The 144,179-nt window shown below is 35.4% G+C and overlaps 1 protein-coding gene and 1 pseudogene across 1 annotated transcript; both read right to left on the reverse strand.

The window, feature by feature from the left end:
- Positions 1-19,857: 19,857 nt before the first annotated feature.
- Positions 19,858-22,913, reverse strand: LOC131152712 (B3 domain-containing protein At1g05930-like). The gene has a single exon (XM_058104525.1). The coding sequence runs from the start codon at positions 21,059-21,061 to the stop codon at positions 20,120-20,122; it is 942 nt and encodes a 313-aa protein (XP_057960508.1). The 5' UTR covers positions 21,062-22,913; the 3' UTR covers positions 19,858-20,119.
- On the reverse strand, positions 22,897-23,796 carry LOC131153778 (uncharacterized; annotated as a pseudogene).
- Positions 23,797-144,179: the final 120,383 nt, after the last annotated feature.

Genomic DNA, 144,179 nt, shown 5'->3' on the forward strand with positions numbered 1-144,179 from the left:
TTCACTGCTAAAATTATTTGCATGCACACATTAAATTTAAATGAGATATGTTGCACAGGTGTATGTTTGCACTGATAGTTTAATCATTTTACATACACGTTTTTAATATTGAATGGGATATGAACTGTGGTGAATCAGCATAAATGCTTAATTTTGCCAATATATTTTTGAAACCCAATTCACCCTCGCTCTTGGGATCACACCAATTCCAACAATTGGTATTAGAGCATGGTTGCAATAAGTTTAACCGCTATTTCCATAAAGATTGCAACAACTCATATTTTGGTGTATCCCTATTTTGAGGGTCATGTCTTTGCAAATCCTCCCATGGTTTTATTGCATAGATTTACGGTTTGAAATTTGAAAATACTTTTGTAAAATCAAATGATCGGAGGATTTGGAAAGTGTTTATTGAAGTCTTTTATATCCCATTAAAATATTTTTAAAAATGCATGTTTCCCAAACCTAAAAATGATTTGGATCTGCATGACATGACCTTAGCTAGTGATATTCTTGCAAAGTTTATGTTGTTTACTAGTGCTAAGGACATTTGGGAACATTAAGATGTATAAGTAACCGAAAGAGAAAGGAGCACACCACTCCAAGGATTTCGTACCTAAATGATTAAGAAGGAGTAAAATGTACTGGTATATCTCTGCCTCCTTCTACTTTATAAAGTATTTCATGCCATGATTCTTGTGATATATATTGTGTTAAATATTTTGTTGAATCATGTGTGATAGCATGTTAGCTTATGAGATGCTTAAAAAGAACATTTCATTAATACTCATAAGATTTTAGGATATATATATAAGGAGTCATAATACTTTAAATAATTGAATATTGTTTTGTGCTTAAGAGTTTAAATTTTAGAACACACTACTGTTATACTAAAAACATTAGGAAAGCAAGCCGATATGAAAATCTTAATTGATATATCCAATCTAAGCTCAATGTATATATGATTGGTTAATATATGAAGATATTGGTGGTAACAACCCGAATAATAATAGTATTTAAATAATAAAGGGGAGAGGGAAATGGAAACAAAACAGAAGGAGGCAGCAGGCTTTGTTGACGACATTGCATTTTGAATATAATAACTCGAAATTTTTTACACATGGCCTTGTCGACGAACACAGGGAGTTCGTTGATGAGTGCATAAGTAGGCCTCGTTGACGAAGTCACGCCTCGTCGATAAGAAGATACCGAGAGAGGGTTTTTAGGCAATCTGAATTTTGTTGACGAGGAGGTAGGGTTCGTTGACGAAATTACTTAAGAACTCGTTGACGAGGTGACGTGTCTTGTCGACGAATCCAATCCTATAAATACTAAAACTCAGATTTTTAACTAAAATCTTCAGCGCGAAACCCTTCTCTCTCTCTCCTACGACCCCCTCCCCTTCTCTCTTCGATCTTGGCCCCATTTCTCCCCGGATTGAAGATCCGAGGCCACCACGACGCTCCTGGCGAAGTTTTCTGCAAGGCTGCTGGAGCAGATCGTGGGGAAAGTTGATTTGAAATTCATCCTAAATCTAGGGTAAGACATTTTATTCAGATTATGCCTTCCTTGTAGTTATAAGAAATGTTGTAGGTAAGGAAATACTGATGTTTTGTTCTGAGGGATATTTTTTTCAGGATTTTGAGTTAGGAATCGAACGGGTATATGGCCAGAATTTAGTAGGGGCTTTTTAGAGTTAAGGTAAGAGAAATATGCTATGCTAACAATTTTTAATATATATATATATATATATATACAGAATATTATAAATGAGTATTTACAGAAATGTATATCAGATTATTTTCCTAGAAAATTATGAATATTATTTTTATAGCAGAATTACAAAAATTAAGCATGAGACTACTTTTATTCAAATAAATGGCATGAGTTTATTACAATACCCTACATACAGATTTTACAGTGTTATAGATATATAAATATTTGAATATTTTAGAATATTAGATATGAATGAGACTTATAGTATTTTCAGAGAAAAACATGATTTTTAGACCATAACACTTAGATAGTTTATTCAGACAGATTATACAGTGATAACATCAAGATGCTACAACAGATATACAGAGCACACAGATATTATATATAAAGCATACATATATTATATATAGAGCATACAGATATTATATATAGATATTTTTATACAGACATTACAGACAGAAAGCATAGATTATATAGATAAATAATATATATATATATATATATATATATATATATTTCAGTCAGATATCTCAGATAATATAGCTCAGAAATATAGTGTTATGTTTGTTTTTGAAATCATGTTAAAATCAGCAAGATTGTTATATATTTATATATGTATACAGTATTACATAGTTACAGACCCTTGTGGAAATTACAGATAGATATATTTACAGCAGAGCTTAGTACCATTGCTAGTTTCAGACACGTGCAACCACATGTCTCAGATAGCATGTGGATTCCATCTAACCGTGCTAGGATAGATTGTAGTCTCCCCAACACGCTGGGTTCAGGTAGCTGGTTAGATGATGACAGAGGTTTGATACAGCCCAGAGAGATTGCAGTGGGCTAGGATCTTCATAGATCATTACAGATTGGCGGATGTATAGATATAGATTGACTTGCCTTGTAGGCCAACCAGTGTAAGTCCAACCTACAGGCCGCACTACCCTATCATGAGGGGATATATCATGATATACAGATCCTAGGGTATAGCAGAAGTTCCTATGTACGTATATATCACAACAGAATTTTATACTATTATAATAGTAGTACCTTCAGATAGCAAACTCAGATACACATTTATATTTTAAAGATTGCATGATAGACGTATATTTGGTACAATTTATAGTTTTATTGTAGTATTTTAAATATTTAACTCGGACGCCACATACTAGTAATATCATATTTCCACTTACTGAGTTTTGTCTCATCCCAATGACTTATCATTTTTCAGGAGATCTAGCTAGGCGAGCAGATCAGGCTCCCGGGTAAAGGTTGACTTGAGTTGCCCTTGTGAGAAGGGTAGGTTTTTTTGAGATAACAGTGTTTTGGGATAGTTCTCAGTTCATAGTGACATCACTGGGTATTTTGTATTGTAAATATATTTCAGAGACCTATAGTTTTCTGGTGTTGTATTGTATTTAGCAGTTCCTAGTTTTATGTAACACTGCTTAGTTATGTATGACAGACAGAGTTTCCTCAGTGTTCTTTGGGCTTGAGATGTTATTGTCAGTGTAGACACCCCTTTTTACCTAGGCCCAATATATTTATCATTATTATTATTATTTTATTAGTATTTTTATTATTTTATTTATTATTATTATTATTAGTATTATTATTATTACTTTTATTTTTACTTCTATTATTTATTATTATTATTATTTATTTTTTTTCATCATTATTAACATTTTTTTTAACTTTTATTATTATTAGTATTTTTATCTTTATTATTACTATTATTATTATTATTATCGGTTATTATTATTATTATTATTATTATTATTATTATTATTATTATTATTTTGTTATCATTATTATTTTTAGTATCTTTATTATCATTATTATTATTACTATTATTTATTTATCTTGTTATTATTATTATTATTATTATTATTATTATTATTAGTTATTTTTTTCATTACTATTATATATATTATTACCATAAAATATGAAGAGAATAAAAATGAAAAAGGAAAGGAGAAGAAGGAATTTTTAGGGTTGAAATTTTATAAAAGGGGCGCTGCACAAGGCTGCGGAAGGCAGACAAGGGAGACCACAAAAAAAAGAGAAAAAAAAACCTAGCCTCTCTTCTCACACACAGGGTGTGCCCCTGCGCACCACCCTTTTCACTGCCTCTCCCTTGCTCCCTTACTGCCAAACCTCCAGCAAACCACTCTGCCTCTCCGCTGCTCCCAGCAAGACAGCAGCCACGGCCAGCCACCACCCAGCAGAGCCACTCTTGTAGCAGCCCTGAACTCCCCCTGCAACTTCGAAGAACCAGCAGCTCCTCGGCCAGCCCCTGTTCCTGCAACCGACGCCGTCGCCGACGCCCCCACCACTCGCTGTTTACGTCGTCATCGCCTCACTATTCACGGCCAGCCGTCCTCCAGATCTGCTGTCTCCAGCAGACCACCCCTTCAGCAGCAATAGCTCTGGCGACCCAGCTCTGTGGTCACCTGAACGCCACCGTCACGCCAGATCACGGAGTCGTCACCTTTGGCAGTATCGGACAGGAAGAAGGAAGCAGGTTGGATCCTCATCGCTGGAAGAATAGCGGGAGCAGGCCTCATCGTCATCGTCTCCTGGAGCAGGCCCTCCCCTTCGCAGCAACTTATCCCGGGTGGTAAGTTCCTTTCATGCAAGCCACACACACACATCCGCACATATATATGCCTATATATATTGGTATACATTGTTGTCTCTATTGATTTGTCAGACTTTTTTTTTTTTCCCCCCAATGATTGATCTGAACACGTAATGACCTGATCCTGAAAGGTACGTAGGTAGCTTGTTCAAAAGACCAGTTCTGTCAAGCCAAAACAAAGTGGCCTCACTTAAACTGGGGCAGAGAATTCATTATGGTTTGGGATTTTTGAGCATATTTTCCCTCTTCTTCAGAAAACTATATCCCCAAGCCTACATTTCGTCCCGAGTCTTAAAAGACCATTCTTGATAATCAAACGTGAACGTGAACCTGAGGCAATAGTTTAACTTGAGAATTACAACAGGGGTTCAGACATGAATAAGGTAATGGAGTGAGAATGTTTGGGGTCATCAACGAAAGGAAAAACATCCAGTCAAAGGAGAATTAAGCTTGACAACTTAACATTCATGTGCTTCGAATTTTTGAATACTGGTATAAAGTTTTCCCTTTGAACTGACATTTAAGCCTGGTAAACTAGTCGTCTTGCACATATGATCTTTTGATGTAGCAAAGGGATGCTACAATTACATGGTTGGATATTTCTCAAAAAAAAAAAAAAAAAAAAACCTTTTTCGTAGTCTCAAGAATAGGGTAATCAAAAGAGTTCACTAGTATGCTTCAGGCATGATCAGCAAATATGACTTAGAGCTTTGGAAATGTGGAGGCAGGATCCGGAGAGGTTGTGACCTTCATATGAAACTGAGAGCTTTTACTGATGCATTTGCAATGAGGCAATTGTAGTGCCAAAGCTTGTCAGATGTCTCCCTATTCAATTGCATTAAGCAAACAGGGTTAATATTGGTTGTAGATCCATTCAACTGAGGCAAATTTTTAGCCAAGTCAATCCATGATTGAGTGAATTAAGAAAATTGAGCCAAAATCAGTTGCAGATGTGGCAAGTATCAAAAACATGGCCAGATGAAAGATGAGGTTATTGATCACAGAGGCACTAGGGGAAAAGATTCAGGCATTTCCTTCATTCATTACCATACATTTCATGCATTGCATAAAAACATGTAGCAACATATCCCCATGTTCTGGCACCATAGTAGACAATATACATGCACTGCTGCATTCCAGTCATACTCCTCTTGTCATGCATCTCTTTTGATCATTATCCAAACAACCTTTGTCTCACTAATGTTTGAGCTGTTATTGCATACACTATAGCTCGGGTTCCTACACCCGATGCAAGTCACCCCTCGTAAACTATAGCTCGGGTTCCTACACCCGGTGCAAGTCACCTTTTGTGAACTATAGCTCGGGTTCCTACACCCGGTGCAAGTCACTTTTTGTGAACTATAGCTCGGGTTCCTACACCCGGTGCAAGTCACCCTTCTGTGAGCTATAGCTCGGGTTCCTACACCCTGTGCAAGTCACCCTTCGTGAACTATAGCTCGGGTTCCTACACGCGGTGCAAGTCACCATCCGTGAACTATAGCTCGGGTTCCTACACCCGGTGCAAGTCACCCTTCGTGAACTATAGCTCGGGTTCCTACACCCGGTGCAAGTCACCATCCATGAACTATAGCTCGGGTTCCTACACCCGGTGCAAGTCACCCTTCGTGAACTATAGCTCGGGTTCCTACACCCGGTGCAAGTCACCATCCATGAACTATAGCTCGGGTTCCTACACCCGGTGCAAGTCACCTCTCATGAACTATAGCTCGAGTTCCTACACCCGGTGCAAGTCATTTCTCATGAACTATAGCTCGGGTTCCTACACCCGGTGCAAGTCCCCATCCTTGAACTGTAGCTCGGGTTCCTACACTCGATGCAAGTCATTCTCATGCGCTCTCAAGCATACTTGCAATTTGGTTTTCACAAGTCATTTTGGTCTCTTTGTTACATTGGGCCCGGTCCAAAATCAGCGTCTTTTATCTTTGCAGGCTTGTTGCTACAAATAACGTAGGAGAGTTCCTACTTTTACTTTGAAGTGACGAAACCTACAAAGAGGGGCAGCTGTAGACACCCCATTTTTACCCAGGCCCAATATATTTATCATTATTATTATTTTATTAGTATTTTTATTATTTTATTTATTATTATTATTATTATTATTACTTTTATTTTTACTTCTATTATTTATTATTATTATTATTATTATTTTTTCATCATTATTAACATTTTTTTTAACTTTTATTATTATTAGTATTTTTATCTTTATTATTACTATTATTATTATTATTATCGGTTATTATTATTATTATTATTATTATTATCATTATTATTATTATTTTGTTATCATTATTATTTTTAGTATCTTTATTATCATTATTATTATTACTATTATTTATTTATCTTGTTATTATTATTATTATTATTATTATTATTATTAGTTATTTTTTTCATTACTATTATATATATTATTACCATAAAATATGAAGAGAATAAAAATGAAAAAGGAAAGGAGAAGAAGGAATTTTTAGGGTTGAAATTTTATAAAAGGGGGCGCTGCACAAGGCTGCGGAAGGCAGACAAGGGAGACCACAAAAAAAAGAGAAAAAAAAACCTAGCCTCTCTTCTCACACACAGGGTGTGCCCCCGCGCACCACCCTCTTCACTGCCTCTCCCTTGCTCCCTTACTGCCAAACCTCCAGCAAACCACTCTGCCTCTCCGCTGCTCCCAGCAAGACAGCAGCCACGGCCAGCCACCACCCAGTAGAGCCACTCTTGTAGCAGCCCTGAACTCCCCCTGCAACTCCGACGAACCAGCAGCTCCTCGGCCAGCCCCTGTTCCTACAACCGACGCCGTCGCCGACGCCCCCACCACTCGCCGTTTACGTCGTCATCGCCTCACTATTCACGGCCAGCCGTCCTCCAGATCTGCTGTCTCCAGCAGACCACCCCTTCAGCAGCAATAGCTCCGGCGACCCAGCTCTGTGGTCACCTGAACGCCACCGTCACGCCAGATCACGGAGTCGTCACCTTTGGCAGTATCGGACAGGAAGAAGGAAGCAAGTTGGGTCCTCATCGCTGGAAGAATAGCGGGAGCAGGCCTCATCGTCATCGTCTCCTGGAGCAGGCCCTCCCCTTCGCAGCAACTTATCCCGGGTGGTAAGTTCCTTTCATGCAAGCCACACACACACATCCGCACATATATATGCCTATGTATATATATACATATGCATGCACATGTAAAGTTTAAATTTTTATCATACATTTAATTGGGTTTATATATATGTATATCGGTTTTATTTTAAAGTTCAATTTTTTTAATTTATTTTTATTATTATTATTATTTTTTTTTTTATTATTGCTTCTTTTTCTTCTTTGTGCATGTGGGTACGTACTAATATAATATATGTTGTGGTATTTGGTGTGCATATATTAATATAACATTTTTTTGTAGTATTTAGTAATATTTATGAGTATATGTATATTAATATATTATTTGTCATGATATGTAGTTAATATTCGCATGTAGGCTTTTTATTGTATATAAGTTAAAATTTTAATATTGTGTTTACGATTTCATTTTACGGCTATGATATTTGTTTAGATTTTTTGTGATAATTATTTTAAATACTAATCGGTTCGTTTTCATTATTGTAGGATTTTGTTTTATTGCGGAGGTACGAGTTCTATTGTTTGATAGTTAAATGTAATAAGTTTTTATTGTTGAATATTTTTAAGTGTGCCATATTAATGTTATATGTTTAGTGTTTAAGTTATTTTTTATAGGACCCTATTTAGGCAGTATGATTAATATTTAGGGTTTTGGTTGTGTCTTTATTCATATTCATTGTTGTGTGTATTTAGGTTTTTTTTTAGTTATTATTGCACTCATTTTATGTTTAATATTTGTATATTTAGGATTGTGTATTATGGTAACCATACTAAATAAGGTGTATACTATTTTTAGAAATAAATCTTTTTCATAATTTCATTACTTTCTTGGCTTCTCAATGGTTTCCATATTATTAACCCGTAAGTTTGATTTGTTTCCTTAGTTAGTGATTTACCAATATATGTAGTGTGCATATCTTTAATTGCATGTTAGTATTAAGGGTAATTTTTATATTGTCAAGACATGTATATTATTTTTTATTACCGTTATTAATAATATTTGCTATTATTACTATTAATATTATTACTATCATTATTATTTATTATTATAATTTATCATTACTATTGTTGCGTTTATCAATGTTACCATTATCGTTACTATTATTCTTATTTATTGTTATTATCACATTTATCATTATTATTAAAATTATTGTTACTAATATTATCATTAGCACTATTATCATTATTATTATTACTATTATTAGTTATTATTATTATTCCTTTTTGAGGTATATGTAGATTCAATTGTGTTATTTTGAATACTTGTATTAATTTGTTATTACTTTAGTATTATAATATTTTTATTAAATATTTTTGATATTTTATCCCTATGATTTTATTGCGGGGGTATGAGCCTTCGGGCATCACGTACCCTAAGCTGTGAGGGAATATATATGTATATATTATCTTTATTTATTTATTTATTTATTTTTTACATGTACTTATAAATTCATAAAAAAAGGAGTAATTTAAAGAATTATTAGATTAACTTAGGGATAATTTTAAATTAATTAGGTACCGTTCGTAAGAACGGGCGCGTAGGGGGTGCTCGTACCTTCCCCTTGCGTAACCGAACTCCCGAGCCTAACTCTGGTAATGTAGACCGATTCTACCCCTAACGGGGTAGTAATCATGTGTTCTAACCGCACTAAAGGTTAGTGGCGACTCCTACACCATGTTTTTCCTTGAAAATAAAAAATGATTTCTAATTTCGCCGCCCGGGGCACACGCGCTCCCGGGACGCCGCGACAGTCAGTATTCAGATAGATGACATTTACTATAATTAGAAAGAAGGAAAAAAATATTGAATAAATAGCAGGTTGTCACATTGGCTATCCCCTTTGAATGGGCAAAATGTTTTAGTTGTTAAAAGATTCTTTGTTAGCTTTACCATGATCCAAAGAGAGGGGGTGAATTAGTATTTTTAAAATTTATTTCCTAGGTATTCCTCCTAACAGTAGTATGTTCACAAGCCTAGGGTCAATCTAGTGCAAATAATGTAAATATACCAAAAATTAAATAAAGCAGTTTAAACAATCACACAAGCACCAGAAAAGCAGTAAAGAGAGGATGACACGAAGATATATTATCGAGGTTCGCCCAATTGCCTACGTCCCCGCCTTGGCTAACCAGCACAAGGATTATCACAATAACTTGCTCACTTAAACGGGTGGAACGGCACCTATACAAACCAGGTCAAATTACCACAGGGTTGACCTCAACTTTTACACCAATCCTTACCAGGCTGGATTACCGCCCCCTCATGCCACGCCTGGAATCTCTCAAATATACAATCCAATGGTACAATATATGGGTGTTTTCACGTAAATAAGATTTGTACCACAAATGCGCACAAACACAAACACCACAGATGATTTAAAATGTAAGCTCTGTGTGGTCCAAATATTTCAACTCTCAGCTATATTTTCTATCAGTGTAGTAAGTACGTGAGAGTGTCAAACAAGCAATCTGTGTATCTCAAGGTATTTCAATCAAATGTGTTCACACAGAATATAAGATAAACCTCAAGAATATCAATCAATAGAATATCTCAATCATGGAAGTATGTATATGCTTGGATTGCAAAATATATAGGATCTTTGTTTTTAGCAAAAATATTTGAGTGAATAAATATTGCAACAAAGATGTTTCACCTCAAACACAAATATCTCTTCAAATGGTTTTCAAAATAAAGAGCAATAGATATTTGTAAACGACTTTGAAAATGTTTCACAACCAAAAGCAAGAATGGGCTTCTTAAGGTATTGCAACAAATATGCAATCTCAGAAGACCTAGTAAAGTCTTCTTAGGATGAACTTATTGGCTAAGTACCCTAAGAATCCTTTTGGCTTAGCTCTCAATAAAATTATATCAATATCACAACCAAGAGAGAGTAAACCTTCTTATCTAAGCACTCAAGAATACTTAAAAATGATTTTATGAGTATTGAATGTAAGCTAGAGTGTATTTGGAAGAGTATGAGCAAATGGGAATCAAAAGAAAGTATTTTTTGCTTGAGAGAGATTTTCTTAATCATTTTGCTAATCGATGCTTAATCCACCAAATGAAGGAGTATATATAGACATACTGAAAATTTTGACCGTTGGGGACCTATTAGGGATTATTAGAAAAGATTAATGACATTTAAATCAATTTAACCCTTTTTAAAAATGTTTAACCCGTGGTAAAAATGATGGCAACCTGAGAGGTCCGGTCGACCAAAAATATTTCGGTCGACCAAGTCTCAAATGGTTCGATCGACTAGGAAATATTGAACTAAGGACTCGGTCGACCAGGAGAGGGCGATTTCTCAATTTTCTGAGTTTCGGTCGACCAGGGCATTTTGAACTGCCTGGTTCGGTCGACCAAATCGCTAGGAATTCTCCTGAGAACCCTTCGGTCGACCAAGTAGTTGCAGTACAAAAGTGGTCGGTCGACCAAGTAGTTGTAGTACAAAAGTGGTCGGTCGACCAGGTGGTCAAATTTTTGACCCCAGGGAGTCTAGGTCGACCAGGGCCTTTTGAACTACCTGGTTTGGTCGACCGGGAGGTCAAAGTGTTAACTCCCAGGTGGTTCGGTCGACTGGGGTATTTTAAACTACCTGATTCGGTCGACCGAGAGGTCAAAGTGTTGACTCCCAGGTGGTTCAATCGACCGGGGTTAAATGAACTGTAAGTTTCGGTTGACTGGGACCTTGGTCAACGATTGACCCAGGTATGGTTCGATCGAGCAGGCCAAAAATGAATTGATTTGGCCAGTCGACCGAAAGTGCACCAAGTGTGCATTTCGGTCCCGTCTTGACACAATCAAGCCCTATTTAAGTGCCTAACAATCATATGTGTATATGTGTGTGTCCTAGGGTCACTTGGGTCAAAAATAGAGACACCGAAAAGGTCCGATGTCGGTCGACCGAAGTGAATACCCTAAGGTCTTTCTAAGGTCAGTTTTGGTTTCTATCTGGTTTGAGCTTACAAATTAAACCATGCATGTGTTGTGTGTGCTTATTACAAACCAAATAGCCTAATTTACTATTACAGACAAATTCCACTAAGAGTTATTACAATTAAGAGCATGAATTTGTGTTCAGTCTTTGAGCTTTCATGTGCCATTGATGATATGCTAATATGAAGTTGCACATGAATTAGATATTTATTAAATACAGGAGTATTTGTCATTTATCAAAACCGGGCGTGACCTATAAGGTCAACATTTGGTGCGGTGAGCGTGGACCTGTTAAAAGATTCTTAATGCTATGTATATGCTTAAAGTTTAAAATTCTTGAATAACGACATATTTTGTCCATCACATAGATTGAGGTTTAGGGAAGTTATCATAGTATTATATATATATCATATAATCCTAAACTTAGCATTGAGCTTAAAAGATTAATCATTTTCAAATGCATTTGTAGCTCTTATCCCCTGTTAGATATTATAGATTAGAATTAAGCATAAAATGATGAAAATTAATAGTATAAGATAAAAGTTCTTAGGTTATTTAATTGAGGGGGAGTTCTTTAAAAGTCATCAAATGAAAATTTTTAATCCGCGCTTATATTTTTGGATGATCTGTATAAGCTAAATGCTAATATCCATCCTTGCTAAATGATTATATTATGAATGGATAATTTTTTTTAATGTAAACTACTTTGCTTTAAATGCCTACAATCCATCCTTCATATAAATGCGTAATCTCACTTGATGGATTATATTTTTTATAAGAACTACTTTGACCTGAATGTCACTCTCCATTGTTTGTAAAATGAACATATTTAATGGATAGTCTATATTGATTGTCTACTAAAATGTATGCTTGTACTGAATACCTCATGCATGGCTGATGCAGTGATGTGAACTATATGCTGGTAGTGGATATAGGTTCTTGCATGCTTAAATTGAATGGTATCTGCATGATGCAGATTGTTTTGAATTGTTTTCTTGAACTTATCAGGTATTAAGTACATGGTAAAAATGGGAAAATGTTTAATTTACAGACGATATGCTGTCGAAATTTCGTTAGAATTTTCCCTAAAAATTTTCAAAACTTATAAGTCGTGTACTAGAACAAATTATGATACAATACATGATAGGTGAACTTTATGATTATTTTTTATAATGCATGCAAAATAATTAGATAGTTAACTGGTGCATGTTGAATCTTAAAAAGTATGTGCTAAACTGAAAAACATGCACAATTTTCATATTTATTTCCTAGGATATCCTTCATCATATACATTTCTTATTATCTTAGGATAACTTAGTTCATGGACATCATTATGGTCCAAATTTTTGGGTTATGTACTCTCACTCGGGACCTAAATGGTAAAACATCATCTTTGAAATTAAATGTCACATGTTTTGATGATGGTCCATAAACTTGGGGAATTGCATGACTTAGGGGGAGTTTTTCATTTCGCACACACACATTATATTCTTGAGTTGTGTCATCCTTTTTAAACCCTTATTGCATTACCTTTGAGTATATTCTTGATTGGCTATCATGTATTAAAGTGAAATGCAATATGTCATGCTATGTGCGAAATGTTTAATATTTACTGCATACTGAAATACTTAGAAAGGATGAAATATGAGGATTGTTCTTAAAAGACTATCATCCTTGAGTTATAATGCAAGTATGTTTGCACGCAAATATACAAGGGGGAGCTTATGTCCCACTTTTAAGAAAATTTGTAAGAGCTTAATGCCTATATTCTTTTGCATGCTAAGTTTTGTTATGAAAGATGAACATATGTTGAATATGCTTAAATGAAATTCATCCTTGAACGTTAATGCACTTATGTGTGCTTGAGACTATACCGGGGAATTTAAGCTCCATCCTTGTGAAAAGGATTAATAGCACCTGCCCCATGAACTCACATTATTATTGTTTCTACTTTTTGAGTCTGAAATTTTTCTAGGCACCCTAAACATCATATCTTGCATTTATTGAATCAATATTTGATATGGATTGTTCTTGGGGCATATGAACACCATACATGACTTGGTGTCTAACTTTTAAAGCATGTGTGTTTAGAAATGGTTTTACTAGTGAAGTACAAATTGTTTAACTTATATACACTAAAATTTATTTAAAAATGAAAATAGTACTTATATTGTTTAAACTCTTTTTTTTTTTTTTTTTTGCATCAGTATAAGTAATTAACAGTTTCTAAGCATATATTCAAATTGATAGGGGGAGCATCTAAAAAAGATTTTTTATCTTGCTATGTTCACCAATAGTTTTGACTTAGATTTGATTTGAAATTTTCTTTGACTTGTGTACTTTAAAGTATGATGATTTTATTGAAAATCTAAGATTGAGTCATGTTGTTTAGCCACAGGTGTCTTAGGTTTCGCCATATAATCCAGGTTTATATTGTCTAAACTGTTTTAGGATCTATATGGTTGGTTTTTCTGGTTATTTTTTGGAATATTTTGTGTTTAAATGTATACCAGAAAAATATAGCTTGCTTGAACTTTTATGTTAAAGTTTCTTTTTCAGCAAGCACAACCCCCAACATTTATTGAAAATCATAAGGGAAATATATATATATATATATATATATATCTTTTTATATTATATATTTGTATACATATATATTTATTTATATATACACTTTTAAAAGCAAGAAATGATCTTATATGGAATATATTTTATGTCTTACTTGCTTAAATGCTTTCATGACTTGTACTATTCTGTGTCAAAAATTGTATATCATAAAGTTTCAAAATTTTTAAGGGTGTTGCATAACTGGTTGATTGACTTTATATGAAATGTATGTGAACTTGTTAGACTACTTATATGCTCAAACCATTTTTTATGTGCCGCATGTTTTAAATTCCAATCTTTGCAAGGTCTTATATTGTGCTTAAATTGAAATGGTTTGTGTATATTTTTTATTTGACCTTATTCATTATGCCATTTTCTTTTGATCAGTTAAACTGTGTTGTGTGCTTAATTGTCATATATCTTTCAAACAATTGTTTTTATGCCCCATAATTTATACTAAAAAGGGGAGAGTTTTCTAAGAAAAATAAATATCATTTTTTTTAAAAAAAAATGGGGACTTCTCTTTTCTAAATCTGTTTCTAAATGATCAAAATGTTTTTTACTTAACTTAACCATTTTGCTAATGAAAAAGGGGGAGAATGTTTTTGAGCAAAATAATAATGATCGAAAGGGAAAATTTTAGGAGGAAATCATAGGGAAAATTATCTGAGCATGTGCTTTAACGCAAAAGTTTAAATGCATGATCATTTGTAATGTCTTCTTTCGTGAATATGGTTGACCTTTATTGTTTGTATTTTACATTATGCATATTCTTTAGGGGAGCCTTTTTGGGCTTATATTATTTTGCTCTTAGGTGTTTGTCATCATCAAAAAGGGGGAGATTGTTGACTTTTTGAGTCTGATCCCTTCTTCGATGCTGACAAAGCGCCAGTATCTTATGTGTGCATTTAGTGCGTGAATAGGTTTTCATTTTAGTACGAACATAAGATACTAAAAATGGGATGCCAACAAGAACATAAAGCTCACACTCTCTTGGCGAATTCCATGGAAAATGATGAGCAAAAGAAGAAGACATTTTGATTCTACTTGTATGACATTTAATTTTTATTATTTTGGTCATGCATCTGTATGAAATGGATGAAAGCTCAGAATGACTGTAGATAGATCCTAGGGACCAACACACTTCACAGAAAACGTTTTTCTTAACAACTAAATCATACAAAAAGGTTTAAATTGGTTAAGGTCAAAATCAGGGCAAAAACAAAGCCTCCGAATGACCTTCGGTTAATTAACGTTGGATTTTTGGTTTAGTTAAAGAGCCTCGATCGACCAAAGCCTTATGTACTAAATGACTTGGTCGATCGAACCTGCCTCGTAAGGCATGTGCTGCAAGGCCTCAGTCGACTGACCCTTTATATGTTAAATCACCTCAGTCGACCGAACTCGCCCCGAGGGCACATTTGTAATTTTGGCATGCTCGGTCAACTAACTGATTGTGTGTTATATTACCACTGTCGACCGAATCACTGTTCGCCCAGGAGTCAAAATGTTGACCATGTATTGGTCAATCGAACTATTTTTGAACTAACCTTCCTCGGTTGACTGACCTATACAAATACACTTTTTCTAACTACTTAGTGGACTAAACTTATAGTTCAAAAAGAGTTTGGTCGACCGAATCTATATGAATGGTCAATCGACCTTTGTCTTGGTCGACCGAAGCCACGAAGAGGTTCAAAATCGCCCTAAGACAATCGGCCAAATCCTTAGTTCATAATTGCCACAGCCAACCGAACTTATTAATATGGTCAATCGAACCTTGTCTATGGTCGACCAAACCTCTCGAGTTTCAAATTTTTTAAGGGCTTAAATGTAATTAACTTTTAATTAAATAATCTATAAAATACCCAGCGTGTCCTTAATGGTCATAATTTCCTGTAAATCTATAAATACTCCTTCATAACCTCATATTAGTAACTTTGATTAACTCCAAATTCTCTCTGAACTTTTGCTAATCAAAGTTCCCCAAAATCAATTCTTATTACTAAAACTATCTTTTGGGGTAAAATTTTTTAAACAAATCTCTCTCAACTCTCTTTCACTTGTTTATTTCAAAATCATTTTGAAGAGAGTATTTTGTTTTGGGCATATCATTTGTATTCACACGCACATACTCTCACTCGTTATTTATTTTTTGAAAATCATTTTAAGAGTATTGCTTGGGTTTCTTCCGATTATTATTATTATTATTTTTTTTGGGTAACGCCAGGTATCCACAGCCGTCAACGCGCGTCCGTTTTACGGTCCGCACGCACCGGCATGTGACTAATCCCACGCCCTGTAGCAGGAGCCCCACCCACCACAGAGAGGTAATTCAGGCGCCCGCTGCAGGAATCGAACCCGGGATGCCAGGATTAGGCTCACCTCGTGAAAGGAAATCCCGGAGTCCGCCCTTGCCAACTGAGCTCAGCCCTGGGGGCAGAATTGAATAAGTGGACAATTCTTCCGATTATTTTTCGATTATTTTCATGATATATATTCTTGGGAGAAATTATTTATTGCACAAATATTTTCTTGAACTTGAACTCTAGATTCTCTAAAATACTTTTATTTGTAAAAATCTTTGTTGAAAAACATAATAATCATTTTATATCCATTTATTTTATTTGTGCACATACTATTTGAAAAACAACCTTACTCTACTGAACTCATAATTCATATTATAAGATAGGGCATGCATTTGAGCTTTTAATGTGTACATCTATACTTGTATTTAGAAACGTATTAATGTGTACAAAAATTATTTTTATTGTACCGGTTGGGTTCAGCTCGTAAATTGAATCGGCGAGTTTCAACCCCGTAAGTGAGACCGATTCGGTTCAGCTCGAAAATTGAACCGGGGAGTTTTCGCCCTGTAAGAGAGACAAGTTGGACTCAACCTTGTAATTGAGCTGGGGTTCACATTACCTCGTAAGGAAAGGTTGTAGTGGCTTCTGCTTCGCTCATTTAAGTGAGCAGGGATAGTGTAATCCTTAAGGGGTATGCCCAAGGCAGGAACAGGCTGATTTGTCGAACCTCAATAACAAATATCGCGTGTGTCTTTCTCCTTATCTCATTTAATTATTACACTTTAATTTTCATATGTGTATGTTTGCTTGTTCACTGCTAAAATTATTTGCATGCACACATTTAATTTAAATGAGATATCCTGCACACGTGTATGTCTGCACTAATAGTTTAATCATTTTACATACACATTTTTAATATTGAATGAGATATGAATTGTGGTAAATTGATGTAAATGTTTAATTTAGTCAAAATATTTTAAAATCCAATTCACCCCCCTCTTGGAATCATACTAATTCCAACACGTTTGACTGAAGAAATCGAGGAGAGAGAGAGAGAGAGAGAGAGAGAGAGAGAGAGGAAGGCGAGGAGAGAGAAACAAAGTTGAGCTGAGAGAGAGCACAATAAATAATAATTAATTATTTGTTCCAATTAATATGCAGCTTATTCAGTTCAATATCATGAAAGTCTTAATTAATTTGTCACCCTTTCCCTTAATTTTTGGCCTACAAATTAATTAAAGTGATAAATGCATGTACTTCTTGCCAGATGTTAATTAATTAATTAATTAGAAACCCTACCTACCAAGCTCGTCAGTTGGGGAAAAATTAATGTATGGATAGTTAAAAGAACGCATAAATATATCAAAATTAATTTTAATTGAGGACTATATACTTCATTCAAACTATAAAAAGATTAGTATTGAAACAATTAACGTCCAGCAAAAAAAAAAAAAAAGCACCAAAACAATTATCTAGTGTGTATTATTATATTAATCTTTTAAAAGAGATCATCCTTGTCTTGGAATTATCCAAACTTTAAATTCTAAATTCTCATAATTTAGAGTTTTTAAATATAAATTTAATTTATAATTGGTTGAATTATTTTCTCCTTCATTGCTATTGACTCATCTTATATTTACTATTTATCAGGAAAAAAAAAAACAACAATAAAAATTAAAATAAACCATGATTGTAATGACAAAAAAAAGAAAAGAAAACGACATTCAAAATCAATTAACAATGAATCATTTTAGAAAAAAGGAACCTCTTAATTGAGAATCATGATTTGTAATGACAAAAACTTTAAAAGTAAATCCCAAAAAATAAACTCCATCAACAAATCAATGCCAAAAATAAGGAACAAAATTAAAATATGCTATGAAAATGTGTCTGTCTACACTTTTTGTTTTATTTCTCTTATCAATTTTGACAAAAATTGAAGATGAAATCATATAGTATTCAATTGTTCTTTTTTTTTTTTCAATATATTACCATGCAATTTTTTAATATCTAAAATTAACATTTAGAGGCTAAATATCAATCATTCTACACAAATAGTTTGACTAAAACTAAAGAAAAATGAATATGCGAATTTAAAATATAATAAAAGTAAAGGTATTCAAAAAGTTTTAGAAAAATAAATAAGTCAAAGAATCATTTTTGACAATTTTTCAATTGTCATTCTGGATTTTTCTTCTTCTTCTTCTTCTATCGAGAACAGAGAATGCAACTGCAGCCACCATTAACAACTTCATCCCACAAAAGTCTTTCACACTCACTAGCCTTAATTTTGTCGTGAATTGTGTCTCACATTCTAAGGGAAAGTATAAAGGAAATAAGAGTGTAGCAGTGGAGCAAGGGCAGGATTTCTATTTTATCTGAAACCGTCGACGGTTTGCCTAAAACCATCGACGATTTGGCTCGGAACAGCTTACGAAGATTTTGAATTTTGAATATTTGGACGTTATTTTGGTTGGGTTTCGGGGGAAACTTCCAAGGAGGTTATATATGCATAGAATACGTTGTATATTGAGTGTCAATGGTATTGAGTGTCAATGGTGCCAAGTGTGGTTGAGAAGATTATTGAGACGGTTCTTGTATTGTTATTGTAATTTGGACAAGAAAATAGGAATCCTTATCGTTTGCCTCCGTGGATATAGGCATTACCAAACGACAAAATAAACTTCTATTTATTTATTTTTTTCTTCTTCTTCTTGACTAGTTTTTTTTTTTAATTTTTTTATAACTAAACTGATTAAAGGAGGGCAAGGGAGGAATTATAGACAGTTGAATGGAGAGAGAGAGAGAGAGAGAGAAAATTAAACCTCTCATCTTAGAAACAACCCAGACACAACAATATCTTATCAACATAAATTAAAATATTCTAGTTATGCATTTTCAATGCCTAAAAAGTATAAAACATCATCATCAAATTCAATTAAACCTAAGACAAACAATTATACCATGTAGTCATCTACCATTTAACAAATATGTTAAGTGGTCAATACCATAGTTATAAGAAAATAAATTGAAACGAAATAAAACATGTCACTTCCCCACCTCAGCACATACTCACACTCATCATCTACTCTATATCTTATTTTCATTTTTAATTTCTAATAAAATAATTACAAAAAATACCTTATTTCTCCAATTTTCTAAATTTGCATAGGAATTTCATTTTTTTTTCAAGATTTTTGATTTCTTATATAATTTAAATCATACAATAAATGCGAACAACTCTGTTCTCACTGGCTGAATTAAACGCAGGGAGCAGTGGACAAGATGCTGGCATTAGATGCAGCAAAGGGCAATCTCAAGCTCTTTTTCCCCAAGTCCCACACAACTCGAGTATCCAATTCTTTCCCATTTTCATCTAAAGCTCTGATATACATGATTAATTAATGATTTCCTCCATATATATATATATATATATATATATATATATATATATATATATATATATAACCAGAGAAAAGAAAAAAGAAGAAGAGGAAAAGAAATTGAAATAATCCCAGAAAAGATGGCTCCTTCTGTCAGAGCAGTAGCTTGCAATTGCAACGGTAGTAGTAACTATTGCTGTATATGCAGTAATACACAATTCAAGACCTCATTTTAGGTAGAAGAATCATGCATGCATGGTACTGGAATTTAAAGAGAAAAAACTGAACTCCATCATAACACATGCATCTGAAGAAGTAAGAGGAACAGAGAGTCTACTGGGAATTAGAGAAAACTAGCAAAGGAGGTATATACGTAGTGCTCATTTATCTATGTAACTAGTTGTAGGGCAAAACAGAGATGTGTATTGCGGCGGAAGGACCAGAGCTGGATGTCGTCGTTGCTTCGGAGTCCGGTTCTCGCAACGATGTCATTCCACTCCGAAACCAGAACATAACATGAGCTGGTGCTGCCTTTCTCCTTCTTCATGTCCCACTTTTTCAGTTGAATGCCCATGAATTCATCAAGATACTGCACATGTGGGCGATCAACCATCACCAAGGGCACCTCCATGCCGGCCAGCTTCTTTCCGGATGCGTTGCGTTGCGAGAGACAAAGGTCCTTCTCCTCTGCCGTCAGAAATTCCGACTTGACTTGGCGGAGTGGGATGGAGAGCCGATTGTGGTTCCTGCTAACATCGGTGGAGGAGAGCTTTTTCTGGATGACGAGGACAACGTCGGTGCCGCTAATCTCGGTGATGCGGTTTTTGAGACGATGGCTCATTTCAGGCACAGCCACTGCAACAGCTGCAGAATTAGTAACATGAGTGGTACTGGTACTGCATTCACCGGGATGATGGTGAGAGAAGATATGGAGGGAATTGGGTAATGATGGAAGCGAATTAGATGGCTGAAGATGGCTGCGAATCTTCTGCTTCTTCTTCTGGTTTTTTGTCATGATTAATGGTTTCTTGATGAGGATGTCTTTTGCCGTGGCTAGTACTCGCTTATTCGGCAGGGGCAGACGGATGATGAGTGCTGCTTTCTCCGCCAAAGGCACAGGCGGCGCTGCTGCTTTCTTGAGGATCTTTTCTCTGGGCGCCAGCCGCCCCCGCTCCCTGTTTTTCTTCTCCTTCTTCTTCTCCTCATTCCGGAGAACAGAGGATGCAACGGCAGCCACCAGTAGCAACTGCTCCAGTGGGTTGTCTGCAGGGATGTCCGACCCACGAAAATCTTCCATACTCAACACCCTCAATTCCTTCTCCTCCTCCATTACTATTGCTGCTCTTCTTCTTAAATTCTTCTTTTCCTTCAATTAGAATTGATTGAAGGCAGGCACGCAAGATATCGATCCAATTCCAGAGGAATTGAAGCACCACACCAATCTGAATATGAGAGAGAGAGAGAGAGAGAGAGAGAGAGAGAGAGATGGTGTGGAATTTGGACGGGACGACTATATTTAAACAAAACAGAGAGCAAGGCAAGGCACCGCCTTGCTCTAACGGTCACTTTTGTTAGCGAGTGACGGACGGTGAGAGACTTTCCAAACTCTTTCCCTTTAAAGCCACCAGACCCATATCCAAGTTTGGGTTTGAATTACCCAAACCAAAGCCTCATATGTTTGATCACCCCAGACCCAATACCATCATTTAAAAACTGAACCTGAGGTCTAGGCCCATCTGAAAGTTGATTTGCAGCCCACACCAACCTAAACTGCCATGTGCCAGGTCACACGCTTGACCAAGCCTGACTTGGGCTCAACCGAGTTCGCACAACCCGCCAAGTTGAGTCATATAATTCAACCCATCACTCGCTTACCAAACTGAAGGCGAGTTGACTCATCATCGTCTTCACCACAAAATCTGAAACCCTAGACCCAACAGACTCAAGCATGGACACTCAGATCAGAAAAACAATCATTGGCATTGATCACTAGTGAAAACCCGATCACACAAACATAAATTAAATCTCACTCATGAATCAAGTAAGCAAAAGTAAAAAAAATGGAGTAATAGAATCACTTATCTCGCGCCCCTTATTGTCCAAATTCGAGCTTCTCGCCTTGAGCATTGTTGGTGGTTCAAATTGTTTATCCCCAAAAGGGCAGACCAACAACGACATGAAGCTGGCCGCTTTTGATTTATGTTCAATTTTTATAATTTTGAGTAAAAATATTTTACAATAATAATAATAATAATAATAATAATAATGAAAGAAAGGGTTATTACTTATTAGTGATCATAACTTGGTTTGTGTTTCATGTTCTATGGGCCAATTTTGTTTCACATGGTTAAAGTTAGGGAGACTACAATTTCCAAAAATTAAAGTTATGAAAAATGTAAATATTTTTGCTCAATAATTTATTAAAAAAATATGAAAAAAAAATAAAAAGTAATATTTTAATTAAAAAGCAACATCCTTTTTGAAACTGGGCCTATAAAAATGCCCCTATATATCTCTATAAAAATAATATAAAATAAATAACACATAGTATTGATGCATTGGAATGATGAACAAATAGTTTTATAATTACAATTTTCTTAAAATTTTTTTTTTTTTTTTTGTGTTCATGCACTGCCATGTGTCATCGAATTTCGTTATTTTTATTTAAAAATAAATTTCTTAAACCTAAACTAAAGAAAAACAAAATAAAACCTAACATATATGAATATTAAATATGCTGCCATGTGTTTAACTTATTCATTAAATTGTCCCATATCTATCAAATTTTAAAATATATATGAATATTAAATATGCTTCTAAACATGAGATAAGATATTTATTTATTTATTTATTTCTTAACTTGTAGCATGACCTTTTATATAAAATAAAGTTGCAGCTGACCCTCTAATATTATTTCTAATTATAATTTCATAAAATATAATTTAAAATTATATATATATATATATATCTCCTCCCAGCTACAAACATAAATGCTGCATCAACTGTTAAGCACGCAACGTGCAAATCTCTTTTGTGTATCAGTCAAAAAGCAAGTCACCATGTTCGGAAACAGTTTGAAATCGATATTCATGTGTAACGGCCGCCACGTGGCAAAAACAAAGACCATAGTGCCGCGTCAGCTCCGCCAGGCAGGAGCTGTGACGGTCACGACTCACGCCCCAAGATGAATGGCATAACTGAAAATATTCCGTCTAGGGTGGGGCATAGCGTAATTAACGAGAAATGAAAGCGTACCTGATGAAAACCCGGTTCGCGGGTTAAACCGACGCCCAGCTCCGCCAGGCAGGAGTAGATCCGGCCGTCGCTGCCGTCCAGGTGCGGATACCGCTCCAAGCATGAATCGAAAACCTTCGCCAGAACCTTCGCGAGCGGATAGCTGATGGCGAATCCCGCTCCTCCGAACGCCATCTCGAACGAGAACAGCCGGTTCTGCTCGTAAATCTCCGATCCCGTTCCGATATAGTACCACAGCTCGTGATCGTACTTCGACAGCGTCTTCACCAGATTCTCCGGGAAGAACACGGTGTCGTCGTCGCCGAAGACGAACCACCGCACGTCGGAGTGGTTCAGCGCGACGGTCTCCGACACTACGCGCGCCACTCGAATCGCCGACCTGAGACCGTTCTTTTAGGTGTACCGGAACCGCGAAGTGTCCACGGAGATGCACACCGGAGGTGCTTCGTCATCATTACTGTGATCGGTACCGTTAAGCTTGTTATTACTACTGTCGGTGCCCTGATTCTTGGACTGATCATGCTCGAGGAAGACGCGGCCTCGCATTCGGCTGGGCTGCCACCATAGGCGGACGAACTCTTTGTGCTTGGGCCAGGAGTTGGCGCTGGAGGCGATTCCGAAGACGATGTGCTCGAGGGAGAGGGCCGGCGCCGGGGAGGACGCCGATTTCCGGAGGGAGGAGGGGAGAATTGTTTGGAGCTTGGAACTGTGGACTAGAAAGAGCGAAAGGAAGATGTAGACGAGGCATGCGGAGTTGATGATGAAAAAATGCAAGTAAATTTTAATTTGCATTTGAATTGAAGGGACCATTTTGTGTGGAAGAAGAATTGGGTCCTTTTATTTGGAGTGAAGAGCATGCGAGTCACGTGACCGTACCATATATGAAAGTTCATCAAACCTAGGCGCCTTTGCTTCCATTCTCAAAATGCCAACCTATAATATATTTATACCGTATGCATATAGCTTGAAAACCAAACAACCAAATAATTAAGCTCTAATTAATTTATTTTCAATCCAAAAAAGTATATAATTATTAATATGATGGACGGTTGATCATAACTTTACTCAGATATTGATCCAATAATGAAAAAAAACATAACTTAATGTCTTTTTCAGGAAAACATTAAGTATATATTAAACCTTTTCAAAATCTAAAGCTTTAAAATTTTATGTTTTCAAACATAACTTAATGCTAGGTTTGAGAAGAAAACAAGTGACCTAATCGTAAAAAATGGAACATAGTTCCATGTAGTTTTTTAATGTCTTTTTCAAGAAATACTCCACTTATGAATCATAAAAGGTTTGAGTCTACTGAAAGAGCTCTCGAGTAACTATGATGTCATTTTTGCAAGGGAAGTATCATAATGTACTTAATATATAATATGTTGTATCATAAACCACACGTGAGTTGAAAGATGGGATTAAATTGCCATACAAATTGGCAATAGAATCAATTAACAAATATTAGGTGCAGTGTTTAGTAATATTTTGCTAGATCTATTCTAATAGTATAGAACCAACCCAGGTTTCCCATATTTTCCAATTTTAAATATGGGTTGTCCTTCGTTTTGTGTGTTGGGAATTGGGGGGGTGTATAGAACCAACCCAAGTTTTCAAACTTGGTTTTTAGCCATAGAATCCATTTCTTCCTTCATGACATCATACCAAACACTTGAATTTTCCCCACTCATGGCTTGTGAAAACTCTATGGGATCATCTTTAAGTCCAACATCAAAGTTGAACTCTATCAAGTATACATGATAGTCGCTAGGAATAGTAGATCTTCTTACCCTTGAAGACCTTCTTAAAACTTGATTTTGAGTGTCACCCGTATCAAGTGGGTGTTGTACTTCAGCCTCTATATTGACTTGTTCCTCTTGAGGTGGAGGTGGTATTTCTTGATTTGATTATTCTTCCAAGACATCATATTGATTTTCTTGAAAGATGATTGTTTTACCCTTATTCACAGATTCATTTTCTTTATTCTGTGTTTCCTCCCACTTTATCTTTCGAGAAACAGTGCTCCCACTAATGTCAATATCCTCAAGAAATTTTGCATTCCTAGCTTCAACAATTCTAGGTGCGTGTGAGTGACAGTAAAATTTATAACCCTTAGAATTTTCTACATAACCAATTAAGCATCCACTGATTGTTCTAGGGTCTAATTTCTTTAATTGTGGATCATAGATTCTGACCTCAACTCGACAGCCCCATATGTGTAAGTTTCTTAAACTTGGTTTCCACCCTTTCCATAACTCAAATTGTAACATCTCGAACCCTAAAACTCGGGTCCGGCGCATTATACATGATAAAATCTCTAATAATTCATAATCAACATACGCAGCGGAAAACATAAATATAATCTCCACATATATAATGTCATAATACCAGAGTTTACTAATTCCTATATATAATCCATAGTAATCATCCATCACCAGCATTTCCATAAATCTACATAACTCCCAAAATATTTTTGTATTTTCACAATCATTCCTTGCTTAACAGCCTTAAAACATAAAAACATAAAACAAAAATATTTACATTCCCCAAGGTATTATCAATATATACCCTTTCTTTTAATAATTTTCAAAAAGTTTAAAAACCCTCGAGCTCTTTAAGCCCGACCTTGAGGATGTCCTAAAAAAGAAATAATCCATATTCGGGTGAGACACATCTCAGTAAACAATATATTAAAAGAATATGTGGTCAACATGAATTCATATAACAACATAATATTTTACATTTGAAAATTGTTAAGATAATTTCTGAAATCATTTTCTGAACCTAATCACTCGCATGTAAAAAATCTAATCCATGAGATTACCTGAAGATAGGGGTGATTATCCGCCCATACAAGTAGCACCCTTCTGCTATAATATTTAGGTAACCCTAAGGTCACTAATAAAGCATACTAGGACACTCACCTTAGTCGGTAAGCCCTCAAGTGTTAGATTGATCTTGTACTCACACCGTTCAACAAGAGCTTATCGACAAAGGCCCTAAGGATAGGAAAATCTACCCGTCCATACAAGTAGGTTCCGTCTGCTCTAGTACGTTATGCAGCTACTACCACATCTAAAGTTACTAGCGCACTCGCCTTATTCAGCAAGCCCTCAGGCTAAAAATATGTCTCGCCCAATTATAACATGTTTTATATACATACATACTTATAATATCATAACACGTTACTCTTTCTATCATTATTCAATCATTCACATCCATTCATCTTCATAGCTTAACATTGCATTGCATTTCACTTTAAATGACTTTTTCCCATTTGTATCATTCACGTTTCATATTTTATTTCATTACATTGTTTACATCATATTTTATTCTCAATACTTTACTTACTTAGCCTGCATCTTATACATTTAACATATATTTGCACAGAATCTCATGCCACACAATATAATAGTAAAATTCATACATATTCCTATAAAGTAGGCCAACCTGCATTTAGCATTTAATTACCGAAAATACAATTTTCATTTCTTACATAATTATCCTAAAAATATTTTTCACTTTTATTAATTCATTTTTGCATATACGTATCTAATAAACAGTCCTAAATTTGTAAAAAAACACAATTTAAATGGTTGACATTTTAAACTCATACCGAGACATATACATGTATATATAACACAATTCATTTTCCATTAAATTCATAAAAGTTCTGGTTTAATATATATATTTCCCCTTACTTGGTTTCTTGAACTACGCATTAATTTTTTTAAAAATTATTGTTCAAAGATCTAATCGTATTTATTTTAAGATTACTTATTATTATGTTCCTTGGAATTAAAACCAATCGAAAATTACTTATTAATTGTTGGAAAATTTGTTATTATTATTATTATTATTATTATTATTATTATTATTATTATTATTATTATTAAGCTTTCATGTTTAGTAAACTATATATAATTTTTATTTTCCCAAATATTCCATTAATTGCGAAAAACAACTATTATTTTTATTTTTTATTTTTCAAGAAATTTCTAAAATCCATCTTCTTCTTCTTCTTTTTTCAACACTTCTGTAATAAAATTGAGAAAAAAGAATTGGCATTGTTCACCTTGCAGGTAATAGTTTTATTTTCTATTTTTAATTTTTAAATAATTACAAAAAAAGCCACATTATTTTTCACTTTTTTTTAATTTCCATAATCAAAATTTTATTATTATTTTTGATATTGGCTTTGGCATATAATTTTTTAAAAATTGAAAAACAATACATGATTTTAAAATTACTTGAAAATCTAGAAATAAAAAATTTATTTTCCACAACTAAACAAATCCCGCATTTTCTATATTTTTTAGTAAAAATTTAAAAAGTTTATAATTATTAGAAGCTAAAAATAAAAAATAAAAGTTATTCTACATAATTAAACAGCCTTTTATATATGTGTGCAATCTAATTAAACAACACAACATACCCTCATATGGATTTGCATTGCTTCTAACTCAAAAATCGTTACACATTCCTTAAAATTTAAAAATTCCTCCCAAACAGAAAAAATAAAAAAAATATTGTAACTGCATTAAATTAATAATGTATAGTCACACGCACACAAAAATTGTAAGTCAAAAAATTGAACTGCGTTAAAATTTCAAATTTAAAGTTCTTTCTGTCTTCCAACCACATTTTATATTCCAGAAAAATATTTTCTGCAAAGAATTGCTCTTCTATTCCAATTGATGTATTGTTGTGTCGATCTCGATAATATTCTAGCGCGTTCCAATATGCTGAGGAAGATCATTTAAGTTCTAGTCCAAAAAATTTGACCAATTAATGGACAGAGCATATGGAACAAATCTTTATGCCAAAGTGAGAATGCAAATGTGAGGGAGGGGTTATTTCCATTAGTCTTTTACACAATGGCGCTTAGAGTTTCTATTTCTCTTTATAAGTCATATGAGGGGGAAAGGGGTGAAAAAGGGATCTTTCAAGATGAGCTTAAAAGTCTTGAGACTTTTGTTAATTATAGCGGAGGGGAAGGGACTAAGGGAGGAGGGTGAGAGTTGACCGTGTAAACACAAATCCAAATCCAATTTACATTAAATAAGACTGACATATTCCTCAAATCCCCATCAGCTTCCAATGCTAAACAATAAAAGGATTAATCTATCATCTTTTCTTCTTTTGTTATATTGTTGTTTTCATTGATTTTTTGAGAATTTGAAGAAAATGAAATACAAAATTATATATATTAAACCTTTTCTAAATCTAATGCTTGAAAATTTTATGTTCTCAAACATAACTTAATGCTAGGTTTAAGAAGAAAACAAGTGACCTAATCATAAAAAAGGGAACATAGTTTCATGCAGTTTTCCCATGTCTTTTTAAGGAAATACTCCACTTATGAATCATAAAAGGGTTGAATTTTCTCCTAGTCTACTGAAGGAGCTCTCGAGTAACTATGATGTCATTTTTGCAAGGGAAGTATCATAATGTACTTAATATATAATATGTTGTATTATAAACCACACGTGAGTTGAAAGATGGGATTAAATTGCCATAAAAATTGGCAACAAAATCATTTAACAAATATTAGGTGCATTGTTTAGTAATATTTTGCTAGATCTATTCTAGTAGTATAGAACCAACCCAGGTTTCCCACATTTTCCAATTTTAAATATGGGGTGTCCTTTTTGTGTGTTGGGAGTTGGGGGGGTGTATAGAACCAACCCAGGTTTCCAGACTTGGTTTTTAGCCATAGAATCCATTTCTTCCTTAATGACATCATACCAAACACTTGAATTTTCCCCACTCATGGCTTGTGAAAACTCTATGGGATCGTCTTTAAGTCCAATATCAAAGTCGGACTCTATCAAGTATACACGATAGTTGCTAGGAATAGCAGATCTTCTTACCCTTGAAGACCTCCTTAAAACTTGAGTTTGAGGGTCACCCATATCAAGTGGGTGTTGTACTTCAGCCTCTATATTGACTTGTTCCTCTTGAGGTGGAGGTGACATTTCTTGATTTGATTATTCTTCCAAAACATCATATTGATTTTCTTGAAAGATGATCATTTTACCTTATTCACAGATTCATTTTCTTTATTATGCGTTTCCTCCCACTCTATCTTTCGAGAAACAGTGCTCCCACTAATGTCAATATCCTCAAAAAATTTTGCATTCCTAACTTCAACAATTCTAGGTGCGTGTGAGGGACAGCAAAATTTATAACCCTTAGAATTTTCTACATAACCAATGAAGTATCCACTGATTGTTCTAGGGTCCAATTTCTTTAATTGTGGATCATAGATTCTGACCTCAACTCGACAGCCCCATATGTGTAAGTTTCTTAAACTTGGTTTCCACCCTTTTCATAACTCAAATTGTAACATCTCGAACCCTAAAACTCGGGTCCGACGCATTATACATGATAAAATCTCTAATAATTCATAATCAACATATACGCAGCGGAAAACATAAATATAGTCTCCACACATATAATGCCATAATACCAGAGTTTACTAAGTCATATATATAATCCATAGTAATCATCCATCACCAGCATTTCCATAAATCTACATAACTCCCAAAATATTTTTGTATTTTCACAATCATTCCTTACTTAACAGCCTTAAAACATAAAAACATAAAACAAAAATATTTACATTCCCCAAGGTATTATCAGTATATACCCTTTCTTTTAATACTTCTCAAAAAGTTTAAAAACCCTCGAGCTCTTTAAGCCCGACCTTGAGGATGTCCTAAAAAAGAAATAATCCATATTCGGGTGATACACATCTTAGTAAGGGAAGAAAAAATATATTAAAACAATATGTGGCCAACATAAGTTTATATAACAACATAATATTTAACATTTGAAAATCGTTAACATAATTGCTTAAATCATTTTCTGAACCTAATAAATTGCATGTAAAAGATTTAACTCACGAGATTACCCGAGGATAGGGGTGATTACCCGTCCATACAAGTAGCACCCCTCCGTTCTGATATTTAGGCAACCCTAAGGCCATTAATAAAGTATACTAGGGAACTCACCTTACTCAGTAAGCCCTCAAGAGTTAGATTGATCTCGTACTCACACTGTTCAACAAGAGCTTACCGAAAAATGCCCTAAGGATAGGAAAATCTACCCGCTCATATAAGTAGGTTCCCTCTGCCCTAGTATGTTATGCAGCTACTGGCACATCTGAAGTTACTATTGCACTTGCCTTACTCAGCAAGCCTTCAGGCGAAAAGTACGCCTCGTCCAATCGTAACATGTTCTACGTACATACATACTTATAATATCATAATACATTACTCTTTTTATCATTATTCAATCATTCACATCCATTCATGTTCATAGTTTAACATTGCATTGCATTTCACTTTAAGTGAGTCTTTCCCATTTGTATCGTTCATGTTTCACATTGCATTTCATTATATTGTCTACATCATATTTTGTTCTCAATACTTACTTATTTAACCTGCATCTCATACATTTAACATATATTTGCACAAAATCTCATGCCACACAATTTAACAGTAAAATTCATACATATTCCTATAAAATAGACCAACCCACATTTAGCATTTAATTACTGAAAATACAATTTCTATTTCTTACATAATTATTCTGAAAATATTTTCCACTTTCATCAATTCATTTTCGCATATACGTATCTAATAAACAACCCTAAATTCATAAAAAAAACATAATTTAAACTCATACCGAGACATATACATGTATATATAATACAATTCATTTTCCATTAAATTCATAAAAATTCTGGTTTAATATATATTTTTCCCCTTACCTAGTTTCTTAAACTACGCAAACAGGGATCCTGAAAAATACTTACGGCTCTAACCCAGACCCTGAATCAAAAATCCTAATTCCATTAAGTTAACCCTAAAGAAAATATTATTTTAATATTTTTTAGGCCCATAAATTTTAAATAAATAATTATACCCTTAAATATAGTCAAATTACCAAATTTTCCAAATCTCACTCTCGCTTTGGAGTGAGGCCTAGAAAACCCCAATTGAAACTTTACTTATGTCAAAATGACGACGATCACGACTAGGACCCCATGGTGGTGTCTGATAATTGATTTAACAGCATATTTAACGAGAAATTGAGAAACTAGGGGAAAGTTATCTTATCCCAAGAATGGTGTCTACGCCGCTCCCACGATAAATCCGCTTCAGTAAAAATGTCAGTGGCGGAGTTTGGAATCCAACGACACCTTCCGCTTCTCGATCGATACTTGTTAGGCTGACGAAATTGAGGAGAGAGAGAGGCGAAGACGAAGACGACGGAGAGACGATAGAGAGAGTTGCGCTTTCACTGCAATTTGCAATAGGCTTCCTTATCTCTTTTTCTTCTTTTTTTTTTCTTTTACTTACTTTATACATATTATAACAATATCATATTACATTATATATATATATATATATATATATATATATATATATATAAAACCACCATTTTACTTAATTTAATAATATTTAATTAACTAATTAATTAATTAATAACTACTCTTAATTTTTTATCCTACTATTTATTTTTATTTGTTTATTTAATACATTAATTTAATAATGTTTAACTAATTAATTGATTAATAATTTTAATTTATTAATTAATTTTAAAAAAAAAAATTTCCCGGGTTATTACACAAATGATGTTTTGGGAACCTCCTTAGATTGAACTCTGTTTAAGATATACACTGCAGTTTTTAAGGCCTCACTCCACAAATATAAGAGAAGATCATTATTGCTTAACATACTCCGAACCATATCCATTAGGGTACGATTCCACCTTTCTGCAACACCATTTTGGTAAGGTGATCCCGGCATAGTATATTGTGCAACAATACCCTCATCCTTAAGAAATTCTACAAATGGACCTAGTCTTTGTCCTGATTTTGTGTATCTTCCATAATATTCACCACCCCTATCTGATCTTACGATCTTAATACTTTTCTCTAATTGTGTCTTTACTTCTTTCTTAAATGTCCTAAATGCAACTAGTGCTTCAGCTTTATTAAACAGAAGGTAGAGATACATATACCGAGTATGGTCATCAATAAATGAGATAAAGTATCTCTGATCATTTAGACAAGTGGTACTAAATGGACCACAGATATCAGTGTGTATGATCCCAAGTATTTCATTACTCCTCTTGACACCTTTACTTGTCTTATTGGTTTGCTTTACCCTTTATGCAATCCACACAAGTGTTGAAATCAGAAAAATCTAGAGTTTTGAGGACTCCATCATTAACTAATCTCTTCATTCCTTCAATGGAAATATGACCTAATCTCCGGTGTCATAATGTAGAGGATGACTCATCAACAATGGTTATAAGAAAATAGATCGAAACGAAATAGAACATGTTACTTCCCCACCTGAGCACATACTCGCACTCATGATCTACTCCAGATCTTATTTTCATTTTAAATTTCTAATAAAATAATTACAAAAAATACCTTATTTCTCCAATTTTCTAAATTTGCATAGGAATTTCATTTTTTTTATTTTCAAGATTTTTGATTTCTTATATAATTTAACAAAAAAAATTGAAAAATAGAATGTGATTTTGTAATTAAATGGATATTCAGTAATGAAAAAATAAAAATATTTTCTGCAGCTAAACAAATCCTTCATTTTTTCTGCTTTTTTAAACTATGAATCTTTAAAAACTGAAAAGCAAGTTGGCATTTAAATTTAGAATATTGAAAGATTAACAAGATGTCATTTTTGTGATTATTTAACAAATAAAAATAGAAAATAAAACTTATATTTTCACAAATCAATAAATAGTGCCAAAACTTATATTTTCAAAATCATCTGGGGAATATTTAGTATTCCCACAAAGCTTTATTATTAACATTCTCGTCTCCATTTTAAAACATGGGTATCTTGATTCGAGCATCTTGGAATCACAAATTATAAAGGGACAAAAAAAAAAAAAAAACCCAACTGTATTTTAGAAATCCAAAAATACCCTATTCATGAGGCGATGTGCACATAGTTAAAGGTACAACTCAATATGCATATGAGTGAATTGTATATTTATTATTGTTGTGCTTAATATTACTCAAAAAAAAAATCACACTATTTGCCTATGACTTATGCAATAATTAATAATCTTATTTTAATAATTATTTTTGATTCCGTGGTTCTAATAAATTGAGTAATTTTTAGCGCTTCAATTTATCTATTGAATTTTATAAATCAAATTCATGAATTCTATATTTTTTTTTAAAAAAAATTTGTACCCCTAAAATTTTTAAAAATAAAACTTTAAAAAATATCTTAGATGCCACTTATGATTTTAATTCTTGCATTTAATTAGAAGTCAAACACTCCAAAATTGTAAAGTTTAATAACTTATTACTCATCCTTCCTTTTGTGTGTGTGTGTGTGTGTGTGAAGAATACTTGGTTGGCACACTAAAATCTAAGTTTAATAATATTATATATACATATTAAATATATATTTATTTAAAAAAGATGCTGCACTTATTTTCAAATCTTCTTAAAAATTTTAATTTGTTAATAATAATAATAATAATAATAGTGCCTTGTTTGGCTTCGTGGGTAAATTGCCAAATGCAACATCAATTTTTTAGTATTAATTAATATTTGAGACTGTGCCCCAATGCACCAAAAGTGCTTCGACCAAAATCAACACAATGCACCAACAGTGCTGGGACCACACCCTCAATTCCTTCTCCTCCTCCATTACTATTGCTGCTCTTCTTCTTAAATTCTTCTTCTTCGTCTTCTTCTTCTTAAATTCTTCTTCTTCTTCTTAAATTCTTCTTTTTTCTTCAATTAGAATTGATGGAAGGCAGGCACGGAAGATATCGATCCAATTCCAGACGAATTGAAGCACCACACCAATCTGAATATGAGAGAGAGAGAGAGAGAGAGAGAGAGAGATGGTGTGGAATTACGACAGGACGACTATATTTAAACAAAAGAGAGAGCAAGGCAGGCACCGCCTTGCTCTAATGGTAATTAATTTTGTTAGCGGGCGACGGACGGTATCATCGGTGAGAGACTTTCCAAACTCTGGTGTACTGACTACTGGCTATTTCCAGGGAGAGAGTTTCAAGCTCTGGAGTACTGCCGACTGGCTATCTTTGGCCGCTTCATCGCCTGGAATCACCTAACGGTACTCATTTTAAAATTACTTATTAGAATTAAGATTCAAAACCAACAGAAACTTAGTTATTAATTTTTGAAAAAATTATTTTAAGATTACTTATTATTATGTTCCTTAGAATTAAAACCAACCGAAAATTACTTATTAGTTGTTGGAAAACTTGTTATTATTATTATTATTATTATTAAGCTTTCATTTTTAGTAAACTATATATAATTTTTATTTCCCCAAATATTTCATTAATTGCGAAAAACAACTATTATTTTTATTTTTTATTTTTTATTTTTCAAGAAATTGCTAAAATCCATCTTCTTCTTTTTTTTTTTTTAACACTTCTGTAATAAAATTGGAGAAAAAAGAATTGGCATTGTTCACCTTGCGGGTTATAGTTTTATTTTCTATTTTTAATTTTTTAAATAATTACAAAAAAGAGCCACATTACTTGAAAATCTAGAAATAAAAAAATAAATTATTTTCGCAACTAAACAAATCCCTCATTTTCTATATTTTTTTAGTAAAAATTTTAAAAAGTTTATAATTAGTAGAAGCTAAAATAAAAAAATAAAAATTATTCTCCATAATTAAACAACTCTTTGGTGCCTTTTATGTAACAACACAACATACCCTCATATGGAGTTGCATTGCTTCCGTGGCACCATTCTATTGGATAGAGAATAGAGAGCCATTTGCTGCTATTCGCAAACACATCTCCAACTATATTTGTCTCCATCTATTGCAAATCCCCCTTAAACTGAAGTCAAATCCTTTTAACTCCCTTCTCTATCTTAGTCTTGCGTATTTGTTATTAGAATTGTTAATTTGATAGGAGGAAAGTCCTATTATTAGAGAGTTTTTACTAATATTTCAGAAAAATATTTTCTACAACTAAAGAATTGCTCTTCTATTCCAATTGATGAATTGTTGTATCGATTTCGACAATATTGTGGCGCGTTCCAATATGCTGAGGAAGATCATTTAAGTTCCAGTCCAAAAAATTTGACCAATTAATGGACTGAGCATATGGAACAAATCTTTATGCCAAAGTGAGAATGCAAATGTTAGGGCGGGGTTATTTCCATTAGTCTTTTACACAATGGCGCTTATAGTTTCTATTTCTCTTTATAAGTCATATGAGGGGGAAAGGCGGGAAAAAAAGGATCTTTCAAGATGAGCTGAAAAGTCTTGAGACTTTTGTTAATTATAGCGGAGGGGAAGGGACTAAGGGAGGAGGGTGAGAGTTGACCGTGTAAACACAAATCCAAATCCAATTTACATTAAATAAGATTGGCATATTCCTCAGATCCCCATTAGCTTCCAATGTTAAACAATAAAAGGATTAATCTATCATCTTTTCTTCTTTTGTTATATTGTTGTTTTCATTAATTTTTCGTGAATTTGAAGAAAATGAAATACAAAATTATATATATTAAACCTTTTCTAAATCTAATGCTTGAAAATTTTATGTTTTCAAACATAACTTAATGCTAGGTTTAAGAAGAAAACAAGTGACCTAATCATAAAAAAGGGATAGTTTCATGCAATTTTTCCATGTATTTTTCAGGAAATACTCAACTTATGAATCATAAAAGGCTTCAATTTTCTCTCAGTCTACTGAAGGAGCTCTCGAGTAACTATGATGTCATTTTTGCAAGGGAAGTATCATAATGTACTTAATATATAATATCTTGTATTATAAACCACACGTGAGTTGAAAGATGGGATTAAATTGCCATACAAATTGGCAAAAAAATCATTTAACAAATATTAGGTGCATTGTTTAGTAATATTTTGCTAGATCTATTCTAGTAGTATAGAACCAACCCAGGTTTCCAACATTTACCAATTTTAAATTTGGGGTGTCCATCGTTTTGTGTGTTGGGAGTTGGGGGGTGTATAGAACCAACCCAGGTTTCCAAACTTGGTTTTTAGCCATAGAATCCATTTCTTCTTTCATGACATCATTCCAAACACTTGAATTTTCCCCACTCATGGCTTGTGAAAACGATATGGGATCATCTTTAAGTCCAACATCAAAGTCAGACTCTATCAAGTATACATGATAGTTGCTAGGAATAGCAGATCTTCTTATCCTTGAAGACCTCCTTAAAACTTGAGTTTGAGTGTCACCCATTTCAAGTGGGTGTTGTACTTCAGCCTCTATATTGACTTGTTCCTCTTGAGGTGGAGGTGGTATTACTTGATTTGATTATTCTTCCAAGACATCATACTTGAAAGATGATAATTTTACTCTTATTCACAGATTCATTTTCTTTATTCTGTGTTTCCTCCCACTCTATCTTTCGAGAAACAGAGCTCCCACTAATGTCAATATCCTTAAGAAATTTTGCATTCCTAGCTTCAACATTTCTAGGTGCGTGTGAGTGACAGTAAAATTTATAACCCTTAGAATTTTCTACATAACCAATGAAGTATTCACTGATTATTCTAGGGTCTAATTTCTTTAATTGTAGATCATAGATTCTGACCTCAACTTGACAACCCCATATGTGTAAGTTTCTTAAACTTGGTTTCCACCCTTTCCATAACTCAAATTGTAATATCTCGAACCCTAAAACCCGGGTTTAGCGTGTCATGCCCCGAACCCCGAAATGGGACCCAGGGGTGTGAATGTAACCTAACATGTCCCTGTATCATACAAATCATCACAGATACAGTACAAAAGTCATTCTATATCAACATATGCAGTACCATACCAGAGTCTATGCACGAGCCAAACACATCTCTATCCAAACGTACAAACTGGATGCCCACATACAACTCAAAATGGAAATCAACAAAACTACAGTCCTAGCACTTACCCAAGTGATAACGCAGTACACCGGCCACTACACTCCCTACACTAGGACGCTAGTTCCGGTTACTCGAAGGACCTGTAAAAATTGTACATATAGCAAGGGTGAGACACCTCTCAGTAAGGAAGAACATAGGTTATATCAGTGTGTGGCATTTAAGTGTTATCATGATGCAACATACACGCAGTTAAATGCAAATCTAGTACTAATTTACACAGTGTATACACACACACACACAACACATGATCAGCAATCCTGGTGTCGTTACACCCTTCGACTCGAAACCGGTCTGGTATTCCGGCGTTGGCACGTAACCAGCCCGCGAAGCACGGCGCCACCGGCACATGGCTAGTCCTCGACTCCCATGGCATCGTACCGGCGCAAACTAGTGGATCCACACCCATTGGCCTGATCTGCCAGTATAGGCTCACGCCCTCGGATATAGAGCCGGACACTCTTGCCTACGTGGTAGGCAATAAACACACACCCTCAGATATAGAGCCGGCCACTCTCAGTCCCTAGAATCATTTTGGAATTGCAATCCTATCAGCAATTCTACATATCACACACACATGCATGCTCATATAACCAAACAAACCGCACTCATTTGGTAATCTAAATCATGGTTTTCCAAACTAATACAGTTTAAACAAAATCAAGGCATGACTATCTGAATATCACAATATAAATCACACATATACTCAATTTCAACAAAACTCGGGATTCAGCCCGTCGCCCCCTTTTGCCCAAAACTGAAATAATGAAAAACCCATAATTTTCTCCGTTAGATCCCCCCAAATGAGTAGCCAAAACACACACAGGATTGTGGAGCACAGTTCCACCGACTCCGATTTCAAAAATCACCAATATAAACATAGTTCCCCTTACCTTAACCCCGTATAACAAAACCCAAACTCCAAGGCTCCTAAACAGCGAACCGAGTTCCAAAACCTACAAATCATAGTACAGAATATACTCACAAGGCCATCCTCTACAAAACTACCAGATCAGAAATAAAAACCGAGCCTTACCTCGATTTTTCGCCAAAACCCGAAAACCTCCAAAATGAGATTTCAATCCGTAGAAGTTGTAGAGAATCCTTTCACGATCCTTGTGGTAACTTCTGTTTCCCGATTCTATCAACGATCGGCGAAGAAATCTAGAGAGAGAGAGAGTAGGGAGAGGTTTAGAGAGAGAGAAAGATATTTGAGAAACTTAATGAAAAAGAAAAGAGAATTTCCTTTTATAGCCCCTTGACCTGGGGGAATTCGTCGACGAAATGTTGCCTTCGTCGACGAATCTTTCACTAGCTTCGTCGACGAATCGGTGGCTTCATTGACGAATTTGAGATCGCCGGTTTTTCTGAGACCCCTCGGCTTCTCCTCGTCAATGAAATCCGGCTTCGTTGACGAATCTACTCTTTTACCAAAATGCCCCTCTCTTTATATATATAAACCCATTATCACGGTTCAGGTTCTTACATGACGCGTTATACCTGATAAAATCTCTGATAATCCATAATCAACATATACGTAGCAAAAAACATAAATATAATCTCCATACATATAATGTCATAATATCAAAGTTTACTAATTCCTATATATAATCCATTGTAATCATCGATCACCTACATTTCCATAAATCTACATGACTCCCAAAATATTTCAGTATTTTCACAATCATTCCTTACTCAACAGCCTTAAAACATAAAAACATAAAACATAAATATTTACATTCCTCAAGGTATTATTAGTATATACCCTTTCTTTTAATACGTCTCAAAAAGTTTAAAAACCCTCGAACTCTTTAAGCCCGATCTCGAGGATGTCCTCAAAAAGAAATAATCCATATTCAGGTGAGACACATCTTAGTAAGGGAAGAAACAATATATTAAAACAGTATGTGGCCAACATGATTTTATATAACAACATAATATTTAACATTTGAAAATCATTAACATAATTTCTGAAATCATTTTCTAAACCTAATCAATCGCATGTAAAAGATTTAACCCACGAGATTACCCGAGGATAGGGGTGATTACCCGCCTATACAAGTAGCACCCCTCTGCTCTGATATTTAGGCAACCCTAAGGTCACTAATAAAGCATACTAGGACACTCACCTTACTCAGTAAGCCCTCAAGTGTTAGATTGATCTCGTACTCACACCGTTAAACAAAAGCTTACTGGCAAAGGCCCTAAGGATAGGGAAATCTACCCGCCCATACAAGTAGGTTTCCTCTGCCCTAGTACGTTATGCAGCTACTGCCACATCTGAAATTACTAGTGCACTCGCCTTACTCAGCAAGCCCTCAGGTGAAAAGTACGCCACGCCTAATCGTAACATGTTCTACGTACATACATACTTAGAATATCATAATACGTTACTTTTTCTATCATTATTCAATCATTCACATCCATTCATATTCAAAACTTAACATTGCATTGCATTTCACTTTAAGTGACTATTTCCTATTTGTGTCGTTCACGTTTCACATTTCATTTCATTACATTGTCTACATCATATTTTATTCTCAATACTTTACTTACTTAGCCTGCATCTCATACATTTAACATATGTTTGCACAAAATATCATGCCACACAATTTAACAGTAAAATTCATACATATTCTTATAAAATAAGCTAACCCACATTTAGCATTTAATTACTGAAAAATACAATTTCCATTTCTTACATAATTATCCTGAAAATATTTTTTACTTTCATCAATTCATTTTCGCATATACGTATCTAATAAACAGTTCTAAATTCGTAAAAAAACATAATTTAAATGGTTGACATTTTAAACTCATACCGAGACATATACATGTATATATAACACAATTCATTTTCCATTAAATTCATAAAAATTGTGGTTTAATATATATATTTCTCTTTACCTGGTTTCTCGAATTACGCCAATAGGGATCCTGAAAAATACCTGTGGCACTCACCTGGACCCTATATCAAAAATCCTAATTCCATTAAATTAACCCTAAATAAAATATTATTTTAATATTTTATATGCCCATAAATTCTAAATAAATAATTATACATTTAAATATAGTCAAATTACCAAAGTTTCCAAATCTCACTCTCGCTTTGGAGTGGGGCTTAGAAAACCCCAATTGAAACTTTGCTTATGTCAAAATGATGATAATCACGACTAGGACCTCGTGGTGGTGCTTGATCGTCGATTTAACCACAGATTTAACGACAAATTGAGAAATTAGTAAAAAGTTACCTTACCCCAGGAATGGCGCCTACGCTGCTCTCACGACAAATCCGCTCTAGTAGAAATGTCGGTGGCAGAGCTAGGAATCCAACCACACCTTCTGTTTCTCGATCGACGCGCATTAGGTTGACGAAATTGAGGAGAGAGACAGAGAGGCAGAGACGGAGACGACAAAGAGACGACTGAGAGAGTTGCGCTCTCTCTGCAATTCGCAGAAGGCTTCCTTATCTCTTTTTTTTTTTTTTTTTCTTTTACTTTATATATATTATAACAATATCATATTACATTATATATATAACCACCCTTTTACTTAATTTAATTTATTCAATTTAATAATATTTAATTAACTAATTAATTAATTAATAATTACTTTTAATTATTTTCCTACTATTTCTTTTTATTTGTTTATTTAATACATTAATTTAATAATATTTAACCAATTAATTGATTAATAATTTTAATTTATTGATTTTTTTAAAAAAAAATTTCTCGAGTAATTACATTCTTCCCTCCTTTAAGAAATTTCGTCCTCAAAATTTCGCTAGCTAATTAATCATTTCCTCAACCTCTAAAATCAACTAATTTCATACCACACATTTCCATATACTCCAATTTAAATATCAAACACCTAAATTATTTTCCTTCAAAGATTTTTCTCCCTAAATCATTCAACCTAACTTTTGAGTTCAAATTCCAAGTTCTAATTTCTTTACTCGAAAACATCACCATCGATAGATTTACCATGATTTTTTGAAGCTAACTACTTCTTCAGAAAAACACAGAGGACCATCAAGGAATTTTTGCCCCCAAACTAACGAAACACAACTCAAAATTCCTAATGGTATCTTAATTTACCCATTCCTGTCCTTATCGCAACTCAATCCTATACTCTTGTATAAATCATTACTAACCTAATACTCTAATATTTCCATATCCAGGCGATGTGAATCTAATCACACTTCTAGCTGAACATTGCTCTCATACCATAATGTAACACCCCAAACCCTAAAACCCGGGTCCGATGCGTTATACCTGATAATCCATAATCAATACATACGCAGCGGAAAACATAAATGTAATCTCCATACATATAATCCCATAATACCAAAGTTTACTAATTCCTATATATAATCCATAGTAATCATCCATCACCAGCATTTCCATAAATCTACATAACTCCCAAAACATTTCGGTATTTTCACAATCATTCCTTACTTAACAACCTTAAAACATAAAGATATAAAATATAAATATTTACATTCCCTAAAGTATTATCAGTATATACCCTTTCTTTTAATACTTCTCAAAAAGTCTAAAAACCCTCGAGCTTTTTAAGCCTAACCTCGAGGATGTCCTCAAAAAGAAATAATTCATATTCGGGTGAGACACATCTCAGTAAGGGAAGAAACAATATATTAAAACAGTATGTGGCCAACATGAGTTTATATAACAACATAATATTTAACATTTGAAAATCATTAACATAATTTCTGAAATCATTTTCTAAACCTAATCAATCGCATGTAAAAGATTTAACCTATGAGATTACCCGAGGATAGGGGTGATTACCCGTCCATAAAAGCAACACCCCTCTGTTCTGATATTTAGGCAACCCTAAGGTCACTAATAAAGCATACCAGGGCACTCACCTTACTTAGTAAGCCCTCAAGTGTTAGATTGATCTCGTACTCACACCGTTCAAAAAAAGCTTACCAGCAAAGGCCTTAAGGATAGAAAAATCTACCCGCCCATACAAGTAGGTTTTCTCTGCTCTAGTACATTATGTAGCTACTGCCACATCTGAAATTACTAGCGCACTCACCTTACTCGGCAAGCTCTTAGGTGAAAAGTATGACTCGCCCAATCGTAACATGTTTTATGTACATACATAGTTATAATATCATAATACGTTACTCTTTCTATCATTATCCAATCATTCACATCCATTCATTTTCATAGCTTAACATTGCATTGCATTTCACTTTAAGTGACTTTTTCCCATTTGTATCGTTCACGTTTCATATTTCATTTCATTACATTGTCATTCCATTGCATAACATTTTCATTTCATTTCTTCGTACTACAATTGGTCTTTAGCCATCATTAGCTAGCCCACATAGAAATGCGTTAGAATCTGCTAATAGTTAGTCCACATAGAAATGCGCTAGAATATTCTAACATGACTGCCTTTCAGTTGTCTTACATTTACATGATTGCATTTAACATACACAGGCAACATTGTCTACATCATATTTTATTCTCAATACTTTACTTACTTAGCCTGCGTCTCATACATTTAACATATATTTGCACAGAATCTCATGCCACACAATTTAACAGTAAAATTCATACATATTCCTATAAAAATAGGGTAACCCACATTTAGCATTTAATTACTGAAAATACAATTTCCATTTCTTACATAATTATCCTGAAAATATTTTTCACTTTCATCAATTCATTTTCGCATATACGTATCGAATAAACAGCCCTAAATTCGTAAAAAAATATAATTTAAATGGTTGACATTTTAAACTTATACCGAGACATATACATGTATATATAACATAATTCATTATCCATTAAATTCACAAAAAAACTGGTTTAATATATATATATATATATATATATATATTTTTTTTTTTTTTTCACTTACCTAATTTCTTGAATTACGCGAACAGGAATCCCGAAAAATACCTGTGGCGCTCACCCGGACCCTGAATTAAAAATCCTAATTCCATTAAATTGATCCTAAATAAGATATTATTTTAATATTTTTTAGGCCCATAAATTTTAAGTAAATAATTATACCCTTAAATATAGCCAAATTATCAAAATTTTCAAATCTCACTCTCACTTTGGAGTGGGACCTAGAAAACCCCAATTGAAACTTTACTTATTTCAAAATGACGACGATCATGACTAAGACCCTGTGATGGTGTCTAATCGTCGATTTAACAGCAGATTTAACGAGAAATTGAGAAATTAAGGGAAAGTTACCTTACCCCAGGAAAGGTGTCTACGCCACTCCCACGACAAATCCGCTCTAGTAAAAATGTCGGTGGGAGAGTTAGGAATCCAAAGAAACCTTCCATTTATCGATCGATGCTTGTTAGGCCAATGAAATTGAGTAGAGAGAGAGAGAGAGAGTGAGAGGCAAAGACGGAGACGACAGAGAGAGTTGCGCTCTCTCTGCAATTCGCAGAAGGCTTCCTTATCTCTTTTTTCTTTTTTTTTTCTTTTACTTACTTTATATATATTATAACAATATCACATTACATTATATATATATAACCACCATTTTACTTAATTTAATTAATTTAAATTAATAATATTTAATTAACTGATTAATTAATTAATAATTACTCTTAATTTTTTATCCTACTAATTATTTTTAGTTGTTTATTTAATACATTAATTTAATAATGTTTAACTAATTAATTGATTAATAATAAAAAAAAATTTCCCGAGTTATTACACAAATGACGTTTTGGGAACCTCCTTAGATTGAACTCTGTTTAACATATACACTACAGTTTTTAAGGCCTCACTCCACAAATATAAGGGAAGATCATTGTTGCTTAACATACTCTGAACCATATCCATAAGGGTACGATTCCGCCTTTTTGCAACACCATTTTGGTAAGGTGATCCCGGCATAGTATAATGTGCAACAATACCCTCATCCTTAAGAAATTCTGCAAATGGACCCATTCTTTGTTCTGATTCTATGCATCTTCCCTAATATTCACCACCCCTATCTGATCTTACGATCTTAATACTTTTCTCTAATTGTTTCTTTACTTCTTTCTTAAATATCCTGAATGCATCTAGTGCTTCAGCTTTATTAAATAGAAGGTAGAGATACATAGACTGAGTATGGTCATCAATAAATGAGATAAAGTATCTCTGACCATTTAGACAAGGGGTACTAAATGGACCACAGATATCAACGTGTATGATCCCAAGAATTTCATTACTCCTCTTGGCACCTTTACTTCTCTTATTGGTTTGCTTACCCTTTATGCAACCCACACAAGTGTTGAAATCATAAAAATCTAGAGTTTTGAGGACTCCATCATTAACTAATCTCTTCATTCCTTCAATGAAAATATGACCTAATCTCCGGTGTCATAATGTAGAGGATGACTCATCAATGATGGTACGTTTAGTTCCAACATTATCATGCATTGTTAGGAGACATTGCTCATAGACAGGATCTAGATTTAATTTGTACAAACCATTTATTAAACTTCCAGTGCTTATGGTAACTAAATTTTTAGATAAATAAATTTGTAGAGTTTACAAAATAAAATTGAAACTTCAAATGTGCTAGTCTAGAAATTGAAATTAAATTTTCGGAAAAAGAAGGCACATAAAAAGTGGTTTCAAGATCTAGTGGAAATTTATTTTCTAAAACAAGCCTAAAAGTCCCCACTGCCTCAATGTGCGAACGCATCCCATTTCCAGAATAGATGCCTTGTTCACTTCCCGTTGGTTTCCTTAGGCTGAGAAAGCCTTGCATGACATTAACAACATGAATTATAGTACCTGAATCAATCCACTATGTATTATGATGAGTATCCATGAAATTTGATTCATAACACATAAGACCATTGAGATTACCTTTTTTCACTAGCCATGAGTAGTATTTCAAGCAATCTTTCTTTTCGTGCCCTTTCTTCTTACAGAAGAAGCATACATCCCTATGGTCATTTCGTTTCAATGACCCTTTTTCCTTCTTCTTAAAAGGTTTACCATCAGCACCTTTACCTTTCTTTCCTTGTCCCTTTTTGTGAGTGAAAAAATTGGCACTCTCTAGATTTTCTTGTTTCAACCTCTCCTCTTCATGCACACACATAGTCAACAGCTCATTAATAGATCATTTTTCCTTATGTGTGTTGTATGATATTTTAAATTGTCCATATGCTGTAGGGAGAGAGTTGAGCATGAAATGGACAAGCAAGAAAGAACTTTGTAATCTCAATCTCCAAGGACTTGAGGCAGGCAGCAATGTCCCTAATTTCCATGATGTACTCATGCACACTCTTAGATTTGTGATGTTTCGTCACTGACAGCTTGTCCATTAGGGTGCTAGCAAGTGCCTTGCCAAAACTAGAAAATTGCTCTTTAATAGCCTTTATTTAGTCCTTGACATAGTCACACTCAGGAATTGACCCTCTAATGCTCTTGCTAACATGCGACTTGATGAACATTAGACACAGACAGTTGGATTTCTCCCACCGTTCACAGGCCAATTGTTATGTAGCATGACTTGATTCCATAGGTACTGCCAATTTGTTAATACAAAGTGCTAGATCAATATCCATGTTGTAATGACCCAGAAAATTTTAATGATAAAAATAATTGGGAAAAATAATAGATGAAAAAGATAAATAAGGAATAAAGAAAAAGGGGAAAAGAAGAAAGGGAAAATAAATTTTTAAAGGGGGACAAACAGGTGCTCGTCGACGAGCAGGATTTTCTCGTTGGCGAGAGATCTTCACAAACTTGTCGCCGAGTAAGTATGCCTCGTCGATGGGAAATGATATTTCATGCAAAATACTTGGTATTGGAAATGTCAAAATCAAAATGTATGATTGTGTTGTAAAAAACATATGTGATGTAAGGCATGTATCGTGTCTAAAGAAGAATGTTATTTTATTAGGCATTTTAGATTGAAATGGGTATAGTTACAAGTCTGAAAGTGGGGAAATGAAAGTGTGTGAAGGCAAATCGATAGTGATGAAAGCATAAAAGGTAGCGGAAAATATCTATGCTCTACAAGGTGTTGCAGTTGTAGGTGGAGTTGCAGCGATAGAACCAGAGTCAGATGTTTTGTGGCATATGCGGTTATGGCATATGAGTGACTACATGTATTCATATGTTTGGGGACCAGTGAGGATAGCATCACAGGGCAAACAGGGAATGCAACCGTAGCCACCATTAATAGCGTCATCCCAAAAAAATCTTCCACACTCACTAGCCTTAATTTTGTTGTGAATTGTGTCTCACATCCTAAGGGAAAAGCATGAAGGAAATCAGAGTACAACAGCGAAGCAGGGGTAGTATTTCTATTCTATCTGAAACCATCGACAATTTGGCTCGGAATAGCTTACGAAGATTTTAAATTTTGAATATTTGGATTTTATTTTGGTTGGGTTTCGGGGGAAACTTCCAAAGAGGCTTATATATACATAGAATACGTTGTATATTGAGTGTCAATGGTGCCAAGTGTGGTTGAGAGGATTATTGAGATGGTTCTTGTAATTTGGACAGGAAGATAGTGTATCCTTGTCGTTTGGTCCCGTGGATGTAGGCACCATGTAATTCCTGGTGTCATTGTTATTGTTATTGCTTTCGTTTACTTGTTGTGGTTGTGGAATTGTTCTCTATTCACCATTAGATAGCTGCAGTATATGTTTGATTCTTTACGTATAAATATGCATTCCGCCGTGCATATTTGGGGGTTTTACAAAAAAAAAAAAAAATTGAATCAGAGCATTGTTGTAATGACCTCTGCATCTTCATCTACAAAATTAGATGTTGTCAAGTTTGATGGAACTGAGAATTTCGGTTTGTGGCAGAGAAGGGATAAAGATCTTTTGGTGCAGCAAGGCATGGTGAAGGTCTTATACAAAATTCAATCAGGTAGAATGGATGAAGCAACTTAGAATGAATTGGGGGCAACCACAGTATCAACCATCCATTTATGTTTGGCTAATGACTTGTTGTATCACATCATGGATGAGGATTCTTCAGCATCAATTTGGTAAAATCTGGAAAGTCAATATTTGTCTAAGGGTCCATCAAAATTTGCAAGTGTAGTGGAGGAAGATTTAGAATGCAGTAATGTGGATATGCAATGTGTTTTAGCGAGTTCAGAGTGCTCACGGATGATTCTTGGATCATAGATACTGGATGCTCTTATCCCATGACAACAAATAAAAAATAGTTTAACACCTATAGGTCAGTTAATGCTAGTTGTATTTTGATGGGAAATGATATTTCATGCAAAATACTTGGTATTGGAAATTTCAAAATCAAAATGTATGATGGTGTTGTAAGAACCATATGTGATGTAAGGCATCTATCAAGTCTAAAGAAGAATGTTATTTTATTGAGCACTTTATATTGTAACGGGTATAGTTACAATTCTGAAGGTGGGGAAATGAAAGTGTGCGAAGGCAACTTAATATTGATGAAAGGATAAAAGGTAGCAGGAAATATCTATGCACTGTAGGGTGTTACAGTTGTAGGTGGAGTTGCAGCTGTAGAATCTAAGTCAGATGTTTTGTGGCATATGCGGTTATGGCATATGAGTGGCTACATGTATTCCTATGTTTGGGGACCAATGAGGATAGAATCACCAGGAAGACATATTTTTGACAATTTTTCAATTGTCATACTAGCTTCTTAGGGAATGCAACTGCAACCACCATTAATAGCTTCATCCCACAAAAATCTTCCACACTCACCAGCCTTAATTTTGTTGTGAATTGTGTCTCACATTTTGAGGGAAAGCATGATGGAAATCAAAGTGCAGCAGTGGAGTAGGGGCAGGATTTCTATTTTATCTGAAACTGTTGATGGTCTGCTTGAAACCGTCGACGATTTGGCTCAGACCAGCCTACAAAGATTTTGAATTTTGAATATTTGGACATTATTTTTGTTGGGTTTCAGGGGAAACTTCCAAGGAGGCTTATATATACATAGAATACGTTGTATATGGAGTGCCAATGGTTCCAAGTGTGGTTTAGAGGATTATTGAAATGGTTCTTGTATTGTTCTTGTGATTTGGACAAGAAGATAGGAATCCTTGTCGTTTGGTCCCATGAATGTAGACATTACCGAACCATGTAATTCTTGGTGTCATTGTTATTGTTATTGCTTTCATTTACTTGTTGTTGTTGTGGAATTGTTCTCTATTCACCATTAGATTGCTGTAGTGTATGTTTGATTCTTTACATATAAATATACATTCCGCCGTGCATATTTGGGGGGTTTTACAAAAAATAAAATAAAAATTGGTATCAGAGCATTGTTGTAATGGCCTCTGGATTTTCATCTATGAAATTCGATGTTGTCAAGTTTGATGAAACTGAGAATTTCGGTTTGTGGTAGAGAAGGGATAAGGATCTTTTGGTGCAGCAAGGCATGGTGAAGGTCTTATACAAAATTTTATTAGGTAGCATGGATTAAGCAACTTAGAATAAATTAGGGGCAATGACAGTATCAACCATGCATTTAACATTTAATTACTGAAAATACAATTTTCATTTCTTACATAATTATCCTGAAAATATTTTTCACTTTCATCAATTCATTTTTGCATATACGTATCTAATAAACAGTCCTAAATTTGTAAAAAAACATAATTTAAATGGTTGACATTTTAAACTCATACTGGGACATACACATGTATATATAATACAATTCATTTTCCATTAAATTCATAAAAATTCTGGTTTAATATATATATTTCCCCTTACCTGATTTCTTGAACTACGCAAACAGGGATCTCGAAAAATACCTGTAGCGCTCACTCAGACCCTAAATAAAAAATCTTAATTCCATTAAATTAACTCTAAATAAAATATTATTTTAATCTTTTTTAGGCCCATAAATTCTAAATAAATAATTATACCCCTAAATATAGCCAAATTACCAAAATTTTCAAATCTCACTCTCGCTTTGGAGTGGGGCCTAGAAAACCCCAATTAGAACTTTACTTATGTCAAAATGATGACAATCATGACTAGGACCCCGTGGTGGTGCCTGATCATCGATTTAACAACAGATTTAACGAAAAATTGAGAAATTAAGTAAAAATTACCATACCACAAGAATGGCGCCTACACCGCTCCGACGACAAATCTACTTCAGTAGATATGTTGGTGGCGGAGTTAGGAATCCAACGACACCTTCTATTTCTCGATCGACGCTCATTACGCCGACGAAATTGAGGAGAGAGAGAGAGAGGCGGAGACGGAGACGACGAAGAGACGACTGAGAGAGTTGCGCTCTCTCTGCAATTCGCAAGAGGCTTCCTTATCTCTTTTTTTTTCTTCTTTTTTTTTTCTTCTACTTACTTTATATATATATATATATATATATATATATATATATATAACAACCATTTTACTTAATTTAATTAATTCAATTTAATAATATTTAATTAATTAATTAATAATTACTCTTAAATTTTTTCCTACTATTTATTTTTATTTGTTTATTTTATACATTAATTTAATAATATTTAACTAATTAATTGATTAACAATTTTAATTTATTAATTACTTTTTTTTAAAAAAAATTCCTTGTTTATTACACAAATGACGTTTTGGGAACCTCCTTAGGTTGAACTCTGTTTAAGATATGCACCGCAGCTTTTAAGGCCTCACTCCAAAAATATAAGGGAAGATCATTGTTGCTTAACATACTCCGAACCATATCCATAAGGGTACGATTCTGCCTTTCTGCAACACCATTTTGGTAAGGTGATCCTGGCATAGTATATTGTGCAACAATACCCTCAGCCTTAAGAAATTCTGCAAATGGACCCAATCTTTGTCCTGATTTTGTGCATCTTCCATAATATTCACCACCCCTATCTAATCTTACGGTCTTAATACTTTTCTCTAATTGTTTCTTTACTTCTTTCTTAAATGTCCTGAATGCATCTAGTGCTTTAGCTTTATTAAACAAAAGGTAGAGATACATATACCGAGTATGGTCATCAATAAATAAGATAAAGTATCTCTGACCATTTAGACAAGGGTTACTAAATGGACCACAAATATCAGTGTGTATGATCCCAAGTATTTCATTACTCCTCTTGGCACCTTTACTTGTCTTATTGGTTTGCTTACCCTTTATACAACCCACACAACTGTTGAAATCAGAAAAATCTAGAGTTTTGAGGACTCCATCATTAACTAATCTCTTCATTCCTTCAATGAAAATATGACCTAATCTTTGGTGTCATAATGTAGAGGATGACTCATCAATAATGGTACGTTTAGTACCAACATTATCATGCATTGTTAGGAGACTATGCTCATAGACAGGATCTAGATTTAATTTGTACAAACCATTTATAAACTTCCAGTGCCTATGGCAACTGAATTTTTAGATAAATAAACTGTAGAGTTTACAAAATGAAATTGAAACTTCAAATGTGCTAGTCTAGAAATCGAAATTAAATTTACGAAAAAAGAAGGCACATAAAAAGTGGTTTCAAGATCTCGTGGAAATTTATTTTCTAAAACAAGCCTAAAAGTCCCCACTGCCTCAACGTGCGAACGCATCCCATTTCCAGAATAGATGCCTTGTTCACTTCCCATTGGTTTCCTTAGGCTGAGAAAGCCCCACATGACATCAACAACGTGAATTGTAGTACCTAAATCAATCCACTATGTATTATGATGAGTATCCATGAAATTAGATTCATAACACATAAGAACATTGAGATTACCTTTTTTTCATGAGCCATTACTTGTATTTCAAGCAATCTTTCTTTTCGTGCCCTTTTTTCTTACAGAAGAAGCATACATCCCTATGGTCATTTCGTTTCAATGACCCTTTTTCCTTCTTCTTAAAAGGTTTACCATCAGCACCTTTACCTTTCTTTGCTTGTCCCTTTTTGTGAGTGACAAAATTGGCACTCTCCAGATTTTCATGTTTCAACCTCTCCTCTTCATGCACACACATAGTCAGCAGCTCATTAATAGACCATTTTTCCTTATGTGTGTTGTATGATATTTTAAATGGTCCATATGCTATAGGGAGAGAGTTGAGTATGAAATGGACAAGAAAGGATTCTATAATCTCAATCCCTAAGGACTTGAGGCGGGCTACAATGTCCCTCATTTCCTTGATGTGCTCACGCACACTCTTAGATTTTTGATGTTTCATCATCGACAGCTTGTTCATTAGGGTGCTAGCAAGTGCCTTGTCAAAACTAACAAATTACTCTTTAATAGCCTTCATGTAGTCCTTGACATAGTCACACTCAGGACTTGACCCTCTAATGCTCATGCTAACATGCGACTTGATGAACATTAGACACGGATAATTGGATTTTTCCTACCATTCACAGGCCCATTGATATGTAGCAGGACTGTTGACCTTATAGGTCACACCCGATTTTGATAATGACAAATACTCATTGTTTCTAGTGAGTGTTTGAGTTTTTGAGTAGGAACTAAGAGTATTAATATCAAGATGTGCACAAAGCAAGTAAAGCCTGAAGACCAATTTCTATTCAATGTTGTAATATATTTCATTTAATTGGTTTGTAATAGTAATTAGGGCTCTAGTTTGTAATAAGCTCACACACATCACATGTATGATCTATTTTGTAAGCTCAAACTAGATGCGAACTAAAAGTGACCTTAGAAAGACTTTAGGGTTTACCGACACCGAACTATTTTGGTGTCTTCCAAATTGGACCCCGAGTGACCCTAGGACACACACATTTTCACATATACGTGTTAGACACGTGAATAGGGCTTGTATGCTTCAAGATGGGACCAAAATGCACACTTGGTGCACTTTCAGTCGACAAAACTAGGCAGTTCATTCTGCCCTAGTCGACCGAACCAGGGCTGGGTCAACAATTGACCAAGGCCCTGGTCGACCAAACCAGCTTGTTCAAAAAGCCCCGGTCGACCAAAACCTCTCTAGGTCAACCTTTTGGCCACTTTGTCAACCGAACCAGAATAGTTCAAAAAGCTCTAGTCAACTGAAACCCTCTCTGGTCAACATTTTGAGCATTTGGTCTACCGAGCCAATTTTATACACCAACTACTTGGTCGATCGAGGGTCCTCGGGAAAATTTCCAACGGTCTGGTCGACCGAACCAGTCAGTTCAAAATGGTTTGGTCGACCGAACCTCAAAAAATTGAGAAATCGCCCTCTCCTGGTTGACTGAGCCCTTAGTTCAAAAGTCCCCTAGTCTACCAAACCATATGAGACTTGGTAGACCGAACCTATTCTGGTCGACCATACCTCTCGGGTTGCCTTGATTTTTACCATAGTTAAATATTTTTTAAATAGGGTTTAAATGCTTTAAACATCATTAAAATTCCCTAATAATACCCAATAGGTCCCCAACGGTCATATTTTCTCCTATGCCTATATATATGAGATCATTTGAGAAAATTATAGATGATTAACCATCTTGATTAGGAGAAATTCTCTGACATTTCCAAATCTTATAATACTCATATTTGACCCTCCTACACTCATACTTACCTTCTCATACTGATTAAATCCTCTGTAAGTTGATTGAGTGTTAGTCTAAATAGGTTTGCTCTCCTATTCTTGATTGATTGATTCATTCTTTTACGAAAGCTGAACTTAAGTGTTCTTAGGGGGCTTTTGCTAATAAGCATATCCTAAGAAGACTTGCTTAAGCTTATAAGTATTGCATTTGTGTTGCAATATTTTAGGAAGCTTGTATTTGTCTTTGGGTTGCAAAATCATTTTCAAAACATACTCAAATATCTGGCTTGATTTATATTGATATATTTGTGAAAAGATATTTGTGTTTGTGATAGTGATCTTTGTTGCAATATTCACTCACTTATACATTATTTGCTGAATACAAAGATTACACATCCTTTGCAAACCAAGCATATACATCATATGATACTTACATGCTTGAGATATCTTGCTAATTGAAGATACTTGAGACTTGACATCTTTGTGTAAACTTATTTGCTGAACATCTTGTGATACAAAGATTGCTTGTTTGTTACTCTCACGTACGCATTACACAGATAGAAAATATCTTTGAGAGTTGAGCTGTTTAGACCACATTGAGCTTACATATTGAATCATATTGTGGTGTATGTTATTGCGCACATTTGGGTACATATCTGCTTTACACGAAAGCTCAATCATTGTACCATTCGATTATATACACATTTATTGTATTTCCAGGCACAGACCTTAAGAGGGAGACTAGACCTGGAATAGTCCCAGAATGGCTTAGAACCGGTTAGGAAAGCTAGGTAGATCATCCTGTTAAGGCGTGTAGGTTGAGGTCAGCCCCGCTAATTGACCTGGTTAAAGTTGAGGTCAGCCCTGTGTTAATTTGACCTAATTGTAATCGGTGTCACTCCACTCTCAAGTGAGCTATTAGTGGAATCCTTTGGCTTGCGAGTTAGAGGCGGGGACGTAGGCACAGTTGGCCGAACCCCGATAACATATCGTGTGCCTTGTTTATATTTCTGTACTTTATATTTACCACACATGTATGTTATGGTGTGAATGATGCGTTTGATTTAATTTCCACATCATTTTTATCTACGCATTTGGAAAGTTTAAAATTTCAATTCACCCCCCCCCCCTCTTGGGAATACACCTTTTCTATCAAGGACTTGATTCCGTAGGTACTTCCAGTTTGTCAATACAAAGTGCTAGATCAATATCCATGTTGTAATGACCCAGGAAATTTTAATGATAAAAATAATTGGAAAAATAATAGATGAAAAGGATAAATAAGGCATAAAGAAAAAGGGGAAAAGAAGAAAGGGAAAATAAATTTTGAAAGGGGAACAAACAGGTGCTTGTCGACGAGTAGGATTTTCTCATCGGCGAGAGATCTTCACAAACTTGTCGCCGAGTAAGTATGCCTCGTCGATGGGAAATGATGTTCAATGCAAAATACTTGGTATTGGAAATGTCAAAATCAAAATGTATGATTGCGTTGTAAGAACCGTATGTGATGCAAGGCATGTATCGCGTCTAAAGAAGAGTGTTATTTTATTAAACACTTTAGATTGAAATGGGTATAGTTACAAGTCTGAAAGTGGGGAAATGAAACTGTGTGAAGGCAACTCGATAGTGATGAAAGGATAAAAGGAAGCGGAAAATATCTATGCACTGCAGGGTGTTGCGGTTGTAGGTGGAGTTGCTGCTGTAGAATCTGAGTCAGATGTTTTGTGGCATATGCGGTTATGGCATATGAGTGACTACATGTATTCATATGTTTGGGGACCAAAGCGGATAGCAACATAGGGAAAACATGGAATGCAACCGTAGCCACCATTAACAGCTTCATCCCACAAAAATCTTCCACACTCACTAGCCTTAATTTTGTTGTGAATTGTGTTTCACATCCTAAGGGAAAGCATGAAGGAAATCAAAGTGCAACAATGGAGCAGGGGCAGGATTTCTATTCTATCTGAAATCATCGACGATTTGGCTCGGAACAGCCTAAGAAGATTTTAAATTTTGAATATTTGGACATTATTTTGGTTGGGTTTTGAGGGAAACTTCCAAGGAGGCTTATATATACATCGAATACGTTGTATATTGAGTGTCAATGGTGCCAAGTGTGGTTGAGAGGATTATTGAGATGGTTCTTGCATTGTTCTTGTAATTTGGACAAGAAAATAGTGAATCCTTGTCGTTTGGTCCCGTGGATGTAGGCATTACCGAACCATGTAATTCCTGGTGTCATTGTTATTGTTATTGCTTTCATTTACTTGTTGTGGTTATGGAATTGTTATGTATTCACCATTAGATTGCTGCAGTGTATGTTTGATTCTTTACATATAAATATACATTTTGCCATGCATATTTGGGGGTTTTACAAAAAAAAAAAAAAAAATTGGTATCAAAGCATTATTGTAATGGCCTCTGAATCTTCATCAACGAAATTCGATGTTGTCAAGTTTAATGAAACCGAGAATTTCGGTTTGTTGCATAGAAGGGATAAGGAACTTTTGGTGCGGCAAGGCATGGCGAACGTCTTATACAGAATTCAATTAGGTAGCATGGATGAAGCAATTTAGAATGAATTGGGGGCAACGACAGTATCAACCATGCATTTATGTTTTGCTAATGACTTTTTGTATCATGTCATGGATGATGATTCTTCGGCATCAATTTGGCGAAAATTGGAAAGTTGATATTTGTCTAAGGGTCCATCCAAATTTGCAAGTATAGTGGAGAAAGATTTAGAATGTAGTAGTGGGGATATGCAATATATTTCAGCGAGTTCGAAGTGCCTCACGGATGACTCTTGGTTCGTAGATACCGGATGCTCTTATCACATGACAACAAATAAAAAATAGGTTAACACCTATAGGTTAGTTAATGCTAGTTGTATTTTGATGGGAAATGATATTTCATGCAAAATACTTGGTATTGGAAATTTCAAAATCAAAATGTATGATGGTGTTGTAAGAACCGTATGTGATGTAAGGGAAAGCATGATGGAAATCAGAGTGCATCAGTGGAGTAGGGGCAGGATTTCTATTCTATCTGAAACCATTGATGGTTTGCCTGAAATCGTTGACGATTTGGCTCAGAATAACCTACGAAGATTTTGAATTTTGACTATTTGGACATTATTTTGGTTGGTTTTCAAGGGAAACTTCCAAGAAGGCTTATATATACATAGAATACGTTGTATATTGAGTGTCAATGGTTCCAAGTGTAGTTGAGAGGATTGTTGAGACGGTTCTTGTATTGTTCTTGTGATTTGGACAAGAAGATAGATATCCTTGTCATTTGGTCCCATGGATGTAGGCATTACCGAACCATGGAATTCTTGGTGTCATTGTTATTGTTATTACTTTCATTTACTTGTTGTTGTTGTGGAATTGTTCTGTATTCACCATTAGATTGCTGCAGTGTATGTTTGATTCTTTACATATAAATATACATTCTGCTGTGCATATTTGGGGGTTTTACAAAAAAAAAAAAAAAAAATTGGTATCAAAGCATTGTTGTAATGGCCTCTGAATCTTCATCAACGAAATTCGATGTTGTCAAGTTTGATAAAACCGAGAATTTCGGTTTGTTGCATAGAAGGGATAAGGAACTTTTGGTGCAGCAAGGCATGGCGAAGGTCTTATACAGAATTCAATTAGGTAGCATGGATGAAGCAATTTAGAATTTATTGGGGCCAACGACAGTATCAACCATGCATTGATGTTTTGCTAATGACTTTTTGTATCATGTCATGGATGATCATTCTTCGGCATCAATTTGGCAAAAATTGGAAAGTTGATATTTGTCTAAGGGTCCATCAAAATTTGCAAGTGTAGTGGAGAAAGATTTAGAATGCAGTAATGGGGATATGCAATATATTTCAACGAGTTCGAAGTGCCTCACGGATGATTCTTGGATCGCAGATATCAGATGCTCTTATCACATGACAACAAATAAAAAATAGTTTGACACCTATATGTTAGTCAATGCTAGCTGTATTTTGATGGGAAATGATATTTCATGCAAAGTACTTGGCATTGGAAATGTCAAAATCAAAATGTATGATGGTGTGGTAAGAACTATATGTGATGTAAGGCATGTATCGGGTCTAAAGAAAAATGTTATTTTATTGGGCACTTTAGATTGTAACGGGTATTGTTGCAAGTCTGAAAGTGGGGAAATGAAAGTGTGTGAAGACGACTAGATAGTGATGAAAGGATAAAAGGTAGTGGGAAATATCTATGTACTGCAAGGTATTAAGGTTGTAAGTGGAGTTGCAGCTGTAGAATCCGAGTCAGATGTTTTGTGGCATATGCGGTTATGGTATATGAGTGACTACATGTATTCCTATGTTTAGGGACCAGTGAGGATAGCATCACAAGGCAGGCATATATTTTTCATGGGTTTATCACGAAAGGTCTTGGTTTATCTTATATGGGACAAGCCTAATGTTTTTATGAGGCTTAACTTGTGGTTGAGATGGAGAACCAAACCAGAAGAGACATCCTCGGGTCAGACATTAGGGTTGAGTATGATGGTTTCGTTCAAAAAGTTACTTGCAGGGTACTTTTGGATGAAGTCAGTGAGTATGGTGCGCCTCTTGTGTTATCGATCGCCAACGGAATCGCTAGATGGGAGAGTTGTAGGAGATTTGTGGGTAGGTTTTGCAGTAGACTACTTGGTCGTGAGTTGATGTCCACTGGTGCACTATTGTAGTGATGGAGGATCTAGGCTTGGTATTATGTCTAGACAATACATCTTTATGGAGTATAAGAAAGGTGGGTGCAAGCTAAGTGATCCTGTGGCAACCAAAGGGGTGATCGAGGACCTGACTTTTGGTGATAAAGTCATAGGGCAGTGTACTCAGATAAATGAAACGAAACAAATGCTAGAAAACTATGGTAGCAACAAACATGTAATTTAGGTTGAGTTAGGTGCTTAGGGTAGAAATGCAAGGAAATCTATCTCAGGTCAATAGTACCACGATATGAATGGACATGTGATGCAGGTGAAGTAACAAACTCAGGGTAGAGATGACATTGTTCATATTGCAGGGAGTTTCCGCTCGAGAGACCAGCACGATCATGGTGGGCACATGTGCATTATCAGACCACCACTCAAGTATAAATTAGGTATTTTGGTGTTATATGCATTCATTACTACCAAGAGCAAGGTTTCAACTATTTTTCAAGTTGTAATGCATGACAAAAGGAAAAATAGGTGGATGAGTACTACGATGGAGAAAATGGAAGTATTGCATATGTACCAGGTGTGTGAGTTGGTGAGACTTCCAGTGTGGAAGAGGGTGATAGGATGCAGTGGGGTGATGTATCTGTTGTGTGACATGTTATTAGCTGGGAAGGCTTTGACTGAGGCTTATCAGTTGGGAACTCTATTGAAAGGTTTTGACATTAATGTGTTGGATATGGCCAAGAAGGGTCTTGGTTTGATGATTCGCATGGACAGAGCTGCAAGGAGATTAGTGTTATTTTCAGGCTGCAAGGAGATTAGTGTTATTTTCAGGGTGGCTTTGTGGATAGGGTTGTAGGAAGATTGATGTTATCTCAGGGTGGCTTTATGGATGGAACCGCAAGGAGACTTCCTTTGCTGTTTCAAGGGGGTTCTGTGGAGAACCAATATGGAATGTTTACCATTCGGTACCCAATGACAGGCTATGATGTTTGGTATATGTCAAAGGTCCCTCATGATTATGCAATAGGGTGTTTCAGCAGGCAGCAGAGTGGACTGTCAGTTGTGAGATTTTTTGAAGACTGTGTAGGGGGCTTCAGTGATAGAAGACTTGCAGTAGTTTTTGTGTTTACTATTGTGAGAAGGCCTTGTTGGAAGCCTAGGGTGAAATATTCAAGTGTTGCATCTACAACTGTATCGGGGTTGATGGTAGAAGCTAAAACTATCATCGGCAAGTTCAAGAGGCATTGTTTGGACTTAGTGTTTGTCTCAAGTTGTTGGACAGGAGACGGTCCTAACTTAACGTTCCAAGTTTAAGGTGGAGCAACGGGTTCATGTTTTTGGTTTCTCCTAAGGGGTGTATGTTCGCCAAGGTGCATTTTTTTGTGAATTGTGTCTCACATTCTAAGGGAAAGAATGAAGGAAATCATAGTGCTGCAGTGCAGCATTGGGAGAATTTCTATTATGTCTGAAACCTTCGAGGATTTTCCTGAAACCATCGACGATTTGGCTCGGAACAGCCTGCGTAAATTTTGAATTTTGAATATTTGGACGTTATTTTGGTTGGGTTTCAAAGGGAAACTTTCAAGGAGACTTATTTATACATAGAATACGTTGTATATTGAGTGTCAAAGGTGCCAAGTGTGGTTGAGAGGATTATTGATAGGGTTCTTGTATTTTTCTTGTAATTTGGACAAGAAGATAGTGATTGTGACAACCTGAATAATAATCGGATTTAAATGATAAAGAGGAAGGGAAATGGAAACAGTAACAGAAGGAGGAGGTCGACTTCGTTGACGAACGCTTCGTGTTCATCAACGACACTGCACTTTAGAAGGAATAACCGAGTGAAATTACAAGGGCCTCGTCGACGAACACAGGGGATTCATTGACAAGAGCATAAGAGGACCTCGTCGACGAAGGCAAGATTCGTCGACGAGGAAATACCAAGAGAGGTTTTGAGCAGTCTGAATTTCGTCGACGAGGAGAAGGTTTGGTCGACGAAATTATTGAAGGACTCGTCGATGAAATGACGTGGCTCTTCGATGAATCCAGTCTTATAAATATCAAAAATCAGAATTTTAACTTCAACATTAAGAAACCTCTCTCTCTCTCTCTCTCTCTCTCTCTCTCTCTCTCTCTCTCTCTCTCTCTCTCTCCCTACGGTTTCTCTCTCTTCTTTCTTCGATTTCGGGCCAGATTTTTGCCGGTTTGACAATATGAAGCTATCACGATGCTCATAGGGAAGTTCTCTCCAAATCTGCCAGAGCGAATCGTTGGTGAAAGCAAATTGAAAATCATCCCTGAGTTGAGGTAAGACTTTTTAAGTCAAATTTTGTCTTATGATAGTTATAGGAAATGATATACACATGAAAATACTAAAGTTTAGTACTGGGAGTTTTCGTTTTCAGGGTATTGAGTAGGAAATCCTACAGGTGTGAGACTAAAATTTATAGGATTTTTCTCAGTAGCCCAATAAGGGAATAAACTAAAGCAGTTATTTTTCATGCAAATTACTATTATTTAAGAGTAAATTGATTTTCTGAAAAATATGTACGATATTTGAATATTATGGAGTAAATACATGTTTGGAAAAATACTATTCTTGTATGAGAATTATGTTTTTGAATGAAATGTACGATTTACCCAACTTTGTGTGGCATGAATGTTATTTTTCATGAAAAGTGTTATGATATGGAAGATTTTACGAGTAAAGCATGTTTTCAGGTATTATGAAAAGATACGTTATGTAATGATGATTTTGACAAGTACATGATAATTGATTTATTTTCAGAATGTATAAATATATGAAATGATTCCGACGCGAGGCCATGTATAGATATGAAATGATTTCGATGTGAGGTCGTGTATATATATGGAACGATTTCGGCGCGAGGCCGTATTTATGAAATGTTTGGCATGAAGCCGTATTTATGAAATAATTTCAACGCGAGGCCATATTTATGAAATTATGAAAGATGCTGTAATATCATGTATTATATGTTATCAGAACCCAGATGTTAGTTTAGTTCAGTTCAGGTGCACAGCACCGTAGCTTATAGATCAGATATCTATGATCAGATTGGTGCTAACCACCCCACGAGGGGGTGGGAATGGATAATTGATATGACTTTCAATGTAGAGTTGTAGATGCCCACCTAGCAGTCCGGACCAGGGTGTGGCGGGCTCATCGTACTTACAGACATTTTTGACTCGGCAGTGATCGGCCAGCCATTGTCAGGTCCCACCTTCGGGCTGAACAAACCATCATGGGGGGTAATACATGACATCAGCTAGCTATTCATCCTAGGTATGTTTTCAGTATTATCAGATATAACAGATGATTTATGAATGATACGAGTTACTAGAAAAATATGAAAGTATATGATGATTCAGTATGTTATGATGAATATTTACAGATATATGAAATGCATTGTATATGTATAATTGCATTAAATGTTCATGTTCCCACACAACTGTATTTAATTTATTTTCCCTTACTAAGAAGTGTCTCACCCTTAAACCTACTAAATTTTTCAGGAGACCTTAAGAGACCGGCGGATCGTGGCCGCCGTTGAGCTTATTAAGTTACCCCACCAAGAGGGTAAGATTTTGTACTAGGATTAGGATTATTTTTGTTGTATGATCATAGAGTTATTTTGATGTTTTGGAGGTTGTATATAAATATAACATTTTGATGATTTTGTAAACTCTGGTATTATGGTTTATGGTTTATGGTTAGATGATTTAGATTTTATACTTAATGCTGCTTAGGTTTTCGCTGTGATTGACAAGTGTTCCCGTTACCCACGGGTTCGGATTGATTATTTATTTATTATGTTTCATTTTATGTCAAATTAAGCAGGATGTTACAGTTTGGTATCAGAGCCTAGGATAGTAGGTTCTATAGACTCTAGAATGTTGCAGTAATAATACCAGAGTATAGGATAAAGGAATTTGTGGTCTGGTTTTGTAGTCTAGATGCAGGACTTCCATGGTGATTTGTGTGATTTTCCTGGGGGTGACGATTTCAGGAAATTCATGATAAACTATCATCGGGTTGGGTATCTAGGTCACAGGATTGAACATTGAATTAAGATAAGGAGTGACGAGTTAATTAGGAGAATATACTATATGAGTTAAGTGATATGTATAGTGAAGGGGTTCTGAGTCACGTTATTTGTTTTCAAGATGGACCTTGGTGGCAATAGTGCCGACGCTAGTGGGAGTGAGGATGTTGGACCTTCAGGCGCTGCGGGTAGTGATTCAGATGCCGTCTTATGCAGCGTGGCACAACAGGTTATGGCAGAAATTTCTAGGAGTTCGAAGGAACAGGCTGGTCCATCGGCAAGCCACGGTAGCTCAATCCAGAAGTTTATTAAGATGAGTCCTCCGACTTTCTCAAGAAAGACCGATTCTACAGTCGCTGAAAACTGGGTGCAGGAGATAGAGAAAGTGTCTGCAGTACTGCAGTGTTCGGAGGAGCAGAGGGTACTATTTGCCACATATAAACTGACTGGAGAGGTCGAGAGATGGTGGTTGGTGGTGAGATTATTAGAGCAGCAGAGGATTGTACCTGTGGAGATGACGTGGGAGCGGTTTAAAGAAATATTCTTCAACAGGTATTTTTCAGCCTCGTCCAGGGAGGCTAAGATTGAGGAGTTCCTGAATATGAGGCAGGGACAGCTGTTAATGCAGCAGTACGCGGCGAGGTTCATCGAGCTATCTCGCTTCGCCCCGTACATCATTCCAAATGAGATGAAGAAGGTGTGACAGTTTGAAAGAGGCTTGAGGAGAGAAATATATAAGCAGGTATCGATACTGAAGTTGTAGGACTTCGTCGAGTTAGTTGACCAAGCCACTATAGCAGAAATTGGTGATCGGTTGGAGGCAGAGGAGCAAAGGCAGAAGAAAAGATCCGCAACTTCCGGTTCCCAGCAGGGAGTCGGTCATGGTTCATGGAAGAAAGGTGGCTATTATAAAGACCGAAGACAGGAGACCGAGAATCGCGGTTTTCAGGGTATGCAACCATCTCCAGCTTGCCCATCTGGCGGGAAGAGACACCTGGGGAAGTGTCCTGCCGGGCGAGGTGTCTGTTACAGGTGCGGAGAGTCAGGACATATGATGAGGGAGTGTCCGACACAGATTGGTGTTGCGCTTGCTCCTAAACCTACTGGAGGAGGCTACCAGGCGCTATGTGGAGGCTAGCAAAAGAATATGGCCCCAGCCAGGATTTTCGCTTTAACGTCGAGTGATGCTGAGGCAGCCGGTGACGTGGTGGCAGGTACGGTTAATATGTTTTCATTTAAAGTTATTACACTTTTTGATTATGGTGCCACACACTCGTTGTGTCTTTGGGTTGTGTTAAATTGTGTGGGGTTGAAACACAATCATTAGATGTCGGGTTATTAGTGGCTACACCGACCGGGTCAGCAGTGAGATATAGTAGGATACTTCATGGTTGTCTAGTTGATGTTTAGGGAAGAATTTTATCTGCTTATTTGGTGGTGTTGGATATGCATGGGTTTGACATCATCTTCGACATGGATTGGCTAGCAGCTAATTCTGCTATTATACACTGTCGTGCTAGAGAAGTGATATTCAGACCTCTGGGGAAATCAGAAGTTAGATTTACAGGATCACGAGTGCAGTCTTTACCTCAGATGGTCTCAGTTTTTCAGGCGAGGAGACTGCTCCAGAATGGCTGTTTGGGATTCATGGCTTTTGTGAAGGAAATGTTAGCAAATGAATTGAAACTTATCGATACGTCTATAGTGAAAGAATTTATGGATGTGTTCCCAGATGAATTACCAGGTCTACCACCTGATCGTGAAGTAGATTTTCCTATTGATCTACTTCCAAGTACAATGCCAATCTCTAAAGCACCATACCGAATGATGTCAACAGAATTAGCAGAACTGAAAGATCAATTGCAGGATTTGCTTGATAAGGGCTTCATACGACCTTGTGTATCTCCTTGGGGAGCTCCAGTGTTGTTTGTGAGAAATAAGGATGGGTCTATGAGGATGTGTATAGATTACAGAGAAATTAATAAAATGACTATCAAGAACAAGTATCATCTACCCTGTATAGATGACTTGTTTGATCAGCTCCAGGGTACACGGGTATATTCTAAAATTGACCTCAGATTAGGTTACCATCAAGTAAAAGTGAGGGTAGAAGATGTATCAAAGACGGCTTTTAGGACCAGGTATAGGCATTACAAATTCCTGGTTATGCTGTTTGGTCTGACGAATGCTCCTACGATATTTATGGATTTGATGAATAGGATTTTTCATCCATATTTAGATCAGTTTGTAGTTATTTTTATTGATGATGTACTGGTCTATTCGAGGAGCTATGAGGAGCACGAGATACATTTGAGGTAGGTTTTGCAGATGCTCAGGGAGAAGACGTTGTATGCAAAATTCAGTAAATGTGACTTATTGCTCGAGAAAGTTGTGTTTTTGGGGCATGTAATCTCTAGAGACGGAATTTCTGTAGATCCTAGTAAGATTGAGGCGGTAGTGAATTAGGCTAGACCGAGGAACGTCCAGGAGATCAGGACTTTCTTGGGGTTAGCTGGTTATTACCGTCGTTTCATTGAGGGGTTCTCAGCTTTATTAGAGCCTCTGACACAAATTACTAGGAAGAATGCCAAATTTTAATGGGATGATAGCTGTGAATAGAGTTTTTAGGAACTGAAGCAAAGACTAATCACAGCGCCAGTATTGATCATCCCGTCTGGGGTCGAGGGGTATACTATCTACAGCGATGCATTCTTGAAGGGACTGGGCTGTGTGCTAATGCAACATGGCAGGGTGGTGGCATATGTGTCCAGACAGTCGAAATAATATGAAAAGAACTACCCTACCCATGATCTTGAATTGGCAGCAGTGGTACACGCATTGAAAATTTGGAGACATTATCTGTACGGTGAGCAGTGCGAGATTTTCTCTGACCACAAGAGCTTAAAGTATTTCTTCACCCACAAGGAATTGAATATGAGACAGAAAAGGTGGTTAGAGTTGATCAAGGATTTTGACTGTACTATCAGTTACCACCCAGGGAACGCTAACGTAGTAGCTGATGCACTGAGCAGGAAATCTAGGGAATCAGCGTTGGTAGCTATGAAGATCTAGCATCTGATCATGATGGATCTAGAGAGACTTGGCATTAAATTGATGGAGAGTAATACTCTAGTATGTATCTCCAGCCTAGTGGTACATCCTACTCAGTAGGAAAAAATTAAAGCCGTCCAAAAAGAAAATCCAGAATTGGTAGAGGTAATGGACAGAGTGCAGAGTGGTCAGGGAGAGGAATTCTGAATTTTAGATGACGGAGCTTTACAGTTCCATTCCAGACTGTGTGTTCTTGCTAATGCTGACATTAGGAGGACTATTTTAGAGGAGGCTCACAGATTCTTGTATGTGGTTCATACCGGTAGTACGAAAATGTACAGGGATCTGCGAGAGTTTTACTTGTGGAGTGGTATGAAAAGGAGATTGCCGAGTATTTAGCCGAGTGCTTGACGTGCCAACAGGTAAAAGCTGAGCACCAGAGGCCAACGAGTCAGTTGCAGCCTCTATTTATTCCATATTGGAAGTGGGATCATATATCCATGGACTTCGTTTCAGGGCTGCCATCGACATCACATGGCCAGAATGCGATTTGAGTGATAGTAGACCGGTTGACTAAGTCCGCCCATTTTATCCCTATCAAGATTTGCTATTCCCTCAACCGTTTAGCAGAGATTTACATTTAGGAGATAGTTCGTTCGCATGGGGTTCTAGTATCTATTATGTTAGATCGAAACCCGCGATTTATGTCACGATTTTGGAGGAGCTTGCAGGAGGTTCTGGGGTCTCAGTTATCGTTTAGCATGACATTCCATCCTCAGTCAGACGGACAGACTGAGAAGACGATACAGATACTAGAAGATATGCTCCGTGCATGTGTATTAGATTTTGGAGGTAGGTGGACACAGTTCATGCCGTTGGTAGAGTTCGTGTATAATAACAATTATCAGTCAAGTATTGGTATGGCACCGTTTAAGGCTCTGTACGGTAGGAGATGTCGATCTCCTTTGTATTGGGATGAGATGGGTGAGCGGCAAGTTGTGGGGCCAGAGTTGGTACAGCAGGCGTATGATAAAGTTCGACTTATCAGGGATATAATCAATGCAAATTAGAGCCGACATAAGAGTTATGCCGACAATCGCCGCAGGAATTTGGAGTTCGATGTGGGTGATCACGTATTTTTAAAGATATCTCCGTTAAAAGGAGTTATGAGGTTTTGTAGGAAGGGTAAACTTAGCCCTAAGTTTATTTGTCCGTTTGAGATTTTAGAGAAAGTGGGGCCGGTGGCCTATATGCTAGCTTTACCACCTACACTATCCAGGATGCACAACGTATTTCACTTATCTATGTTGAGGAAATACGTTCCAGATCCTTCTTATATTATCAGCTATGGTGAGTTAGAGCTCAGTGGTTCGCTAGTTTATGAGGAGGTACCAGTGCAGATTCTGGACAGAAAGGAACAGGAACTACGTAATAAGAAGATTCCTCTGGTAAAAGTTCTATGGAGGAATCATGCAGTAGAAGAGGCTTCTTAGGAGCTTGAGGAACAAATCAGACAGAAATACCCGCAATTATTCCAAAAAATCCATGTGATTAAGAAATGTGAGTAAATATGTAATATTATTTTGTAGGTACATGTAATATTCTAGTAGTAAGTGGTATTTTAGTTTTGGGGGAAATTTTTTTTGTATATGTAATCTCCTAGAAGTTGAAATGTAACCACAGTATTCCTCCACCATAAGTGAGGGTAAGTAATAAAATAAGTAGACCATTTTTCCTAATAAGGGATGATGAATTATATTAATAGTAAATTTCGAGGACGAAATTTTATAAGGAGGGGAGAATGTGACAACCCGAATAATAATGAGATTTAAATAATAAAGAGGAAGGGAAATGGAAGCAGTAATAGAAAGAGGAGGTCGAGGCCGTATTTACGAAATAATTTCAGCGCGAGGCCGTATTTATGAAATTATGAAAGATGTTGTAATATCATGTATTATATGTTATCAGAACCCGGATGTTAGTTTAGTTCAATTCAGGAGAACGGTACCATAACTTATAGATAAGATATCTATGATCAGATTGGTGCTAAACACCCCACGAGGGGGTGGGAGATGGTTAGTCGATGTGGCTTTCAGTGTAGAGTTGTAGACGTCTACCTGGCAATCCGGACCAGGGTGTGACAGGCTCATCGTACTTACAGACATTTTTGACTCGAAAGTGATCGGCCAACCATTGTCGGGTCCCGCCTTTGGGCTGCACAACCCGTCATGGGGGGTAATACATGACATCAGCTAGCTATTCATCCTAAGTATGTTTTCAGTATTATCAGATATAACAAACGATTTATGAATGATATGAGTTACTAGAAAAATATGAAAGTATATGATGATTCATTATGTTATGACGAATATTTATAGATATATGAAATGTATTGTACATGTATAATTGCATTAAATGTTCATGTTGTCACACAACTGTATTTAGTTTATTTTTCCTTACTGAGAAATGTCTCACCCCTGAACCTAAAATTTTTTCAGGAGACCCTGAGAGACCTGTGGGTCGTGGCCGCCGTTGAGCTTGTTAAGTTGCCCCACCAGGAGGGTAAGATTTTGTACTAAGATCAGGACTAATTTTGTTGTATGATCCTAGAGTTATTTTGATGTTTTGGAGGTTGTATGTAAATACAACATTTTGATGATGTAGTAAACTCTTGTATTATGGTTTATGGTTTATGGTTAGATGATTTAGATTTTATACTTACTGCTGCTTAAGTTTCCGCTGTGATTGACAGGTGTCCCTGTTACCCACGGGTTCGGGTTGATTATTTATTTATTATGTTTCATTTTATGTCAAATTCAGCAGGACGTTACAGTGACTCTTTACCGTTTGCTTTCGTGGATGTAGGCATTACCAAACGACAAAATAAACTTCTATTTATTTATTTTCTTCTTCTTCTTCTTGACTAGTTTTTTTTTTTTTTTTAATAACTAAATTGATTAAAGGGGGGCAGGGGAGGAATTATAGATAGTTGAATGGAGAGAGAGAGAGAGAGAGAGAGAGAGAGAGAGAGAGAGAGAGAGAGAGAGAGAGAAAATTAAACCTCTCGTGTTAGAAACAACCTAGACACAATTATATCTTAGAAACATAAATTAAAATATTCTAGTTTTGCATTTTCAATTCCTAAAAAATATAAAACATCATCATCATATTCAATTAAACCTAAGATAAACAATTATACCACCATTTAAAAAATATGATAAGTGGTCAATACCATAGTTATAAGAAAATAGATCGAAACGAAATAAAATAGTTATTCCTTTGCTGTTTCAAGGGGGTTCGGTGGAGAACCAATATGGAATGTTTACCATTCTGTACCCAATGATAGGCTGTGATGTTCGGTATATGTCAAAGGTCCCTCATGATTGTGCAATAGGGTGTTTCAGCAAGCAGCAGAGTGGACCATCAGTTGTGAGATTTTTTGAAGACTATGTAGGGTGCTTCGGTGATAGAAGGCTTGCAGTAGTTTTTGTGTCTACTATTGTGGGAATGCCTTGTTGGAAGCCTAGGGTGAAATATTTAGGTGTTGCATCTACAACTGTATCGCGGTTGATGGTAGAAGCTAAAACTATCATCGCCAAGTTCAAGAGGCATTGCCTGGACTTAGTGTTTGTCTCTAGTTGCTAGACAGGAGACGGTCCTAACCTAACATTCCAAGTTTAAGGTGGAGCAACGGGTTCATGTTTTTGGTTTCTCCTAAGGGGTGTATGTTCGCCAAGGTGGATTTTTTTTTTTGTGAATTGTTTCTCACATTCTAAGGGAAAGAATGAAGGAAATCATAGTGCAGCAGGGGCAGAATTTCTATTATGTCTGAAACCTTCGACGATTTGCCTGAAACTATAGACGATTTGGCTCGGAACAGCCTGCGTAGATATTGAATTTTGAATATTTGGACGTTATTTTGGTTGGGTTTCAAAGGGTAACTTTCGAGGAGACTTATATATACATAGAATACGTTGTATATTGAATGTCAAAGGTGCGAAGTGTGGTTGATAGGATTATTGAGAGGGTTCTTGTTTTGTTCTTGTAATTTGGACAAGAAGATAGTAAATCCTTACCATTTGCTTCCGTGGATGTAGACATTGTCAAACCACGTAGTTCATGGTGTCTTTGTATTTGTTATTGCTTTCATTTACTTGTTGTAGTTGTGGAATTGTTCTGTATTCGCTATTAAGATTGTTGCATTGTGTGTTTGATCCTTTACATAGAAATATACATTCCGCTGTGCATATTTAGGGGATTTTACACAACAAATTCGTTCTCCCCCAATTAATTGATTCTCTATTTATTTATTTTTTTCTTCTTGACTAGTTTTTTTTTTATAACTAAATTGATTAAAGGGGGGCAAGGGAGGAATTATAGAGAGTTGAATGGAGAGAGAGAGAGAGAGAGAGAGAGAGAGAGAGAGAGAGAGAGAGAGAATTAAACCTCTCATCTTAGAAACAACCCAGACACAATAATATCTTAGAAACATAAATTAAAATATTTTAGTTCTGCATTTTCAATGCCTAAAAAATATAAAACATCATCATCATATTCAATTAAACCTAAGATAAACAATTATACCACCATTTAACAAATATGTTAAGTGGTTAATACCATAATTATAAGAAAATAGATTGAAACGAAATAGAACATGTCACTTTCCCACCTGAGCACATACTCACACTCATGATCTACTCTAGATCTTATTTTCATTTTTAATTTATAATAAAATAATTACAAAAAATATTCTAAATTTGCATAGGAATTTCATTTTTTTTTTTATTTTCAAGATTTTTTATTTCTTATATAATTGAACAAAAAAAAAATTGAAAAATAGAATGTGATTCTGTAATTAAATGGATATTCAGGAATGAAAAAATAAAAATATTTTCTGTAGCTAAACAGATTCTTCATTTTTTCTGCTTTTTTAAACTAAGAATCTTTAAAAACTGAAAAGCAAGCTGGCATTTAAATTTAGAATATTGAAAGATTAACAGGATGTCATTTTTGTAATTATTTAACAAATAAAAATAGAAAATAAAACTTATATTTTCACAAGTCAATAAATAGTGCCAAAACTTTTTATTATTTTTCATTGTTTATGCACCAATGTGATGAAATTGAGAATGAGCAGTTGGCTTTTTTGATTCTTCTGAAAACTTAAAACAAAAAATGCAAATGATTTGGCATAGCTAAACGGATCAAAGGTTTTCGAGAAGTCAAATAACAAGGCGAGTTTGCTTGCCGATCAGATTCACTCTGATAGTTAATATTAATTAAGGCCAGCATGAAATTAAAAGGCTAATTAATTTATTGCCCATGTCCCATACAATTAAATTTTTTTTTTTTCCAACAGATCATACGTTAATTAAGAACAGAATCTTTAAAAGAGAGGATTGAATTCTTCATCCCAGCAAATAAACATGGGGCAGTGTTTCCTTCTTCAGAGTGCTGAGGTATGGTCTTCGCCGTTTGAAGGCAGTTGAAATATAGATAAAATCTAATATTCCAATTCTTTCCCATTTTCATCTAAAGCTCTGATCTGCATGATTAATTAATGATTTCCTCCATATAAAAAAAACCAAAAAACAAAAAACAAAAACCAGAGAAAAGAAAAAAGAAGAAGAGGAAAAGAAATTGAAATAATCCCAGAAAAGATGGCTCCTTCTGTCAGAGCAGTAGCTTGCAATTGAACCGGTAGTAGTAACTATTGCTGTATATGCAGTAATACACAATTCAAGACCTCATTTTAGGTAGAAGAATCATGCATGCATGGTACTGGAATTTAAAGAGAAAAAACTGAACTCCATCATAACACATGCATCCGAAGAAGTAAGAGGAAAAGAGAGTCTACTGGGAATTAGAGAAAACTAGCAAAGGAGGTATATACGTAGTGCTCATTTATCTATGTAACTAGTTGTAGGGCAAAACAGAGATGTGTATTGCGGCGGAAGGACCAGAGCTGGATGTCGTCGTTGCTTCGGAGTCCGGTTCTCGCAACGATGTCATTCCACTCCGAAACCAGAACATAACATGAGCTGGTGCTGCCTTTCTCCTTCTTCATGTCCCACTTTTTCAGTTGAATGCCCATGAATTCATCAAGATACTGCACATGTGGGCGATCAACCATCACCAAGGGCACCTCCATGCCGGCCAGCTTCTTTCCGGATGCGTTGCGTTGCGAGAGACAAAGGTCCTTCTCCTCTGCCGTCAGAAATTCCGACTTGACTTGGCGGAGTGGGATGGAGAGCCGATTGTGGTTCCTGCTAACATCGGTGGAGGAGAGCTTTTTCTGGATGACGAGGACAACGTCGGTGCCGCTAATCTCGGTGATGCGGTTTTTGAGACGATGGCTCATTTCAGGCACAGCCACTGCAACAGCTGCAGAATTAGTAACATGAGTGGTACTGGTACTGCATTCACCGGGATGATGGTGAGAGAAGATATGGAGGGAATTGGGTAATGATGGAAGCGAATTAGATGGCTGAAGATGGCTGCGAATCTTCTGCTTCTTCTTCTGGTTTTTTGTCATGATTAATGGTTTCTTGATGAGGATGTCTTTTGCCGTGGCTAGTACTCGCTTATTCGGCAGGGGCAGACGGATGATGAGTGCTGCTTTCTCCGCCAAAGGCACAGGCGGCGCTGCTGCTTTCTTGAGGATCTTTTCTCTGGGCGCCAGCCGCCCCCGCTCCCTGTTTTTCTTCTCCTTCTTCTTCTCCTCATTCCGGAGAACAGAGGATGCAACGGCAGCCACCAGTAGCAACTGCTCCAGTGGGTTGTCTGCAGGGATGTCCGACCCACGAAAATCTTCCATACTCAACACCCTCAATTCCTTCTCCTCCTCCATTACTATTGCTGCTCTTCTTCTTAAATTCTTCTTTTCCTTCAATTAGAATTGATTGAAGGCAGGCACGCAAGATATCGATCCAATTCCAGAGGAATTGAAGCACCACACCAATCTGAATATGAGAGAGAGAGAGAGAGAGAGAGAGAGAGAGAGAGAGAGAGAGAGAGAGAGAGAGAGAGAGAGAGAGATGGTGTGGAATTTGGACGGGACGACTATATTTAAACAAAACAGAGAGCAAGGCAGGCACCGCCTTGCTCTAACGGTAACTAATTCTGTTAGCGAGTGACGGACGCTATTTCCGGGGAGAGAGTTTCAAGCTCTGGAATACTGCCGACTGGCTATCTCCGACCGCCTCACGGCCTAACGGTACTCATTTTAAATTACTTATTAGAATTAAAATTCAAAACCAATAAAAACTTAATTATTAATTTTTGGAAAAATTATTTTAAGATTACTTATTATTATGTTCCTTAGAATTAAAATCAACCGAAAATTACTTATTAATTGTTGGAAAACTTGTTATTATTATTATTATTATTATTAAGCTTTAATTTTTAGTAACTATATATAATTTTTATTTTCCCAAATATTTCATTAATTGCAAAAAAACAACTATTATTTTTATTTTTTAATTTTCAAGAAATTGCTAAAATCCGTCTTCTTTTTTTTTTTTTTTTTTCAACACTTGAATAAAATTGAGAAAAAAGAATTGGCATTGTTCACTTTGGGGGTAATAGTTTTATTTTCTATTTTTAATTTTTTTAATAATTACAAAAAAAAGCCGCATTATTTTTCACTTTTTTTTTAATTTCCATAATAAAAATTTTATTATTATTTTCGATATTGGCTTTGGCATATAATTTTTTAAAAAATTGAAAAACAATACATGATTTTAAAATTACTTGAAAATCTAGAAATAAAAAAAAAATTTATTTTCCACAACTAACCAAATCCTACATTTTCTATACTTTTTTAGAAAAAATTTTAAAAAGTTTATAATTATTAGAAGCTAAAAATAAAAAATAAAAGTTATTCTCCATAATTAAATAGCTTTTTATGTATGTGTGCAATCTAATAAAACAACACAACTGGCCGTCTTCGACCGCTTCACCGCCTAGAATCGCTTAAGGGTAATCATTTTAAAATTACTTATTAAAATTAAGATTCAAAACCAACAAAATTGTCAAAAACAACTATTATTTTTATTTTCCCAAATATTCCATTAATTGTGAAAAATAACTATTATTTTTATTATGCGCATGTGGTTGCACATGAATAAATATATTTTTTTGATGAATTAATTTTTGAACCAATATATTTTCAAACATATTATGGGCATTACAAAACTCAAAACTAAAAATATGTAGTCATACATGTAGGTAAAAGTGGGAGGGAAAAAGTTTTAAAGAAAAAATTGAAAGTCATGGAAAAAATAAAGAGACTAACTAAAAATAATAAGGGTTTGAAAAGAGCTATAGATTTATTTGGAAATTATAAAAGGTTAGGAAGATTCCATATATTAATCAAATGAAATGTGAAGACATCACATTCAATTCTAATTTTTAGAGCACATGAGAAATTATTAGTTTCATTAATTTATAATGATGGGTAGAATGAAAATTTCAATTTTTATTATTTTGAGTAAAAATATTTTACAATAATAATAATAATAATAATAATAATAATAATAATAATAATAATAATAATAATGAAAGAAATGGTTATTACTTATTAGTGATCATGACTTAGTTTGTGTTTCATGTTCTATGGGCCAATTTTGTTTCATGTTTTGAGGGAGACTACAATTTCCAAAAATTAAAGTTATGAAAAATATAAATATTTTTGCTCAATAATTTATTAAAATATTTTAAAAAAAATATAAAACAAATAAAAAATAATATTTTAATTAAAAAGTAACATTCTTTTTGAAACTATCCTGGGCCTATAAAAATGCCCCTATATATCTCTATAAAAATAATAGAAAATAAGTAACACATAGTATTGATGCATTGGAATGTTGAACAAATAGTTTTATAAATACAATTTTCTTAATAAAATTTTTTAAAAAAAAGAAATCATAGAATAAATCCATCTTTTTTTGTGTGTTCATGCACTGCCATGTGTCATCGAATTTCGCTATTTTTATTTAAAAATAAATTTCTTAAACCTAAATTAAAGAAAAACAAAATGAATATTAAATATGCTGCCATGTGTTCAACTTATTCATTAAATTGTCCCATATCTGGGTGTATCGAACCATTTTTATTTCGACACGCAACGTGCAAATCTCTTTTGTGTATCAGTCAAAAAGCAAGTCACCATGTTCGGAAACAGTTTGAAATCGATATTCATGTGTAACGTCCGCCACGTGGCAAAAACGAAGACCATAGTGCTCTGCTCTCTCATGTTGCCACGTCAGGGCTGTGACCGTCACGCCCCAAGATGAATGGCATAACTGAAAATATTCCGTCTAGGGTGGGGCATAGCGTAGTTAATGAGAAATGAAAGCGTACCTGCTGAAAACCCGGTTCGCGGGTTAAACCGACGCCCAGCTCCGCCAGGCTGGAGTAGATCCGGCCGTCGCTGCCGTACAGGTGCGGATACCGCTCCAAGCATGAATCGAAAACCTTCGCCAGAAACTTCGCGAGCGGATAGCTGATGGCGAATCCCGCTCCTCCGAACGCCATCTCGAACGAGAACAGCCGGTTCTGCTCGTAAATCTCCGATCCCGTTCCGATATAGTACCACAGCTCGTGATCGTACTTCGACAGCGTCTTCACCAGATTCTCCGGGAAGAACACGGTGTCGTCGTCGCCGAAGACGAGCCACCGCACGTCGGAGTGGTTCAGCGCGACGGTCTCCGACAAGACGCGCGCCACTCGAATCGCCGACCGGAGACCGTTCTTTTAGGTGTACCGGAACCGCGAAGTGTCCTCGGAGATGCACACCGGAGGTGCTTCGTCATCATTACTGTGATCGGTACCGTTAAGCTTGTTATTACTACTGTCGGTGCCCTGATTCTTGGACTGATCATGCTCGAGGAAGACGCAGCCTCGCATTCGGCTGGGCTGCCACCATAGGCGGACGAACTCTTTGCGCTTGGGCCAGGAGTTGGCGCTGGAGGCGATTCCGAAGACGATGTGCTCGAGGGAGAGGGCCGGCGCCGGGGAGGCCGCCGATTTCCGGAGGGAGGAGGGGAGAATAGTTTGGAGCTTGGAATTGCGGACTAGAAAGAGCGAAAGGAAGATGTAGACGAGGCATGCGGAGGAGGAAACGAGAATGAGATTTATGAGGCGGGAGGAGCTCAGGGTTTTGGCGGGGAGATTGAAAAGCTGCATCTCCGATTTGAGAACAGAAATTGCAGAATTTGAGAGCTGAAAATAGGGGATTGAAGCGAGGAAGAAGATCAAAGGTATGAACAATGAAGGGGTTTAGGAGAAATTTGGTTATATAGAGATTAGAGCGATGGGGAGAAAAGAAGCGTTTACCAAAGCGCAATTGGCGGCGAAAGCAAGATGAGGGGAGCATTGACATGATTACGTTATTAGGTATCCCTCCATTTTCCACTCACCAAAAAGAAAGAAAGAAGAAGAAGAAGAAGAAGAAGACAAAGGTAGTCATCTTTTAATGAACCCTTTATGTTTAGATTAAAGATATGCTAAGTATGTCATTATAATTTATTTAATAAATTTTATATATTCATATTTGTTGGTATTGAGAGTAGTCCATTAATAGGCTTGATATATGTATATATATATATATATATATATATGAATGAACATTAACTTGATTCAAAAGTTCAAATTTATTATTAGAATTAAAATTCAAAACCAACAGAAAGTTAGTTATTAATTTTTGGAAAAATTATTGTTCAAAGATCTAATCGTATTTATTTTAAGATTACTTATTATTATGTTCCTTGGAATTAAAATCAACCGAAACTTGTTATTATTATTATTATTAAGCTTTCTTTTTTTAGTAAACTATATATATATATATATATATATTTTATTTTCCCAAATATTTCATTAATTGTGAAAAACAACTATTATTTTTATTTTTTGTTTTTCAAGAAATTGCTAAAATCCTTCTTCTTCTTCTTTTTTTTTTTTTCAACACTTCTGTAACAAAATTGGGAAAAAAGAATTGGCATTGTTCACCTTGTGGGTAATAGTTTTATTTTCTATTTTTAATTTTTTAAATAATTACAAAAAAGGCCACATTATTTTTCATTTTTTTAATTTCCATAATCAAAATTTTATTATTATTTTCCATATTGGCTTTGGCATATAATTTTTTAAAAATTGAAAAACAATACATGATTTTAAATTTACTTGAAAATCTAGAAATAAAAAAATAAATTATTTTCCGCAACTAAACAAATCCTGCATTTTCTATATTTTTTTAGTAAAAATTTTAAAAAGTTTGTAAATATTAGAAGCTAAAAATAAAAAATAAAAGTTATTCTCCATAATTAAACAGCCTTTTATGTATGTGTGCAATCTAATAAAACAACACAACATGCCCTCATGTGGATTTGCATTGCTTCTAACTCAAAAATCATTACACATTCCTTAAAATTTAAAAATTCCTCCCAAACAGAAAAAATAAAGAAATATTGTAACTGCGTTAAATTAATCATGTAGTCACACGCACACAAAAATTGTAAGTCAAAAAATTGAACTGCATTAAAATTTCAAATTTAAAATTCTTTTCGTCTTCCAACCACATTTTTTATTCCAAAAAAATATTTCTACAACTAAAGAACTCCTCTTCTATTCCAATTTATGTATTGTTTTGTCGATCCTCATAATATTCCGGCACGTTCCAATATGCTGAGGAAGATCATTTAAGTTCTAGTCCAAAAAATTTGACCAATTAATGGACTGAGCATAAGGAACAAATCTTTATGCCAAAGTGAGAATGCAAATGTGAGGGAAGGGTTATTTCCATTAGTCTTTTACACAATGGCGCTTAGAGTTTCTATTTCTATTTATAAGTTATATTCCTCAGATCCCCGTCAGCTTCCAATGCTAAACAATAAGAGGACTAATCTATCATCTTTTTTTCTTTTGTTATATTGTTGTTTTCATTGATTTTTTTGTGAATTTGAAGAAAATGAAATAAAAAATTATATATATTAAACCTTTTCTAAATCTAATGCTTGAAATTTTATGTTTTCAAACATAACTTAATGTTAGGTTTAAGAAGAAAACAAGTAACCTAATCATAAAAAAGGGAATATAGTTTCATGCAGTTTTTCCATGTCTTTTTCAGGAAATACTCAACTTATGAATCATAAAAGGCTTAAATTTTCTCCCAGTCCACTGAAGGAGCTCTCGAGTAACTATGATGTCATTTTTGCAAGGGAAGTATCATAATGTACTTAATATATAATATGTTGTATCATAAACCACACGTGAGTTGAAAGATGGGATTAAATTGCCATACAAATTGGCAACATAATCATTTAACAAATATTAGGTGCAGTGTTTAGTAATATTTTGCTAGATCTATTCTAGTAGTATAGAACCAACCCAGGTTTCCCACATTTTCCAATTTTAAATATGGGGTGTCCTTTGTTTTGTGTGTTGGGAGTTGGGGGGGGGGGGTGGGTGTTTGTTTTTAAAACCATACCTTTTGCACCACAATAGTAAGTTGATTCTGTGCCTAGATTTTGTGGCTCTAGCACCATGGCGATGGCGACCATGATGTGAAAGCATAATCTCAGAAACAACAAACAAACAATTGTTTACAAGCAAAAGAGAACAGTGATCTGACCTCCAGCCATAACTGCTCAAGTCTTCAAGAAAGGGATCTAAAATAAGAAAGAGAACTATGAGAAATGGAGAAAGAGATTTGAGAATTCTCCTTACTCTCACTATGTTTCAAAAGAGTAGAAGGAGTTGGGTTTTTGGTCAGTTCTATATCATTGTAAGCCAATACCATCAAGGGATTGTGAATTTTCAAAATCTCTTATTTGAATTTCAAATCAGATTCAAAATCTGCCATTTGAATTTCAAACCAACGACTTAGTCTTAGGAGACTTAGTCTTAGTATATCAAGTAGTTACTGTAAAATCTCATCTCTCATATTTGATTTTTTGAATAAAATAATAATTGTAATAATTTAAATAATAGTATTTTCAAATAAAACAAGATGTGTTATGTGAGCCACTTAAAAAGCAAACATGTGCGCTAATATTCTCCCACTTGGCTCACATGATACATCTTGAAGACTTTATGGGATGAGAAGTTCAAAACTGAATATGACCACAAAACTAATTTAACTTTTATAGAAAGATAATACATGAATCATGGTGGTTTTGTTTTTCTTTATGTAGTAAACAATTCCTTCTATGTATCACAATGTACAACCTTTATTAATAAAACTTTATGTGGTAAGTCTTTATGCATGACTTCCTATAAGTCATTGCGGGTCTAATGTCCCAATGGACAATTTTAGGAACAGATATTATATGTGCATAAATAAATTGATTTTATCGACAATTAAATAAGAGATCAAGAACAAAATGTGCTAACCAATCACATGCTTTCCACATGTTTTGTAAACACTTTGATTGAGAGCCCTTTCGTCAAAGGGTCTACCACCATTAAATCAGTACTTATATGTTCAATGGTTACTTCTTGTTCTTTAATTCTTTTTTTGACAGCAATGTACTTTAGGTCGATGTGTTTATTTTTGCTCCCACTCTTGTTGTTCTTTTAAAAGAACACTATTGCCGAGTTATCACTGTAAATCCTTAATGGCTTTGATATTGAATCCACAATTTGAAGCCCTGTGATAAAATTCTTTAACGATTTGGCCTATGAAGTTGCTTCAAAGCATGTTATAAACTCTACCTCCATAGTAGATGACGCAACTATTATCTGTTTGGTACTCTTCCAAGATATAGCACCACCTGCTAGCATAAAGACATATCCTGAAGTGGATTTCTTTGAATCTTTGACATCCGGCAAAATCCGAATTTGTATATCCAACCACTTCTAGATTGTCTACATGTTTATAAGTAAGCATGTAATCCTTGGTTCCTTGTAAATATCTCATAACCTTTTTGGCAGCTTTCCAACGATCCATTCCAGGATTACTTTGATATCTGCCAAGCATTCCTACTGCAAATGATATGTCTAGTCTTATACAGATCTGTGCATACATCAAACTGCCAATTGTAGACGCATAAGGAATGTTTTCCATTTCTTCATTTTCTAATATATTTTTTCGGACACCGACTTAAGCTGAATTTGTCACCGTTCAAAATGGGTGCTGCATTCAGCTTACATTCATTCATCCTCAATTTCTCAAGAACCTCTTCAAAGTAGGCCTTATGAGATAGTCCTAATGTCCTTTGAGACCTATCTTTGTGAATTTCTATGCCAATGATATAAGAGGCTTCACCTAAATCCTTCATTTCAAAATTCTTAGAGAGAAATTGTTTCGTGTCATATAGCAATCTCAAATCATTGGTTGCAAGTAGGATGTCATCCACTTATAGGACTAAGAAAAATAATTTTACTCCCACTAATCTTGAGGTATATGCAATTATCCACAATGTTCTCCGTGAAACCAAATGAAGTAATAACATCATGAAACTTTAGATACCATCGTCGGGAGGCTTGCTTTAGTCCATATATTGACTTCTTTAATTTGCAAACCAAATTATTGCCTTGATCAGAACAAAATCCTTCAGGTTCTTTCATGTATACATCTTCTTCAAGATCCCCATTTAAAAATGTTGTTTTCACATCCATCTGATATAGTTCTAAATCAAAATGAGCTACAAGAGCCATGATTATTCTAAATAAGTCTTTCTTAGAAACTGGAGAAAAAGTGTTATAGTAATCAATGTCTTCTACTTGAGTGAATTCCTTGGCTACGAGTCTGGCCTTATATCTCTCAATGTTACCATTTGAGTCTCTTTTAGTCTTGTAGACCCATTTACAGCTTACAACTTTGACTCCCTTAGGTACTCAACGATATTCCAGACTTGGTTTTTAGCCATATAATCCATTTCTTCCTTCATGGCATCATACCAAACACTTGAATTTTCCCCACTCATGGCTTGTGAAAACGAGATGGGATCATCTTTAAGTCCAACATCAAAGTCGGACTCTATCAAGTATGCATGATAGTCGCTAGGAATAGCAGATCTTCTTACCCTTGAAGACCTCCTTAAAACTTAAGTTTGAGTGTCACCCATATAAGGTGGGTGTTGTACATGAGCCTTTATATTGACTTGTTCCTCTTGAGGGGGAGGTGGTATTTCTTGATTTGATTATTCTTCCAAGACATCATATTGATTTTCTTGAAAGATAATCATTTTACCCTTATTCACAGATTCATTTTCTTTATTTTGTGTTTCCTCCCACTTTATCTTTCGAGAAACAGTGCTCCCACTAATGTCAATATCATCAAGAAATTTTGCATTCCTAGCTTCAACAATTTTAGGTGCATGTGAGTGAAAGTAAAATCTATAACCCTTAGAATTTTTTGCATAACCAATGAAGTATCCACTAATTGTTCTAGGGTCTAATTTCTTTAATTGTGGATCATAGATTCTGACCTCAACCGGACAACCCCATATGTGTAAGTGTCTTAAACTTGGTTTCCACCCTTTCCATAACTCAAAAGAATATCAAATATCTATAAATGAAAGCTCCAAAAGAAGTCTAAAGATTGAAAAGCAGCATTGAAAGGACTCAAAGCCAAGAAAATGTCAAAATAACTTAGGTCAAAATCTTTGTAAGTACTTCTAAGTTTATTCAAATATGAAGTTTTCATTTTAAAGCTCTTTAGGCAAAGAGACTTAGAGACCTTAATATTAAACTTCGAACAAATATTTCAAAGTCAAACAAATTCATATTCCAAGATTAATTGAGCAAAGAAGAGAGAATTTAAAAATATGTTTGAAATGCAAAAATGTTAGTTGACAAACGACTGTTTGTTTATGGACAATTGACTGACCAATTTAGTATAGCTTAACTGAAGACAAAAGCCTGACAGACGACTATCAAGGTTCTGACAGACGACTGCCAGTGCCAAGTGAGAAGTCTGTGAGTGTTCTGGTAGACGACTATCGACCCTCTGTGTATATTGAAAAATTTGAATTGTTCATGGACAGACAACTGCCACCTTACTGAGTTGTATTATAACTACATTATTCTGGTGACAAATGACTGCCAATCAAGGGACAGACGACTGCCACCTCTCTGCCTATGTTTTTATAGTTATAACATATGAACAAACGACTATCAGGACTTCACAGTCGTTTGGCTCACGGCATTTTTCAAACTTCCAACGGATATAATTTTTGAAATTCAAATTTTTGGAAGCTTAAATAATTTTAATATTTAGAAACAACTCTAAGTATTCTTGGGGAACAAGCAAGGAGGTTTTCTACCTCTATAAATACCCTTAAGGATTATTGTTTTAGACATCAAGAAATCAATTCAGCTCTCATTCTCTCTCAAAGCCTATTGATGTGCTATTGCTTTCATTACTCACAAAATTGTCTGAAAGCTTTGCTGAGTTTCTCACTGAGTTTGTGCATCAAGTTGTTGATTCTTTCATCCATTAAAAGATACCTACGGTGATAAGTTTCTAAGAGCTTCTCATGTTCTGAATTTACTGAAGTACATAGTGTTTCAATTTGTACTAATCAGCTCTTTGAGGATCAAGTTCTTGTATGTCTTGTTTTTATCTTTAAACAGGTTAATTGATGGTTCAAGTGCTAAATCGTTGGACCAAACAAGGGGATATTGTTTGGAGAAGGCGAGCTCTAACCTTACCCAAGGAGTGTTTGTAACTGGTCTTGTTCCGCTTAGTAAAGGAACAGTAATAATGAATCCTTTGGTGGTTTTGTCAAGGGCGAGGATGTAGACCGTGTTGAAGCCGAACCTCATAAAAAATCGCTGTGTTCTTCTTTCTCTACTCTACTCTTAATTTGTGTGGTTGTTTTAAAATTAAATTCTGAATGTTTGGTTGTTAAATAGACCGGAAGGTAATTCGTTTTGGATTGATCAACAATGAATGCAGAAACCGAAAGGGACTACGTTGGTTGATCATCCTTGACCTATTAATTAGAAAGTTTATTTAAAAACTAAACATTAGGAAGAAGAATAATTGTGATACAGGGCTTATTACAAGTTCAGCAAATTTTCATATAGGGTTATTGTTATAACAATTGAGTAATTGATCTTGTTGTGTTGATTGTGATTGTATTTAAGTTTTAATTGTTCTCACAACTAAAAAGAACTAAGACTAAAGGGAATAAAATTTTTAAAAACCCAATTCACCCCCTCTCTTGGGAAGCTATTCCAATTCCAATTGGTATCAGAGACAAGTTATAGTAATTCCTAACAAGAAACTATAAAAAGATCAAATGGCAAATGTAGGAGTAGCTAAAAGTCACCCAAAAGACCAAATTCTTAGAGAACCATCAAAAGGAATAACCACTAGAGCCTTATTAAAAAACATTTGTAATCATTATGCTTTTTTGTCTCAAGATGAACCCAACAATATTGAAGAAGTCTTAAAAGATGATTCCTGGATTATAGTTATGCAGGAGGAACTAAATCAATTTGAAAGAAGTCAAGTATGAGAACTTATACCTAAACCTAAAGATAAGTCAATCATAGGAACTAAATGGGTGTTTAGAAATAAAAATGATGAAACTGGGGTAGTTGTAAGAAATAAAGTTAGGCTTGTAGCACAAGGTTACAATCAAGAAGAAGTCATTGACTGTGAAGAAACCTTTACTCCTGTAGCAAGGACGGAAGCAATAAGGATGCTTCTTACCTATGCACCCTATAAAGACTTCAAATTATACCAAATGGATGTAACAAGTGCATTACTAAATGGATATATTAATGAAGAAGTTTACATTAAACAACCTCTAGGTTTTGAAGACTCTAAAAATCCAAATCATGTATTCAAGCTAACTAAAGCCTTATATGGATTGAAACAAGCTCCTAGAGCTTGGTACGATAGACTAAGCATATTCTTACTCCAAAACAATTTTTCAAGAGGAAAGATAGATAGTACTTTATTTATAAAAACCAAATAAAATGATATGCTTATAGTACAAATTTATGTTAATGATATTATATTTGGAGCAACTCATGAAGACTTGTGTAATGAATTTGCTACAACTATGCAAAGAGAGTTTGAAATGAGCATGATGGGAGAGTTAAATTACTTTCTCGGGTTAAAAATTAAACAAGCTAAAAATGGAACTTTCATAAATCAGACTAAGTATATTAAAGACATGTTAAAGAAGTTTGATACGGAAGAAAGTAAACCTATAGGAACTCCTATGAGTACCTTAACTAGTCTAGACAAGGCTGAACAAGGGAAACAAGTTGATACTAAGCATTACCGAGGCATGATAGGAAGCTTACTAGGTTCCAATCAGCTCCTAAGGAATCAAATCAAATGGCAGTAAAACGAATCCTTAGATATTTTCTAGGCACACTAGATTTATGATTATGGTATACAAAAGGAACTGATTTCGAAATGACGAGTTATTCAGATGCTGATCATGTGGGATGCAAAATAGATAGAAAAAGTACTAGTGGGACTTGTCACTTCTTTGGACACTCACTAGTTTCTTGGTTTTCAAAGAAACAAAATTTCGTAGCATTATCTACAGCTGAAGTAGAATACATAGCAGTTGGGAGCTGTTGTGCTCAAACTTTATACATGAAACAACAATTAAGGGACTTCAAAATTCTATACCAAACAATCCCCATAAAGTGTGATAATACAAGCGCGATAAATATTTCAAAGAATTCAGTATCACATTCAAGAATTAAACATATTGATATATGTCATCATTTCTTAAGAGATAATATAGACAAGAAAGAAATAGTACTTGAATTCGTTAATACTTATGATCAATTAGCTAATATATTTACCAAACCATTAGCTAAGGATCAATTTGTATTTATCCGACGAGAATTAGGCATGTTACATATAAGAGAAGTTATCTAAAAGAGAAAAAGAACAGTTGGTTAGGGCAGATGACTGCTAGAGATCTGGCAGGCGACTAGCAAGCTATTGTCTGTGTAGAAAAACAGTAAACAGACGACTGTCAACTTAGTGACAGTCGACTGTCTCGCAGCGGGTCATGTTTATTCCACATAAAAACTATTTCAAAATCCCCTATACGTCTGTCCATTCATCTACCCGCCTCTAAATCAACTCCTCTTCCTTTTCTTTAAAGTTCCTTCTCTCCTAAAATCCTCCCGACGATCATCCATCATTACCCTAATCCATACACATCTAGGGTTTCTAAACTTCAACTGGTTCAAAATGGTTCGTACCAAAACTGTAGGAAGAAAAGAAAAGCCTCCTAGTCTTCTTCAAAGCCTACAAGCAACGATGACATAGAAAAATGACTGGTTTCATCGCATGTGAAAGCAATATATCAAAATCACATTTCAGTAATCGATCCAATGTTCTGCAAGGTACTAGATGTCACTTTCTTTGAAGAAAATTTTCTTGAAATTATCAAAATGTTCAAAACTATAGGATGGGATGAGTTCATTCTTCACCAAGTGAAAGGGTATTACCCGGATCAGATTAAGATTTTTTATTCAAACTTGGAAAAGAAAGAAGTTAGAATTGCTACATAAATTTATGGCTATAAGATAACCCTTACCCCATACTCTTTACGGAAATTTCTTCACATCAAACATGGAAATTTTGAGTGTACTCCAGTTGAAAAGCAATGGACTATGGAACAAGGTTTTTCACCACAAGAATTTCTACCTCTTGTGATGAACGACGCACCTATTTATTTTGGACATCCTCCACCATATAAACAGCTCAATCTTTAAGCACAAATCCTGCATAAGATCATTGCGTATAATATCATTCCGAGGTCTGGATCCTTTGATCATGTATCGTTCTTTGATTGTTTCATAATATGGTGCTTACTAAAAGGGAAGAAATTAGACTTATCCAGCATTATACTGAAATGGATGGTTATGAAGCTTGAATCTCCTAAAATTGGGCTTCTGTATGACGGCATTCTTTCCTTGATCTTTGCTCATATTCAAGTCCTCTCTCTATCTTCAAAAATAGTGAAGTGAATCCATTACCATGTTTTCTCATCTACTACAATGAAACGAATGGGTTACAAAAAGTATACCGAGGGATGAATGTTTCAAGGCAATAGACCGACAAGACCTGCACAAGAAGAAAGGAATCCAACTTTTGAAGAAGCTGATATGTCACCTTGGTTTGTTCCATTTTATCAGAATTATACCAGTTTTAGTCTTGAAATGCGGGAAAATTTTGCTTCTCTTTAGGATAAAATCTCAACCATTGATGACAAATATACCTTGTTAGATAATCGCATTGCTAAAATAAAGCATCATTTCACTAAAAATGACACTGATTCAGATAATAAGGGTAATGAAAATACTGATGAGGAAGAAGCTGAAAATGAAAAAGAAGAAGAAAAAGCAGCCAAAACTGAAGAAGGTGAAGCAGAAGAAAAAGAAGAAGAAGAAGCAGCTAAAAATGAAGAAGAAGAAGACTCACAACAATCCAAAGGCAAAGACATTGCTGCAGATAGTGACATTGATTTTGAAACATAGACTTTTGATGTTGTTTTTGTTTTTGTATGCTCCATATACTTCGGTTCTTGTTGTAGTTTACCTTTTCGTTGATGTCAAAAGGGGGAGTATGGTGTGTGAGCAAAGTGTAATGTCTATGTGCTTATTTTATGTGTGCTTATTTTATGTATGTACTTGCTTATGTATTTCCTGTTGTGCTTATGTAATTTCTATTCTGAAATTTGAACATGTGTTTGTATTTCGAGATCTATGAAGGGAAATATATAACCTTAATCCTGGAACTTATCTTTTGAATTTATGCTTTATTATGTCTTAATGAGATTTTTTTAAACCTATGCTTATTGACAGAGGGAGCATTAAGTTTAATTTTTATATCTTTGCTCATTCTCTGTCATCATAAAAAATAGGGAGATTGTTGGCCTAGTTAGGCTTACGAACTCTTGGTTTTGATGACAACAAAGTACAACTTATTTAATATATTTTCAAGAGATATGATTACAGGTAAAGATGAATTGCTCAAAATACATATACCTTGACATGAAAGCCTACAAGGATCAAGGAACAAAGAAAGGTTCATGAGAATATCAAAGATCTATAAATGAAAGCTCCAAAAGAAGTCTAAAGATTGAAGAGCAGCATTGAAAGGACTTAAAGCCAAGAAAATGTCAAAATAGCTTAGGTCAAAATCTTTGTAAGTACTTCTAAGTTTATTCAAATATGAAGTTTTCATTTTGAAGCTTTTTAGGCAAAGAGACTTAGAGACCTTAATATTAAACTTGGAACAAATATTCAAAGTCAAACAAGTTCATATTCCAAGATTAATTGAGCAAAGAAGAGAGAATTTAAAAATATGTTTGAAATGCAAAAATGTCAGTTGACCTGTTTATGGACAGCCGACTGGCCAATTTAGTATAACTTAACTGAAGACAGAAGCCTGATAGATGACTATCAAGGTTCTGACAGATGACTGCCAATGCCAAGTGAGAATTCTGTGAGTGTCCTGCCAGACGTCTATCCACCCTCTGTGTATATTGAAAAATTTGAATTGTTCATGGACATACGACTGTTACATATAAAAAGACGACTACCACCCTACTGAATTGTATTATAACTACATTATTCTGGTGACAGACGACTACCAATCAAGGGACAAATGACTGCCACCTCTCTGCCTATGTTTTTATAGTTATAACATATGGACAGACGACTGCCGGGACTTCATAGTCGTCTCGCTCGAGGCATTTTTCAAACTTCCAATGGATATAATTTTTGAAATTCAAATTTTTGGAAGCTTAAATAATTTTAATATTTGGAAACAACTCTAAGTATTCTTGGGGAACAAGCAAGGAGGTTTTCTACCTCTATAAATACCCTTAAGGATCATTGTTTTAGACACTAAGAAATCAATTCAGCTCTCATTCTCTCTCAAAGCCTACTGAAATTCTGAAAGTGTGCTATTGCTCTCATCACTCACGAAATTCTCTGAAAGCTTTGCTGAGTTTCTCACTGAGTTTGTGCATCAAGTTGTTGATTCTTTCATCCATTGAAAGATACCTACGGTGATAAGTTTCTAAGAGCTTCATTATAAAATTTATGTTCTGAATTTACTGAAGTACATAGTGTTTCAATTTGTACTAATAAGCTCTTTGAGGAGTAAGTTCTTGTACGTCTTGTTTTATATCTTTGAACAGGTTAATTGACGGTTCGAGTACTGAATTGTTGGACCAAACAAGGGGATATTGTTTGGAAAAGGCAGATTCTAGCCTTATCCAATGAGTGTTTGTAACTGGGCTTGTTCTTCCTGGTAAAGGAACGGTAATAGTGAATCCTTTGGTGGTTTTGCCAAAGGCAAGGACATAGGCTGTGTTGAAGCCGAACCTCGTAAAAAATCCCTGTGTTCTTCTTTCTCTACTCTACTCTTTATTTTTCTACAAAAGTATATAATCTGTGTGGCTGTTTTAAAATTAAATTCTGAATGTTTGGTTGTTAAATAGACCAGACGGTAATTCGTTTTGGATTGATCAGCATTGATTTTGGAAACCAAAAGGGACTACGTTGGTTGATCATCCTTGACCTATTAATCTGAAAGTTTATTTAAAAACTAAACATTAGGAAGAAGAATAATTGTGATACTGGGCTTATTACAAGTCCAGCAAATTTTCATACAGGGTTGTTGTTATAACAATTGAGTAATTGATCTTGTTGTGTTGATTGTGATTGTATTTAAGTTTTAATTGTTGTCACAACTAAAAAGAACTAAGACTAAAGGGAATAAAGTTTTTAATACCCAATTCACCCCCCTCTTGGGAAGCTTTTCCAATTTCAAGTGTGACCTATCAGATCAACATTCTTCCCCTTTTTGATGATGACAAATACTTTATGCAAAAGTGGGTACAACCAAGAAAGGCTCCCTTTGACTTTATGCGTAAAGATAATTAAAGTAAGGGGTAATTATAGATTAAGCATTGTTTTACCCACTTTTGCCTCTTCTCCCCCTTTTGGCAATAGCAAAAAGGGCTAAGGGATAACACATTAAGGCACAAGACAACATTTAGATACAAAGGATATATTAGGAGAAAAAAATTGGCAATATGTCGTTTGAAAATAAAGTAGTCCCAAAATAACCCTTTGCCTAAGTGTCCTATTTGGAGTTTTAATGAATAGTATATAGCATATTTCAATCAATTAACTCAAACAGAATGTGCATCAAAGAAGTAAAAGTAGCATGCAACACATTAACAACCTTAATGTTTTATACTTCCACAAAGGATGATTATGTAAGGATGAATATTGATTTTTCATTTGGCTTTCACTCATCCTTTCAAAAATATTTTTATATTAATTTTATCATAATCATCTTTGGTTGTCAAAACAAACATGTATTCACATAAGGTATAGTATAATGAAAACATGTTGGCCTGATACCGATTGTTATAACTACGTGGTAGAGGAGATACTAACTGTTAAAATACCACTAGTTATAAAGACATGTTGTTTTGAAATGAACATGATATCAAACAAAGATTTACCAAAATGTGCACATTGATACCACATTGTTAATGTATTTTCCAAAGGATATAAAAATGAAGGCAAAATACATATTTATTTTCTTAGAGCCTAATGATTTTAAGGTTAAGCGACTCCCCCTAAGAATATACATTTTCTTTATAAATCAACTTGAGTATAATTCAAATGTTATTTTAGAAGCACAACTCAAGTTTTAAGAGGTTTAGCACTTAGAAACAATATAGAGTTATGTGCAATAATTATGAAAAAAATTTGGTAGCAGTTGTTTGAAAATGTGATCTATCCATAAGAACCTGCCAACTTCAAAGCATTTTAAATATGTACGCACAGCTAGCTCTAGAGGATTCAAAATTTTAAAGTAAATGAGTTAAGCGTAAATATTTAAAATCCAAGATCAAATTTCATATGCACACAAAGTTTTCAATTTTAAAGGTCATTTCAACATTTGGGCAAATGTCTATAGAAAATTCGGCAGCATGCCGTCTGTAAACATGACGTTTCCCAAAATTAACCTGCACAAAACTAATCCTCAAACAAGCAGTATCTCAAGCGTTTAAGGCATGCAAGAACCTAAATCAACCAGCAAGCAATTCTTAATCACTACATCCGCCATGCGGGAGGCTTTTAACACAAAATTGGTTTCGATAGTATAGTCATGTAAGCACAAAAATCATGCAAGCCTGAATACTATCAAATATATATATGAACATAAGTAAAAACATAATCACCACAAGATAGTATCGGCGTGTGTGTGTGGTGAGTGTGATCGGCATAACAAAATAAAAAAATAAAAGTTGTTTTAAAGTTATTACAGACTAGATGAAAGTGTATGTAAATAAAGCAAAAAATAGATTAGATAAAATCTAGGAAATGAAGTAACTGATCCACGTGGTGCACCACTAGGTCTCCCCGTCATCGTGATCATCATCTTCCTCCCCACTCATCTTCATCTTATCCTCCCTAATATCCTCTTCATTCATCTCTCTCAACCGGTCACCGAGAATATGAAAGTTAGCCCGCACATCGGACTGGAACTCGGAGAACTCGTTATAAATTGAGTCAAGTCTAGCATAAAAGGAGGATGCCTGCTCTATCATGGAGGTCCTAAACTCCTGTAATGATGCAGAGAGGTCAGTGATAGCCGCCATGATCTTGGCATTGGACGGCGCATGGGGCAACTCCTGCGGAATCTTTTGAGCTCCTAGGCCTCTCTTAGGAGCAGTAGGCAACCACATGTTGCTAGTGAGCTCGTATCGCATTAATTTCAAAGTGGAGTTGAAAATGTCAGAGGGCCTAACTTTCTTGATGGTGGCAACTGTAGTCCTGGTAACCCTCTCCCTAACAAATAGTCTAGACAAGATACCGACGTAGGGCAATATGATCCTCTTTCCAACGGTCTTAAGAAACATCCATCGTAGGGTCAACCTGGGGAGATCTAACTTCTTTCTTATGAATAGGCACCACATCACAAAGTAGTCTAAATAAGATACATGGTCCCTAGATCCTAACTTTGGCAGTATATTATATGAAATTAGGTGGTGTACCACCTTTGCCTCCCAATTCAGTGATCTGTAGCTGGGTATGTGTGTTAGGTCAGCTACAGGATTCATCATAACAAGATTGACGAAGGTGTTTACCGTGAAATCCTACTCACTAATCCAGGTGGAGGATGAATCAGGACAGATAAAGTCACCACCCTGGATTTGAAACGTCTTCGCCAGATAAGCGTCATCAAAGTGGAGGTCAGTCTCGAGTACCCTAGAGTAGTAGCCCTGTTCATCTTGTGCAAGATTGGCGTAGAACAGCCAGATGAGCAGAGGATACATCCCCCTGGGCTAGAAGGCGATGAACTCATACCACCCGTGGTACCAAAACATGTCTAGGGCATTTTTGAAGTGGGCTTGCATAAACTCTATGTCTAGGATTTTTCCTAAGATGTGATCTTTAAGACAAAAAAACCTATCATATTTAATTCGCCTGTCGGGTGTAGGGAACCAAAGCTCAAATGGAATGCTTGCAGTAGCACGTCTATGATCCCTAGCCATGATGAGAGAGAAAAGTTTCTCAAAGGGTACTAGGCTGAAAGGTGGGAAAATGCAAGGAGCCTCTCAAAAATGGATGAAAAATTAGCCATTTTTCGCGAAATTCCATATATATCAGCGCAGTTTGGGAGCCTAAGAGGAAGTTCGATTGCCTGAACAGCTATAATTACACAGCCCTACTGAGTCTATTTGGTTGATCAAGCAATGGTTCCGTCGGCTGAATTTTAGGCACCATTTTGCAAAACTAAGGATTGGCCGCCCGAACTTAAGATGAACTGCATCAGTTGGTTACTTGAAGTCCACGTTCGGTTACCTGAAAGAAAATTTGGTTTCCTAAACCATATTTAGCAGCCCGAATAGATTTGAACGTAAATGTTCAGCCGCCCGAAGAATGGTCAACATTCTGGTCAAACTTCCAAGTTCAGTCGCCCAAAGTGCAAAAGCACTGTATGGTTCGATCGCCCGAGCTTGGTCAACTTCTTCTGTTTTAACCAGTTTTCCCAAGCTAAGACCCCTATGATTTATCTACAAGACTTAGGGCTTTATGAGGACTCCTAATCAGTTCTGTGAATACAGGAGAACATCTACAGGTCAAGAAGAGATGGGATCGGATTTGACTCTCCAAATTTGTCTCATTTTAACTCCCTTTCTCTTAAGCGCACAATCAAACTTGGTATGACCCTTCTTCTTACACAAAGCACAATAGTGTTAGTGTATGGACCTGAAGAGGTACTAGAAAAATCTTTGCACTCTCTTATAAAGTACCCCATGTGTAGACTTTTCTTCTTCCTATTTCTTACTCCATTGTAGCTTATACCTTCCCTATCTAAGGTCATTTTATGCGACCCTAACAATTTATTAAAGTTGTCCTTACCTCAAGTGAATGTGTAAATGATCCTAAACCGGTCCTTTATTTTCTTTTCAAACTCTTTCATTTTTAAATTTTTAAGACCCTTGCAATCATCCAAAAGTTTAATGAATTCTCTAGTCAAATTATTTGCCTTTTGTTCAAGTTCAGCAATCAAGAGGTGCTTTTTATTATCATTAGAAACTTGAGATTTCAAAACAGTCAATTCCTTTTCTAATGACTCATTCCTGCTTTTTAGTCTTTTAATTTTTAAATTATTTTCTTTTTTAGCAATAACCTTTGAGTCACATTCTTTAATGCATGCATGATACTTGTTTTTCAGCATAGAGTATTTCTGATTTAATTTAACAAGTAACTTATGAGTCCTAATGTATTCAATTTGCAGTTCTTCATAAGTAGGCATGCTTTCACTATCACTACTATCATATGATTCACAATCAGACACATCATTCAAATTAGCATATGAATTATTTTCAAATTTGTCTACTAAAGCAATAGGAAAAGAGATAACCTCATCATCAATTAAAGCAATAAAACACTGGTTACTTCCCTTAAGATCAGTGGAGCTTGAGTCGCACGGAGAGATGACTTCCTTTTGCATGGACACACCATATCTCCTTTTAAGTTCATTCCAGATCTGCTTAGCATTACTACACGCCATAATCTCATATAAAACATTAGAATCTAAAAGTAAAGTGTGAAAAAGTAAACAATACACACAAATGTTATTGAGGTTCAGCCAAATTGCCTATGTCCCTGCCTTGGCTACACCAGCATAAGGATTCCACTAAAGCTCACTTAACGAGTGCAGCGACACCCGTTACAATCAAGTCAATTCAAGGGACTGACCTCAACCAATACGCCTTATCAGAATGACGCACCTAACTTTCCTAACCGGGTCTAACCAATTCGGGACTATTCAACAGGGCTAGTCTCCCTCTTCAGGCCTGTTCCTGGAATACAACCAATGTGTATAAAATTTGTATACGGAAATACGCTTCTACACAAGCAGATATGTGCACTAGTACAACTCAATCAATATTGCAAGCGCAAATGATATGTAAATATGCTTAGTGCTTTAATATGTGCTAAACACTCAATCGAGTATAGATTATCAGTCCAGATCTAGAGTGTATATCAAAGCAAGATTTGAAACACAACATGTGAATGATACAAAATCAGATCAGGGTTTCAAATATGCTAAGCAAATTGATTCAAACAATCTTTACAAGATATTTCAATATACAAAGTACAATGGAGTTGTCACGCCTCGAATCCGACAATGGGCCCCAGGGGTGAATTAGTAACCTAATATGTCCTTGTATCATTCAAACACACATGATACTATATAAAAAAAAAGTTGGTATTTAGTGACGAAATAAATCTCGTCGCTAAAAAGAGGGTATTAGTGATGGTCTTAGCAACGATGAGTAATACTACACTATTAGTGATGGATTTTTGTCTGTCACTAATAATTTCGTCACTTAGAAAAAATTGCGGGAAAATATTTTTGGCGCAGTAATAATTCCAGGAAAGTATTAGCAACAAATTTTACGGTATTAGTCACGGATCTGGGATCGTCACTATTGCTCTTTTATTTTAAAAAAATAAATAAAAAATTTAGAGGCCAGTATTAGTGACAGATATGAGACCGTCACTACTGCTCTCTTATTTTAAAAAATTAAAAAAAAAAAGAGAAATAGAGTATTAGTGACGAATCTGTTCATTCATCACTACTACGTTGTTATTAGTGACGCATTTGAGACTATCACTACTACGATTTTATTTTCAAAAAATAAAAAAAAAATCTAGAAGCGGAGTATTAGTGACGGATGTTTGACCGTCACTACTGCGCTTTTATTTTAAAAAAATAAAAAAATTTAGAAGGTGAGTATTAGTGACGAAACTGATCATTCGTCACTACTAGATTGTTATTGTTGACAAATGCAGGCCCGTCACTACTGCTCTTTTATTTAAAACAAATTAAAAAAATTTAAAAGTAGAGTATTAGTGACGAATTTGGTAATTCATCACTACTTAGATCGTTATTAGTGACGCATATGAGATCGTCACTACTGCATTTTTATTTTCAAAAAATAAAGAAATAAATTTAAGGGGCGAGTATTAGTGACGAATTTTGACATTCGTCATTATTAGGTCGTTATTAGCGACGGATTTGGGACCATCACTACTACTTTTTTATTTTAAAAAAATATAAAAAAAATAGAAGGCGAGTATTAGTGATGAATTTTGACATTCGTCACTACTAGTCCGTTATTAGCTACGGATTTGGGACCATCACTATTGCCTTTTTATTTTAAAAGAAAAAAAAAATTTGAAACACGAGTATTAGTGATGAATCTAGAAATTCGTCACTACTAGGTCATTATTAGTGACGAATTTTGGACTGTTACTAATGTTATGTTATTTAAAAAAAAACTTACAAGGAGAGTATTAGTGATGGTTTTGAAACTGTCACTAATGCCCAAAAACTCTAATCCCTTTCTCCGGCATATTTTCCCACACACCCTACTCCTCGCTTCTCCCTCCTGCTCCAACTAGCTCCTCCTCCTCCTCTCCTGCTCCCGTCGAACCTCTCTCCTAGTCTCCTGCTGCTCTCGGCTTTCTACGCCCTGTTCGCCGGACATCTCAGGCTTCATCGGAGTCCTAGCGGACTCGCAACCCCCGTAAAACCTCTTTCCCAGTCTCCCGCTGTTCCCAGCCTTCTTTGCCCTTCTCGCCGAACATCTTAGGCTTCGTCGGAGCACTAGTCGACTCACGACCCCTGTCGAACCCCTCTCCTAGTCTCTTGCTGCTCCTAGGTACCTCTTTTGCGGCTGTTAGAGTATAATTCTCGTTGTACAGATTCAGAAATTTACTTAATGTGCTTCTTTTATTTTCCCAATCTGGAATTGGGTTTCACCAATTTATGTTTGGAATTTTTTATTTAGGACTGCAAAATTTTGGCTTTTTTTGGGGGGGGGGGGGGGGGGGGTTTATTGGTCGTTTTGTTTATTGTTGATTCAGAACTTGTTATTGTTCCTTTTTCTCTATGGAATTTTTGTCTTTCTGAGTTTTGTTTGGCTCAAATGTTTATCAATGACCTTGAAAAAAAAACTAGAAAATCAAGACATCTTAGGCTTAAACTTGTTGGTTCACTGATAAAGAATTATAAGGTTAGGTTCACCCGAATGCCTTTCTAAAACTTTAGAGGAAAAATAAAATAAAAGGTCATGATCAAAGTGTTGATGGTAACAAATGCCCGGTTAAAATTTTAATGAGAGAAAAATTTAAGATCTCTCTCATACAATTATTTTTTTAGAAGTAAAAAAATTAGATATAATTTATCTCATTAAATCTGGCTCAATGCTGGTGGAAAATTGAATCAAAAACTAGCATATGATTTACAAAATTAGACTGGAAATGAGATCAAATTTCAGGATATGACTTGCGAAATTAAGGACGAAATTGTGTTACGGCCAAAATACAATTCTTGAAAATGGGGAATTGTATTCCAGTGCTGGTGCAGTGTAATTTATCTTCATTTCATATAATAAAACTTATAGTTTAAGATAACAAATATTAAAAAAAATAATAATAAAAAAGCATTAAATTATAATAATGTCACATTACAGATGCATTTATGAGAAATTGATAGAATATTAAAAAAAAAAAGCATAATTTTTTTATTTTATGTAAAAGAAATATAGAGGACTTGATCTAATTTATACAATAATTCTTCAAGTCTCATAGAGTAGTTCAAGTGTAGACTTGAGACTTTCTTAGAACAATGTGAATGAAAGAGACTTTTGGATATCCAAAAAAATAGGCTAAGAGATTAAGAACTTAAATTCAATTGGCCCCCTCTAATAATTAATGTTTAATTAGTTAATTGCTACGTTGTAATATAGTTAGCTAGAAATATTCTTTTATTATATAATTAATAATCTTTTTCAAGTTATATTTTGATCCACAATGCCCCATTTTAATTTCTCATTTTGATTTCATCATTGATGTCAAGGTAATCTAAAGATTTGCCTAATAAGGTGAGCCTTCAAAACATGTTGACACCTTTGTGTATGTATTTTTGCATTTTTGAGTTTTTGTGATGATTTGGAAAGGCATCAAGTAGTTGGGTCTCCATAGGCTTTGATCTTTACATAGACACCATAAAAAGCTTTTTCAAAGGAAAGGATACTCAAAATTTTTTCTAAAAATTTAAAATAAAAAGGGTGGGCAGCATTTGGTAGGCGACCAACCACCCTTTAGGGGACGATCGATTGGCCTTACTCGAGAGCAAGGTGAGTTTATTGGTCTTACCAGTTCTTGCCAAATTTTGTTTTTCACAAAGTTTTTTTTTCTAAATTTTGATTTCAAAAAATGATTTTTGTCATGAGAGACACACAAACATAAGTTAAGAGCAATAAACCATTCTTAAAGCCGATGCCTTTGGGTACTAGTCTTTTAATTCTATTTGAAAAAAAAAATAAAGGGATTAACTTCCTAATTCTATGGTCTTTCCAAACCTAAAACTCTTTCAAAAAAGTTTTCCTTTATTTTTCATTTTCAAAAGTTAAAATAAAGTAGCGAGTTCATTTTCAAATTAAAAAGTGGGTTAGATAATGAATGGTTTGATTTTCTACACTTCACTTATTTTTTTCTAAATAATCACCAAACTAGTTGGTAACAAAAGGGCCACTCAAATTTGGAACCGAGAAGTTACTTTTGTCTATATAGTTTATTTTCATATATACAACTAAGTATGTGCTTGCCAATACTTAAATTAAAGCCTTTGGAAATTAAATAAAAATTCTTACACTAACAAAAACAAAGAACAGTAATAGCTAAAGCAATATAATATTCTCACCTTATTATTTAGGAACTAAATTTCAACAGAAACAAAATTTATTCCTTTGCATCATGATTCTGGGAGCAAATGTGGGGTGTTCTAACTAAGCTAGCAAGCAGGGACTTAGCACAACCTCAAAAATATATATGTCAACTTTCTTTCAAGTGTTTGCCTGCAAGGATTGTTGAAGCCATTGGAACTGCAAGTTGATTACTTGAGGGTTGATTTTTAGAGGTCTACCTTTTGTTTTCTTTTGTTTTTGTCTGTTTCTTTTTTCTCTGTCTTGTTCTTAAAGTTACTTTAATTATACTATGAAACCTAATTTTGGTTTGTGTAAGATATGGTTTTGTGTGTCCATATTTATAAAGGCTTTATTGGTCTTATATGGTATATTTTTCATCCTTATATATCAATATTGCTCATACACAAGTGAACAAATAATTATGTGCACCTTTTGCTTTTTAACCCATAAGCTCTTTCATAAATTTATTGAACATTATCTTAGGATTCTTAGTTTTTTAGTTTTTTCTTGATTCTAGATAACATAAAATATAATGTCAAATTTCATTTTCTACACATTTGTTATGTAGGAATGGAATAGGAATCGAGTAGAATGGAATCAAATTTATCACTTGAATTTTTTAGGAATATAATTAATAATCTTTTTAAAGTTATATTAATTATTTACTATGATTAAAATTTTGACTACAATAATTTATCATTAATTATATTGCTCTTTCATTTATTTTATATTTATACTAATTTATTAAAAATATATATAGTAATTAAAGTACATATTCGAACAATAATTGACTTTAATGCAAAACATGCTTCAAGAACAACAATTGACTTTAATGTAAAACATGCTTTAAGAACAAACTAACATTTTCTTCTTTATTTATAAGGAAGTGACAAACAAAATTTTTAACTATTATTATTATTATTATGTATCAAATAATAATTCAACAGGGAGAAGTAGTCTTAATGGCTTGTTTAGTTATTTTTATATTTAAAAATTATGCTAAACATTGCTATATTATGTTTCAATATTCATGTAAGAAAAAAAAAAAAAAAAAACTTTGTTTGGGACCTAATCTACACATTTGTCATCAGTAGCAATGGGCTAAGGAAAAAACACCAGTATATAATTACTTATTGTAAGTATTTTTTCCATGGAAATACTTTCTTTAAGAAAAATATTTTCTCAAAAAATATTTATTTTTTTAAAAAATATAATTCAAAAAATACTTTTTTAAGTAAATGCTTATTTAACCAAATGTATCTTATTTATATAAGTACTTAATTTGAGCACTTTAAATAATAATACTTATTTTTTAAGACGTCGAGAAGGGAGCTTACTCGTACATTGCATGAACTCGACTTACTCTGTGATTTAAGTTAATTCTACTTAAAATTTGAACTATTCAAATTAATCAAAATGACTACTGAAATGATGCAAATCTTGTCTTGATGGATGGTTTTATGTGATATGACTTGTAAATTGAACTACTGAAATACATGTTTGTGTTGGACGCCAACTGTATGACTGATGCAGTACATTGTGAATTACATGTTGGTAGAGGATTTAGGTTCTCGCATGCTCAAACCCACTGGTATGTGCATGATGCATATTATTGTGATTTAATTGTTTGCTTGAATCTATCAAGTTTTAGTTCAGAAATTTTTTGGGAAATGTCCAATTTACAGACGGCATGCTGCCGAAATTTCTTTAAAGTTTTTCCATAATAAAACTATGTACAAAAAAATATATGCATGATCAGTTAAAACTTAAAGTCATTCTAATTTGCGCTTCTCACGTGTTGAAATTCGTAAGAAAAGAGGCGATCAGTTAATTATTGCTATTTCATGTATTCATGGAAGCTTAGACCCATCCAAGAACGGTTACTATACGTTCATACCTAATCATACATGCGAGACAAATCAATTTTTGTAATTCAATTGATTATTAGTCACACTATGTTGACTAATAATCACTTGAACATGTTAATTATTTGTTTCACTTACGATTAGTAATGTTTGTATTTCAACCATTCTTGGATTGTCCAATATGGACAGTTCAGGAAGTTGTATTTACATTGTTATCATCGTTCACGCTTTGTCAATTATCATTATATATTTCGAGCGCATCTCTACTTGTGTTCTCTGGGTGCATAGTGGGGCATCCTGACAATTTTTTAGTGATAGAAAACTAGCAACATGTTTACTTCCCCCATCTCGTGTACTTAGAGAGCCATGAGGAGATGTTACCGAAATTTATAATGACTACAATGAAGGAATTTGAGCAATTGATCACAATGTAAATGCAACATTCCTAAATGGAATAGGATCTGTACCCTTTAGAGTATGATGGTTGATTATAGGATTCACGATGCATGTGTTATAAACATTATGAGAATGTAATGAACACCATTTACTTGAACATGTTATAGGATAATTAATGAACATGGATAAGAGCTGGATGAACGTTCGGGATAGGTTTTTTCCAGAATATGTGAAAGGGGTACATGATTTCATAGAGTTCACGCGTCCTCGTGCAGACAAAGCCAGTAAAATAAGGTGTCATTGCAAGAAATGCCAAAACATTACATTCAAACACATTGATTTGGTCCATTCACATTTATTAGACTTTAGAATGGAGAAAAGGTACACGACATGGGTGTTCAACGGTGAAGACTACACAATTCAGAGCGATGATGATAACGATGAAGATGAGGGGGCAAATATAGCAAATATAGTAGGTGGTGATACATATTCGGAAGGGGTCGAGTACTGTAATGAAGAGGAAGACACTTTAGAAAGTGAGGATGATACCGATATTGAGGATGTGTAGGGGGTAAGCAAGTGAAGGTTGTCGCCATGTATCTGACATGTGTAAATAACTAAAAATATATTTATCATGCATCCATCTAATATTCATACTTTTTATATTTACTTGTCTAATATTTTGCAGACATGGCACTAGGAGGCCGTCGTGGCCGACTTCCTTCGACGCTATCGACTACATCATCACACGAGGTTGATCCGACAGCCTTGAGACCAAAGGAACATGTCGGTGGTGCTGCGGCACCATCATTGTCTGAGCCATCCGGACCTCGGCCAGACATGGATACCATATTTGCAACTAATACACAGGGTGAGTTGCCAACCATGATGAGCAGTGTTGGTAAGGCTACGATTAATTTATTTACATATCAACAATTGATGGTTATTCATGTGTATGATTATAATTTTGTTCTTAATTTAACTTTGCTTTCAGCATCTACATCCACGGTGAGGTCAAGCCATGGTGCAGCGAAGAACATGTCGCTGAAGAAGCACCTGGAGAGGACTAAGCAGCAAATTCGGATCAACATTCCTCTAGGCTACATGGCCCCACTTAATGATTGGTGCACCTCGTGGACCCGGGACCTCGACATTATATGCCGATAGTATGCTTTAGTTATGGCCTTCAGCTAACCGTAGGTGACTCAGGAGCAGCGCATGGTTCTTTACATGCGAATTTTGGTAAGTAATCCCAAGCCTTTTTTTTTTTTTCTTTTTGTTTTTACTTTTAATATACTAGCCAATTAACAATTGTCTAACATTCTAATTGTATTACCTATGTAGGAGGAGTTCGATATGGACATCCTCGAGGCTGACCATGTGATTAGGGCTGTGGACGTCCAAATGTGTAGTAAATTTTAGAGCTATCGCTCGAAAATGGCGATGGGAGATCAAGCAGAAGCACGCCTATACAATAAGATATCCCAAAGAGGATTGAGAGGTGGTGTGTCGCCATTTCCGCGATTCACACTATCAAGTGAGTTTGTATTATAATCACTACTTTTTCACATTGATGTCACTAATAAACCATCATTATATCTTTCTTGTAGGCTATATGTGAGACAAATGTTGCGAACCGCAGTAAACTCCCTACGACGCATTGCGGTGGGTCGAGGTTATTCGTAAATCATCAACGGGTAATTACTATATATAAAACTATCTGACCATTACATGACTTAATATTAATGATGTCTTATATGATAATGTAGCATGATCTCGAGACTGGTGCAGAGAAGCTACTGCCGGATCTTTATCAGAGAACACACCAACGGCGATCGGGGGAGTGGTGCGAGGGTGCGCAGGGCAAACATGTGAGTCAAAGAAAATATTTAGTTTATTACTTGATTCAAAACATCAAAGTTGTATTCTTACTTCTTCATTTTTATCATTTTCATGACTGAAATTAGGCACGGATGGTCAAGATGAGGGATGCACTTGTTTCAGAGGGGAGTCAACAAATGACGGATTTCTAGATAACTGCTCATGTGCTTGGGAACGAGCAAGGGGTTTGGGTGAAAGGTCTTGAAAGTGTATACATCGCCCCAATAGTATTCTATGGGTGCAGCAGCTTGTGCAGACATGGAATGAGCGCGTCGAGACGCCGAGTCTCGCGCGGAAGTGATGGTTCGACAGATGCAGATGGTGGAATTGGAGAACCAGGAATTGAAAGACACAGTGTCCCCTGTTGTAGTGGAGAATTAGGAATTGAAACACATGATGTCCATCATTGTAGTGGAAAACTAGCATTTGAAAGACACGGTGTCCACCTTTCAAGCCCAGCTAGAAGCCATGATGAATAGGCAAGCACAGTTCGAACAAATGATGCGCCAATATTGACCAGATGATGCGGGTGGCTCCTCTCAGTAGAAGGTATCTTCAACTTAATTTAGGAACCAAACCAGTTGGCTAAGAGCTTGAAATAAAAAAAAGAAAAGACGATTAAAAAGTGAAAAAGGAAGTTACTCAACACAAAGTGAAGAAAGTGTCACCTAATTGGTCGAGGACGGGAGTAGGAGCATATCACCAGGATAAATTAAATTAGGACATCTTCAATTTAATTTTGGAACCAAATCAAAAGGCTAGGGAGCTTGAAATAAAAATCTAAGACAATTACAAAGTGAAAAGAAAGTTACTTAACACAAAGTGAAGAAAGTGTCACCTAATTGGTCGAGGACGGGAGTAGGAGCAGATCACTAAGAAAAATTCACTATAACAAAATGACTTCTACCTCCCATCTTCAAATAACTCTTGTTGGTGTATACATAATAATCTCAAATATGTGAGATATGCAACATAGTATAGGTTAACTTCACCTAAAGAGATTTTGCATGAATAATGTGCTTGAAGATGTTTTACATAAAGGATTTACATAAAGGATGCTCAGTACTTGAAAACATGCAAGGAGAAGATCATTAATAATCTTGAATATGTGAGATGTGCAATTTTCACCACCTCCCTAAATCTAGATTCCACTAAATGACCTGGTAACTCTAAAAACTAGCAATAGACACCTAGCACACAAATGTTAACATTGCAAGACCCCTATTGCCACCAACTGCTAAGGTCTTGCCATGTGTCCAGTTGTTGTCTTGACCTTTCCAGTCCTATAGAGCAGCCTGAATATAGAAAATACCACAACCTCTGTAGACACCTAGCGCACAAATGTTAACCTTGCAAGACCCCTATTGCCACCAACTGCTACGATCTTGCCATGTGTCCGTTGTTGTCTTGACCTTTCCAGTCCTACAGAGCAGTCTAAATACAGAAAATAATACCACAATCTCTTGTTGAAAAACCTAGTTCTAGAGAGAGAGAGAGAGAGAGAGAGAGAGAGGGAGAGAGAGTTAACTCTGTAGAAAATTAGGAAAATTCAGTGACAATCAAGAGAAAATACAAGAAATTTAAAGAGAGACTTAAACTATGTGAGAAGAAGCTGAAAAATCAAGTAGGTGTTCTTAATTTTCATTTGTTCACCTAGGGATTTTGGGTATCTAAAGGAAACAATGGTAGAAACTTGCATAAGGTTGAATCCTAATTAGGAAGATTTAAGCTTGTTATCTCTAATTACTTGATATGGTTGCATAATGCATACATGTTTTTTTTTTTTTATATTGTTATCATAGTTGTTTATCTTGTTTAGTTGGGAAATTTTCATATGATCGATATTCATCTTGTAAGGATGGTAGCTTTACTTACTATGTAAAACCTTGTGTATGCATATGTCAAATTGTTATAGTGTGAAATAGATAACACTAGTTGTCGTGGCTGTGAAATTGTGAAATTTAAGCAAGTAGGGATTGTGTCTCCCCTGGGTGAAGGCCCTAAATCTCCGTAGGGTATTTCTGCATTAAGTAATGGTTGGCCAAGTTGTAATTTGGCACTTGTTGGCATTTCTGCATTAAGCGGTGGTTAGGAAAGCTGGAATTTGGCACTTGTTTGAGATAAAATGTGCACTTAGTTGGGATAACACTGCTATATTTGATAAAAAGAAGAAGTGTAAATGTATGTTATTTGAATGTTATGTGATGGTCACTTTTGATGAATAAATTGCCTAGAATGAGTGTGTTCATGCATATTGTTTTGAATAAAGAGTGTCTTCGTGCACCTTATGATCATGCATACATGTAAGCCATCATGTGTTAAGTATTGAAATCCTTATTTGAACAAGGATGTGTACTAAGCTTGTGGTTGCTCACCCTATTCCATATGCCTAGATGAATAACAATACTACACTGAACTCAATACTATCTACTGTTCTCTGCTACTTATATTCTTTAATGGATAGATTATATATTGTGATTTGTTGATTACTACCTGATTGCATGCTAGTCTGGAATGCCTCCTCTATGGTGGATGCAGTTGATGTGTATTGCATGCTGGTAGTGGATATAGGTTCTCGTGTGCCTTGAACTGAATTATAAATGGCTTATTTGAACCTATCAGGTACATATTTTATGAGAAAATGTCCAATTTACAGGCGGGATGCTGCCAAAATTTCATTAAAATTTTTTCAAAATAAACCATGTACAATGATAATTATAATAAAATGAATGTTAAAATATTTTTGAAAAGATGAGTGAAAGTTAAATGAAAAGTCATTTCATTAAGCCCTAAATTTGCATCTATTAACATACATGGCAAATCGTTTTCTTTTAACTGTAGATAAACATTATCATTTGTCCAGCACCAAGGATATTCTGTTTTGAGAACAAGTTAAAGTGTTTACGTGCATGGTTTGATGCATGCAACTTTTTATATATTTATACGTATGTTATTCACATTCATTTCAGTTATTCGTTTAGGATTGAAAATTATTGTACGACGCACTCTCTATATTTTTTTTCCTAATTATACTAAGCGCCAGCTCTCCATTTGTATACTTATTTTTTTTTATGATTCTTAATTTGTAGGGTTCGCGACTATTATAACATCAGCACGATGCCATGCATGCATGCACTACAGTCGTCGGATGCAACTTTTGATTATTTCTTTGTAATTTTTACTGTTATTTGAACAAATGAAATTTTTGTATTTTAATTTGAATATGTACTAGTATTTGTATTTGAATTTTGAATATTATGAATTTTTTTTGTTATCTGAACACATGTTATTTCTTTATTTTAATTGAATTTGTATTTAATTCGAAATTTTGAATGATTTACGAATTTTGTAGTAATTATGGTTTCTGGTTATGTATGGGAAAATGTAATTACAGATTTTTACAGGAATTAATGATTAAAAAAAATTAGCATTAAAGATATTTTAAAATTTTTAATTATTAGTAAAAAATTCAAATTCTTCACTCTATAATAGTGGAGTATTAGTGAAGGATTCAAATTTGTCACTAATAGTGGAGTATTAGTGACAGTTTTTAGATTCATCACTAATAGTATGTTATTAGTGAAGGATTCAAATCTTTCACTAATATTGTACTATTAATGACAAATCACAAATTCATCACTAATAGCCTACTATTAGTGACGAATCTAAAAATCGTCACTAATACTCTACTATTAGTGATGAATTTGAGCAGAGCCGATGTAAAATTTATAGTCACGATATTAGGATTTTAGTGAGGGTTGTAACTCGTCCCTAATAGTTAGTAGTAATTGCAGATATAGCAACTACTTTAAAACTGTCACTAATACTTATAAATTCGTCAATAATAGTATTAGTGACGAATTTATAAGTATTAGTGACTGATTTGATCCTTCACTAATACCCTGATTTTTTGTAGCGCGCGTCGTGCATATTTGGGGGTTTTACAAAAAAATTGGTATCAGAGCATTGTTGTAATGACCTCTGCATCTTCATCTGCGAAATTTGATGTTGTCAAGTTAGATGGAACCGAGAATTTCGGTTTGTGGCAAAGAAAGGTAAAGGATCTTTTGGTGTAGCAAGGCATGGTGAAGGTCTTATACAGAATTCAATGAGGTAGCATGGATGAAGCAATTTAGAATGAATTTGGGGCAATGACAATATCAACCATCCGTCTATGTTTGGATGATGACCTGTTGCATCACATCATGGATGAGGATTCTTCGGCATCAGTTTGGCGAAAACTGGAAAGTCGATATTTGTCTAAGGGTCCATCAAAATTTGCAAGTGTAGTGGAGGAAGATTTAGAATGCAGTAATGGGAATATGCAATGTGTTTCAGCGAGTTCGGAGTGCCTCACAGATGATTCTTGGATCCTAGATACCGGATACTCTTATCAGAAGACAACAAATAAAAAAATAGTTTGACACCTACAGGTCAGTTAATGCTAGTTGTATTTTGACGGAAAATGATATTTCAAGCAAAATACTTGGCATTGGAAATTTCAAAATGAAAATGTGTGATGGTGTTATAAAAACGTATGTGATGTAAGGCATGTATTGGGTCTAAAGAAGAATATAATTTTATTGGGCACTTTAGATTGTAACAGGTATAGTTACAAGTCTGAAAGTAGAGAAATGAAAGTGTGTGAAGGCGACTCGATAGTGATGACTACATGTATTCATATGTGTGGGGACTAGTGAGGATGGCATCACAGAACATACATATATTTTTCGCGGGTTTATCATGAAAGGTCTTGGTTTATCTCATGTTGGACAAGCCTGATGTGTTTCTGAGGCTTAACTTGTGGTTAAGATGGAGAACCAGACCGGGAGAGAGATCCTCAAGTCTAAGTACGATGGTTTCGTTCAAGAAATTACTTGCAGGGTACTTCTTGGTTAAGTCGGTGAGTATGGTGCATTTCTTGTGTTATCGATCGCCAAAGGAATCGCTAGATGGGAGAGTTGTAGGAGAATTGTGGGCAAGTTTTGCGGTAGACTACTTGATTATGAGTGGATGTCCACTGGGCACTATTCTAATGATGGAGGATCTAGGCTTGGTATTATGTCTGGACAATACATCTTTCTAGAGTATAAGAAAGTTGGGTGCAAGCTGAGTGATCCTGTGGCAAGCAAAGGGGTGATCGAGGACATGACATTTGGTGATAAAGTGATGGGGTAGCGTACTCAGATAAAGGAAGAGAAACAAATGCTAGAAAACTACGGTAGCAACAAACATGTAATTCGGGTGGAGTTAGGTACTTAGGGCAGAAATGCAAGAAGTTCTATCTCAGGTCAACAATACCACGATATGAATGGACATGTGATGCAGGTGGAGCAACAAACTCAGGGCAGAAATGACATTGTTCATATTGCAGGGACTTTCAGCTCGGGAGACCAGTAGGGTCACGATGAGCTTATGTGCATTATCAGACCATCACTCAAGTATAAATTTGGCATTTTGGTGTTATATGCATTCATTACTACCAACAATAAGGTTTCTACTATTTTTCAAGCTGCAATGCATAACAAAAGGAAAAATAGGTGGACGAGTGCTACGATGGAGGAAATGGAAGTATTGCATATGTACCAGGTGTGTGAGTTGGTGAGGCTTCCAGTGTAAAAGAGGGCGATAGGATGCAGTGGATTGATGTATCTGTTGTGTGTGAATGACATGTTATTAGTTGGGAAGGCTTTTACTGAGGCTTATCACTTAGGAACTCTGTTGAAATGTTTTGACATTAATGTGTTGGATACGGCCAAGAATGGTCTTAGTTTGATGATTTGCATGGGCAGAGCTGCATAGAGATTAATGTTATCTCATGGTGTCTTTGTGGACAGGGCTGTAGGGAGATTGATGTTATCTCAGGGTGACTTTATGGACAGAACCGTAGGGAGACTTTGTTTGATGTCTCAAGGGGCTTTGATGATAGAAGGCTTGCAGTAGTTTTTGTGTTTATTGTTGTGGGAAGGCCTTGTTGGAAGCCTAGGGTGAAATATTCAGGTGTTGCATCTACAACTGTGTCGGGGTTGATGGTAGAAGTTGAAACTATCATCAGCAAGTTCAAGTGGCATTGCTTGGACTTAGTATTTGTCTCCAGTTGCTAGATAGAAAACAGTCCTAACTTAACGTTCCAAGTTTAAGGTGGAGCGGCGGGTTCATGTTTTCGATTTCTCCTAAGGGGCGTATGTTTGCCAAGGTGGAGTTTTTTGTGAATTGTGTCTCACATTCTAAGGGAAAGAATGAAGGAAATCAGAGTGCAGCAGTGCAGTAGAGGCGGAGTTTCTATTATGTCTGAAACCTTCGACGATTTGCCTGAAACCATCAATGATTTGGCTTGGAACAGCCTGTGTAGATTTTGAATTTTGAATATTTAGACATTATTTTGGTTGGGTTTCAAAGAGAAACTTGCAAGGAAACTTATATATACATAGAATACGTTATATATTGAGTGTCAAAGGTGCCAAGTGTGGTTGAGAGGATTATTGAGACGGTTCTTGTATTGTTCTTATGATTTGGACAAGAAAATAGGGATCCTTGTCGTTTGGTCCCGTGGATGTAGGCATTACCAAACGACAAAATAAACTTCTATTTATTTTTTGTTTCTTCTTCTTCTTGACTAGTTTTTTTTTTTTTTTAAATAACTAAATTGATTAAAGGGGGGCAAGGGAGGAATTATAGATAGTTGAATGGAGAGAGAGAGAGAGAGAGAGAGAGAGAGAGAGAGAGAGAGAGAATTAAACTTCTCATCTTAGAAACAACCCAGACACAGTAATATCTTAGAAACATAAATTAAAATATTTTGGTTATGCATTTTCAATGCCTAAAAAATATAAAACATCATCATCAAATTCAATTAAACCTAAGATAAACAATTATACCATCGTAGTCATCTACCATTTAACAAATATGTTAAGTGGTCAACACCATAGTTATAAGAAAATAGATCGAAACGAAATAGAACATGTCACTTCCCCACCCGAGCACATACTCACACTCATGATCTACTCTAGATCTTATTTTCATTTTTAATTTATAATAAAATAATTACAAAAAATATTCTAAATTTGCATAGGAATTTCATTTTTTTTTTATTTTCAAGATTTTTTATTTCTTATATAATTGAACAAAAAAAAATTGAAAAATAGAATGTGATTCTGTAATTAAATGGATATTCAGGAATGAAAAAATAAAAATATTTTCTGTAGCTAAACAGATTCTTCATTTTTTCTGCTTTTTTAAACTAAGAATCTTTAAAAACTGAAAAGCAAGCTGGCATTTAAATTTAGAATATTGAAAGATTAACAGGATGTCATTTTTGTAATTATTTAACAAATAAAAATAGAAAATAAAACTTATATTTTCACAAGTCAATAAATAGTGCCAAAACTTTTTATTATTTTTCATTGTTTATGCACCAATGTGATGAAATTGAGAATGAGCAGTTGGCTTTTTTGATTCTTCTGAAAACTTAAAACAAAAAATGCAAATGATTTGGCATAGCTAAACGGATCAAAGGTTTTCGAGAAGTCAAATAACAAGGCGAGTTTGCTTGCCGATCAGATTCACTCTGATAGTTAATATTAATTAAGGCCAGCATGAAATTAAAAGGCTAATTAATTTATTGCCCATGTCCCATACAATTAAATTTTTTTTTTTTCCAACAGATCATACGTTAATTAAGAACAGAATCTTTAAAAGAGAGGATTGAATTCTTCATCCCAGCAAATAAACATGGGGCAGTGTTTCCTTCTTCAGAGTGCTGAGGTATGGTCTTCGCCGTTTGAAGGCAGTTGAAATATAGATAAAATCTAATATTCCAATTCTTTCCCATTTTCATCTAAAGCTCTGATCTGCATGATTAATTAATGATTTCCTCCATATAAAAAAAACAAAAAACAAAAAACAAAAACCAGAGAAAAGAAAAAAGAAGAAGAGGAAAAGAAATTGAAATAATCCCAGAAAAGATGGCTCCTTCTGTCAGAGCAGTAGCTTGCAATTGAACCGGTAGTAGTAACTATTGCTGTATATGCAGTAATACACAATTCAAGACCTCATTTTAGGTAGAAGAATCATGCATGCATGGTACTGGAATTTAAAGAGAAAAAACTGAACTCCATCATAACACATGCATCCGAAGAAGTAAGAGGAAAAGAGAGTCTACTGGGAATTAGAGAAAACTAGCAAAGGAGGTATATACGTAGTGCTCATTTATCTATGTAACTAGTTGTAGGGCAAAACAGAGATGTGTATTGCGGCGGAAGGACCAGAGCTGGATGTCGTCGTTGCTTCGGAGTCCGGTTCTCGCAACGATGTCATTCCACTCCGAAACCAGAACATAACATGAGCTGGTGCTGCCTTTCTCCTTCTTCATGTCCCACTTTTTCAGTTGAATGCCCATGAATTCATCAAGATACTGCACATGTGGGCGATCAACCATCACCAAGGGCACCTCCATGCCGGCCAGCTTCTTTCCGGATGCGTTGCGTTGCGAGAGACAAAGGTCCTTCTCCTCTGCCGTCAGAAATTCCGACTTGACTTGGCGGAGTGGGATGGAGAGCCGATTGTGGTTCCTGCTAACATCGGTGGAGGAGAGCTTTTTCTGGATGACGAGGACAACGTCGGTGCCGCTAATCTCGGTGATGCGGTTTTTGAGACGATGGCTCATTTCAGGCACAGCCACTGCAACAGCTGCAGAATTAGTAACATGAGTGGTACTGGTACTGCATTCACCGGGATGATGGTGAGAGAAGATATGGAGGGAATTGGGTAATGATGGAAGCGAATTAGATGGCTGAAGATGGCTGCGAATCTTCTGCTTCTTCTTCTGGTTTTTGTCATGATTAATGGTTTCTTGATGAGGATGTCTTTTGCCGTGGCTAGTACTCGCTTATTCGGCAGGGGCAGACGGATGATGAGTGCTGCTTTCTCCGCCAAAGGCACAGGCGGCGCTGCTGCTTTCTTGAGGATCTTTTCTCTGGGCGCCAGCCGCCCCCGCTCCCTGTTTTTCTTCTCCTTCTTCTTCTCCTCATTCCGGAGAACAGAGGATGCAACGGCAGCCACCAGTAGCAACTGCTCCAGTGGGTTGTCTGCAGGGATGTCCGACCCACGAAAATCTTCCATACTCAACACCCTCAATTCCTTCTCCTCCTCCATTACTATTGCTGCTCTTCTTCTTAAATTCTTCTTTTCCTTCAATTAGAATTGATTGAAGGCAGGCACGCAAGATATCGATCCAATTCCAGAGGAATTGAAGCACCACACCAATCTGAATATGAGAGAGAGAGAGAGAGAGAGAGAGAGAGAGAGAGAGAGAGAGAGAGAGAGAGAGAGAGAGAGAGAGAGAGAGAGAGATGGTGTGGAATTTGGACGGGACGACTATATTTAAACAAAACAGAGAGCAAGGCAGGCACCGCCTTGCTCTAACGGTAACTAATTCTGTTAGCGAGTGACGGACGCTATTTCCGGGGAGAGAGTTTCAAGCTCTGGAATACTGCCGACTGGCTATCTCCGACCGCCTCACGGCCTAACGGTACTCATTTTAAATTACTTATTAGAATTAAAATTCAAAACCAATAAAAACTTAATTATTAATTTTTGGAAAAATTATTTTAAGATTACTTATTATTATGTTCCTTAGAATTAAAATCAACCGAAAATTACTTATTAATTGTTGGAAAACTTGTTATTATTATTATTATTATTATTAAGCTTTAATTTTTAGTAACTATATATAATTTTTATTTTCCCAAATATTTCATTAATTGCAAAAAAACAACTATTATTTTTATTTTTTAATTTTCAAGAAATTGCTAAAATCCGTCTTCTTTTTTTTTTTTTTTTTCAACACTTGAATAAAATTGAGAAAAAAGAATTGGCATTGTTCACTTTGGGGGTAATAGTTTTATTTTCTATTTTTAATTTTTTTAATAATTACAAAAAAAAGCCGCATTATTTTTCACTTTTTTTTTAATTTCCATAATAAAAATTTTATTATTATTTTCGATATTGGCTTTGGCATATAATTTTTTAAAAAATTGAAAAACAATACATGATTTTAAAATTACTTGAAAATCTAGAAATAAAAAAAAAATTTATTTTCCACAACTAACCAAATCCTACATTTTCTATACTTTTTTAGAAAAAATTTTAAAAAGTTTATAATTATTAGAAGCTAAAAATAAAAAATAAAATTAAATTTAAAATTACATATATATATATATATATATATATATATATATATATATATATATATATATATATATCTCCTCCCAGCTACAAACATAAGTGCTCTTAAACACGCAACGTGCAAATCACTTTTGTGTATCAGTCAAAAAGCAAGTCACCATGTTCGGAAACAGTTTGAAATCGTTATTCATGTGTAACGGCCACCACGTGGCAAAAACAAAGACCATAGTGCTCTGCTCTCTCATGTTGCCACGTCAGGGCTGTGACGGTCACGCCCCAAGATGAATGGCATAACTGAAAATATTCCGTCTAGGGTGGGGCATAGCGTAATTAATGAGAAATGAAAGCGTACCTGATGAAAACCCGGTTCGCGGGGGGTTAAACCGACGACCAGCTCCGCCAGGCAGGAGTAGATCCGGCCGTCGCTGCCGTACAGGTGCGGATACCGCTCCAAGCATGAATCGAAAACCTTCGCCAGAACCTTCGCGAGCGGATAGCTGATGGCGAATCCCGCTCCTCCGAACGCCATCTCGAACGAGAACAGCCGGTTCTGCTCGTAAATCTCCGATCCCGTTCCGATATAGTACCACAGCTCGTGATCGTACTTCGACAGCGTCTTCACCAGATTCTCCGGGAAGAACACTGTGTCGTCGTCGCCGAAGACGAACCACCGCAAGTCGGAGTGGTTCAGCGCAACGGTCTACGACACGACGCGCGCCACTCGAATCGCCGACCGGAGACCGTTCTTCTAGGTGTACCGGAACCGCGAAGTGTCCTCGGAGATGCACACCGGAGGTGCTTCGTCATCATTACAGTGATCGGTACCGTTAAGCTTGTTATTACTACTGTCGGTGCCCTGATTCTTGGACTGATCATGCTCGAGGAAGACGCAGCCTCGCATTCGGCTGGGCTGCCACCATAGGCGGACGAACTCTTTGCGCTTGGGCCAGGAGTTAGCGCTGGAGGCAATTCCGAAGACGATGTGCTCGAGGGAGAGGGCCGGCGCCGGGGAGGACGCCGATTTCCGGAGGGAGGAGGGGAGATTTGTTTGGAGCTTGGAGCTGTGGACTAGAAAGAGCGAAAGGAAGATGTAGACGAGGCATGCGGAGTTGGTGATGAAAAAATGCAAGTAAATTTTAATTTGCATTTGAATTGAAGGGACCATTTTGTGTGGAAGAAGAATTGGGTCCTTTAATTTGGAGTGAAGAGCATGCGAGTCACGTGACCGTACCATATATGAAAGTTCATCAAACCTAGGCGCCTTTGCTGAGTTTTTTTCCGTTTTATTATTATAATTAAATAAAATATTAAATAATACTCTGATTGGGAAAAAATTTCCCAAACTAATGCTCACGTAATCTCGCAGCTTGATGCTGCGAGATTTAAAGTGATAGGCTGCTAGAAGGACGACGTGTGGCGGGACTGAAGCAAATCTCGCAGCTTGGAGCTGTGAGATTTAAAAGGAGTGGCAGCGGAAAGGTGACGCATGGCACAAATCTCGCAGCACTAAGTTGCAAGATTTGTCTCTGAAATCCAGTAGCGTTGTGACACGTGGATAATCTCGCAAGATAGACTTGCGAGATTTGGGTTCCTGCGTTCGTTGGCCGTTCTTTTGTTGTCTTACAATCTCATCTCAGTCTCCATTCCGCCGGAAATTAGCAACTGCTCTAATCTCAAAATCCTTAGTCTGCGGTCAAATTATTTAACAGGCCGCATTCCTACCGACCTCTCCGGCCTTTCACATTTGAACGAGCTTGATTTGGGTAGAAACAATTTAACAGGTGAAATCTCAGAAAAAATATTTGGATGTTCGTCCCTGTTATCTCTATTACTGGACGGAAACGATCTCTCCGGGGTAATACCCAAGTCTTTGTCTAATTTGTCGAACCTAACAACTATGGATCTCTCCATGAACAACTTGATGGGTAGGATTTCCCCAAAATTTGCACTCATCTCTGCCTTGGTTCACTTCAATGTGTCGTTCAATAACCTCCAAGGTGAAATCCCGGCAAGCCTGGGCTCTCGCTTCAACAATCCGTCCCTATTCGCAATGAATCAAAACCTATGCGGGAAGCCAAATCTCGCATTTTGTTTGACACCTCTAAATCAATAACATTATCAACATGAATTTTGACAAAAATTAAAAAGGGAAACGTAAAAATTCCGGCAGTCTGCTTTTTGCTTTTGTTTTTGTATTTTGTTTTCGTGTATTTGGTTTCTCATTCTTGCAGAGGCTCTTAAAATGGCCTGCCGGTTGCCATGTTCAAACCTCTCCCAACTCAACGCCACTGCAACTGTGCTCACAAAACCCTCCACACCCCCTCAATGTGATCTCTCTCTCTCTCTCTCTCTCTTTTCGAACCTTAAATGAATTACTGTATTTGATCTTCTTCTTCACATAAATTTTCAATTGCAGGAGTAGGAGCTCTGGTAGTGGCCATGGCGAAAAAGCCACCTCCTCTACCCCTGCGACACGCCTTCTGGTTCAGCTGGAAGCTCGTTATCGCCCTTTCGGTTTTTCTCTGCGTTTTGGCTTTTCTCCGATTGCGCTCTTAGTCCAAACCCTCCCTTACCCTCGCTCGCAGATCTCGCTTCTTTCGCCCAAGGAACGTCGAAGGCCCTCCCAAGATTTGCCTTTTGCCGCTCCCTTTGAATCTCGCAGCTTCAAGCTGCGAGATTTGCTCCAGTCACGCTACGTGTCACCTCTCCACTAGTTGCTCTCTTTAAATCTCGCAGTACCAAGCTGCGAGATTTGTTTCTCTCTATGCCACGCGTCGTCCTTTCAGTGGCCCATCACTTTAAATCTCGCAGCATCAAGCTGCGAGATTACGTGAGCATTAATTTGGAAAAAATTTTCCCAATCAGAGTATTATTTAATATTTTATTTATTTATAATAATAAGGCCGGAAAAAACTCCGCCTTTGCTTCCATTCTCAAAATGCCAACCTATAATTTATTTATACCGTATGCATATAGCTTGAAAACCAAACAACCAAATAATTAAGCTCTAATTAATATATTTTCAATCCAAAAAAGTATATAATTATTAATATGATGGACGGTTGATCATAACTTTACTCAAATATTGATCCAATAATGAAAGAAAACATAACTTAATGTCTTTTTCCAGAAAACATTAAGTATATGTTAAACCTTTTCAAAATCTAAAGCTTGAAAATTTTATGTTTTCAAACATAACTTAAAACTAGGTTTAAGAAGAAAACAAGTGACCTAATCATAAAAAAGGGAACATAGTTTCATGTAATTTTTTAATATCTTTTTCAGGAAATACTCTACTTATGAATCATAAAAGGCTTGAATTTTCTCCCAATCCACTGAAGGAGCTCTCGAGTAACTATGATGCCATTTTTGCAAGGGAAGTATCATAATGTACTTAATATATAATATGTTGTATTATAAACCACACGTGAGTTGAAAGATGGGATTAAATTGCCATACAAATTGGCAACATAATCATTTAACAAATATTAGGTGCAGTGTTTGGTAATATTTTTCTAGATCTATTCGAGTAGTATAGAACCAACCCAGGTTTCCGACTTGGTTTTTAGCCATAGAATCCATTTCTTCCTTCATGACATCATACCAAACACTTGAATTTTCCCCACTCATGGCTTGTGAAAACTATATGGGATCATCTTTAAGTCCAACATCAAAGTCGGACTCTATCAAGTATACATGATAGTCGCTAGGAATAGTAGATCTTCTTACCCTTGAAGACCTCCTTAAAACTTGAGTTTCAGTGTCACCCATATCAAGTGGGTGTTGTACTTCAGCCTCTATATTGACTTGTTCCTTTTGAGGTGGAGGTGGTATTTCTTGATTTGATTATTCTTCCAAGACATCATATTGATTTTCTTGAAAGATGATCATTTTACCCTTATTCACAGATTCATTTTCTTTATTCTGTGTTTCCTCCCACTCTATCTTTCGAGAAACAGTGCTCCCACTAATGTCAATATCCTCAAGAAATTTTGCATTCCTAACTTCAACAATTCTAGGTGCGTGTGAATGACAGTAAAATTTATAACCCTTAGAATTTTCTACATAACCAATTAAGCATCCACTGATTGTTCTAGGGTCTAATTTCTTTAATTGTGAATCATAGATTCTGACCTCAACTCGACAACCCCATATGTGTAAGTGTCTTAAACTTGGTTTCCACCCTTTCCATAGCTCAAATTGTAACATCCCGAATCCTAAAACCCGTGTCCGGCGGGTTATACCTGAAAAAATCTCTGATAATCCATAATCAACATATACGCAGTGGAAAATATAAATATAATCTCCATACATATAATGCCATAATACCAAGGTTTACTAATTCCATATATAATCCATAGTAATCATCCATCACCTGCATTTCCATAAATCTACGTAACTCCCAAAATATTTCAGTATTTTCAATATCATTCCTTACTCAACAGCCTTAAAACATAAAAACATAAAATATAAATATTTACATTCTCCAAGGTATTATCAGTATATACCCTTTCTTTTAATACTTCTCAAAAATTTTAAAAACCCCCGAGCTCTTTAAGCCCGACCTCGAGGATGTCTTGAAAAAAAATAATCCATATTCGGGTGAGACACATATCAGTAAACAATATATTAAAACAGTATGTGGTCAACATGAGTTTATATAACAACATAATATTTAACATTTGAAAATCGTTAACATAATTTTTGAAATCATTTTCTGAACCAAATCAATCACATGTAAAAAATCTAACCCATGAGATTACCCGAGGATAGAGGTGATTACCCGCCCATACAAGTAGCACTCTTCTGCTATGATATTTAGGCAACCGTAAGGTCACTAATAAAGCATACTAGGGCACTCACCTTACTCAGTAAGCCCTTAAGTATTAGATTGATCTCGTACTCATACCGTTCCACAAGAGCTTACCGGCAAAGGCCCTAAGGATAGGAAAATCTACCCGTCCATACAAGTAGGTTCACTCTGCCCTAGTACGTTATGCAGCTACTACCACATCTGAAGTTACTAGCGCACTCGCCTTACTCAGCAAGCCCTCAGGCTAAAAGTATTTCTTACCCAATCATAACATGTTCTACATATATACATACTTATAATATCATAACACGTTACTATTTCTATCATTATTCAATCATTTACATTCATTCATGTTCATAGCTTAACTTTGCATTGCATTTCACTTTAAATGACCCTTTCCCATTTGTATCGTTCACGTTTTACATTTTATTTCATTACATTGTCTACATCATATTTTATTCTCAATACTTTACTTACTTAGCCTGCATCTCATACATTTAACATATATTTGTACAGAATCTCATGCCACACAATTTAACAGTAAAATTCATACGTATTCCTATAAAATAGGTCAATCCACATTTAGCATTTAATTACTGAAAATACAATTTTCATTTCTTACATAATTATCCTGAAAATATTTTCCACTTTCATCAATTTATTTTTGTATATACGTATCTAATAAACAGCCCTAAATTCGTAAAAACACACAATTTAAATGGTTGACATTTTAAACTCATACTGAGACATATACATGTATATATAACACAATTCATTTTCCATTAAATTCATAAAAGTTCTGATTTAATATATATATATATATATATATATATATATATTTCCCCTTACCTGATTTCTTGAATTACGCATTAATTTTTGAAAAAATTATTGTTCAAAGATCTAATCGTATTTATTTTAAGATTACTTATTATTATGTTCCTTGGAATTAAAACCAACCGAAAATTACTTATTAGTTGTTGGAAAATTTATTATTATTATTATTAAGCTTTCATGTTTAGTAAACTATATATAATTTTTATTTTCCCAAATATTCCATTAATTTCGAAAAACAACTATTATTTTTATTTTTTATTTTTCAAGAAATTTCTAAAATCCATCTTTTTTTTTCTTTTTTTTTTCAACACTTCTGTAATAAAATTGAGAAAAAAGAATTGGCATTGTTCACCTTGCGGGTAATAGTATTATTTTCTATTTTTAATTTTTAAATAATTACAAAAAAAGCCACATTATTTTTCACTTTTTTTAAATTTCCATAATCAAAATTTTATTATTATTTTCAATATTGACTTTGGCATATAATTTTTTTAAAAATTGAAAAACAATACATGATTTTAAAATTACTTGAAAATCTAGAAATAAAAAAAAAATTATTTTTCGCAACTAAACAAATCCCGCATTTTCTATATTTTTTTAGTAAAAATTTTAAAAAGTTTATAAATATTAGAAGCTAAAAATAAAAAATAAAAGTTATTCTACATAATTAAACAGCCTCTTATGTATGTGTGCAATCTAATAAAACAACACAACATAACCTCATATGGATTTGCATTGCTTCTAACTCAAAAATCATTACACATTCCTTAAAATTTAAAAATTCCTCCCAAACAGAAAAAATAAAAAAATATTGTAACCGCGTTAAATTAATAATGTAGTCACACATACACAAAAATTGTAAGTCAAAAAATTGAACTGCGTTAAAATTTCAAATTTAAAGTTCTTTCTGTCTTCCAACCACATTTTATATTCTAGAAAAATATTTTCTGCAACTAAAGAATTGCTCTTCTATTCCAATTGATGTATTGTTGTGTCGATCTCGATAATATTCTGGTGCGTTCCAATATGTTGAGGAAGATCATTTAAGTTCCAGTCCAAAAAATTTGACCAATTAATGAATGGAGCATATGGAACAAATCTTTATGCCAAAGTGAGAATGCAAATGTGAGGGAGGGGTTATTTCCATTAGTCTTTTACACAATGGCGCTTAGAGTTTCTATTTCTCTTTATAAGTCATATGAGGGGGAAAGGGGGGAAAAAGGGATCTTTCAAGATGAGCTGAAAAGTCTTGAGACTTTTGTTAATTATAGCAGAGGGGAAGGGACTAAGGGAGGAGGGTGAGAGTTGACCGTGTAAACACAAATCCAAATCCAATTTGCATTAACTAAGACTGGCATATTCCTTAGATCCCCATCAGCTTCCAATGCTAAACAATAAAAGGATTAATCTATCATCTTTTCTTCTTTTGTTATATTGTTGTTTTCATTGATTTTTTTTTTGTGAATTTGAAGAAAATGAAATACGAAATTATATATATTAAACCTTTTCTAAATCTAATGCTTGAAAATTTTATGTTTTCAAACATTACTTAATGCTAGGTTTAAGAAGAAAACAAGTGACCTAATCATAAAAAAGGGAACATAGTTTCATGCAGTTTTTCCATGTCTTTTTCAGGAAATACTCCACTTATGAATTATAAAAGGGTTGAATTTTCTCCCAGTCTACTGAAGGAGCTCTCGAGTAACTATGATATCATTTTTGCAAGGGAAGTATCATAATGTACTTAATATATAATATGTTGTATTATAAACCACACGTGAGTTGAAAGATGGGATTAAATTGCCATAAAAATTGGCAACAAAATCATTTAACAAATATTAGGTGCAGTGTTTAGTAATATTTTGCTAGATCTATTCTAGTAGTATAAAACCAACCCAGGTTTCCCACATTTTCCGATTTTAAATATGGGGTGTCCTTCTTTTTGTGTGTTGGGAGTTGGGGGGGTGTATAGAACCAACCCAGGTTTCCAGACTTGGTTTTTAGCCATAGAATCCATTTCTTCCTTAATGACGTCATACCAAACACTTGAATTTTCCCCACTCATGGCTTGTGAAAACGATATGAGATCATCTTTAAGTCCAACATCAAAGTCGAACTCTATCAAGTATACACGATAGTTGCTAGGAATAGCAGATCTTCTTACCCTTGAAGACCTCCTTAAAACTTGAGTTTGAGTGTCACCCATATCAAGTGGGTGTTGTACTTCAGCCTCTATATTGACTTGTTCCTCTTGAGGTGGAGGTGGTATTTCTTGATTTGATTATTCTTCCAAAACATCATATTGATTTTCTTGAAAGATGATCATTTTACCCTTATTCACAGATTCATTTTCTTTATTATGCGTTTCCTCCCACTCTATCTTTCGAGAAACAGTGCTCCCACTAATGTCAATATCCTCAAGAAATGTTGCATTCCTAGCTTCCACAATTCTAGGTGCGTGTGAATGACAGTAAAATTTATAACCCTTAGAATTTTCTACATAACCAATTAAGCATCCACTGATTGTTCTAGGGTCTAATTTCTTTAATTGTGGATCATAGATTCTGACCTTAACTCGACAACCCCATATGTGTAAGTGTCTTAAACTTGGTTTCCACCCTTTCCATAACTCAAATTGTAACATCCCGAATCCTAAAACCCGCGTCCGGCGGGTTATACCTGAAAAAATCTCTGATAATCTATAATCAACATATACGCAGCGGAAAATATAAATATAATCTCCATATATATAATGCCATAATACCAGAGTTTACTAATTCCTATATATAATCCATAGTAATCATCCATCACCTGCATTTCCATAAATCTACATAACTCCCAAAATATTTCAGTATTTTCAATATCATTCCTTACTCAACAACCTTAAAACATAAAAAAATAAAACATAAATATTTACATTCTCCAAGGTATTATCAGTATATACCCTTTCTTTTAATATTTCTCAAAAATTTTAAAAACCCTCAAGCTCTTTAAGCTCGACCTCGAGGATGTCTTGAAAAAGAAATAATCCATATTCGGGTGAGACACATATCAGTAAACAATATATTAAAACAGTATGTGGTCAACATGAGTTTATATAATAACATAATATTTAACATTTGAAAATCGTTAACATAATTTCTGAAATCATTTTCTGAACCTAATCAATCACATGTAAAAAATTTAACCCACGAGATTACCTGAGGATAGAGGTGATTACCCGCCCATACAAGTAGCACTCTTCTACTCTGATATTTAGGCAACCCTAAGGTCACTAATAAAGTATACCAGGGCACTCACCTTACTCAGTAAGCTCTCAAGTGTTAGATTGATCTCGTACTCATACCGTTCGACAAGAGCTTACCGGCAAAGACCCTAAGGATAGGGAAATCTATCCGTCCATACAAGTAGGTTTCCTCTACCCTAATACGTTATACAGCTACTACCACATTTGAAGTTACTAGCGCACTCGCCTTACTTAGCAAGCCCTCAAGCTAAATGTATGTCTCGCCCAATCATAACATGTTCTACATATATACATACTTATAATATCATAACACGTTACTCTTTCTATCATTATTCAATCATATGCATCCATTCATGTTCATAACTTAACATTGCATTGCATTTCACTTTAAATGACCCTTTCCCATTTGTATCGTTCACGTTTCACATTTTATTTCATTACATTGTCTACATCATATTTTATTTTCAATACTTTACTTACTTAGCCTGCATCTCATACATTTAACATATATTTGCATAGAATATCATGTCACACAATTTAACAGTAAAATTCATACATATTCCTATAAAGTAGGTCAATCCACATTTAACATTTAATTACTGAAAATACAATTTTCATTTCTTACATAATTATCCTAAAAATATTTTCTACTTTCATCAATTCATTTTTGCATATACGTATCTAATAAACAGCCCTAAATTCGTAAAAAAACACAATTTAAATGGTTGAAATTTTAAACTCATATCGAGACATATACATGTATATATAACACAATTTATTTTCCATTAAATTCATAAAAGTTTTGGTTTAATATATATATTTCTCCTTACCTGGTTTCTTGAACTACGCATTAATTTTTGAAAAAATTATTGTTCAAAGATCTAATCGTATTTATTTTAAGATTATTTATTATTATGTTCCTTGGAATTAAAACCAACCGAAAATTACTTATTAATTGTTGGAAAATTTGTTATTATTATTATTATTATTATTGTAGACACCCCATTTTTACCCAGGCCCAATGTATGTATTATTATTATTATTTTTCACTAATCTTATTATTATTATTATTATTGTTATTATTATTTTCTTTATATTATTATTATTATTATTATTATTATTCTTTTTCATTAGTATTATTATTATTACTTATTTTTACTTCTATTATTATTATTATTTATTATTTTCATTATTATTTTTATTATCATTATTATCAGTGTTTTTTATTACTATTATTACTATTATTTTATTTGTTATTATTACTATTATTATTTTTCGCTAATCTTATTATTATTATTATTATTGTTATTATTATTTTTCATTAGTATTATTATTATTACTTATTTTTACTTCTATTATTATTATTATTTATTATTTTCATTATTATTTTTATTATCATTATTATCAGTGTTTTTTATTACTATTATTACTATTATTTTATTTGTTATTATTACTATTATTATTTTTCGCTAATCTTATTATTATTATTATTATTGTTATTATTATTTTCTTTATATTATTCTTATTCTTATTATTATTATTGTTATTATTTTTCATTAGTTTTATTATTATTACTTATTTTTACTTCTATTATTATTATTATTTATTATTTTCATTATTATTTTTATTATCATTATTATCAGTGTTTTTTATTACTATTATTACTATTATTTTATTTGTTATTATTACTATTATTATTTTTCGCTAATCTTATTATTATTATTATTATTGTTATTATTATTTTCTTTATATTATTCTTATTATTATTATTATTATTATTGTTATTATTTTTCATTAGTATTATTATTATTACTTATTTTTACTTCTATTATTATTATTATTTTTAATTTTTATTATCATTAAGGTTTTTTTTATTACTATTATTACTATTATTTTATTTATTATTATTATTATTTTTATTTATTATTATTATTACCTTATTATTATTATTATTTTTGTTTCCTTATAACCATAGTGGTAGTATATCTTATTTCCAAAAAAGAGAAAATACCAAAAGTTGAAAAAGGAAATATTGCTAGGGTTTTTTTTTTCAAAAAAAATTTTATAAGAAGGGGGATCCGGCGCTGCACAGAGGGGCACGGCACAGGAAACCAAAGAAAAAAAAAAAAAAAAAATCTGCCGCATTCTTCTTCATCTCCTTCTTCTTCCGGCCAACCCGAGCGTCTCCAACCCTCATTCTCCCATCTCTCTCACACTCTCTCTGCACAGCCACGGCGCTGCACATAGCCAAAAAAAAAGCACTCCTTCATTCTTCTTCTTCTTCTTCTTCTTCTCCCCGAGCCCTGCACCACCGACTCGTGGCCTGACCTCGCCGTTCCATCCATCATCTCCGACAGCCAATCACCGTCGCAACACTCCGCAACCGGTCCCCTAGCAACCTCCACTTCGACCACCCTCTGCTCCTCTCCCCTGTTCCAGCCACACACCCGCGGCCACAGCCACCGGCAACACGCCTTAATCTCAGATCCAGAACGACGTTGGCGTCACCATCTTCCCCTGCTCACAGTCCGGCGAACTTCTGCTCCAACGCCAACTCAGGCCGACTCCTCCAGCCATCAACTCCGCGAACCTGCACAACCTCCATCGACGCCACGCCTGAGCTCCGACCACCGCCACACACACAGCCGCAACTAAACTCCATTCCACCACAGAAGTCCACTGCTGCAGGAGAGAGTCGCTGGAACCTTCACCGCCGTTGTCGTCTCCGTCGGTCCTTGCCGTCCTCCACCGCCGTCGTCGTCTTCGGCAGCCCTTGCTGTCATCGCCGTTTCCAGTCTCCGTTCTCCGGCGGTGCCCCCCTCTGTAAGTCCTTCTGCTCGTGCACACACATGCACAGAACACACACACACACACACATGCAATTTTATTTTATTTTTTGTTATTTTGTTTTATTTTATTTCTATTTATTTCTCTTCTGATTTTTGGTCATTACTAATATCTAATATTCGGTTTTTCTTTTTCTTTTTTTGTTTTTTTTTTGTTTTTATTTATTTATGCAGATATGTGTAATATTTAATCTTTTATTTATTCATTTATTTATTGTAATATATAGTCTTCATGTTTACACTTTTATTATATATGTACATAAATATTATTATTATTATTATTATTATTATTATTATTATTATTATTATTATTATTACATGTCTATATTTATTGTTGAATATTGGTTTAAAGTGTTTATGTTATCATTGTATTGTCAATCATTGTAATATACTCATTTATTATTTAGGGTGTCTATATTATTGTATACTATCTTGTGGTATGTTATTTATTTTAGTATATATTATGTATTTAGAGTTTAAATTATTACATGTTGTATTTAGGGTTTTAATTGTATACTTAGGGTTTTGTTCATCATATGCTTTATTTAGGGTTTGATTGGTCTCTCATATTGTCATGATATATTAATTTTTAAAATTATTTCCATAATTATTGTATAGCTTGTCTATTAATTATAGGGTTTAAATTGTTTCCCGTAATTTTACTTGTATAATAGTTTCCATTATTGTATATATTACATGTGTATTATAGGGTTTAATTTGTGTCCACATTGTTATTGTACATTAATTGTAAGGCCCTAATTATTTCCAAGTTATTATTATTATTATACATATTGCCTATTAGATTTAGGGTTTTGATTGATTTCCATGCTATTAATATTTTTAGGGTTTAGTTGCTTCTATAGAGATTGTTTATTAATCTTAGGGTTATGAGTGTTTCCATATTGTTATCACATTTCAAATTTTAGGGTTTTATATGTTTCCAAATTATTAGTACATATTTCAGGATTTTTGATTTATTTCCATATTATTGCACGTTTGATTATTTCCATATTATTGTATATATTATTACGGGTTTAATTGACATTGTATACTTATTCTAGGGTTTGTCTAATTCCATAATTTCGTCTTATTTGTTTCCATGTTTGTTTATATTACCTTTAACTTTTAGGGTTTGACCTATTGTCATATTTCCTTTATTGTTAATATTAGAGTGTTGTTAGTGTCATGTCAAAATCTTGATTATTTATAATTAGGGCTTTTGCCTGTATTTATTAGGATATGTTATTATATTGTATAGTTATTTAAATTATGATGTATATGCATTATTAGTCTAGTAGTATTATTATGGTATAATATTAATATTTATGTGTTATGGTATATATATAAATATTAAAGTGGTATTATAATATTGTATTGGTATTTATGTGTTATTAATATTGTGAGATATACATGTGTTATTATTATAGTAGTATTGTTATTGTAGGTAAAGTATTATCATTATAATATATTAGAGCTATTATTATCACATATTTCTGGAATTTTCAACTATATCTTATGTTTATACTTAGAATCGTAGTATCTTAATATTTTAGTATTACTATTTTTTTTATCTTTGTTATTAAGTTTAAATTATTATATCTATTATCCAAAACCTCCCAAACTAGTATCATAAAATTTCTAAAATTTGGGAGCGTATTTTATAGAGTATTTTTGATTTTTAATCCCTATGATTTTATTGCGGGGGTATGAGCCTTCGGGCTTCACGTACCTTAAGCTCTGAGGGAATATTTGTATATATTTATTTATTTATTCATTTTTCATGTGTGTTTATTAATTCATAAAAGGAGTAGTTTAAAGACTTATTAAATTAACTTAGGGATAATTTAAAATTAATTAGGTACCGTTCGTAAGAACGGGCGCGTAGGGGGTGCTCGTACCTTCCCCTCGCGTAACCGAACTCCCGACCCCAACTCTGGTAATGTAGACCGATTCTACCCCTAACGGGGTAGTAATAATGTGTTCTAACCGCACTAAAGGTTAGTGGCGACTCCTACACCATGTTTTTCCATGAAAATATTAAATTGATTTTTAATTTCGCCGCCCGGGGCACACGCGACCCCGGGACGTCGCGACAATTATTATCAAGCTTTCATGTTTAGTAAACTATATATAATTTTTATTTTCCCAAATATTCCATTAATTGCGAAAAACAACTATTATTTTTATTTTTTATTTTTCAAGAAATTTCTAAAATCCATCTTCTTCTTCTGTTTTTTTTCAACACTTTTGTAATAAATTTGAGAAAAAAGAATTGGCATTGTTCACCTTGCAAGTAATAGTTTTATTTTCTATTTTTAATTTTTAAATAATTACAAAAAAAACCACATTATTTTTCACTTTTTTTTAATTTCCATAATCAAAATTTTATTATTATTTTCGATATTGGCTTTGCCATATAATTTTTTAAAAATTGAAAAACAATACATGATTTTAAAATTACTTGAAAATCTAGAAATAAAAAAAATTATTTTCCACAACTAAACAAATCCCGCATTTTCTATATTTTTTTAGTAAAATTTTAAAAAGTTTATAAATATTAGAAGCTAAAAATAAAAAAGAAAAGTTATTCTCCATAATTAAACAGACTCTTTGGTGCCTTTTATGTAACAACACAACATACCCTCATATGGAGTTGCATTGCTTCCGTGGCACCATTCTATTGGATAGAGAATAGAGAGTCATTTGCTGCTATTCGCAAGCACATCTCCAACTATATTTATCTCCATCTATTGCAAATCCCCCTTGAACTGAAGTCAAATCCTTTTAACTCCCTTCTCTATCTTAGTCTTGCGTATTTGTATTCATACAACCTCACACACATGCATCACATTACTTAACACACCATATCTAACTCAAAAATCATTACACATTCCTTAAAATTTAAAAATTCCTCCCAAATAAAAAAAAAATGAAAGGAATAATCCATCATCTTTTCTTCTTTTGTTATATTGTTGTTTTCATTAATTTTTTGTGATTTTGAAGAGAATGAAATACGAAATTATATATATTAAACCTTTTCTAAATCTAATGCTTGAAAATTTTATGTTTTCAAACATAACTTAATGCTAGGTTTGAGAAGAAAACAAGTGACCTAATCATAAAAAAGGGAACATAGTTTCATGCAGTTTTTCCATGTCTTTTTCAGGAAATACTCAACTTATGAATCACAAAAGGCTTGAATTTTCTCTCAGTTTACTGAAGGAGCTCTCAAGTAACTATGATGTCATTTTTGTAAGGAAAGTATCATAATGTACTTAATATATAATATGTTGTATCATTAACCACATGTGAGTTGAAAGATGGGATTAAATTGCCATACAAATTGGCAACAGAATCATTTAACAAATATTAGGTGCAGTGTTTAGTAATATTTTTCTAGCGTTTAGTAATATTTTTCTAGATCTATTCTAATAGTATAGAACCAACCCAGGTTTCCCACATTTGCCAATTTTAAATATGGGGTTTCCTTCGTTTTGTGTGTTGGGAGTTGGGGGGGGGGTGTTTGTTTTTAAAACCATACCTTCTGCACCACAATAGTAAGTTGATTTTGTGCCCAGATTTTGTGGGTCTAGCACCATGGCGATGGCGACCATGATGTGAAAGCATAATTTTAGAAATTACAAACAAACAATTGTTTACAAGCAGAAGAGAACAGTGATCTGACCTCCAGCCATAACTGCTCAAGTTTTCAAGAAAGGGATCTGAAATAAGAAAGAGAACTATGAAAAATAGAGAAAGAGATTAGGGAATTCTCTTTACTCCCACTATGTTTCAGAATATTAGAAGGAGTAGGGTTTTTGGCCATTTCTATATCACTGTAACCCAATACCATCAAGGGATTGTTGGTTTTCAAAATCTCTCGTTTGAATTTCAAATCATATTCAAAATCTTCCATTTGAATTTCAAACCATTGACTTAGTCTTAGGAGACTTAGTCTTAGTATATCAAGTAGTTACTATAAAATCTCATCTCTCATATTTGATTTTTTGAATAAAATAATAATTATAATAATTCAAATAATAGTATTTTCAAATAAAACAAGATGTGTTATGTGTGCCACTTAAAAGGCAAACATGCACGCTAACATTCTCCCACTTGGCTCACATGATACATCTTGAAGACTTTATGGGATGAGAAGTTCAAAATTGAATATGACCACAAAACTACTTTAACTTTTATAGAAAGATAATACATGAATCATGGTGGTTTTGTTTTGTTTTTTTTTTTTTTTATGTAGTAAACAATTCCTTGCATGTATCACAATGTACGACCTTTCTTAATAAAAACTTTATATGGTAACTCTTATGCATGACTTCTATAAGTCATTGCAAGTCTAATGTCCCAATGGACAATTTTAGGAACAAATACTATATGTGCACAAATAAATTGATTTTATCGACAATTAAATAAGAAATCAAGAACAAAGTGTACTAACCAATCCCATACTTTCCACATGTTTTGTAAACACTTTGATTAAGAGCCCTTTCGTCAAAGGGTCTGCCATCGTTAAATCAGTACTTATATGTTCAATGGTCACTTCTTGTTCTTTAATTCTTTCTCTGACAGCAAGGTACTTTATGTCGATGTGTTTACTTCTGCTCCCACACTTGTTGTTCTTTGAAAATAACACTGCTACCGAGTTATCACAATAAATCCTTAATGGCTTTGATATTGAATCCACAATTTGAAGCCTTGTGATAAAATTCTCTAACCATTTGGCCTATGAAGTTGCTTCAAAGCATACTATAAACTCTGCCTCGATAGTAGAGGATGCAACTATTGTCTGTTTGGTGCTCTTCCAAGATATAGCACCACCTACTAGCATAAAGACATATCCTGAAGTGGATTTCTTTGAATCTTGACGTCCGGAAAAATCCGAATCTGTATATCCAACCACTTCTAGATTGTCTACATGTTTATAAGTAAGCATGTAATCCTTGGTTCCTTGTAAATATCACATAACCTTTTTGGTAGCTTTCTAATGATCCATTCCAGGATTACTTTGATATCTGTCAAGCATTCCTACTGCAAATGATATGTCTAGTCTTATACAGACCTGTGCATACATCAAACTGCCAACTGCAAACGCATAGGGAATGTTTTCCATTTCTTCCTTTTCCAATATATTTTTCAGACACTAACTTAAGCTGAATTTGTCACTATTCAAAATGGGTGCTGCATTCAGCTTACATTCATTCATCCTAAATTTCTCAAAAACCTTTTCAATGTAGGCCTTATGAGATAGTCCTAATGTCCTTTGAGACCTGTCTCTATGAATTTCTATGCCAATGACATAAGAAGCTTCACCCAAATCCTTCATTTCAAAATTCTTAGAGAGAAATTGTTTCGTGTCATATAGCAATCTCAAATCATTGGTTGCAAGTAGGATGTCATCCACATATTGGACTAAGAAAAATAATTTTACTCCCACTGATCTTGAGGTATATGCAAGTATCCACAATGTTCTCCGTAAAACCAAATGAAGTAATAACATCATAAAACTTTAGATACCATTGTCGGGAGGCTTGCTTTAATCCATAGATTGACTTCTTTAATTTGCAAACCAAATTATTGCCTTGATCAGAACAAAATCCTTCAGGTTCTTTCATGTATTCATCTTCTTCAAGATCCCCATATAAAAATGTTGTTTTCACATCCATCTGATATCGCTCTAAATCAAAATGAGCTACAAGAGCCATGATTATTCTAAATAAGTCTTTCTTAGAAACTAGAGAAAAAGTGTTATGGTAATCAATGCCTTCTACTTGAGTGAATCCCTTGGCTACCAATTTGGCCTTATATCTCTCATTATTACCATTTGAGTCTCTTTTAGTCTTGTTGACCCATTTACAGCTTACAACTTTGACTCCCTTAGGTACTCAACGATATTCCAGACTTGGTTTTTAGCCATAGAATCCATTTCTTCCTTTATGGCATCATATCAAACACTAAAATTTTCCCCACTCATGGCTTGTGATACGATATGGGATCATCTTTAAGTCCAACATCAAAGTCGGACTCTATCAAGTATATACACGATAGTCGCTAGGAATAGCAAATCTTCTTACCCTTGAAGACCTCCTTAAAACTTGAGTTTGAGTGTCACCCATATCAAGTGGGTGTTGTCCTTTGGCCTCTAAATTGACTTATTCCTCTTGAGGTGGAGGTGGTATTTCTTGATTTGATTGTTCTTCTGAGACATCATATTGATCTTCTTGAAAGATAATCATTTTACCCTTATTCACAAATTCATTTCTTTATTCTGCTTTTCCTCCCACTCTATCTTTCGAGAAAGAGAGCTCCCACTAATGTCAATATCCTCAAGAAATTTTGCATTCCTAACTTCAACAATTCTAGGTGCGTGTGAGTGACAGTAAAATTTATAACCCTTAGAATTTTTTGCATAACCAATGAAGTATCCACTGAATGTTCTAGGGTCTAATTTCTTTAATTTTGGATCATAGATTCTGACCTCAACTGGACAACCCCATATGTGTAAGTGTCTTAAACTTGGTTTCCACCCTTTCCATAACTCAAATGGCGTTTTGGGAACCGCCGTAGATGGAACTCTGTTTAAGATATACACTACAATTTTTAAGGCCCCACTCCACAAATATAAGGGAAGATCATTGTTGCTTAACATACTCCAAACCATATCCATAAGGGTATGATTCCGCCTTTCTGCAACACCATTTTGGTAAGGTGATCCCGGCATAGTATATTGTGCAACAATACCCTCATCCTTAAGAAATTCTACAAATGGACCCGGTCTTTGTCCTGATTCTGTGTATCTTCCATAATATTCACCACCCCTATCTGATCTTACGATCTTAATACTTTTTTCTAATTGTTTCTCTACTTCTTTCTTAAATGTCCTAAATGCATCTAGTGCTTCATCTTTATTAAACAGAAGGTAGAGATACATATACTGAGTATGGTCATCAAGAAATGAGATAAAGTATCTTTGACCATTTAGACAAGGGATACTGAATGGACCACAGATATTAGTGTGTATGATCCCAAGTATTTCACCTCTTGGCACCTTTACTTGTCTTATTGGTTTGCTTACCCTTTATGCAACCCACACAAGTGTTGAAATCAGAAAAACCTAGAGTTTTGAGGACTCCATCATTAACTAATCTCTTCATTCTTTCAATGGAGATATGACCTAATCTCCAGTGCCATAATATAGAGGAGGATTCATCAATAATGGTACGTTTAGTACCAACATTATCATGCATTGTTAGGAGACTTTGCTCATAGATAGGATCTAGATTTAATTTGTACAAACCATTTATTAAACTTCCAGTGCCTATGGCAATTGAATTTTTAGATAAATAAACTATAGAGTTTACAAAATGAAATTGAAACTTCAAATGTGCTAGTCTAGAAATTGAAATTAAATTTTCGGAAAAAGAAGGTACATAAAAAGTGTTTTCAAGATCTAATTGAAATTTATTTTCTTAAACAAGCCTAAAAGTCCCCAATGCCTCAATGTGCGAACACATCTCATTTCTAGAATAGATGCCTTGTTCACTTCCCGTTGGTTTCCTTAGGCTGAGAAAGCCCTGCATGACATTAACAACGTGAATTGTAGTACGTGAATCAATCCACCATGTATTATGATGAGTATCGATGAAGTTAGACTCGTAACCCACAAGAACATTGAGATTACCTTTTTTCACAAGTCATTGCTTGTATTTCAAGCAATCTTTCTTTTGGTGCCCCTTTTTCTTACAGAAGAAGCATGCATCCCTATGGTCATTTTGTTTCAAAGACCCTTTTTCTTTCTTCTTCTTAAAAGGTTTACCATCAGCACCTTTACCTTTCTTACTGTAACGTCCCCCTTAACTTATCAAATAATAATCATAAATAATAATAATAATATCAACCCGAACCCGTGGGTAACGGGGATAGCCCCATCATAAACAACGGAAACCTAAGCAGCAGTAAGTATAAAATTACAACCATCCAACTATAAAACATAATACCAGAGTCTACTTACACCAAAATAACATACATTAATTTTCAATCTCCTATAACATTCCAAAAATAACTAGGATCTCACAATAAAAATAATCCTGATCCTAGTACAAAATCTTACCCTCCTAGTAGGGTAACTCAACAAACTCAACAGCGGTCATGACCCGCTGGTCTCTTAAGATCTCCTGAAAAATTAATTAAATTCGGGGTGAGACACTTCTCAGTAAGGGAAAATAAACTAAATACAGCTGTGTGGCAGCATGAACATTTAATGCAATTATACATATATACAGTACATTTCATATTTCTGTAAACGTTCATCATATCGTACTGAATAATTATATACTTTCATGATTGCTAATAAATCATATCATTCATAAAACGTCTGCTATAACTGATAATACTGAAAATATACCCAGGATGAATAGTTAGTTGGTGTCATGTATTATCCCCCATGACGGGTTGTGCAGCCCGAAGGCAGGACCCGACAATGGCTGGCCGCCCACTGCCGAGTCAAAAATATCTGTAAGTACGATAGGCTCGCCACACCCTGATTCAGAGTGCCAGTGGACGTCTAAAACTCTACACGAAAAGTCACATAGACTATCCATCTCCCACACCCTCGTGGGGTGGTTAGCACAAGTCTGATCATAGATATATGATCTATATTATAAGAACCCGAACCATGATATATGGGTTTATTGTATAAAAGAGGGGTAAAAAAGAAATTGTACAGACTTCGAAGATGAGGCCATAATTCATCGACGAAGGTTGAAGGCTTCTCGTCGACGAAATTCAGAGGCTCGTCGACGAAGCTAGTGAAGAATTCGTCAACGAGGGCACCAATTCATCAATGAAGCCCCTTGGGTCAAAGGCCTATAAAAGATATTTTTGGTTGCTTTGGGGCTAAGTTTCCCTAAACACATACACACACACACACTCTCTCTCTCTCTCTCTCTCTCTATAACTCAAAGCTCTCTCTCTCTCTCTCTTCTCAATTCCTTCGCTGTTTGTCGCCTGATTCGTAAATCCAAAGTTACTGTGAGGATCAGTGAAGGATTCTCTATCCTTCTAGCGGATCGAAATCTTGTTTCGAAGGATTTCTGGTTTCGGGCTAAAATCGAGGTAAGGCTCGGTTTTCATTTTTTATTCAGTATATGTGTAATAGTAAGGATTGTAAGCATGTACTGTACTGTGAGTTGTAGGTTTTGGAGTCTCGGTTCGTAGTTTTGGGAACCGTAGAGTTCATAGTTGGATTTTAGGTTAAGGTAAGGGGATTCTGTTTATATCAGTTCATTTTGAAATCAGGATCAGTAAGCTTGTAGGCTACGATCGTATGTATGTTTTGGTAACTTATTTTTGGAAATCTATCGGGTAAAAATGTGGGATTTTCGGGTTATAGTTTTTGGGAAAATTGGGGATTTCGAGTATCATCTCTACTTGGTTTGGAAAACTGTTAGTTACGTTGAAACTGTATTATTGAGGTGACCGTAATCCATATTTGCATAAATTGTATACTTGAAAGTGTAAGTGATATGATTTTCCATAAACCAAATAAGTGTGGTATGTATGGTTGTATGTATTTGTTCTAGGTATTTGTAAAACAGCTATGTGGCGGCTTATTACTATACGCTGAAATATATAGGAATGTGAGTTCCAAAATGCTTCCAGGGATTTGTAAAACAGCCGTATATCGGTTAACTACCATGGGCGAGAGTGGCCAGCTCTATATCCGGGGTGCGAAATATCACCAGTATGTTCCGATTGGTCACTGAAGGGTGTGTTCTACACCGTATGTAGCAATGTAATCACTGTGGGCCTGAGTCGTCGCAGCATAGTTGCGTGTGTAGCAATGTAATCGTTCTGAGACTAGGTGACCTTGTGTAGTTGCGTATGTAGCAATGAAATCACTATTGGGCCTGAGTCGTCGCATTGTAGTTGCGTATGTAGTAATGTAATCGATGTGAGACTAGGTGACCTTGTGTAGTTGCATATGAAGCAATGTAATCACTATTAGGCCTAATTTGTTGCATTGTAGTTGCGTATGTAGCAATGTAATCGATGTAAGACTAGGTGACCTTGTGTAGTTGCGTATGGAGCAATGTAATCACTGTGGGCCTCGATCGTCGCAGCGTAGTTGCGTATGTAGCAATGTGATCGCTGTGAGATGAGGTGACCTTGTGTAGTTGTGAACTAGTGTGACAGCACTGACCGTATGTTTTGGGTATTGTATGTACTGGAATGGTTTTTGTGAAAATACTGCAACTGTATGGAACTATATGTAATTGTATGAAATTGTATGGAAATGTTTCAAACTGTATCGTATTTTATAGTGTTATGAAGTATGTAAAATAACACTGGTATGCCACACACTGATATAACTTGTTTTCTTCCTTACTGAGAGGTGTCTCACCCCGAATAAATATAAATGTTTTTCAGGTCCTTTGGGTATCTGATGCTAGCATCCTAGTGTCCGAAAGCTAGGGGTGTCATTTAGCTACTACTAGTGCTTGATAGGTACGAGTTTTGTAACCGGGTTGTCGTGATGGGTTTTGTAGACGGCCATAGTATGCATGGTATTCATAGGGAATGTATACCCTAATGTTGTATAGACTCTGGTATAGTACTATATATATATAGAAAGACCATATTTCGCTATGTATTTTGATGAGTATGGATGTTTATATATATGTATATGAGGCCTCCATTCACCCCACGGGGTCGGACCCTCTTTTTGTGTTGTATCATGTATGTTTTAATTGATATAGAGACATGTTAGGATACTAAATTCACACTTGGGACCCACCTGTGGGTTCAGGGCATGACAGCTTGGTATCAGAGCTAACTAGCTTGCTAGGTCTTGTAGACTTGGTTAGGAGTATTGATGTGTACATACTAGAGTATAGGATGTAGGAAATGGGTAGTGTTGGTTGAGGGTTGTTCTGTTACTAGATTGAGATGTGTCGGAGGTATTCGTGTAAAGGCAGGGCAGACCATTGATGGATTCGTGTCGGTGTGACGGGACAGGCTTAGATCTATAAGAGTAATAGTTGACATGATTAGGTCTATGATTGTGTTAACTGTGTACGATATAGGAATTCTAACCAATTCCTATTCTGTTTTCATAATGGAACCCAAGGATAATAACTTGGAGAGTGGCTCCGAGGAGACGGCAAGCGATGAATCTCCTTCTGTGTCTCGTGGTTTGGCGAGACAGGTGATCCGAGAGATTAGGCAGAGTGTTAGGAAACGCGAGAGCTCTCCTATTGATGCGGGGTGTACCATCAAGAGGTTCACACGCATACACCTTCTGACATTCACGGGAGGACCTGATCCGATAGTGGCAGAGGACTGGCTTGAGAAGATCAAGAGGATTTTGAAAGTCCTCCACTGCACTGAAAAGCAGAAGGTCTTGTACGCAACCTTCCAGCTAACTAGGGAGGCAGGGCAATGGTGGACGGTGGTAAGTCTACTTGAGAAGCAGAGAACTAGTCCATCTGGTATGATGTGGGACCGTTTTAAGGAGGTATTTTTTGAGAGATACTTTTTGGTCTCCACTTGGGATGTGAAGGCTGATGAGTTTTCAGGCCTGACGCAGGGAACTTTGACGGTGCAGAGGTATGCTGTCAGATTTATCGAGTTGTCTCGATTCCCGCCGTACTTGGTTCCGAATGAGCACGATAGGTTCGAGAGGGGTTTAAGGAAAGACATCCGCCGTCTTGTGGGGATGCTGCAGATTCATGAGTTCTCTGTTCTAGTGGATAAAGCCACCATAATTGAGACCGGCCTTCGGGGAGATGAAGTGGTGCAGGTTCAGGGGAAGAGGCCAGTATCATCTGGTCCTCAGAGTGGTCATCGGCAGAGTCAGTGGAAGAAGAAGAAGAATTACAGCTCTGGTTATCGGCAGAACACTGAGCGGCCGAGTTCTCATGGGGATCCATCCTCCACACCATGCACCAAATGCCATAAATGGCATGATGGCGAATGTCAACCATTATGGGGTGTTTGCTACAACTGTGGCAAGTCAGGCCACATGGCGAAGAGCTATCATGAACAAAGGAGGATTATGCCTGCACAGAGCCAGAACCGTGGGAGTAATCAGATACCTTGAGGGAACTACCAGGCAACCACGGCTCTAGCGAGAATATATTCACTTACTCCAGCAGATGCGGAACATGCTGGGAACGTGGTGATAGGTACCATGTTATTACTTTTGAATACAGATGTTGTGTTATTTGATTCGGGGGCAACCCATTCCTTTATATCCGCTAGTTTTGTGAAATTGTGTGAGGTTGAAATCGGTGTGATGAATGAGATGTTGTCTGTAACTACGCCGACTGGGAGTGTAACGATTTGTAGTAAGATGTTAGGAAACTGCCCAGTTGTGATTCTGTAGAGACTGCTACCAACAAATCTGGTAGTATACGATATGTCGGGTTTCGACGTCATACTGGGAATGGATTGGTTGTTCTTTATTTATGTGGTGATTGACTGTTGGAAGAAGGTAGTAGTGTTCAGACCTCCTGGGAAGCAGGAGTATGAGTTTGTGGGATCGTGTGTGCGTTCGACGCCACAGATTCTGTCGGCACTACAGGCGAGGAGGCTACTCTGGGACGGATGTCAAGGGTACTTAACTTGTGTGTAGGAACCGCCGCGGGATGAGTTGAGACTCGAGGACATTCGGGCAGTCAGCGAGTTCCTAGATGTGTTTCCAGATGATTTACCTGGTTTACCTCAAGATCGTGAGGTGGAGTTTGCGATAAAGTTGCTGCCTGGTAAGCACCGATCTCTAAAGCTCCGTACCGGATGGCTCCATCGGAACTTCAAGAGTTGAAGGAGCAGTTGCAAGAACTACTGAACCAGGGTTTTATTCGACTGAGTGTTTCACCTTAGGGAGCTATAATGTTATTTGTGAAGAAGAAGGATGGGTCAATGCGTATGTGCATTGACTACCGTGAGATCAACAAAATGACGGTGAAGAACCATTACCCTTTGCCTCGTATAGATGATCTCTTTAACCAGCTGTAGGGAACGTATGCCTTTTCAAAGATCGACCTACGGTCAGGGTATCATCAGGTGAGGGTTAGATCTAAGGACACAGTTAAAACTACTTTTCGAACCAGATTTGGCCACTATGAATTCATGGTTATGCCGTTTGGGTTAACCAATGTGCCATCAGTATTCATGGATCTGATAAACAAGGTATTTCATAAGTACCTGGATCAGTTCATAGTGGTGTTCATCGACGATATTCTAGTATATTCGAAGAGTACGGAAGAGCATGAATACCATTTGAGGTTGGTACTACAAATTCTGTGGGAGAAGAAATTGTTTGCTAAGCTGAAAAAGTGTGAGTTCTGGTTGAATCAAGTCACATTCTTAGGCCATGTGGTGTCTAGGGGCGGTATCTCCATTGATCCTAGTAAGATTGAAGCTGTGGTCGACTGGGTTAGACCAAAGAGTGTGCAGGAGGTTCGGAGTTTTCTTGGGCTAGAGGGTTACTATCATCAGTTCGTGGAGGGTTTCTCTAAATTGTCTGGACCTCTGACATGATTGACTAAGAAGGGGGTGAAGTTTGATTAGACTAGTGATTGTGAGTAGTGCTTCCTCGAGTTGAAGCACCAGCTGCTTACGGCTCCAGTATTGACCATTCCTTCGGGGGATGGGGGTTTTGTGATCTATAGCGACACATCCCTGAAGGGTTTGGGTTGTGTACTTATGCAACAGGGTAAGGTGGTAGCTTATGCTTTTCAGCAACTTAAGGAGTATGAGAAGAATTACCCTACATTGACCTAGAGTTAGCTGCTGTTGTTTATGCCTTAAAGATTTGGCGACATCATCTGTACGGTGTTCAATGTGAGATTTTCACTAACCACAAAAGTCTCAGGTACTTTTTCATGCAGAAGGAGCTGAATATGAGACAGAGGCAGTGGCTAGAATTGATTAAGGACTACGATTGCACAATCAGTTATTACTCAGGAAAGGCTAATGTGGTAGCAGATGCATTAAGTTGGAAGTCAGAGCATGCAGCAGTAACTGCAGTTATAGTTCAGCATCATGTCAGATGAGATCTGGAAAGCCTTGGCATAGAGTTGGTGTCTAGTGATCATCAGGCTTTCATGGCTAGCTTGGAAATCCAACCGACTTTGTTTGACCATATTAAAGCTGCGTAGGCTAATGATGTGGAGTTAACTAAGATTATGGAGAAAGTGTAGCAGGGTTTGCCTGCAGATTTTAACATCTCTGACCGAGGTATGTTAAGGTTTGGGACCAAGCTATGTGTTCCAAAAGACGATGAGATCAGAAGGACAATTCTGGAGGAAGCGCATCGTTCTCTGTATACGGTACATCCGGGTAGTACGAAGATGTATCGGGATTTACGCGAGTCCTTCTGGTGGAGTGGTATAAAGATATTGCCCGGTTTGTAAAGCAGTGTCTAACATGTCAATAGGTGAAAGTTGAACATCAGAGGCCGGCAGGGCCGTTGCAGCCTTTGCCTATTTTGGTATGGAAATGAGAGCACATTTCCACAAACTTTGTTACCAGATTACCGACAGCGCTTCACGGGCAGAATACTATTTGGGTAATTGTGGACAAGTTGACAAAATCTACTCACTTTGTACTGACGAAGGTTAGCTACCCTTTGAGTAGGCTAGCTGATATGTACGTGCATGAGATTGTGAGATTGCATGGGGTACCGGTGTCCATTGTTTCAGATCGAGATTCGAGGTCTACTTCTCGATTTTGGAAGAGCTTGTAGGAAGCATTGGGGACGAAACTTACTTTCAGTACGACGTTCCACCCCCAAACTGATGGATAGTCAGAGACACCGATACAAATTTTGGAGGATATCTTACGGGCTTGTGTATTGGACTTCGGTGGTAGTTGGATTCAGTTTCTGCCACTAATGGAGTTTGCCTATAACAATAGCTTTCAGGCTAGTATAGGGATGGCACCGTTTGAGGCTTTGTATGGTCAGAGGTTTCGATCTCCTTTGTATTGGGATGAGGTTGGTGAACGTCAGGTTTTAGAACCTGAACTCGTGCAGCAAGCATTTGAGAAAGTAGGTTTGATCCAAGAGAGGATTAGATCAGCTCAGAGTCGATAGAAGAGTTACGTGGATGTTCGCCGCCGTGAGTTGGAGTTCGAGGTAGGGGGCAAAGTATTCCGTAGAATCGCTCCGATGAAGGGAGTGATGAGATTCGGAAGGAAGGGCAAGTTGAGCCTGAGATATATCGGACCATTCGAGGTCATTGAGCGAGTGGGTCCTGTCGCCTACAGAGTTGTACTACCCCCAGCACTCTCGAGGGTCCACAATGCATTTCACGTATCCATGCTGAGAAGGTACGTGTTGGATCCATCTCATGTTATCAGTTATGATGAGTTGGAAATCGAGGATACTTTAGTGTATGAGGAAATACCTATTCAGGTTCTAGACCGTAAAGTTTAGAAGCTTCGTACCAAAGAAATACCATTGGTAAAGGTATTGTGGCAGAACCATGAGGTTGAGGAAGCTTCTTGGGAACTGGAAACGGAAATACACCGGAAGTATCCACAGTTGTTTTAAGTAGTACTTGGATAGTCTTGTTGTATTGTAAGCTCTCGAGGCCACGTATGTGTGTAACCATGGTATTTCTCCACCATAAGCGAGGGTATGTATGTGTATGTGTCACGGTGCTGCGTATAAATGGGCACCGTGTTCTCTAGAGAATGTATGTTTGTAATGTAACAGGGCTGCGTATAAATGGCCAATGTATTCTCTAGAGTGTGTATGTATGTATCGTAAAGGGACTGTGTATAGATAGGCACCGTTTCACCTCAGAGTATGTGTGTATGTAGTAGTATGGATGTGATTGTAAAGAGAGATTGCAAATTTCGAGGATGAAATTTTTGTAAGAAGGGGAGGTTGTAAGAACCTGAACCATAATATATGGGTTTATTGTGTAAAAGAGGGGTAAAAGTGGAATTGTACATACTTCGTCAACGAGGCTATAATTCGTCGATGAAGGTTGAAGGCTTCTCATCGACGAAATTCAGAGGCTCGTCGACGAGTAAACACCAAGAGGGTTAGGAAAAATGGAAATATCTAGTTCGTCGACGAGGCCATCGGCTCGTCGACGAAGCTAGTGAAGAATTCGTCGATGAGTGTACCAATTCGTCGATGAAGCCCCTCGGGTCAAAGGCCTATAAAAGATATTTTTGGTTGCTTTGGGGCTAAGTTTCCCTAAACACTCTCTCTCTCTCTCTCTCTTTAGAACTTGAAGCTCTCTCTCTCTCCTCGATTTCTTCGCCGTTTGTCGCCTGATTCATAAATCCGAAGTTGCTATGAGGATCAATGAAGGATTCTCTACGTTTCTAGCGGATCGGAATCTTGTTTCGAAGGATTTCGGGTTTTTGGGCTAAAATTGAGGTAAGGCTCGGTTTTCATTTCTGATTCAGTATATATGTAGTAGTACAGATTGTAAGCATGTATTGTACTTTGGTTTGTAGGTTTTGGAGTCTCGGTTCGTAGTTTTGGGGACCGTAGAGTTCGTAGTCGGATTTTAGGTTAAGGTAAGGGGATTTTGTTTATATCAGTTCATTTTCGAAATCAGGATCGGTAAGCTTGTAGGCTACGATCATATGTATGTTTTGGTAACTTATTTGGGGAAAACTATCAGGTAAAAATGCGGGATTTTCGGGTTACAGTTTTTGAAAAAATTGGGAATTTCGGGTATCATCTCTACCTGGTTTGGAAAACTCTTAGTTACATTGAAATTGTATTATTGAGGTGACCGTAAACCATATTTGCATAAACTGTATACTTGAAAGTGTAAGTGATATGAGTTTCCATAAACCAAATAAGTGTGGTATGTATGGTTGTATGTATTTGTTTCAGGTATTTGTAAAACAGCTATGTGGCTGCTTATTACCGTACACTGAAATGTATAAGAACGTGAGTTCCAAAATGCTTCCAAGGATTTGTAAAACAGTCGTATATCGGTTTACTACCGTGGGCGAGACTGACCAGCTCTATATCTGGGGTGCGAAATATCACCAGTATGTTCCGGCTGGTCACCAAGGGGTGTGTTCTACACCGTATGTAGCAATGTAATCACTGTGGGCCTGAGTCGTCGCTGCGTAGTTGCGTGTGCAGCAATGTAATCGCTATGAGACTAGGTGACCTTGTGTAGTTGCGTATGTAGCAATGTAATCACTATTGGGCCTGAGTCGTAGCATTGTAGTTGCGTATGTAGTAATGTAATCGATGTGAGACTAGGTGACCTTGTGTAGTTGCGTATGGAGCAATGTAATCACTATTGGGCCTGATTCGTCGCATTGTAGTTGCATATGTAGCAATGTAATCGATGTGAGACTAGGTGACCTTGTGTAGTTGGGTATGGAGCAATGTAATCACTGTGGGCCTCGGTCGTCGCAGCGTAGTTGCATATGTAGCAATATAATCGCTGTGAGATGAGGTGACCTTGTGTAGTTGCAAACTAGTGTGACGACACTGACCGTATGTTTTGAGTATCGTATGTATTGGAATGGTTTTTGTAAAAATAGTGGAACTGTATGGAACTATATGTAATTGTATGAAACAGTATGGAAATGTTTCACACTGTATCGTATTTTATAATGTTATGAAGTATGTAAAATAACACTGGTATGCCACACACTGATATAACATATTTTCTTCCTTACTGAGAGGTGTCTCACCTCGAATAAATATAAATATTTTTCAGGTCCTTCTGGTAGTCGAAACTAGCATCCTAGCGTCCGAAAGCGAGGGGTGTCGTTTAATTACTACTGGTGCCTAATAGGTACAAGTTTGGTAACCGGGCTGTCGTGATGGGTTTTGTAGACGCTTGTAGTATGTATGGTATTCATAGGGAATGTATATCCTAATGTTGTATAGACTCTGGTATAGTACTGTATATGTATAGAAAGACCGTATTCCGCTGCATATTTTGATGAGTATGGATATTTATGTGTATGCATATGAGGCCTCCATTCACCCCACGGGATCGGACCCCTTTTTTGTGTTGTATCATGTATGTTTTAATTGATACAGAGACAGGTTAGGTTACTAAATTCACACCTGGGACCCACCTGCGGGTTCGGGGCATGACATATATAGCTTTGGTACCGAACTCCTGAAACTAAACTAAACTAACATTCGGGTTCTGATAACATATAAAACATGATATTATAGCATTTTTCATAATTTCATAAATACGGTCTTGCGCCAAAACCATTTCATAAATACGGCCTCGCACCGAACATTTCATAAATACGGTCTCGCGCCGAAATCATTTTATATATACGGTCTCGCGCCGAAATCATTTCGTATATATATCATTCTGAAAGTAAATCAATTATCATGTATTTGCCAAAATCATCACAATATACTGTATCTTTGCATAACTCCTGGAAACATGCTTTATTCGTAAAATTTCGTCATATCATTACTTTTCATGAAAAATAACATTCATGCCTCACAAGTTGAACAATTCTGTACATTTCATTCTAAAATCACATTTTCCGTATAATAGCAGTATTTTCCCAATAACATACATTTTCTCAATAATATTCAAATATCATGCATATTCCCCGAAAATTACTTTGATGATAATAATAATAATAATACGTGTGGAAAAATAATTGTTTTAGTTTATTCCCTTACCTGACAACTAAAAAGCCCCTATGTATTCCTGGACTCACATCCGTAGGATTTCTTGATCAATACCCTGAAAATGAAAACTCCCAGTACTAAACTTTAGTATTTTCACGTGTATATCATTTCCTATAACTATAGTAAGACCAAATTCGGCATAAAAAGTCTTACCTCAACTCAAGGATGAATTCCAACTTGCTTTCACCAACGATCCGCTTTGGAGATTTGGAGACAGCTTCCTCAAGAGCGTCGTGGTGGCTTCAGATCGTCGAACTAGTGGAAATCCGGCCCGAAATTGAAGAGAGAAGAGAGAGAAATTGAAGGGAGAGAGAGAGTATGAGTGAGGATTTTCTTAATTTTGGCATTTAAATATGGGTTTTTGCTATTTATAGGACTGGATTCGTCGACGAGACACGTCACCTTGTCGGCGAGTCCTGTGGAAAATTTGTCAACGAACTTACACCTTCGTCGATGAATTTCAGACTTCCCAAAATCCTCTCTCGGTATCTTCTCGTCAACAAAATTTGGCTTCGTCGATGAGGCCCTCTTGTATCCTCGTCGACGAAACCGCTATGTTTGTCGACGAGGACCTAACTAATTTAAATACCATCTCCCCTTCCTCTCTATTATTTAAATACCATTATTATTCAGGTTGTCACACTTACCTTGTCCCTTTTTGTGAGTGACAAAATTGGCACTCTCCAGATTTTCATGTTTCATCCTCTCCTCTTCTTGCACACATATAGTCAGTAGCTCATTAATAGACCATTTTTCCTTATGTGTGTTGTATGATATTTAAATGGTTCATATGCTGCAGGGAGAGAGTTAAATATGAAATGGACAAGAAAAGATTCTGTAATCTCAATCTCCAAGGACTTAAGGTGGGCTGCAATGTCCCTTATTTCCATGATGTGCTCATGCACACTCTTAGATTTGTGATGTTTCATCACTAACTACTTGTTCATTAGGGTGCTAGAAAGTGCCTCGTCAAAACTAACAAATTGCTTTTCAATAGCCTTTATGTAGTCCTTGACATAGTCACACTCAAGAATTGACCCTCTAATGCTCTTGCTAACATGCGACTTGATGATAATTAGACATAGATGGTTGGATTTCTCCCACCGTTCATACCCCAATTGATATGTAGTAGAACTTGATTTCGTAGGTACTTCTAGTTTGTTAATACGGAGTGCTAGATCAATATCCATGCACCCTAATGTCTAGAGGATTTTGTCCTTCCAATCCAAAAAATTTTCACTGTTCAAAATTGGAATATAAGAATCATTACTTAGAATAGAAGTAACAGCAACTGTAATAACCAAGATATTTAATTAATACTTTGAAACAAAACTATAGTTTGAACCAACCAATGTTAGATTCAAAAGCAAAAATCTAAACATTTCCTATGGGTATAGGTTGCATAATGCATTAGATATGCTTATACTTTATAATAAGACTAGTAGAATAAGGAAACCTATACCTGTGGGTATTTAGTATTCCCTTTCTTAATCACTATCTTATTCTAATCATATCAAAGAAAATAATTACATCCCTGTAGGGTAAAGTAATCATCAATTATGACTTAACTGCAATGTGGATTTAAAGCCAATTTATAAAAAATATATATATCTCTATGTCATAAAATTGTTGTAGCTAATTTTTAATACACAATGATATTCTTTTTTCTTGATATAGTTCAATCCATTATTTAGAAACTTTAATATTCTAGGTCTATTTTACTATAGATACGAATAGCACTACCAAGTAAGTTCCTAGGAAAAATTTTTCTTTCCTAGACAGAACTTCAAGATTCCCAGCGAAGATGGAGGGGTCACAAAGGTCACGCTTAAAATCCAATCTCCTAGACAGAATCTCCTTAGCTGTACACATCCATACCCCTCAACAAATAGTCCATTAATATAATTAAGGCTTATATAATCATGTATTTCAATACTAATGTACATGAAATAAAATACAATTTTAACAATAATAAGCCTAATTAATAAAGACATATATTGGCATTTACATAAAAATTTAATAAATGCGCAAATAATAATCACAATTATAGGCCAATAAAAATTAATAAATGCATATATGACATACATTAAATATTTATGCACAGGTTTTTTTTTTTTTTGGTTTGACCGGTCAAAGGATTGACCGGTTTGGTCTGGTGAATGGTCAACTGGTTCGGTCAATAGGTTCACTGAACCGGGCTAAGCTCTGTCCAGATGTGTGGATCTAGTACGGGTACGGGTCAGGTTGGCAGAGTCTCCCATACACATTTTATCGGGTCAGACCTTAGAGTGGGCTAGCCTATTTGACCAATGGCTCGGGCTCTATAAACCTAACTGGTTTGTTTACTGAACTGGGCCAAGCCCAAATCCCACGTCCCGTGAGCTTCAACAAGGCTCTTCTCCTCAATGGGCCGGATACAACCCACAACCCAATACCCTAGGCCTAAAAGACACAACCCACGCCGTTTCAACCCTCTTTGGCGCTCAAGAAACCCTAGCGCCGTCAGCCCTTCCTTGTCTCTTGATCCGGCACGACTTCACTTCCTCACGGTGACTTCACTGTTATGCGAAAAACTCAACACAAAAACTTTCTCATAAAACCGAGACCACTCAGTGAACAAACCAAACAAAAATAAAATCTCTCTTTGGAAAGAAAAACATGTTGTGAGATTGGTAAAATAAACACAATACATAAACCGAGTTTGCATATTTAAGAACAATGCATGCCATGTAACGACCCAGTCCTTTATATGGACCAGATGTTAACACTCATACAGGATACATGTACCTGTTAAATGTACATAAACAATCCGCCCTAAATAGGGACATACAGGTGTAACTCATACATAACTGTAATGTAAATGTTGCAGAAAAACAAAAACATTCATCAGGATTTCTAATAGACATATACCAGAGTTTACTAACTATATCCTCAAATAGATACTTAAAATACAACCAATCTTACAATCTCCCAAAAATTTACTCCAACTAAGTTTGTTACACCAGTAAAATACTTACGTAACTAAAACCAAAAACCACCTTCCCAATTCCTATGGCAACTAGGACTGACGTCTTGAAGGAACTGAAAACAAAGGTTGTATGATGGTGTGAGACACTTCTCAGTAAGGCGGAAGATATTACAAGCAGGGTGTGATCACATGCGTTTATTTCAATTTCAAAACTGGTACATACAACGAACATTTTCAATATAACGCAACAGATATATCAACATAAATACTATAAATTCTCCCCATAAAAGCTTTTAAATCATGTATACGAATATTAGAACGACGACCAGCTTGGTACGACATATTACGCCTATTTACCCCGTGGCACGGGTTGTGCACCGATAACTCTAACAATGCCCTATTCGTGCAGGCACTAATCCGACAGCCTCCCCACGTCTATTATTTCACCAGTGTTTCCATTACTCCTGCAAGCCGACTATCTCCATACCCACACTGATTTACATGTGTGGTTGCACTATACTATACTAGCAACGGAACCGAGCCATTAGTAACGAGAGTATTTATCAACCCCTTTACACTGAAGTATGTTTCAACTCCTTTACTGAAGTGTCTTTCAACTCCTTTGGTAGCAAGTTGTGGTTCCATTTATCATAAATACATTTATAATAAAACATAATAACCTATGCAATTCTAGTATTTTCGCAAACTCATATAATCACATTAGGTATAAACCGGCACACACGCTCTCAGTTTACCCTTTTTACGTACATAACACGGTATAAAATGGACACCTATTTTCCACATTTTCTGTATAGAAAAATAGAACTCTAGTTCCCATAATTCATACAAGTAGTATAAAAGATTCTCATATTCCATTTCAATACACATGTCACACTAGTTTGATCAAAAGTCCGCTTATTAGTACATAATACAACAACCATCATTTAAATGAGAAATAAGGGATCAAGCATCTCATATAACAATATTAATGCAA

Source organism: Malania oleifera, chromosome 4 (assembly GCF_029873635.1).
Source record: "Malania oleifera isolate guangnan ecotype guangnan chromosome 4, ASM2987363v1, whole genome shotgun sequence".
In the NCBI taxonomy this organism is placed as follows: Eukaryota; Viridiplantae; Streptophyta; class Magnoliopsida; order Santalales; family Ximeniaceae; genus Malania; species Malania oleifera.

Bases quoted from the DNA above. Each gene is read 5' to 3' on its own strand.
- LOC131152712 (XM_058104525.1), bottom strand. From the start codon at position 21,061: ATGGAGGAGGAGAAGGAATTGAGGGTGTTGAGTATGGAAGATTTTCGT.